At 33.5% G+C, this 101,858-nt stretch overlaps 5 protein-coding genes across 6 annotated transcripts; 2 read left to right on the top strand and 3 right to left on the bottom strand.

Annotated features, from left to right (window-relative positions):
- Nucleotides 1–3,608: 3,608 nt before the first annotated feature.
- Nucleotides 3,609–21,871, bottom strand: LOC110996571 (transcription factor SPT20 homolog). 2 transcript variants are annotated; one of them, XM_022264311.2, is made up of 18 exons: nt 21,691–21,871; nt 21,338–21,586; nt 20,957–21,115; nt 19,482–19,721; nt 19,059–19,280; nt 18,194–18,346; nt 15,982–16,291; nt 15,155–15,294; nt 14,896–14,981; nt 14,578–14,635; nt 13,724–14,029; nt 12,739–12,888; nt 12,071–12,203; nt 10,413–10,639; nt 8,880–9,023; nt 8,073–8,289; nt 6,392–6,511; nt 3,609–4,769 (listed from the first exon to the last, which is right to left on the bottom strand). In XM_022264311.2, exons 1-18 carry the CDS (start codon nt 21,724–21,726, stop codon nt 4,684–4,686), a joined length of 3,036 nt encoding a protein of 1,011 aa, XP_022120003.2. In that variant the 5' UTR covers nt 21,727–21,871; the 3' UTR covers nt 3,609–4,683. The 2 variants fall into 2 exon arrangements, with proteins under 2 accessions (XP_022120003.2, XP_045489165.1); XM_045633209.1 differs by having other exon boundaries at nt 10,419–10,639.
- A 1,464-nt stretch (nt 21,872–23,335) lies between these two features.
- On the bottom strand, nt 23,336–24,303 carry LOC110996538 (signal recognition particle 9 kDa protein). The gene is made up of 2 exons (XM_022264271.2): nt 23,721–24,303; nt 23,336–23,450 (listed from the first exon to the last, which is right to left on the bottom strand). The coding sequence occupies exons 1-2, from the start codon at nt 23,859–23,861 to the stop codon at nt 23,355–23,357; spliced, it is 237 nt and encodes a 78-aa protein (XP_022119963.1). The 5' UTR covers nt 23,862–24,303; the 3' UTR covers nt 23,336–23,354.
- A 283-nt stretch (nt 24,304–24,586) lies between these two features.
- On the top strand, nt 24,587–36,483 carry LOC110996546 (brain tumor protein). The gene is made up of 9 exons (XM_022264280.2): nt 24,587–24,847; nt 26,012–26,186; nt 26,283–26,427; nt 26,511–27,858; nt 27,944–28,224; nt 28,498–28,686; nt 29,615–29,783; nt 30,459–30,691; nt 31,280–36,483. The coding sequence occupies exons 2-9, from the start codon at nt 26,074–26,076 to the stop codon at nt 31,382–31,384; spliced, it is 2,583 nt and encodes an 860-aa protein (XP_022119972.2). The 5' UTR covers nt 24,587–24,847; nt 26,012–26,073; the 3' UTR covers nt 31,385–36,483.
- Nucleotides 36,484–36,596: 113 nt separating this feature from the next.
- On the bottom strand, nt 36,597–41,961 carry LOC110996570 (N-acetylglucosamine-6-phosphate deacetylase). The gene is made up of 7 exons (XM_045633254.1): nt 41,804–41,961; nt 41,475–41,719; nt 41,038–41,312; nt 40,090–40,308; nt 39,722–39,857; nt 38,760–38,936; nt 36,597–36,858 (listed from the first exon to the last, which is right to left on the bottom strand). The coding sequence occupies exons 2-7, from the start codon at nt 41,677–41,679 to the stop codon at nt 36,677–36,679; spliced, it is 1,194 nt and encodes a 397-aa protein (XP_045489210.1). The 5' UTR covers nt 41,680–41,719; nt 41,804–41,961; the 3' UTR covers nt 36,597–36,676.
- A 2,004-nt stretch (nt 41,962–43,965) lies between these two features.
- LOC110996553 (insulin-like growth factor-binding protein complex acid labile subunit) lies at nt 43,966–72,599 on the top strand. Its single transcript, XM_022264290.2, has 4 exons — nt 43,966–44,124; nt 64,625–64,722; nt 66,040–66,163; nt 71,318–72,599. Exons 2-4 carry the CDS (start codon nt 64,700–64,702, stop codon nt 72,365–72,367), a joined length of 1,197 nt encoding a protein of 398 aa, XP_022119982.2. The 5' UTR covers nt 43,966–44,124; nt 64,625–64,699; the 3' UTR covers nt 72,368–72,599.
- The last annotated feature ends 29,259 nt before the right edge of the window (nt 72,600–101,858 follow it).

Raw genomic sequence — 101,858 nt, 5'->3', positions numbered from 1 at the left:
TAGTAGAATCTAAATTTAACTGAATACTTTTAGTATTCTGATAAAATCAATTTATAAAGTCGATTTATAAGTACTGATATTTACATATTAACGACACTATACCACATGGTGATACGGCTAAATATTTGGCCATAATATCAGATACATTTCACTTCTAAACGTTTTTCTAATTAATGCATATATATCATGATAAAAATAAAATAGTTAATTGGTCTAATTTTATTACAGAAGTCAATTAAACTCTTGTTTATTTTTTTTGCACATCTACGTTTTAGAAAATCATCAAATACACGTATTCAAAGTTTATACATATATTCTTATGTAGTTTATTAGATATTCCTATCTCATTTTCTCCCACTTTAAATTTTATGACGGTGTCCGTCTCTTTACTGTCGCTTTTTTGTTTCATTTACTTTCAAATCACAACGATGTAAAAGTTTTCACTTCAAAAAGACATTTTCCATTCTCGAGGGCCATGTATGTACTTGTGAATATATCCTATTAAATAAAACAAGGACTGTTGAAAAACTTATTTATTTGCTCGAAACATTACTTTCAGCACAACTTAAACTACTTTACAATATCAATTTATACACAATTTCATTAACACATTCATAAAAATCTTATACACATTCGTTAAGCGTTCAAACGCACATATTTACAACATAACATTGGAAACTTACAAAACATCCATTTAAAAATAAAATCCGAGTTAATTTACATAATTTCTCTACATTGAGCTACGTGATAATGAGATCAATCCGCACGATTAAACTACTTGTAAAAATATAATTATTGTATTTAAAAATAGAACGCATTATGGAAAAATATTCTCGCCGTAAAAAGCAAACATTAAAAATTGTGCGTAAATCATTTGATCTCAAAATACTAAAATTCTTTAAAAATAATGAATCATTTTAAAAATCGAACGAGTTGTATATCCCAAAATGACGGGAATTTTATATGAAAAAAAGGCATTTGACGTTTCTATTCGTATAGAAACGTCAAAGGCGTTTTCATAACCCACTAGTTATTACGATTTGTCAGATAAAGAAACCGTTTAGAGGTATGAAGTTGGGAGTTCTTAGGCAGTGAAGTTTAAATATATTTGGATGGTTGTCATTTACGTATTATTTTAATATCGGTTATTAATAGTTATTATTAATTATATAAGACTATACCAGACATTAGCCATTCAATGATAGCTGTCATATGCAATAAAATCAATATTTGTATTTTAAAATTTCATATTTAAGTACTACTTAAAACTTAAAGATCTTGATTAAAATGCACTTTGTGCAAGAGAGTCACCGTCAATTATGGCGGCTTATAAATTTTATAAGCTTCAACTAAAAATAACAAAAAATAGTTACGTGTTTAAAAAAAATCAATTATTAGATTTCTCATTAATATTTTCAGAACTTCATTGAACTATATTGGACTATAACTAAGTTCCTTTTTGAAATAACAACGTCTAACATGGCAGTGTGTGCGACAGAGACAACGCTATACCATACCGAAATGAACCGATCGTCTCTTTCCAAAGATCGAAGTGGAGTATCGCCGGGAACTGCTATATTGTGAATACAGTACATATATCTAGGACCCTGATTTTGACAATGTACTACAAATATTTGTTTGCAAGTTCTAGGTATCACATCGAAGGCGTCACAAGAAGTCACATACAAATTTTGGTTTTTATTTTGTCAAACACGTGTCATTCGATATTTGAATTCACTTCATTCGTGATTGGTCGATACTTTAGCCAATCACGAAATGTTCGAAATTCAAATTAAAATTTTGTTAATAAACATCGCATTTATTTCATTGAAATTCTACTTGTATACATCATTGTACTTTATTGTTCTATTTACAATTGGCTTATAATACTGATTCAGCCGCGAATATATATTTACAAAAACAACATACAATTGACTTCACATACGTTTTAACGTAATATAAGCCTAAATTAGTTTAATAACGTTTAATTAGTATTGATAAACATTCAATGGCTATTTGAGGCTTTATAAAACGTGGACGAAAGAATCCGTTACCATGGTTACCATTGTTTATACTATGGTAACAGATGTGGTACATTATTAACGCATTACAATCCGTATTTATTTTATAACATGCCTGGATGTTAGTTTTATTACGAGGGCATTTAAATACACTTTCACTGGATTAAAACTCAATTTTCAAGCTATTTCTAAGCAAACCGTTGCACATTGGGAAAGTTATTTTTTTAATTAATATCGAATATTTTAATAAAAATATCAAGCTTTTGAATAAAAATATAGATTTTTATCTATTTATCAATGTGAAAAATTATTTCAACTAGGGTTTAGCGTTTTACGAGAGACTTTAAATTATCCGGTCTACACATTGAAATCAACCATAATTACCATGAAGCTGAAACTTAATAAACTTGTTGAAAACACAATTAAAAACGACTTTATTAAAATTCCCCATTCTTACGACCCATGGAAAAAAATTACTCTAGGTCAAAGGTAAAAAAAAGGGTCTTTCGCGTTTTTCTTTAAAACGGAAAGTTTTATCGTAAAATTACCTAACAAAAGTTATAGATCATAAAATTATATATTCTTATTATTTCAAAAATAAGTTAAAATCACCGATAGAAACATTTTTACTTATATTAGAGCTACAGAGAAAAATAAAGCTCTCAGAAAAGTTAGCTTTAAGGTAAATATTATTGAAAACTTTTTTATAGATAATTTTATGATCTAATATTTGTATCTTAAAACTTGCCGTTTTGAAAAAAATCGCGAAATACCCATTTTTTTTACCTTTGACCTTCAGTAATTTTTCCAGGAGTGTAACAAAGGGGAATTTTAAAAAGTTGTTTTTAATTGTTTTGAACAATTTTACACAGTTTCAGCTTGATATTAATTATGGTAGCCTCGCTCTTGTTTATTGACCTAATTTGACCGGACTAAAACTGAAGAAAATATTCTTTAATTTTGTAATTTATACATTGTAAAATATAATTCTACTAAGAGCTTCAATAGTTTTAATTAATAACTAATAATTAATTTAAAGAAAATCATAATTAAAAATATCAAAAATTGAGTAAATTAACTAATCATTAATTAATAAATATAAAATCATAATAAAATCATAATTAACGATCAGGATCGGTGGAATTTACGATGACGTATGCTGTTTGTAATTTCGACGAAGACTTTATCGAAATATATGTGCCGCCATTTTGATTTTTGAAATTACGAAAAATAAACAAAAATTTAGAGAACTAACTAGCAAATTCGGCCAAGCGTTGCTGTGGCCAAGGTTTTTCTTATATTACATAGAAGTAAACTATTCAAGGGAAACGGTAGGAGAACTTATGTGAAACGTTGGTACTTTTAACACAGCGCCATCTGTTAGAATTGTATCAAATAATAAACAAATATTTGCAATAAAATAATTGCGGGTATAAAATGAGATGATAGGATTTATCCTATCTTTTAAGTTAGATCAAACTGCACACGGTGTGCAAATTTGATTGATATTGGTTCAGTAGTTTAGGAGTCCATAGCGGACAGACAACATGACACGTAATTTATATATATGAAGATTGTTTGACTTTAGATATATTTTACAATGTTTAAATATCATAGTTTAATATTAGATTATTACTTTGTGACGTCAAAAATATAAAATGCTCTTAATAGACTATTCGAGTGTCAACCCCAAGCTTCACTATAAAATCAAAAAAAATAAAGATACTGTTTGTTGGCTATAACGTGAAAACGTGGTATTACCAAATATGTTACCATGGTTACATTGTTACTACGGTAACAAACTAGTTCCTGTCTATAGTCCGTGTTTTATAAACCCAAAAATGAAACCGAGGACAATTACGCTTTTATAAAAAAGGAATAAAGATTTGTTGCCATGGTTACCATAAAAACTGGTAGTACCAAGTATGCTACCATGGTTACAATTAAATCGTTACTATGGCAACAAACTTGGTACCATCTTTAGTCCGTGTTTTTTAAACCCAAAAAAACCGAAGACAAATACGCTTTTGTAAAACGTGGACTAAATATTGTTACCATGGTTATCTTCCACGAAAACATCGTAACCATGGCAACAAAATACAGTTCTATCTGTAGTCCACGTCCACTCTTCCTGCTACAAGCAAGTCCAACATTGTTTTTATATCGAATTTAAATGACCAAAAATCCTTATATTCCTTAGTACGTACGTATCAAACTTGGGACTCCAAAACCAAATGTCTCGACAGCATTAGTATCAAGGAGCTTATAAAAATAGCAAAATTAATTTGTCAGTCTCTTGCGGCGATTTCGTATAAAGAAATATGGTGTTAAAATATATAGCCCAGCGATTTCCATCAACGCGCTTAAACTAATTTATACAAAAAAAAGTGGTGCTACAACCTTTTTAACGCTAGGCCTCAGATTTCTGTGTCCATTGGTGCAGCCGACGATCGAACCTACGGCCTCTGGGATTTGTTGCACGCTGAAGCACAAATGCTTGAAAAAATTGACTGGACTATAAATATTAAATAAAAACCTTCTCCTTCCACATTTCTTATATATAACACAATTATATATTGCACATTACACGCATCACTGTCCTACACATATATATACATATTTACAATTAGCTAATGGCAGTGTGGTGTATGAAAAGTTTTTACTATGAGCTGTCAGGGTTCGATTTCCGTCGCACTTGGTGTACGTTCAGGGTCTGTGTCTGCGGTTGGGTGATGAATTGAGCTGTTCCTGAAATTAAAAATTATTTATTACATAAGTGCAAACATAAGTTATATATAAAACAATTACACTAAAAATATAGGTAATGGAATACATAATAATTACAAAAGGAAACAATAAAATTTATTCAATACATTTAACTAAGTAATATCTAATTTGGCTGTGATTTGAGATGGTGTAAAAGTGAGGGTATGTACGTACCTACCCTCACATGAATATTATGTATTAACCATATTCCGCGATTGCTTAAATAAGCTGCGCGATCCTATCACAATTAGAAAATGTATTTCATATATTTTCAATAAGAGAAATGATTAAACACACCTAAACTCAGATTTTTCAGCTTTTTTTAGCTCTTAACCAAACAGGTACAAATTTAACCAAACAGGTACAAATTTGACCATTCGAGGGCAATAAAAAATGCTACATATTTTTTATGTTTTGCCTACAAATATTTACTTACTCAAGATCTAATACAGAAATAATAAATAATTATAAAATCACGAACAATATATCGAATCAATTTTAATTACTTTATTTTATTTCTTATCTGGCACTGCCTACTAAATCCAAGTTTAGTAAACCTTAAAAAAAATGTTATCTAAACTTGTGCGTTTTATTGCTAGTGCTGAAAAGGGGCGTGTTAATCAGTCTACGTAAAACCAAATAAAACGTATGTTTAGAATCACTAGAATAGACTTTGAAAAAGACTTGCATTGAAATTGAATAATGTGCCCGGCCAAAAAGGTTTTATAATCTCTGACATGTCAAAAAAATGACAACTGTCAGAATTCTACGGAATTAAAAATCATAGTATACGTATATACTACCTTAATGTTATGCGGATTGTTATAATTAATGTATCTTAGGAAATAAACGATTCAATTCATTTGTACATTTCTTCTTCCAATTCAATAATTTAATTCGTTGTTTTGCTGATGATTTTTCTTTTTCTCTATTTTAAGTTCCAACCTTCTTTGGAATTTTATTTTATTTTATTGTGTAATTGGCTTATTTTGTTTATGTTTTTAATTTTGTATTTTTTTAGCATAACTTAGGGGCCGTTCATAAACTACGTTCGCATACAAGGGGGGGGGGGGGTCTGGCCGAGTGTGACAAGATGTGACAAGGGGGGAGGGGGGTATAGGGCAGCGTGACGTTCGCCGTTTATTACATGTCATGAGCGCTCACAACGGGTTTCTTTGTTTTTCCAATACTTGAGAGAGTAACGTTTCCACGTACCCTGCGCTCTCGATTCAGTAACAAATGAAAATACTATTTCTCTAGAATTTATCATACTCAGTAGGGGGGGGGTCTTAGTTTTTGTGACGAAATATTTCTAGGGGGGGTCAACAAGTCCTCCCCCCCCATTGTCACGCTGTGTCACACAAAAAGTGTGACACAGCGTGACAATGGGGGGGGAGGGGGTCAAAAAAAGCTGATTTCAGTGTGACGTATTTTATGAACGGCCCCTTATGTTTACATGTATTGTCATACATATTAGATATAAGATTTTATAAAATTGTCAGGAAATTTAGTAATATGTATGATGTTGTAGACTTAATAAATAAATAAAAAATAAATAAATCCCATCATTCCATTCTGTAAACATTCTTTAACCACTTCCTTACCCGCGGGCTGTAAGGTTGGCCTCGTGACGGGTCGCGCAAGCCGGGCCGGCCGCGCCCCTCGCACCACTTGAACCGTCCCGCCTCTTACACCTGCCTTTACACCTGACGCCATGAGCTGAGCTGGAATTATAACACGTTTTTAAAATGCTCCTACAAACTAAAGAAAATTAGACTATAGACATAACAAGAATAGACTATAGAGTAATAAGTTTCGGGTTGAGTTCGTACGTTTGAATCACGTACACCAATGGACTAGACATAACAAGAATAGACTATAGAGTAATAAGTTTTGGCCTGAGTTCGTACGTTTGAATCACGTACACCAATGGACTAGACATAACAAGAATAGACTATAGAGTAATAAGTTTTGGCCTGAGTTCGTACGTTTGAATCACGTACACCAATGGACTAGACATAACAAGAATAGACTATAGAGTAATAAGTTTTGGCCTGAGTTCGTACGTTTGAATCACGTACACCAATGTACTAGACATAACAAGAATAGACTATAGAGTAATAAGTTTCGGGTTGAGTTCGTACGTTTGAATCACGTACACCAATGGACTAGACATAACAAGAATAGACTATAGAGTAATAAGTTTCGGGTTGAGTTCGTACGTTCGAATCACGTACACCAGTGGACTAGACATAACAAGAATAGACTATAGAGTAATAAGTTTTGGCCTGAGTTCGTACGTTCGAATCACGTACACCAATGGACTAGACATAACAAGAATAGACTATAGAGTAATAAGTTTCGGGTTGAGTTCGTACGTTTGAATCACGTACACCAATGGACTAGACATAACAAGAATAGACTATAGAGTAATAAGTTTTGGCCTGAGTTCGTACGTTCGAATCACGTACACCAATGTACTAGACATAACAAGAATAGACTATAGAGTAATAAGTTTCGGGTTGAGTTCGTACGTTTGAATCACGTACACCAATGGACTAGACATAACAAGAATAGACTATAGAGTAATAAGTTTCGGGTTGAGTTCGTACGTTCGAATCACGTACACCAATGGACTTTTCGTAATTAAGACTCAGCGATGCTAAGTATCGAGAAAACGGCGTGGGTCAGGCACAGAAGGCCTAATAAACAAAATTTACGAATCAGAAATCTAATATCAAGTAAGAGTTGCAGCGCCAATGGTATAAATGTTTAATTTGCATTAAAATATGGCGGACGTACGCGAAACTTACGGACACATGAATGGAATTACTTTTATTGATTTACTAGCGACGCACCCCGGCTTCGCACGGGTACAATGCTGATACTAAATACACTACAGAAAATCTGTGAACGTTGTATATAAAAATGTGGGCTATCCATAAGAGATAGACATATACCATCAGGGAATTTTCTGTAGACCTTTTCAATGTGTACATTATTTTGATAAAACTCGTAGGGTTCAGCCTGCGTTTGCAATGTAAGCGTAAAATATGTAATCATTTACGACATCACATTAGAAACCTCAAAAATACTTCTCCACTATTTAATGGATGTTATTATACATATAAACCTTCCTCTTGAATCACTCTATCTATTAAAACCGCATCAAAATCCGTTGCGTAGTTTCAAAGATTTAAGCATACAAAGGGACATAGGGGCAGAGAAAGCGACTTTGTTTTATAATATGAAGATCGTTGAGAGTGGTTTTTCGTATATAGTTACCTATAGGCAAACTTAGCACCGAGGGTTGGTTAGCCAGCACCACTGACGTCGTGGGTGGGACCGAAACCAGTAACCCACTGGAAGCGCCGGAGACGTTCAGTGAAAGGGAGATGGGCGCCGATAGACCTGGGATCTGGACTTGAACGTTCTGCACGCCCTGGAGCCCCGCCAGACCTGGCAGACTTTGTAATGTCTGGAGAGACGCGAGACTTACGCCCTGAAATAATAAAAATTAAATAAAAAAAACGGATGATATAATAAAGCAAAATTGTCTCGAACGAAAGCATCTAATATGCAGGCAATAGGAATGCAACTAATTGCTTGAACATGAGATGAAGAGAGTGATGTAACGATTGCTTTCAAACATTTTATCAAAAATCTTGGCGATAGTAGGGTAACGGAGAATTTAATTTCCTCGTCCGTTTGAGTATACCTAGTGTAGACCTACCCACAATTCATGAATAAATAAAAATTTAAACCAATAATTAGAATATGCTACTGCTTAGAAATGCTGGCAATCATTTTGTTATTTCATGAAAATTTGTACTTTTAATTTTAAGAACACCCCTTATTCAAAATACACTCCAAAATATTATTAGACCCCTCGAAAACTCGAGTTGCCGTTGACAAATTAAAACTGAATTAAAAAAAAAACTTACATAAACAGATAAAATATTTCTCTTCTTTACAAAAAATTGTCTAATTATATTTTAAACTAAAGTATCTATCTCTTTTCACCTTCATCGTAAACACATTTAGAGAGAGAGAGACAAAAGATTATTGTCGAATACTCGAAGTGTACATCACCTGCAAATGACAAACGGGTTGCGTCTGTTGGGGCTGTTGGGGCGTGTGAGTCTGCGAGTCGTCTCCCATCAGCCTCTCCAGCAACGCGCTCTCGCTACTCGACACGTTCGTCGATTCACTGTCGCGTGTATAGCCGCTCATGACCTGGATATTAAATGAAAAATTATATTAATTTGTGGGTATAGTGCAATCCACGAAGACGCGCCCCACTATTCCATAACCGATTCTAGTATATAAAATGGTCCGTTCGTTAGAATGTGCAAATATTACATATATATTCTGTGTGTTCTGAAGTTGATATTTTTACGGTTAGAATAACTTTATTTCTCATATGAATAAAAAAATTCGCTTACTGAGAAAAACATTACAAGACTAAATAATTATTACCAGAACGCACAGAAGGTACCTATACAAAAATTCACAAAACAAATACAGTAACAAAAATGCAGGTAGACACAACAAACTCGAAACGGTCAACCAAGCAAAAACATAGGTTTACTAAAACTAAACTAAACATACTTTTCACAATAGTATTTGTAAATTTAAAAAGATAATTCACGGTGAAAACTTGCAACCTAAATTACTATAATTACATTTTTTCTTTCTCTTTTGTCATTAAGTTTAATATGTGTATGTTGTGTGCTTGATATTTAGCGTAAAATGCTGTGTACAGATGTAATTGGGTTTCAAATTTTCAAATGTTGTTTAGTGTGTAATAACTATATCTATGTAATCAATCTGTTTTCTGTTTCTGTACAATGTAAAAATAAATAAATATGTGTGTAAGCTTCCGTCAATGTGATATCGGTACACACACACACACTACAATGAACCGTTGATGGTTCGTAACTGATGCTAGGAGAAAAACATACGTTTTTAAGGCATGCCGGTTCCTTCACTGTACGAACGAGTGTAATAAAAAGAGATCTCATCAGAGATGAGCACAATGCATATAGCATAGATATACAATAACTGACCGAATCAAAAAAATAGCAATATAGTCCGATACAATTAGCCAATATTTACATTTTTTTTTGTATTAATATTATAACACTCGAAGACGGCTGGACGAATTAAGGTAAATTTTTGGTTTTTATTCCTCTCTTGAGATTTTTATAACAGAAAAACGAATAATCTCTGGGTAGCATAGCACAAAGTATATGTAGCTAATCAAGTTGGCTGCGGCATAGCTAAAAAAAATTGGTTGCCTGTAAAGTCGGTATACGGGCGAAAGTTTTACGTGACAACGACTTTGAGTGGTAAAATAATTTTAATGTGAATATTCATTCGTATAGTAGGAAGAAGGATGAATCACTTTTTATGTCTGTCACTCTCGCTCTTAGGCGGGCTAACCATGCCCGAGTGGAAGGGACGCGTGCCTCTCACTCGCTCTCATTGTGAGCGCATAACGTGAGCGGAGCGTAACGCAGTTTCTTGAAGTGTCACCCGGCAAACCAATTTATAAGACGTTGTCACGTCAAAAGGTATGCAAAACAAATGATATGACAGCATAATAGACAATAATTTCCATACCCTCACCTGATGCGAGTACGTAGGCAGCGTATGCGCGGTCGTCGTTGTGGCTATGAGCCTGCCACCAGCAATGGACACCGTTCGTGTCAACAGCTTGTGCTCTAGGGAGTTATCGGCCGATGACGTCACATGTGTCATGGCCGCCGGGGCGCTGTTCAGCAGATTCAGTATCGTGGCGTTACTACTTGCCGTGCTGGCCACCGATTTTGCAGCGTTTTGATTTGCAGCTAGAAAATTTACAGGAAAAAACATTATATCTATAATAAATATTGCCCCGAATTTCTCGTCATACTAAGCTGTTTCATATTCGTACAAACGAAAATGTATATAGAATACGCATGTCCCCATGCCATACAACATTGCACATTACAATACATACATTACACATCAGCCGGCAAATTAGGGACCCTTCCAAGTATTACGTACAGTGGGGGGGGGGTGTTTGATTTTCTTATTTTGTGATTACATCAACGGTAACTATTTACTTCTTTATTTTAATAAATAATAGGTTTATGTACTATTACTTTGAGAACTTTGCATACTGAGTGAAGAAAAGGGGGGGAGGTAAAATCAGTAAATTTTCTTACGTTAAAATTAGGCCCCTTATTGGGCTATACCTGTACCTACTTCGTTGTAAATCATAACTTAAGTGTGACTTTCGTAAGTCAAAATCGCTTCGAGCCAAATCTCGTTTCTGAATCTTCTTTAACCCGTTAGGACAGACCACGGACAGAACACACATTCCTGACCACTCTAGCTTCACTTTCATTCATATTCACCGTGCACGCTCGTCGGTTATACGTACATTTCCCTTCTAGTACGTCCTGGACTAGGTCCACATACGTACGCCCTACTCGACCTGACCTTACCAATCACGGATGCCTTGAACAACCAACTTGTAAGCCGCTTCTGTCATCCTTTTCTTTCTTATCCTTGTCCTCTTCTAACCTACACTGCTCACGTTCTGGTTATCGTATTACGCAATGTCACACACACATACTTAAACACTCCCTAAATCAAAAAAAGTGTTAGAGCTGCTTTTGAGACCCATGATTTAAATACACGTTACTCATTCACTCACTTACTCACTCACTCATTCACTCTCTCACACACTTACTCATGCACACAATCAGGTGTGATGATAACGGTTTAGAAAAGTAAAAAAATAAAAAGGAAATGAATTGGTTAAATTATTTTAAGTAATTAAGTTTGTTATGGAAGAGCTGGGAACCCTTTTTTTTTTTTTTTTTATTGAGGGGAATGCATTTTCGCACAGAGTGTGGGACTCGCTCTTAAAGCCCTACCCACTAAACCCCTCCCACCAATCACGTCACTGTTGGGGTAACTTGGGCTCGCGTTAGCATTCTACCAAGAGACCCCGTGACTGGCTGCTGCAGCAACCATCTTCCATTACATTGACATCGCCTGAGAAGTCTTTACAGTAGGGTTGCAATTTCTTGCACCTAACACGTGATTCGCCGCCATGTTCTCGCTTGCACATATAACACAATGTGGTAGAGCTGGGAACCCTAACACAGGTATATTTACTTAAAAGGGTTCCCAAATCTTACACTATGAAAAGAAAGATGTACCAACTTAAATGAATAAAGACTAATTATTATTATAAATCGTACCCGTCCCTTGAAATTCTAGTATACCTTGTTGGAACTGCTGCGCAGAGTTCATGAGACTCGTGACTAGAGCATTGATGGCTGGATTCGTTGACCTCGGCTTTGAGACGGTTGCTTTTTGTTGAGCCGTCGTCGCCGTTGTGTACTGTATTGTTTGCACCTGGAAGAGGCAGGTGGCGTTAAGATAGATGTTTTATCGATTACGCAGTAGGTAGAACGTAATTATAAGTATAACAGTAAACGGTTTGACGAAGTAGACGTAAGATAGAGAGATAGTCTTTCCAAAGCAATACAAAACCAGTAAAAACTGCTGCACTTAAAAACGAATTTAAATTGGTAAGGGAGCGTTCAAGTAATATGTTACGAATTTGGGGGGTGCGTTATTATTAATATTATTATCGACTTTCCGCTACAGTTAAGTCATTGGGTTACCAATGTTGACGTTTTACTTTTGAGAACAAAAAAATTTACGGCGCGTTATATGGGGGGGGGGGGGGGTAAAGAATCTCCAAAAATTGAGTGACGTTATACTTGAACGCTCCCTAACGTGGAACTATAATAAGGGAAACTTGAGATGTCCCTTGAAGAGAAGAACAAGCAATAAACTCTCCGCCACACTTTACAACCGACAAGTTTTTTCGGTTAACTTCTTAATCTTAATTTTGGTAATACAATGTGATTTTTTAATACATTACCTGTGATGTTCCAGTGGTAGACATCAAAGGATGCTGTATGTGGATAATGGCGGACTGCATCTTCTGCGGATTGAGCGGTTGAGGCGGATTCGTTAATTGCTGAGCCAGCAACTGGTTAGTTGACGCCTGTGTTGAATGTATGTCATGGACCTAAAATATTGTAATTAATGTTGAAACTATAACAAAAATATTTATGTTTTTTAAAGGTATGAAAACACATTTTTTTTTTATTTGGACCACAAAATTAGGACAAACACATGTCAACATTAACTTACGTACGAAAATATAAAAAGCGGTGTCGTCCCTAAAACATGTGGACATGAGCAATTTAATATATCATCACCGATATACATACAAAAGGTGGTGGTGTTTGCTGCCAGCCATTAAATATGATAGCACAAACTTGGATTTTCCGGTACAAAATGAACTCATCAGCGTGCGACAGAAATAAGTATGTTTGGAATTATACCAAGGGGCAAATATAAAAGTTTTTACTTAAAACTGGCATTCAGTTAAAACTATTGCCAGTTTTAAGCTGGATAATACAACTCAAATGGAGATGGCCAGGGTACGTAGCCCCTTATACAGAGGACAGATGTTCAAAAACGTAACCCGAATTTGTATTGCCCCAAAAGGACAAAGAAATTAGGGCAGATTCCTTCCCATTGGGGGGAGATTGAATAAAATCGATGATGACAGCAAACACCAAAACAGAATGGAAAGTTGGAGGACGCTTTCTCCCGGTCCGGGGCTGCATATTAGAGAAATAAAATTGTGTATATATATTTCTTTCTCTATAGTATATGTAAATAAAGGCTAATTATAATTATAACAAAAAAAAAATGAGATCTAAACCAGTACTATATTGTGATTTGAAAGTCAAAAAAGCAACAGTAAAAAGAGACAGACACATAAATTCATAAGATTTAACGTGGGAGAAAGTGAGATAGGAAGACATTGAGAAGGGAAAAAATTTTATACTCACTTGCGGTGACAATCTTGGCGTAGGAGACGGTTGCTGCTTTAGCGCCGTTTCAACTGCCACTCCAGCCACTGGCGGTACACTGGCCACCGCCGGCACAGTCGTCACGTTCCCCACGGTGCCAACCACAGTGGCAACATTGCCGACGGTGCCGACGACGGTGCCAACACTTCCCACACTGCCAACGACAGTGCCGACAGTGCCGACAGCGCCAACGTTGCCAACGTTACCCACAGTCCCGACAACTGTGCCAACAGTTGCCACGTTTCCAACATTGCCAACAGCAGCAACTTGCTGAAGTTGCGCCTGCTAATGAATAAAATCAAGTCAATCAAAAACTATAGACGAATGATGACGTCATAAATCTTATTTATCTTTCTGTCTCGCTCGCAATTACAGGTGTACATGAGAATTGAAAAGGTGATATTGATAGCGTGATTTAATTACTTCAAAACCATGCCAAAATAAATTCTCCACTGTGCGTATTGTGTAACGAAGTGTAAGTAATGGGTGTCATAACAAAAAAACCTTATATTTATAAAAAAACACCCCTTATAATGAACAATCAGTGCGTGCGCAAGTACCGATAACGGGTTGGATTGCGCACATTCCTACTGTCAGTGAAATTTATTGCCCGAGAATCAGTTAAAAATGCGTCGACTATAGTTTGTTTTTATATACTGTATATATTATGTATACATATCAACAGTTTGATTATTTAATAAATTAGATAGAAATTCGAAACAAATATTTAAATTTTTAAGAAAAATTATGAATTAAAAACTACCTTAATAAATGCGAAATTTAATCCGATTAAAATCCGAAATAAATAATATTAGAAAATGTATTTAACTTACCAATATCGGTAGTTGTCTGGTATTTGGATGAACGGCTGGCGTTGATATAGCCGATGTCCTAAAAAAATTGGCAGAAATGTGAATAAAAAAAAAATAACTAAAACATTTTTTGCTTTAGAATTACCTATTATACTTATTATTGAAGAGCTGGAAGTATTTTATACAAAAGACTTCTCAAATTTTACACATTATACAATACATTTCTTAAATACCTAAAGTTTTACGAACACATACGACGTACACATAATACGTATACGTCCCATGTACACGCACCTTTAGGCAAACATTCATCACAAGCTTTTTACTCAGTCTACTTACACAACAGGGACCGTAGTGGTTTGTACCGTGGCGTTACTCGCTGCCGCAGACCGCTGCTGAAGTAGCAACTGTTGCTGTCCTTGTTGCTGGAATTCACACATAAAGTAAAGTATTTTATGCAATATCATCTCTTATAGTCAATAAGGCTGTTCTTTTTCTTGAAGGACAGTCTTTTCCTGAAGACTGCCCGGAAAGCCCCAATGGTGAAGATGGAGAAGTTTTCTACCGGCCGGAATAACTACTATTGAAAATTACTTACAATTTCCCTCATGCCACCCGTGAATGAAACTCTAGGCAGTTGTCCAGGTACAATGTGTTTTATTCTCACAGATTTACGCCCTTCTTCTGTAAATATCTCCGTGAACTGTTGTATGTACTTGTTCGCTTGGAGGCGTGAACCTAAAAATATATATATACATACTAGCTGACCCGGCAAACGTTGTTTTGCCATGTTTTTGTGCCAAAAAATTAAAATTAACAAAAAAAACATAAGTGATGATTGTAGAGGGGTGAAAATTTAGGGTTGCATGTATTTTTGTATGGTGTATCGTAAAAAAATAACGAAAAATTTTGTCTAAAAAATAAATAAAAAATGTAGGGGTGGACCACCCTTAACATTTAGGGTGATGAAAAATAGATGTTGTTCGTTTCTCAGACCTACCCAATACGCACAGAAAATTTCATGAGAATCGGTCGAGCCGTTTCGTTCGGTTACTAACCCCGTGACACAAGAATTTTATATATTAGATATATGTATATAGAGGAGAGCAAACGTATTGACTTATTAATTACCAAATGAAGACTTAGTTATTTTAAATGGACGTCATATAATAGATAGCTAAGACAATTAATTTATTTTTATTATATCTTTATTTATTTAAGAACACTTCGTTGCATACAATATGTCCAGTGTTATAACAGTAGTAGCCTAACAGGTTCGAATTTAATGACGTGGAATAAGTGATATTGATGATCTTTTGTTTCAAAATAAACCTTTTTTTAGCGGTAGTGGTTAAATTTTTTCACCACTTTTAAATTGTGGGAACACTATACTATTGTATATAATTCAAAATTAATCTTTCATACCAAGCGTAAACCGACACGCCGCACCATTCTTCTCCCCCTCCACATGATCTCTATCGACATAAAGCTCCCCAAGGAACTCCTGGTCTGATGGCCTCTGCAGTATACTGAGTTTTATATGGAAAAATCCAGCGCCAGTGTGCGGTGATGTCTTCTCAGTTTCCAATATATATTCTTCAACCAACTGTGGCTGACAATCGGGTGTCGGGCGCGGTCGTTCGTACGCTCTGGCAACCCGAAGCGGGCCGCTCGGCTCCGATGGTGGGGCTAAAGGTAATGGTTCCATTTTCGGGGGCTCAATTGGTTTGAACACCTGAAATTGTACATAATGTTATATCTTTAAACGAGCAATTCTTGTATATATATATATATATATATATATATATATATCTTAATATATATATTTCTTGTGTGCGTGTGTATGTGACTGAACTCCTCCTAAATGACTGGACCGATTTAGACGACATTTTTTGTGTGTGTTCAAGGGGATCTGGGAATGGTTTAGATTCACAATTTTGTCCGCTGGACAATGTTTTTTTAATTCATTTTCAATTTATTAGTTGTTGTTGATTTTGGAATGTTTTACATTGGATCCGACAGACGGCGCTACCATCGCAGTGTCAAATTTTAAATAATATTCGAATTTTAATTTTAGTCTGTCCCGAAATTTAAAAAAAGTTTTGTTATCATTGTGTTATATCGTGTGTGACCATGTGCTGGATCGTTAGATATTGTCATAACATTTGAATAATAATTTTCATCAAAATGGCTTATTAAAAATTGAAATTTTGAAATTAAAGACGTGTAGACAAGACAACGTCTGTCGGATCCGCTAGTATATATATATAATTGGAATCTCGGGATCGGCTCCAACGATTTTCATGAAATTTAGTATACGGGGCGTTTCGGGGGCGATAAATCGATCTAGCTAGGAATAAATGATAGAAAATAATAAAAAGGTGGTGTTTTAGTAGTCCCAATTTAAACTGAAAAATGAATCTTCCTGACATTTATCGGCGAATAATAATACTAGACTAGTCCCAATTTAAACTGAAAAATGAATCTTCCTGACATCTATCGGCGAATAATAATACTATTTTTTGTTTAAATTGCTTTAACGATACAACACTAAAGCTATTCCAGCATATATAATCTATACTGTTCATATTTCATCATTTTATTAGTATGTAATTCGTACTTATATATAATTTCCAAAAACACAATTTATAAAAAAATAAAAATACCGAGCAAAGCTCGGCCATCCAGTTACTATTTATTTATTTATGAAGTCTACAACATCATACATATTACGAAATCTACTGATAATTTTATAATCTATTTAATATGTACGACAATATATGTAAATAAAATAAATATAATGTATTTTACAACACAACCAATTTAGGCTTAGTTAAATAAATTAAATCACAATAAGTCAAGTGTATTAAATACTTTCTGTTTGTTTGTTCCTTTTTATAAATCTTTTTCTTGTAAAATGTATAATGTATTCCATCTTTGGCTATATTCTCAGTGTATTTGTTCGTAATTATATATAATTTATGTTAGCTGTAGGAGTACTAAATAAATAAATATGTGTATAATAATACAATAATCTCGCACTCACAAGCACGCTGACGGCTATTAAAGTATTGGTAGGCTCTTTTCTTGATGGACCCTAAATCTTAATGGTTCGTAAATACTCACATATAAAGGATACGGAAGTGATCAACATATATATGTTAAATATATTGAAATTGCATGAATTGTGTGACGATACAATAAACTATTATTTACACGCATTAGAAGTTATACGTCTTTGGCGAAACAAGATAAGTTTTTCTAAATTTGTATTCTACGCTTGCAGAAAAAACTAACTATAAAAAAATGCATGGAAAGTTTTATTATAACGCATTATCTAGTTAAATAAAGTTTAATATCACAAAAAACTTTTTTTAAACAAAAAAAGGTTTTTGCGACAGTGTGCGCGCGTAAAAATTTTCTCATCGTCCCTAACGCGCCAAAAGAAATGTAACTTCAAATTTAATTATTTATTAGCGAAAATATTTAATTGAATAAAAAATACCAGCGTATTAAGACATCTTTTGAGACCGAATTATTATTTTTAATTAATACGATTTAAAATATAAACACACAAACATTTCACTTGGTTAAATTTTAAATAAAGCTTTAGCTAGAACATGTTAGTATTAATTACCTCTGGTGGCTTCTTAGGAAATTTAGAAGTGAGCCTTGTATGAGGAACGGATTGTCTACTATTCTTTGCCCTTTGTCTATGAATAAGTTCTAGAAGCTCCAAGCCATGATAGTGTGTGAACTGGTCCAATTTCCTTTTCCTATTCACAGCAACCTGGAAATTAACAAAACTTCTAATTTATTTCCAATATTTGTTTTAAATATTGTAGTATGGTTTGATGGTTTGCTTTTTTAAGAGTACCGAGAGTTTTTTACGCCGGCTTTTTCTCTCGGCCAACACCCTCTGTCTTCTTTACCGATGAGTAGGGATGCCTACAGGTTCAAATTTAATGACGTGGAATAAGTGATACGTTGCCGACTTATGTTCCAAAAAAACGTATTTTTTTTAATGTTAAAATCAGTCTTACTACACTCATCTTAAAGTACCTTTTAATCTACTCTTTATTTTTTGACGTTCATAAGTGTACATTAAGTTACCTAAATGAATAAATGATTTTGCATCGAATTGAATTTCTTAAAAAATTTATTTTAAAAAGAGCTATAGAGCATAATTTATACATTAGGATGAAATGCAGATACGTGATTTTGTATCAAAAATCCAATACATTTTTGACGTATTAATTCTGATCATTGCTATTTACACATCCTGTACATAAAACTTCTAGCCTATGTTCAGTCATTATTATAGGATTTATCATAATTTTGTTAAATTATAAAATAAATCTTAACCCAATGCAATAATGTCCAATTGCTATTAGAGTCGAAAAAAAAATCTGCCTTTAAAAAAACTATTTAATTTCTCTTAAAAGTTAAATTTTATTTGAAACTGTTTCTTTTTAACAGTTATTATTGCTAAATAAAAATACCTGAGAAAACCGCCTCGCTTGCCGCCTTACTCTTGGCGTATTGAACAATCTTGGTGCAGCATGTAATCTAGCAGCCAACAACCCAACAGCCGGCCTTGGCTCCAGGCAGAGTGGTGGCGCCGACGCGTGTACCAGGGCGGCCTCCACTGCCTCTATTGCACTACGCTCTTCACCAACCCATCCACATCTACTTCCAATGCACATGGCGTCCGTTATTATACTCTAAAATAACGACGCACATTAAACATAGGCTGTAAGAACTGAGTCGAAATTCCCTCAAAATTTTCCGCGTTTATACTTGCTCATATGGTAAGATAAGCTATGGTAGAAACTTATGAGTTTAAAATCCATTTTGGAATTTGAAACTTAAACAGAAATTGAAACATCAAATGTGGTTAAAAGTGTTTATGCCAAACAAAATACCTGGTTTGTAGGCCTCAAAAGAACATGATGTGTATCGCACATGAAACTAGGATATGCTTGTCTATAATCTCGGACTTGAGCAATAATGCATCCAGAGTAAAATAAACATGAATGTTCAGATTCCAGTAGATCTAATAGCACCACCGGTAGCTCTTCATTGTCTAGGTAACTTAGAAGTTCTTCCTCTTCATATGGCCACCGGGGAGTTTCTATCAAGGTTTCATCCTGATTTGCAGATGTCTAAAACATAGGAGAAATACTCCAATAAATATACACCCAATACATTAAAAGATTAATAAGATTTATTATATCATATTACATATACACAAATTAGTTAATATATAAAAAATACTGTAGCAAATTTACTAAGTTTAATTAAAATATAATTTTATTTAATGTTTAATAAAATTACTTTTAGGATTAATTGAATGCTTTTTATTAATTTCTTAATGAAAGAGTTGATTAAGTTCATAAATTTAAAAAAGGTTCAATTGCAACAGGCATGTCTCTAAAGTAGTCTCTCTTTTAAAATATTTTTTTTTGTTTAAGTTAAATTTTGCCGGTATCCACCACCAAAAATGGATCCGAATGATCTAGGTGGTGATAATAACTCCATCCCGCATATAACTTATTGTATGCTCAAATACTTATACAAAAAGAGATGTATCAGATGTAAGAGATGGTCAAATATTGAAAGAGCATTTAAGATTCATAATAATGCCTTTAGACAAACAAGGTTTTATCTGTACTAGAGGGTAAAATTTAAAGATTATCAGTATATAAAAAACATAATATTATTATTTAGTATTATTCTGCAAGCCTCAAAAAGAAGTAGAGCTTTCTATGTATTATGGATATTAATTATATATAATACAAATTAAAACTAAAATTGTTCTTAACTGACTAAATAAATAAATTCCTTGAAAATATTCTACATTCTTGTTCACTCTACTTTTCCCATAAAAAAATTAAAGCAAGATTAAGTTATTTAAGGATTCTGAAGTCTACAAGTGACTAACTCATCTCTTTAATACTAGAATTGCCAAGTATATATAAAAGTCATACTAGTGCAAGTAGCAGTGCTGTTAGAATCAAGTATTTGGCACATTTGAGTTGAGATGAATATCTAAAAGCATGAGTAATGAATTATACTAACTAGTTACTTATATGACTTTATATACTTTTTTATAAGAGTACTAGATATCTAACTGATTGCATGTCCTTTATCCTGTCAATGTTATGTCCATTGTCCTTATTAATAACTGATTTTTATTGATGGAGATATAAGAGATGATGTTAAATTAGTTATTTTAGAATGGATTTTTTTTTATTAACAATGCAAAAAAATTATTGCTAATTCTTTTGTTTAAAGGAAGACAAGATATCAATTTACCAAATATATTTAGTCAATTGATATAAATTGAAATAGATAGTTTATAAATAGTTTCATCAGAAATAAAAGAATGTTAACTTACACTTCCATCTGGTGGTGGTGTTAATAGCTGTGTATTTCCGTTAACTTTGAGAGAAAGTGAGTAGCCTTTATTTCCAGGATACAAGTTGATAATTAATGTGTTAAGATTATATGTAGCTAAGAGCTTTTCCAGCAAATACGAAGTTGTTTTGAGTCCTTGCTGTAATGAAAAACATTTCTTTGAATATATTTTGAAATTTCACGCAGTGGCTTATAATCTACAATAATTAATATACTGGTAAGATGTAAATTTCTACTGAAAAAATACTTTCAAAGAAATAATATATTCATAAAATAATATCAAGAGCATTAATAAGACACAATGTAGAAATTAAAAATAAAGTCAATAGAATGCATTAATAAAATCTAGGGAAATACTCACATAGCTCGCTTGGGATAATTCATCCCTACTTAAATCATTGTAAAGTTCGTGTAACTTCTTAAATAAATCAAACTTTTCGCTCGATTTAGTCGTAGAACTATTTCCACTTCGTTGAAATTTCATCCTGGTATCATCAACCGTTTCTGCTAAATGCATTTTTTCATGGGTCCAAGTCATTTTATGGTCTGCGACACCACTGTCAAAATGCGTTATGTTTGAATTCACATGTTTGGCACGATTAAGTATTACCTGAAATTTAAATAATTTTTACTAGTAAATTAGTAAGTTAAAAGTGAAAAAATACATGACCTAATGAAAAACAAATTAAAAATTATGTAGGCGCTAGTACTTACCTCTGCTTCCAATGCCGCGTGAATTAAACCATCCATAATGTCATTAATTAAAACAAAATATGTTACTTCTAGTTGATTTTCTACGTGAATTATTTCATTTTAACAATTTATAATTGAGTATTAAGTCATGATTTAATAAAATTAATACGCTTTATTTATGTTTCACACAGCATGACAGTAAAATAACATGTCCAATGAAACGTCAAAATTGTTGTTAATAATTGACATTAAGCACTTATTATTTTGTCTATGTCAAATCCCACAAGACATTTACAAAAGGTGAGTATTATACTGTGGTGACACCGCATACAGTATAGAATTTATGTAAAAACATAATATGTATATACTTCTGAAATATATCATACTTTATATTTTTGTTCACGTTTATAAGTGTACTTGGTTACCTATATGAATAAAGTTAATTTGAATTGGAGTAGAATTAAGTCATGTAAAACACAATTTTCTAACCAAAATTTGAATTATACTCTCCGTTTGATACATACAATTATTAACGAATATATAAACGTAAATCTCAAGAATACACGATAAACTTCATTTTTGTTGGACAAAAGATGTTATAAATATTGTGTAACGGGTATGCTTGTGTAACTCAAAGTGGGGCTTGGCTTATTCAACGTAAGCTAGCAGGTTACTTCATATTCTTTAAATATTCGGTGACTACACGTTAGTGTTAGCCACCTATCAAATGTAGGTATTTTAGAAAAATAGCATTTGGGGTTTAGACGAAATAGTCTGTAAAATATTTTAACGCAAAGACTCTGCGTCTACTTAGTAGACAATGTGCATTGACAAGACATTAACATTATCTGTGCTCTGCAGAGTTAGCATTTATAGCAAGCGTTTAGCGTTTGTTCGTGTATTAAGTAATAACTTAATAAGTATTAACTGAATAAATTTATGATACCTACAAAAACGGGTTATTCACAAATTTATTTGAATCAGAGAATTTTATGCTTAAACCAAGTGCTATTTGGTCCTTTCATCTCAAAAAATGAAACTTAAATACTTTATTTATTTCTTATTCACAAGCACACTTGTTTTGTAAAGCACCTTTTATCAATTAGGACCGTGATCAAAGACACTGGTAAAATCATCTATACTATATATATATTTGAAGTTAGTTACATAGTTACAGCTTTGTTAAAAATGAAAAAAGATACTTTTATAATTTAGTGTGCATTGATTACTAACAATAAGATCTCAATAATAAAAAGTATTATGAAAAACTTGTGTCACATTCTATAAATAAAATATAATAATAAACATCTTAAAAACACTATATAAGCTTAATATTTAAAAGTAATGCTTACTAATTATTTTCAAGACATCCTTAAAGTTTTATATACAATAAATATTATTTTGATGACTACACCTGTATCGGCGATACAAACTTGATACCTTGATTTTAGTAGATACAAACACACCAAACATATTTCAAAGATAGTTAACAAAGTGAAGCCTACATAATCATATGCTCCTGTATTTATAAAAATAGCATATTTATTAATAATAATAATTCATAGGCAAAAAGGTATTCAAGGCCTTTGGTGCCTAATTGATAATGTAGACTTTTGGGTCTTAAGTCCATTTGGTTGAAGAGAATTTTATAAACTAAAAAAAAAGCCATAACAAAAAATATTTATTTAAACCTCATTAGACGCCATATGTCTTATCAGATTAGTTATGAAACTATCAATTTTTCTAACATCTTGTTGAATTTCAGTTTTATATTGGAGACACTGAAACAGTAACAAAATAATTATTAAATAGGATTCATATTGAATAACAGTTTATAAGGCCTTTAAGCAAAACAAGATAGGTTACCAGAGTTACTAATATAATAACACTTTTGGTAAATCAAAAGATAGAAATATATGTATGAAGTTATTTCTTTCATACTAATATTATAATTATTCCTTTGCTATTACTGGAGTTAACCTATTTTGACATACTGTGTATATGCCACATCAATAATATTTGTTTAATATTTAAGAACCAATATAACCTACCTTTTTATTGTCAGTTATTTTAACTACAAAAGCTCCTTTTAAATGGCAATATTTAATTGTATAACGTGTGTTTATTGGATCACGTAAATACAACAATTCCGCAGATTTCTCAAATTCCTCCCAATTCGGTATGAACGTCATTTTTAATGTACGGTAGAGTACATAAACTAATGAAATTCTTCAACTTCTTCGTCCAGAAAATGTAAAATGATTAATTTATACCACTAGTTTTACTATTTTTATTAATTTTTAAGTATATTGTATTGACTCATAGTTTAAACTTTATATTCGCTTGGAACTAGGGATGTAACAATCAAAAATTTGATACATCGATTATCGTAAAAATATGATCGATCCACTAGGTTCTACTTTTCAAATGTCAGATTTCGATTAATGTAGATGATTGGACTTAGTTTTAAGCTAATATTTTAAAACTTTGCTTAAACTGATATTAATTTTGCGTGTTTTTAGAATGATGCATAAAAGTACTTAACTTTTGAGAATTTTATTAAATGTTTTCAATAGAGATCTTTCGAATTTAGATCGATTGTGACTCGCAATTCACAAAATCGAATCAAGCTTGCAATATCCACTTGCCAGTTGCCAGTTGCCTACTGAAATGTTGAAAGTTATTATATAAGCGTTGACAGTTGAAATCTGGGAAATGCTATTCAGAATACGATGTTCACAGACAACGTTATGTTTGTTAGGATTTTTAATTTCTCGTTCAAATTATAAGCACGTAGTTTATATAAAATATGTGCTGTTAATGAACTTTACTACTTAAAATCAATTAATATTTGAAAATATTATTAGTTTACCTTGGCAACACTAGACCTAGCGCACCATAGAGCGCGCAACGGACGTCGGCGGTCTACATACCTATTACAGGGGATCGAATAAAATCAATACTATTGCAGTGATGTATTCATTGGTCTTTTTAAAATGAGAACGTGACAAAACTTTAGTTTTTATTCATCGAAAATACTATTTTAATTATAAAGTCTGTTGAAGCTTGATGCTCATTTATTATTTATTTACATAGTGATGAATATTTTCATAGTTACGGCGTGGTAGAACATTCTGCGTTGATCGTCTATTTTAATGCAAAATATTAACTGTTAAAGGTTAGTAGTTATTTTAAATTATATATTGTTTTTTAAAATTGCGTCTTTGCTAAAAACATTACTATTTAAGCACTCTGACAATTTTCGCCATTGTCTACTGCATGCATGGTGCATTGCGTTTTCAATACACACCTAAAAGGATGATTTAAAATGTATACATGTGTAACGACTTCTTATTAATTGAGCTTTTTACTGATTAAGAAGAAACAAAGTGAACGTTATAGGTCTATGTTAGCTAATATTTTAGTATAAATATATTGTGAACAAAATACCAAATGGTATTATACAACCTCATCTTTTGTTCTTACAAGAGCTCTTATTAGACTTTTTTGATATTGTAAGTATTTGCTTGTGATATAATACATTTTAGCAAATTTATATCTTAAAACCAATTAAGATTGCTTTGCAAATCCTGTAAGAATTACACTAAAGAGATAAAAGTTGTACTGTAGGATTTTCTGGAAAAAAAAATTACCGAAATCATATTTTAATTTAACCTCAATAGATTATTTCCGTTAAATTGAAACTAATATTAAAATGTTATCATTGTATTATATTATTAAAATATTTATCTAAAATTATAGTTGATTTTAAATTATTCTTTAAGTATATATTAAATTATATTTAAAGGGCTGGAAAGATTTCAATTTCATTTTTCATCTTGTACTTATAAATGAATAATATTGCAATATAAAAAAAATCCCTTATATAAAATCATTTCTAGTTTCTATCTTACAAATGTTTTGTGTTTATGAAAGAATTAATTGTATTTCTATTGTTAGTAGTGCATTTGATTGTGGTTTATTATTTACCATTGTTGTTCATAGACTGCTAATTATACATTATTGTTTTAAAATATACATTGTATTTCAAGACATTTATTTGTGTAGTATAAAATTTATTCTGATGGATATGTGTTGTGAATTTGGACTTTACTCTAACAAAACCTTTGCTGACTTTAATGCTCTATCTCAGCGTATACTAAATAAGTGCAATTCCTAAATCAAATTCGTCAGGGTAATTTTGAGTTGTGACATTGTGCAAACTATGACTCCCAGAATGGTTTTTATATGACTTTGTTAATTAATTGAAAATAAAGTATTTAAAATGTTTATAGATTAACATAGTTACATATAGTATTGTAAATGTATGTTGTTGTTTTAGATTCTTGTTGTTTGAAGAAAAAGATATACATTATAATATACAAGGGTTATTTGTAAGGAAAAATGGAGGAGTTGAATGGGGATCTTTATGGGGATGGTCTCGTGAGTCTCGGGGATGAAGGGTCATTGGAATCTACCGATAGTGGGAAGCAGGACCAAAGTTGCACAATTTGCGAGTAAGTGTTACTAATTGTGAGAATTAGAATATTTTTTCATGAGATATTATTTTTCTCAATCATATATTACCTTTGAATAAATTTCCATTATTTTAGCAATAAGCTGTGCAGTCCCAGGGTGTTGTCATGCCTACATGTATTCTGTGAAACATGTATAGATAAGCTGATGGTAAACGAAGCGGGTGATACTTTGAAATTTGATTTAGGTGTTGAATGTCCACTATGCAAACAAGAAACCAAGGTAAGAATATTTCAAAGTTTTGTCATCCCTGAACCATAAACTATTAGTAACAGAAGCATTATATTATATAATTTGCATTTTAGATTCCTGTTGGGGGAGCAGGATCTTTACCTTCTGATTATGTGATTACGAACATTTTGGATGTGTCTTCAATGGATCAATCTGTTGTTTGCACCTGCTGTAAGAGTAAAGAACCAGCTGTCGCTCGATGCACTGATTGTTCCCACTTTCTATGCTCAAACTGTAATTCTGCACATGAGTTCATGCGCTGTTTTGAAAACCATAGAGTTGTCCCGTTTGATGCGCTTCGGTCGTCAAAGGAAAAATCTGCTGTTCATAAACCAATATTCTGCAGCCGCCATGTTGGTGAGAGCCTTAAATTGTACTGCTGTGACTGCGAAGTTGGTGCTTGCACCGAGTGTCTGACAGTTGATCACAAAGTTGGTGAACATCGTTGCGAGCGTATAGTCGACGCTGAACCGAATCTCAGAGCCGAATTGCGTAACTACATAGTAGAAGCAAACGCGCGCGCTGTGGCCGCCGGCGGAGCTTCAGCCCGGCTAGACGATGCCCTGGGAGACCTGCAACGCCAACGCGACGAAGCCGAGAACCTCATTAATGAGGCTTTCCATGCCTATAAAGCTGCTTTAGAAAGGCGCCGTGAGACAGTTCTAGAAGAACTCGAGCGCTTACACAAAGAGAGAGAACTAAAGGTTATGGATCTATTCGACCGCGTGGACAAGACCGTTCAACGTATTGATTGCGCTTGCAAGTTTACAACACGGCTTTTGAGACGCGGCGACGGCACCGAAATTGTGATGCTGAAGAAAACCGTGGCTTCCCAATTTGCACGCCTGTTAGAGGGGGCTCCGGAGTTTGATGTCGATTTCTCTTTGGAGTTCGTGACAAAGACGGATAAATTCGACTCTATAACTGAAGATACCTTTGGAGCTTTCCGTACTGAAGCAACTATGGCGGAGGAGAGGAAACGGCTGAGCGAATCCTCTGCGATCGTGTCGGTTGCGTCGACCGCTCATTCTCCAGCAGTCTCGGTGACCAATGCGCCGGTGTTTGATGACTTTCCTCTTGGGAACGTTCGTCGCGTGACTGGCGTTTCTGGAGTAGGAATGGTGGGAGTGCCCTCAATGGGTGTAGGCTCCGGGCCAGTGCCAAGCAGTGGGGTACTGCCGGGGGTCGTGAGCGTTAACAATGTAGCTGGAGTAGGCGCAGTACCTGGTGTTCCATCACTGCCGTCTATGGTCGAATACAACTTGCAGCAGTTGGCAAGTATTGCCGAAAAGGATGTGCCGCCACCCCCGCATGCTTCCCCCGCTCCATCATTCACATTAGCGGAATTATTGGCTGGTGACTTGAACTCTCCACATGCATACAACAACTTGCAAGCTTTAGCCAAACTTGGATTGAATACAGGTAGTCAATTTTTCTTAAAATATGCCTTCACCCAACTTTATAATAAATGGAATTCATATTATTTTTATTTTAATAAACTTTTCAGAAGTCAATGGCTATGGTGGTGTCGGGGGTGTGAGCTCCATTAGCTCAGTAGGCCCCCGGGGCGTGTCCCCCGGTCGTCCTCTTTTAACAGCAGCCGAAGAAGCAGCATTAGTCGCGCCACCTGCCCCACTTGTTCGGGCTACGAAGGCCACGCCCATGCATATTAGATTTAAATTCGGCCAACTTGGAGGTGGTAAGGGCCAGTTCAACTCCCCCCATGGTTTCTGCCTTGGAAATGATGAGGACATCATTGTTGCGGATACCAATAATCACCGGATTACTGTAAGTATTTTCTATATAAACAAAAAATGATAGTGTAATGTTTTGATAATTACAAATAAACTTTTCTTTCAGATTAAAATTGAAAATGGCGTAATTAATTACGCCTATATGATTAAAATATAATTTTAAATATTTATTCAATATCAAATCCTGATTTAAATAACATAATAACTGGTAGTAAATGTAAAATATTTTGTTTTTCACTTTCATAAGTGTAGTGTATATGAATAAAGATATTTTTGTTTGTTTGTTTATAATAAGTGTATATTTCAGGTGTTCGACAAAGCTGGCAATCACAAGTTCAATTTCGGTGTAGCAGGTAAAGAAGAGGGCCAGTTGTGGTACCCTCGTAAAGTGGCTGTGGTCCGAGCCACTGGAAAATTTGTGGTCTGTGATCGTGGCAACGAGAGGTCCCGGATGCAGATATTCACTAAGAATGGGCACTTTTTGAAGAAAATTGCCGTAAGTATCTCACATTTTTGCCACAGGCACTGGAGGCTGATCACCTACTTGCCTATTAGATTTAAAAATGATCATGAAACAGATTTAGAAATCTGAGGCCAAGACCTAAAGAGGTCGTAGCCACTAAGTTGTAGATACTGAAAATATAGCCATAGATGGTCTACATCATACATTTTACTACAAAAAGGTTCAAAGATTTACAAAAGGGCACAAACAAACAAAAAGTATTCAATACATTTAACTAATTGTGATTCAATTTATTTAACTAAGCCTAATTTGGCAGTGTTGTGTGATGGTGTAAAAGTGAGGGTATGTACGTGATGGTGTGTGTGTGGTTATGTTTCAATGAGCAACTCTTCCATCAGAATTATATAATATTAAAAAGACTAAAAATCTATAAAATATTATAAGACTCCCTATTTGCCTCGGATTCAAACAAAAATGTTCTTTGGTTTGTTCTGATTTCCCAAGCTTAACTCAAATATTGCAAAAGTTTACTTTTGTATTTATTTGTAAATGAATTATACTTTTGACCCATGCCCCTATGTTATATGTTATTAATTAATTTACTATCTAAATCATTCAGTTCTTGATTTCAACAAATATCAAATAAAATTCATTCAGGTAAGACAATAATTTGAACAAGAATTTCAAACAAAACATATTAAATGCTTCTAATTTTACATTTGCTGCCAGTTCCCAAATCTCGGTCTAGGGAAAAGAAGAACTGGAATTAAACTCTCCGCCACTTCTTGTTTTACACAATGTTTGTAAGGAGCTCCAACCATTACACCATGTTCCAAATAGCATGTTAAGTAATTAATAAATTAAAATCCATCTTCCTCTATCTTTCTCTAGCAGGAGGCATGGTGAAATTGGAGCAAACATTAACATTCATTCATATTGAAGTGATTTAACCTTGGTGCAGGTGCGGTTCATCGACATAGTAGCTGGCCTGGCAGTGACAGCCGAAGGTCTAATAGTGGCAGTGGATAGTGTGACACCCACCGTATTTATTCTGTCTGAGGAAGGTGACCTCATGAGTTGGTTCGACTGTAGTGAGTGCATGCGGGAGCCTTCCGACATTGCTATAAGCGGTGAGCATTCACATTTCGTCAATAATACTTTCTTGAAAAAAAAAACTTTAAAAAAAAAGAAGTATTTATACATTTTTTTATACACTAAAATTAAAAAAAAAATATTTATTTAGTTACTTCCACTACATTCTTCTACCTTAACAGTTACTACTAAATATATAAAATATCTTGTCGAAACATAAATCATTATTTAAATAGTCCATCTTTATTTGAGTATAAAATTTATTATGAATATTGAGGATAAATTGAGTTTTAAAATCTAATTTTAAATGTTGACCCACTTTGAAATTAACCTTGTTAACGCTTAATTTAATATTATTTCGGATTTTAATATAATATTATATTTCTTACCACTTTTTTATTTCTTACATAATTGATTTCTGTGAGAAATCAATTATAATCATAAGGGAGCGTTTATGTATTACGTACCGAATTTGGGGGGGAGGGGGGTTTAGGGTAATACGTTTCGATGCGGGGCGGGGATTGAATTGTGCGTGTATGTTAATATTATTTTCAATACTTTTCGTAACTTTCAAGTCTAAAGAGTCACTGGGTGGTAACGAAACGTGGGGGGGGGGGGGGAGGCGTGACGTAATACATGAACGCTCCCTTAATTTTTTTTAAAATATTCTAATAGAGTAATATCCGAACTGTATATATATAATTATATTCCAGGCAAAGAATTCTACGTATGCGACTTCAAAGGTCACTGTGTGGTTGTGTTCGATGATGAAGGCAGGTTCCTTCGTCGCATCGGCTGCGAGAACGTCACCAATTTCCCCAACGGCATCGACGTGTCGGACGCTGGCGACGTCCTGATTGGCGACTCGCACGGAAATAAGTTCCACGTGGCCGTGTTTTCCCGGGACGGGGTTTTGGTCACTGAGTTTGAATGCCCCTATGTCAAGGTGGGATTTAGGACAATTTGGATTATGTTAAATTAAGATTATAATGTTTTTTTAACAAATTTGAGTAGGTTAAATATTTTGCAGTCGAGTATCACAACCAGTTTGTGATAACAATAAAATTATTTCTAATTTCACTACAAATATAAATTGTTATAGTACAACAGTAACAGTAACATTACTATTAACATACAACATAACATACTATTGTACTAATTGAAAGATTGTTGGCCTAGTGGTTTCAGCGTGCGACTCTCATATCTGAGGTCGTAGGTTCGATCCCGGGCTGTGCACCAATGGATTTTCTTTGTATGTGCGCATTTAACATTTAATCGAACGATGAAGGAAAAACATAGTGAGGAAACCGACATGTCTTAGACCCAAAAAGTCGACGACGTGTGTCAGGCACAAAAATGATCATGAAACAGTTTCAGAAATTTGAGGCCAAAACCTAAAGAGGTTGTAGCGCCACTGATTATTATTAATAATCTTAAAACATTCAGAAATGTGAGGCCTAGACCTAAAAAATTCTTAGCGCCACTGTTTAAAATTAAAGCCGATATAGGAAAGCTAACGTATACTCCGTTTCAGGTGTCCCGCTGCTGCGGCCTGAAGATAACCTCTGAAGGCTACATCGTCACCCTGGCGAAGAATAATCACCACGTTCTAGTCCTCAACACCCTTTATATTGTCTGAGGAATAACTCAATGGCTGTAAGTCGTACACAAGATCTCACATTTATTCCCTATTTTATAATTTGATTGCTGATTTTTACATTGCTTAACAGTATTTGACAAATTGTTATTAATTTTTTTTTTAATTGTTAAATTCACTTTGCGTTCTCACTGCATAAGAACTGAATATTTTGTTTCGCATTTAGTTTTAGTAACAGAAAATCCAAAGTTTAGGCTAATTTGATTTTTTTCGTTTTTGCATCCGGTCGCTTCGTACTTGGTGTTATGGTTGACCATAGACAAGTGACTGGATTTTGTATCTAAATTAGCAGCTATGGTTCCTAGTTCGAGTGAAGTAATGTCAATTAGGTTCTGATGGGGTGTCGCCTCGCAGACGAATCGAACATTATTGCTTGTAGTCTCATTTTGCCCGTGGGCGATGAACGTCATGCGTTTGCGCACAAATCATTTAATCTTTTTTAGTCTTTGACCAAAGGAGGCGACACTAAAACGTGCCATCTAGTTTAGGTTTAATCGCTTATACAATATTATATATTGTCCGTTAAAATATATTTACCTTTTACAGAAATTCTTGTGTCTATACAAAATGTTTTTCCATGTACTCTTGTTTTGAGAGCCTATATTTGAACAGTTTTTCGTGGGTAGGCTGTTAGGGAACACTTTCTTTGGTACTTGAATTGGGCCATTGTAAATACAAATTATATACATTGAGTGGTATTTAGTAGTTTATATGGCATTTTCATGTAACTTATCGATATATCGACTGTTAATTAATCCCCTCATAGCATTAGTTAAGTCACAAAGTTGATTAGCGGGTTTGAACTTATATATTGAACAAATAGGCTACTGAACTATCGTTCGTAATATATCCATGAATGTGCCATCATAAACCTAATTTATTTTTACTAGTTACATCAAAATTGTTCGCCAAAGTATATATTTTTTATAGCGATCCAAGTTAGAAATTTCTGGAAAGTTGATTCTTAAAGTTAGAAGGTGAGTAATATTAATTGTCACCACAAATATCCTGCTATATATTGTTTTTGGAATAATAACCCTTCGTGTTCTTCCAATTTCGGCATTGAAATATTTTATTAGAATTTATTTGAACCAAATTTAACATGGAAGATGGAATCGTCGAGTCATTATTTCAGGCCATCCTTTCTAAATTGATAAGTACTTACAAACCACCTATTTGAGTGTGATATTTTGTTGATATATTATTTTATATGATGCTCTCTAGCCCCGTTAGATTTGCAATTGTGAACCTCATTTTTATATGGCTTAATTGTTTGAGTTCCTTCAGCCCAGTGCAAATAATGAGCCGATTCTTTTTAAATATTGCTGAGCCATACATTTATACAATAGCCGTTCACATATTATATCCTAAGTGTATTGTACTTAATTAGTCGGTAATGTTTGTTTGTATCGGAACAGTATATGGGTTCAATTGGAGACATTTAATGTGATATGAGCAATAATGGAAAACCGTCGAGTACCAACATGAGTCGGCGTGTCAGCGTGACGTCACGTGACCACATCGTTGACGCTTTGATTTATTTATTTAGCTTTTGGGTTTTTTTTTCGTATTGTTTTTAAGTTATTTGTTTCAGGATTTTTTGTCCCGATAGTATTAGGGAATTTTATTTTCTTTTTTTATTTGAGCTAAGCAAGTGAATAAGTCTGCGAGCGTTGCGGGTTTTAATGTGTGATTAATACTCGTATTTTATTAATTTTATTACTGTATTGTTTCAATTGTCCTTGGGCCTATATTTGAATAGTATTTATGGCCGGCGCGTAAGGCCTTATCGTTACGAATTTTTACTGCCAAATTGTTTTCTTACTGTATTTGTGCATGCACACAATTATTATTTTAATGTATAGGTATTTGTATAAATTAGTTAATAGTTGTTGCCAATATTTTTTTTGTTTTAATATTCAGGGTTTTAATATTATTATAATGTTCAATATTTTATTTGTTGTCCATTGGTCGAAATTTTTGTGTGTTAGTGACGTAAAATTTTACAGAAATACAAATAGGAGCCCCAAAGGGAGCGTTTGACGCTATTAATAATATTGCTTAGAGTTGCATAAAATTATTAAAAAAGTGGTGTGATAAGTTTTGGATAATTTTACAAATTATACTATTTTATGTGTGAATTTCAATATTGATAAATTTAAAGTACGCATTACCAATAACACAACGGCATCGACATTTATTCGACCGTATGTTTGGGAGTATTATTTTAGAATACATTTAATATTATTTGTTTTAAACGAGACAGAGTTTCCTTTTGTTCTTGCCATGTATCTTATGTAGGTGTCGAAGTAGAGGTTTTGTAGGAGTTAGAATTTTTCAATTATTGATGTATACAGAGTTGTGGGAGCCATGGTGTTATTTAGAGTCGGTAGTTAGAAGGCTGGCGGGTATTCGCTGCGTCTATTTGGCTGTATATTTATGCTGTTACGAATAAGCACTGTCATGGGGTTAGTGGCAGGTCAAATGGTATCTATTGTCCATTGACGTTACACGATAATAATTGTATCATTAGAGTACATTACAGTAGCCTTTCTTGGAAATCTTAAAGTTACCTATATACACGTAAAGCGATTTTTTGGTACATGTATTTCTCTTCTATATTCCCTTATGTATCCAGCAATAAATTCGGTAGATGTAGTGACGCCCTTTGCCATTAACTCGCTCGGCCGTCCGGCGGAACGCGCACGTTTATTGGCAAACGGTGCGGTATTAGGGTTCGCAGCGCACAATGTGAGCTCATGTTACACTCCCTATTGGAGATGGGCGTATTGCCTATGTTGTGGCACCAAGCACAGCTCGATATTGCCGTGGAGTTTGTGATTCTTAGGACCGTGCTAATTGACCGTGAGTAGGGTTCGGATGAGATGTGCGTTCAGTTTGGGACACCGACAGCTGATCACCTGCTTTACTACGATTCAGTCATCCTATATCCTAATTAACCCTCCGGGGCCGTGTTGCTAACTCGTGGAATCGTTTTTGTGTCATTAGTATTAACGCATTTAGAAATTGAAATTTTTCACCTTACCACCGCCATATTAGTTTGGTCTTTCCACTGTTCAAAAACCAATAAAAATAAGGTTGTGAGCTGAATTCTCGTTGGAATTTTAAGCCACATGAGTGCTTGTGCAATAAATATCACAGTTTGGGTCTAGGCTTTTAAATTATTATAGATTATATACATTGTTGAGCTGATTATAAAAATTTAATATATTATTATACCTTTTAATATTGTTAATGAATTCTAATTGCATTCCACATAGAGTGAACGAATTTGAAATGACCATTTTCAATCTACATTATACAAGTTATTTTTTTTACAACGTAGGATTATTAGCAGTTGCCAATGTTTTTTCCTTTAGTCAGTAAAAGTACAAATATTTTAATATACAATTCTTGGTATTTATCTATGTAGTGTCTAATTTTTTTTCTTTTAATTCGTTTAACTATAAGCATAATTATTTTCACTCAAGCGGCCAGTTACAACTTGAAAATTATTCAGTAAAAAAAACATATCACTCGAAATTTGCTTCTCGCATTACGTAATGTGTATAGGCAAATTAATTACGGAAACATATTATAGCAATCAATACATTGCTCCATACGACGGCTTGATATAAGAAATGTTGCATACATTTTCCGTAATGTGGGATTGTATTTTTATCTTAGTAGTAACACCTGTATGTTTTCTTTAATTTTACGGTTAATTGTCTTTTGTTTTATTTCAGTTAGCTATAAGTGTATCCTAAGTTACAATGTAATGTTTCTCGTCATTTTTATTATAACGATTAAATTTGTTTGTATGAATGGTGCATGTTCCAAATGCATATTTTATTTTTGATCCAAAGATTTCTTTTTAATGCTTATAGTTTAATTTTATTTATAAAACGACATTTGTGGAGTGTGCATTGGCATTTGATATTAGAATCACATAATTCCGTAGCGTTGGTGCAACCGAGCAAATGTCTACTGTATTCTCGTAAGAATATTGCTCAATGGTTTTATTACGTTTAAAGTATTTTAACATAGGTGTTAGTCCATGGAGTGTATTGGCCGTGGACTACCGCGTACATAATATCTACCGACAATACCCTCCGGAAACATTTGAAACATGAAACGTTAAATTTTATTGTTAGGTAGTTGTTTTGCCTTGACGCCTTGCATCGGCGCAAGTTGCGGGGCTCCAGCGACACGCGCCAGGCCCTGGTGCCATTGTGACTGTTTCACAAAGCAATACTATGTGTGCACATATCTTTTTGTATTACGATCCGGTTGGCAGTTGACAATGTCTTCAGCGCCGCGGCGGTGTTTGCTGAACAAATCGGCCCCACAGTCAACGAAAAGTATTGTTATAATATTACATACAGAATTTTCTGCAGCGTCGTGCCTAGATCTTAGATGTTAATCGTATTGAGGTAGAGATAATCTCAAATATTTTGGCTCTTTGAATATTCCATGATATTATTTTGTTTTTTCTTGAAATTGTATTTACATTATACATTCATACACTTAGTAATATTGTATACATGAATATACATTGCGTAGTTTGTAAATTGATTTAAAATGTAAAAATAAGATGCGCAACTGGTTTCACATCGCCGATTGGGATCGCAGGAATTGATCGATTTTAATGTAAGCAATCGAGTTTTCGTGTTTTTTTCAACTAGTTGATCGTCTTACTTTGACACTTTTCGCCGCGATGTTACTTGAGAATTTGGCGTTGTTGAGCTCGCACATTTTTGGCGAGTACAAATTTTCATGTGACTGCGGCTTTTATTATTAAGTTTATTATTCGTGAACTGTGGCCAGGACAACAGCACAGAGCAGTGTAATTCAGAGCCTGCCTAAAATATATTTTTGTCATGATTTTATTTAGGTATATACATGTTATTCACATATTACAGTTTTCTCAATAATAGCTTGTATTTTAATTAAGAAATAATCATATTTAACATTGCCAGGTGATCAGCAACCTGCACTTTAATATTTTTGGAAACTATTGAACTTAAATTGTACTGACTTTATAAATATATTTACTTCAATAAAGATTTTCCATGCCACTATTGAGGCGTTTTATTTAATAGCGAACATATCTCTTGTATGCTTCAATACATATTTTATTTAAAACCCTATGTCGAAGGTGTGATTGAGGTGTCTAATTAAACAAAAATATATAATCAAAATATTTAATAAAATGTATATAAAAAATTCAGATTTGACTAAAAATATCACATGTTATTACACAATTTCTTATAGTTAAGCGTGTCTGTAGACACATTCGCCTGCAATCCAAGACGACATAACTTTCAGTGTTTCGCGGTCTAAACATACAAAGTCTGCATCGAACCCATAATTTAGTTTTCCTTTCCTATTGTCTATTCCCAGAGCTCGGGCGGGATGCAACGACGCAGTTTCCAAAGCATACTCAAGGGTACATTCTGAAAACATTGAAAAATTATTTAACGAAGAAAACTTAATTTTACGAAGCACAGCAAACTAAAACTTTCTTGCATTAATACTAAATTAGTCTATCCAAAATGTCAAATTGTGAATAAAATGAATATGTATCATTATTTAAGACACAAATGAATTCATCAAGAATACAGCGTGCGCCTCATAGCTAGGAAGCCGATAAGCAATATATATATGTATATGATTTGCTCATGTGGCTATTAAGCCTCTTAAAAATTAAAAATAATTTAGGTACCTATACTATATCGTAAATAGGTATATTTATACCTATACAACATCGTATTTAGGTATATAAATATTTTAATGTTTTTAAGCTATTGCAGATTTGCGGGCTTTGAGCTCCGCGACCGAATGAAGAAATTCGGTAACGAAAATAAAACCCTAACACGATGACGTAATATAGTTGCGGCCAATACGCGTTAGAGCGGTATAGAACGCATACTACGTCTCACATCGGTGACGTACCGCAGGTGCGTTAGAGTAGGACAGAACCCATACTGCGTATTCACATCCCTCTGATGAGAGCGGTGACGTAGCGAAGGAGCGGCCGCTGCAGCCAGTACGCGTTAGAGTAAGACGGAGTATATAGGCGTGTTAGTCTGAGTCTGGTAGATAATTAATGTCAAAGAAAACAAAATAGCATAAATAAAAAATAATAATTGCATAAGCTAGCTAGCTTTAGCACGGCAGTCCCCGAATGCCACACGTTTTTTTATGTAGGGTAATTAGCATTAGAAGTAGCAATTAAGGTAAAAATAAATAAAATATATAATTTGTTCCTGTCTGCCTTTAAGGCTGATGATTAGAAACCTTGTCAAAATGAAAAAAAAAACATCTAAAACTGACTTTTAAATATTTTTTTAATATCTAAAATATATATGAAATGCACGCTTGGATGACCTGCAGTGTTCGTTTAAAAACGAGCGAACGACCACAAAAAATAGTTTCCCACCATCGCGATCGTAGCCAGCGCTTGAAAAGTGTTCAATAAAAATTGCCCGTTTCTGCCTCTGACTGTTGTACACGTAAGAAGTGAAACTTCTTTTTAGTCTTATTTATCGAAAACTGTTTCGAAAAAAAGTTAAATTGGACAATTTATAAATTAAATAAATTTATAATTAAAAAAACTATAATAAAATAAAATAAATAAATAGTTATTTTATTTAATTATGAACTCTGAAATAGATAAAATATTTTTTGTAAATTAATTTAAAACATTTTACAGAATTAGAATTTTATTAATTGTAATAGAATTATTAGTATCATTGTTATATATTTTTGTTAATAGTTTCGAATCTCTTCGATCGAGTGTTAGTGCAAAGAATAAGATGGTGCGTAACGGAAAAATGTGACGGTAGTTTTTTTCCAACGCCGATAAAGAAGTAGAAATGATTCAGACACCCAGACCACTGACATTACGAAATCAGCAATTTGAATAATTATTATATTTATTTAAGATTTTAATCGTTCATATTTTGTCGTTTTCCAATCGAAATTCATATTATTTTCGCAGGTGAATAAAAATTTCAAAACAAAAGAGGGATACTAAGAATAATCGCGTTAATAATGTCCCGGATGTCTAGATAGATTTTCTTCGTTATCTAAATGGTCTTGACCCTAGTGGCAGACACAAGCATATGATATAGTATACGGCTTTAAAGAAAAATATTGAACAATGTGAATGTAACAAAAACTACTTTCAATTAAAAGAATCATGTCTAAAATTATTCCTTCCAGAAAATTCTGATTGCCGCTTATAATCAAATAAAATATATAAGCAGAAACGAAGTTCGCGGGGGCAACTAGTTTATATATAATAAAAAAACATGTATTTTAATGTACAAAGTCTTTAAATAACTTTTATCACCTGTTGCTTCCTTGAATATTTTGACACATCGGTCCAATGCCATGATGCTTCCACACAATGTTTTAGTACCAGCAATGTATGCCCAACCATTCTCAACAGAGACTGCCTGTGGGCCAATACGGTATGCACCATCTGGTAAGCCCTGAGCCGCAACTGCGTCACTTATTAGGATTAGACCTGAAATTTTTATAATATGTATATGTCGCAGAAAAGTAGTTAAACCAGATAGTTAATTGTATCTCTAAAAGTAATCAGCTGTTGCCGTGACCGCCATCTTGTTTTACATTAATCATCAACACGCTGACAGATAGTTAAACGTTTCCGACGCTGCTTTATTTGGATCAAAATGCGCAGCGACTTGATTGAATATCGATCTTAAATTAACTGTCTGGAGATTCAATTACTCTCTAATTTAACTACTTTACTGCGACATATATACGGCTACACTACATTGCCACCTATCGCTTCAAATTTAAATTAAACCCACTTGACGAAAATATATAGTAGAGTTTAGAGATATCGTTGTATGACATTACTTAAATTATAGATTTTATATGCGTAATGAATAGTCGCTCAAGCTCAAGCGAAAGTCGTCTAGAAATCGATATGTCTGTCTTCAAAATGGACAACGTTATCAGGAAGAGAAGGCTGACCTATTAAGAAAAAAATATCACGAAACAGACAAATTTGGGTTCAGAACTTCAGACCAAGTTGTTTGTACTTCTATTGTTTTTTTTGAACTCATAATTCTATTTATAGTTAGTGCAATATGCACTTATTAAATAAATTTAATAATAATAGCACAGGGGTAAAATTGTCTAGTTAAATAATTGGTTATTATTATTATATTCAGTTTAATAATTAATTACCACAATTTCAATGTAGCTTTTATTACTGCTAAGAAAATTTAAAGATCTTATTTATATTCCCCTTTTATTTACTATATATAACGCCTTACAAACCTTCACGATTTGTTCGACATGCAATTCTTAAAGCAGCTGGGTGAGTGTGGATACCATCAGATATGATTCCAAAATATACTTGCTTTTTTGTTGTAGATGCTAATAGACCTACAAGGCCTGGGTCACGATGATGAAACTGTAAATTTGATATAAGATCAGTCTATACTAATATTAATAATTTTTATAACATATACATGATACCGTTACATATAATGGTGTGATATCAATGTGCCACCTCTGTTATTTCCATGGGAAATTAGCATATAAAAAAAAGAAGTATATTTTTATTATTATAGTCTATATATAATTTAAATAAGTCTTGGAGTTGTTGACTTTAAACAATAAACATAAAGTATTCACACACTTACCGGAAGCATTGCATTAAATAAATGGGTAATCATATTTGCTCCCTGTCCAACACCTGCCTCAGCCTGTGACAGATCAGCTTCAGAATGACCTAGAGCAACTTTTATTCCTTTTTCTGATAACTTTTTTATGGCATTCAATGCACCCGGTAGTTCTGGAGCAAGTGTTACTATAATCACATTATCTAGGGACCCATACATCTCCATAAGGGAATCAAAGCCCTGGAAAATTATGATTAAACAGATTACAATGGAATATATACTATAGACAATAAAATACATTCTGATTCTCTAAAATAATCCTGTTTTAAATGATGCAAGCTCATCACCAATTGAGCAAAGCATAATAATAACATAATAAACTACATCCGATAAGAGTACAACAACCCAATTGCAAAAGTAGGCTATTGATAACAAATAATAGCACTTGTTTTTTTTCTTATCAGTATTGTTAAAGATTATCTTCTGTAATTTCTAGCATAATACAACAAACAAGTTATTATTCAGTATATAATAAAATAAGATAGAACAAAAGATAACTAAAGCTTTCAATCAGAATGGTCATTAGTTATTAATAAGAAAATTGTCACCTTAACAGTAACTACCATGTATTATATGATATTATTTATTAATAGGTATTATATTATATATTACTAAAGTCAAAATCCATTATAATGATGTTGTTATTAAGTTCCTAATACAATGGAATTCAGCCAGAACCATTGACTTTGTTGTTGTAAATAGCTTTACTATTGTATGTATATCTAGTGACAAAAGTGTAGTTAAATCCACTTGAATAGTGTATGTAGTATATACTTTAATATTATCACTACAAATAAAAAAGTATTCCTTCATAAGTAAGTTCACAATTAATTCACAAATTACCTCACTTTAATGCTATTTATACAAAGTAGTTGCAGTTTAAAAATATAGTTAATAATTATACCATACCTTTTCAGGATTTTTTATAAGTTCTGGTGTATGTGCACCTTTTCTAGCCAAACTAATAAATGGACCTTCAAGGTGGACACCAAGAACTGTGGCACCACTTTTGTTTCCTTGCTTTTTCTGTATTTTAGGCAAAATTTTAGAGTATTTATCTTTATCTGAAGTGACCATAGTAGGGCAGAAGGATGTAACACCATGACTTAAAAGTTCTTTTGCAACTTTATGAATTCCCTCTTCTACATTCTCTGAATCATATGAAAAGTCAACACCCCATCCTCCTGTTAACAAAACAGAAAATTAACACTTTCTCATTACAAAATTTCATTTAATTATATTTATTATAATATTTATTTAGTTTACAACACAATTAAACTTAATTAAAAGACTTTACAAGTATTCCGCTGTTTGAATATATGTTTAAAACAATAAATAGCACATACCGTTTATTTGTATATCAATGAACCCAGGAGCGATAAGTAGGCCACCACAATCTACCGAAGTATCGGCCTCAACTTGTTCAACATAAAATACTTCTTCGGGATTTACAATTTTACCATCTCGAATCCACAATTCTTCCTTAATAATCTGACTCTCACGTAGAATGTAACAATTGAAAAATCTGGTAAGTCCGTTTCTTGCCTTCATTATTAATTCCGTACACGTCCAAGGATTTTCACAAGTTTTACTAAAAAAATAAAAAATACAATAGGAATAATATTTTATAATTTATATTAACAGAAACAAGTTTATAGTATACAGAATTTTTTACCAGTAAAATATTTATAAAATATAAAAGACGTGCTGAGCACATAAAAATCGACCTAATTTTAAAAAACAAATAACATAACAGCTATGCAATAACTTTAATGAGAACTTTTTTAAATTTGCGGTATGCGGATTGCGGTTTGCGTTTAACTTGCGAAATGCGAAGTGCCAACTGCCAAATGTCATATGCCATTTGCCTGTGAAGTATGACCAGAAAACTTCGAGCTATCAGACCTCATGCACCCAGCCACACGTCTATCGTCTATTGTCATTACACAAATGACGTACTTGCAGGGTTGTGCCTTCCAGTTTATTTTTCCGGTTAGATCGAATCGCAGTTATAGGTGTAATAATAAACACGCCTGTTACAATAGCAAAAAGTATTTAGGGTAATTGCAATCTTTAATAGCCGCAATTTATTTTATTTAGGTTAGGAGTGCATGTGCAAAGGTCAATAATTTTATTAAAGTTCCGAAATGTAAATCTAATATTTTCAATGTCGTATTGAAAATATTACGACGATAACTTTAGTACGACACTTGTGCTTTCTTTAGCACTCATTATTAAGCACGTAAAACTTCATGTTATGTAAAAAATCCGCGTTTATATCCGTCAAAGAATTAATTTAAACAATTACATTAAATTAGATATGGAAACGTGATTTTTTTAGAAGTCAAATCGTATTAGGTGTATCAATAAAAAGTCGTATTTATTTAGTCAAATGACAGGAAAAAATCTGTATCCATAGTATAAGACGGAAGATATACAATTACTTACATAAGACAATGTCATTGCCGATATGTATGATAAACAAACTATGCATTCCAAGTATTTCGATGAAAACTCAATATTTCGTTATTAAATTGAAACGTCTGACGTTGTTACGTGTACCCACTTCGAAAATCCAATATAATACTGATTCCATCTTGCAAAGTCCACTCGCGGCCTCGAGAGCTTTCTCTAAAAGTCTAAAGTTGAGTTTCAGATTTAAAACACTTAGAAGAAAAGTTTCTTTTAAGTTTTTCGACCCGGAAAGACTGTGGTCATCTACTTACACGATTAAATTGTTTTCTATTAAGCAATCTACTTAGACTAACGAAGAAATGTAGTTTTAATACTAAAAGTAACATTTGTATATTTTTGTTCTATTATTTAGTAATAATATTTGGGGATTTAATTTTACTTAAATAAACCTTAAATTAAACTATAAAGTGCTCAGGGGAATATTCAATGCTCCCTGGTGCATTCGCAATAATGACCTCCATGGGGACGTGAATTTAGAGGACGTCGCCAATGAGATAAAAAAGACTACTGGAGTTCACAAACATAGGCAAGAGTGAACGTCGAGGCTATTCAAGTCCTAGACACCATGGGCCTAGCGAGAAGACTGAAAAGAACAAAACCATGAATTAGTTAGTGCACATTAGTATTAACGGCAAGTAAAAAAATTTAACACCAAAACAGTGTGTCTTCCCCTTAAAAGCTGTAAGTAGTGCTATTGGACACTTTAATGTTAAAAATCCTTATTAGTAAATTAGGTAAGACTTAAAAGTCAAAGTCAAAAATTATTTATTAATGTAGGTAACTCAACTCACTCAATGACTAACTCACTCAATTCTGGTGGGAACAATATGCAAAGTCGAAACAACTAAAATCACCGCATCCACGAATTCAAATACGACCAGTCACCACCAAGCATCAACAGTAGCAAGCATCCATTTACGAGTATGACGCTTGGCCATCGGCCGCGAGAGGCAACCCGACGCATGGACGCCGCCATAAATCTGTCTTCGCGCCTTAAATTACTTATTGGTCTTAAGTTAGACTAGATCGTAATGTTCCATGATGTCTTAGTAAATACAGTAAAGACTAGCATGTTATCAATTAAGATATGAATTTTTTTGCAAATTATATCCGATAGGTTTAACTAAAACACTTTTCTTTAAATGGTGAAATGTTCAAATTAGAAAACTTAATAAAATTTCTATCATCAATATTATTATCACATGTTTATGCAGTGATTAACCAAAACCATCTACTGTATGTTGGTAATGTGTGGAAGTTATTGGAGCAGTCGACTTAATAGAGCTCTGAGACAGATGAGTCTAATGTTGCGACTGCGCGGTGGAACAAAACACGATTCGTGTCTGGGCCGTCCTGTATCAGTCAACCGCCTGCTATTGAACTAAGCACGTCCTTCCAAATTCTGTGTTGTGAGATCGCTGCAGTGACAAACTAAGTGATAAGTGCAGCACAGGAGTATATGAATTATGTTCTCGTAATGTTTATACGCGGGGAAATTCAAAGTTGGAATACGAAGTTTTGGTATGTGATAATCAAAGTTTTTTGAAACTTCGCTGTAGTTTTATTTGAGGGATTTTTTACTTTTTGTAGTGTTAGAGTTGGGGTTTAATTTTTTTTATTTTGGGTGAAGGAGCACGCTTCTGGACTTCGGTATGTTCAGAAACATTTAGAGGCGTGTATTATTACAATAATTATAATACAGTCTTCTTACCATGAGCTGATGGGGCTGTAAGTTAGATTCGTATATCTTCGTTAGGTAAAATATCTTAATAAAGACAGGCAGACAGACATTTATTACAAACAAAACACACACACATAACCACACAAAATAACAATAAGCGAAGAAAAAAAAAGAGATATCAAAAACAATAAAAAGAAAAATAATAATAATAAAATTTATTTTCTCATTCAGCTCGTTTCAAATGTGTAATCCGTATATGCTGTGGCTGTAATTGGCCCTGGCTCAGCATTATGCTGAGGAGCAGAATGTTCCACAGCCCTGGTCATCTGCCAGAGACCACAGCAGCTACTTTGCGCCTCATTCGCAAAGAAAAAAAAAGGAATGTAACAAATACCAAATAGAATAATAATAATAATAAAAGTTACCAGTCTAATAAATGGCCAAGCAATTATCAGATGTATTGTTAAAATTTTTGTTTAAGTATCTCTACAGCTTTGGACAAATTAATGGTATAACCACTAGATACAAGCAAGTTCTATTTTCTTCGTTTTAAGATATTTATGTAATCTTATCTAAAAGGCTGTTAGACGAAATGGTTTAATTTTCTCTTTATTATTTAATTTTACCTACAAAATACATGTAAATATAAATGTAATGTATTCTCAACATTTTAAATATTATTTACTAATATTGTGTAACGCATTCAAAATGTTAAAATAATAAATAAATAAAGTTTTACGGCATTGTCAAAAACACATTCACAAAATTAAATTCAACAGACGTTAGTTTGGCAGTTACTTGACCATATTTGCATGTCCTATTAAGACCGCAAACTGTCAGAAGTAGTCTGCTGTCTATGGCAGACCTCGGCCATAGATTTACATCGAAATTATTTCAGAACTAAATTTTGAGAAGCTCAAAGAACTGTTTTAGTGTAATAGTTAAATGTTATAACAAAATAACTGAATCGTTTTTATGTATTTATAAGTAATTTCACAAACACACAAATAGTGTATAAAAAAGAACACTTAGTACATTGTATACCAATAAAAACCGGTAACATTATTACAATATACGAAACAGAAAACATAGATCAATGAAGTACTTAGGAAGAAGAAGTGTATGGGATAAAAAAGAAAACTGATATTAAATAATTATTTTTTGTTTGATGTTTGTTATTAAATGTTTTCTCGCTTCCTAAAATTTTTCCTCACATCTTATCTGGTAAGGTGGAAAATGTCTACATTTTCATATTTATTCTAATGTAGTTAGCTAAAACCCGAAACATAGACGAATTACTCAGATAATTCGCGTTCGACATTTTTCTTTTTCTAAGATATCTCGGCGTTAAGGTAACTTAAACTATAACTTTTATAATCTTTAAAACAACAGTTACTTTTGCGTTGCATAATTAGTTTTAGTTTATCTGTGAGTTGGTTATACAAGTATAAAACATGCGTATGAATAATATACATATATGAATAATAAATACCTAAAGCATTTCCCACAGAAATTATCAAATTACGAAAGACATGCTATACGGTATATTATTTTTGATACAATATAGAATATAAATTTTTAATTTATTCTAAGAACTAATTAAAAAGTTACGTAGGATTCGTTCGGATGTCGGTAACTTAATATTCTTTGTAAAATCGACGTAGCCAGAGATTCATATTGAATCATTAGATTATTAAACTTGCCGATAAATTTTCACGACTTTGCTCATAAAAAAGTAAAGTTAAATTGTAGTTTAAAAAAAAGTAACGTTTAGTATAGTTCGATTATGATTTGTTAGTCTGTTAACGAATCTGAATCTTTAAAACGATTTTAAATGTTTTTTTTAAATACAATCTATATTTCAAATCTATGGTCTTTATAATCTTTAGTCTATGAAATCTATATTTATAGTAAGAAAAGGCGAAATATTTATACGTTTTATGTATCTATAGTAATCTCGTTGTCGTTTGTGAATTTCATACAGATGCACTTTTCAAAAATAAAATTATTGAAATAGTGGCCGTAAATTAAAAATCTGTACGTTATTTTAACTTTTCACTTATGGTTTATATGTCACCTCCTATCTATAAATGCTGAAACTTGGAAAGTCAAATGTGTCGACAAATTTTCATACAAATTTAGTTTTCGATTTTCTACATACACTACTAAGCCATCTTGACTTAGCCCCCATATCTGTCAAAATTACTAGAAATGATCCGGTACCGTTGATCTCGTCGGGTAAGATTACGTTTTTCACAAACCAATGCCAAGGGAAAAAAACGATTACGTTTCGGATATCTTTAATCTTATTATAATTATTAAAAGAATGAATAAATAAAATAAAAAAAAGATTAGCATTAAATAATGTAATTTAAGTAATATTCAATAATAATTTTATAATGAATATTTAATTTGCTATTTGGCAATAGCTTTTTTGAAATTTTACGTTCAATTGCACGGTTTTGTATTAAAAAATCTGTCTCTTCATCATAGCATAAATATTATTTGACAGAAGGAGTTTAATGAAGAGAAAATTTAATGAAGAGACTTTTTATTACAGAATTTCATACAATAATGTTTTTTGGCATATTTTATATCATTGTCTATGATGCACTACGTTTGAATTTGGATTATGTTTTCTTTACTTTTGATGTGCGGTGTCATTTATTCATTCACTATATTCTCTTATACAAGTAAACACAATGTTACAAGTATTACTAACGTTTTATTTAATTGCCCTAGCCACTAGTCCACCCTATCAAATGTATATGTATTTTAAATTATTCAACATCATTAGAGTATATACAGACGAGATAATAAAAAGGTTTCGTCGCGCGGAAACTGACAGTGACTTATGGGAACCGCCCTTTCATTGCCTGCGATTGTCGCCCTCTTAAATGTTACTCAAATTAATATTACCCCTCTCAAATAATTAAATTAGATCTTAGAAGTCTTCGGAGATAAAGGAAATGATCTACTACACGAACTCATTATTAAATTCGCTCGTTCTTTATATTGTATATGCCAAAAGGGTCGCGAGTGGCAACCCCCCACTCTAAGAATTTGTATGCTCTTTTTTTCTGACCCTAAGTGTATTTGGTTCGATAGTACATTTGTGAGCAGCTTGTTTCACACAATGTGATGCTAAAGCTGCCTTAAATGGTACTAATTAATTCTGGGCATGTGTAAAGGATAAATAATTATTCTATGACTAATTATTTATCCTTTACACATGGCAGTACCTATGCATTTGCTTTTTTTTAATTAAATTTTTTTTATTGTTTCTCAAATTTTTTACATCAATAAATGAGTATGAGACAACCCCCGTTAGTAGTCAAGAGACACTTGTGTTGGGGTTGACTTGCTACTTCCCTTATCTATACAAATTCTAAAAAGAATAGCTAGAAACTTAATCTATGCATGCGTGTTTGTGTGTGTATGTGTGCATGTGTTGTGTGTGCTGTGTGTGTTTGTGCGCGAGCGAGTGTGTGCACGCTGTCAAGTATACAATTAGGCCTGTCTCAAACTAGCTTTTAGATATAGTACAAAATTGATAAGTAATTATGAGACCCACCTGAATGCTCAACGATTTTTGGTTAAAATTGAAAAGGCTTCATTCTTAGGTTAATTTACAAGGTACCTCTTTTTCTCAGATAGACTAGTGTTAACAATCTAATACGAAAAGCCGCCTTCTGTAAAATTAGCGTCCCGTAGGTTTAAAAAGTAGAACATTCTGGAATGGACATCCTCCTCAGCTGTATGCCGTTCATTGTATGATTATGTTCACGAAGGTCTTAAAGTGTTACACAATATTAAGGTCCTTTCATGCCAGGAATCGTTGATAGATTCGCAAGATTAACATTCAGAGCAGACGGTGAGTCCAAGCTGCTCTTGTAACAATACAAAATAAAAGCTCTGCACGTAGCCACGGTGAAAGGCGGACTTCCTCAAGTTACTTATTTCAATTCTTATTTCATATTACAATGAAATTGAAAGCACGATTTATATCCAAGATGTTACTGGGAGAATGTAGGTAATCGTGTTTTATTTTATACAATTTCACTTGGGGTTTTTATAATCTACTAATGTATGAAGATTTTATTGCATTACAGAGTTAATAACATATATGTGGCGGAAGTTTAAATTAATCGTTTCCTTTATCGACAAATGACAGTTTCTTACAAACAATCACGTTTATCTGTTAATCAACTTAAATTAGCACCTTTAAGAAGTGATTTTAGGTTAAATTTGAATATTTTATTCATAAAGCCACTTTATTCACAAGAACTTGTATAAGCACTCTGCATGTAGAATATTGATTATACTCACCAAGTCACTTAAATTTTAGTTAAGATTTCTATTTCCCTAAACTAAAAAATCGAACAAAACTTAAACATTTATTTAATAAACACACTTTATAAAGAAGACACTTGAGTATTTTTTATAGATTTATTTATTAACTGACGTTTATAATTTATCTATAAATGTAGAAATATATCTTCTAAAACACGATAATGGCTGGACCGATTTGGCTTATTATGATCTTGAAATATTTGTGGAAGATCAGCTAAGGTTTAAAGGGTGGAAAACAATTATCGTCAAGTTATTTAATCAATTACCATCTAAATTCGCAATATTGGAGTGTTTGACAAATTAAAAAAGGCAGTAAAGATGCATCTTAGAATGAACACAGTTGACTAAAATTGACGTGTATCTCGCTCGTATATATATATTAATATTAAGTTTTTCATGTAAATAAAATATTTTTTTTTGTAATAAGAAATAAAGTACTTTAAACATAAAACATAAATAATAGGTACAAATTTGATTGAATTTTCCAAAAAAACTGTTTCTAGACGGGAATTATTGGATGCCTTTTGTATTTTTTAAACAAAAAATTGATGGTAGTCATACATTTATAGATACTTTAGCAACTCGTGTTTCATAGTCCAGTCATATCTTTGGACTATTTTAAAAAGTTTGTATTACGTTTTGACACAAGTATTGTGCACATACGAAGTTGAAACAATAACATTTTGTTAGCAGTTATTTTATATGTTTGTTTTATTTGTTTAACAAATATATGTGTTTATGTATTTATATAACTGCTTTTTTGTTGTGTCAAATCATACCCTACGTCCAGTTCAATTACGAACGGAAACAAATAATCGTAACAAATACGGTATTTAATTAACGTTTCAAAAAGCACTGTAAACAAATGTGTATACAGTTATAAAGTATAACAAAATAGTCGCCTCACCTTGATTTCCATATACAATCATCAATTAGTCACTCATTTATTTATTCACTAAGTGATGCAGATGTCATAGGGACAAAAAAAATGTGGTAAGATTCAGAGTAGAGATTTAAGTATTTAACAAAAATCAATAGCTTTATGACGTACAAAAGTCTCACTTACCCATAAGTCTAGAACTGAAGACAATCAGAAGAATCTGAATGCAATCAGAGAAAAATTTAAAGCTAGAAGTAAAACTTAAGGAAATTGAACTACCGGTGATATCTACCAAAGTATGATGGATAATAAAATAAATACGTAAAAAAATGAACTATAGATGCACTAGACAAGACATATGTTCTATATTAATTAATTATTTTTAAATTTTATTATCTGGAGCTAATATGTATAATCTCTTGGGCCAGGGGACGGGGACGCTAATTAAGATTTAAGTTGGCGGCTGGTAAATAGTACCATTGGCCTCAGAGATAGTGAAATCACGAGGAAATTATTTGAAAAAGTATTATTTATGATGGTGTGCAATTATTTAAACAATTACCATCTAAAATTCGCATTATTGGTGCGTTTGAAAAATTCAAAAGGGCATTAAAGATGCAGATTAGTGTGAACATAGTAAACTTATATTGGGATGGCTAAAGGCGACGTGTATCTCGCTCGTATATATATATTAAGTTTGTCATGTAAATAAAATACATTTTTGTAATGAAAAATAAATTTTCTTTAAACACAGATCGAACCTACGACCTCAAATACTTGAGTCGTACGCCGAAGCCATAAAGCACTGCTCTAACTTCTAAACTCCAGTTTAAATAGAATAATTCCAGCGTAGACACATAAATAGCGAAGTTTAAGTCTTGTCTAGATTAGAAATTATTATCTGTTTTAAGGCATTTTTTATAGACACAGATAAGGTGACAGTTTTCTCAGTTTTAATCGTTTAGTAGCGTCGCTTTTTTGTAAGGGAATCTTAGCTGATTTATTTAGAGATATGCTTTCATATAATAAAACAAGTCAACAATATTACAAAAACAAATCAATATCAAATACGTAATATACCAAAAACATTCAAAGGTCTTCCTGCTAGTTTTTAAAAATCGACTAAATATACCTTTCACAAAAATGTTATTCTATTACTAATTATTTGCGTGAGCATAGAAGTGGCTTCAGCGTGCGACTGTCATCCTGAGGTCGTAGGTTCGATCCCCGGCTGTGCACCAACCAATGGACTTTCTTTCTATGTGCGCATTTAACATTTGCTCGAACGGTGAAGGTACATCGTGAGGAAACCGAAATGTCTTAGATCAAAAAGGTCGACGACGTGTGTCGTAGCACAGGCACTGGAGACTGATCACCTACTTACCTATTAGATTTAAACATGATCATGAAACAGATTCAGAAATCCTAGGCCAAGACCTAAAAAGAGGTTGTAGCGCCACTGATGCATTCAATTATTTATGTGAAACATAAAAATTATATTTTGTAATAATGTGGGGCCGTTCAAGTATGACGTAAGAAGATATACTGCAATTGATCCCCCCCCCTCTTGTCAGTAAAAGTAAGCAAAGCTCTCAAAAATAGTTCATAAACGTTTTAATTTTCTGTTGGAATCCCCGAAAATGCATTTCGTTTTAAAGCATAGACTGCCTGGGTAATAGGGAAAAAAAGTTAATAGTTACTGTTCACGTGATCACAAAAAAAGTCTTTTTTGTTTCTACTGAATAATGTTACTATCGTAAGAATGGCTTAGGCACATCAGCCAGTTTTTAAATGTTGTAACAGAGATTAAGTGTGAATCTTTCAGGCCGCTAGTTAAACGGCGCCGTTAAGTTAAAAGGCTAGGCTGTTAATAGAACGGCTAATTAAGCTAGTTGGCTGCGACATATATAAGAGTTTGTGAGATTGTAGGGGATAATCTCTGGATCTAGTTAGCGGAATTTGTAAATTCTTTAAGTGATAGAAAGCCAATATGAGTGTTATCCGACTCCCAGAACCAACATTGGGTTCCGCGAGCCTCTTAATAAATATATATTATTTTTTTATGATACAGCATTCAAAAATACATACAACCTTAAATTTTCACTCCTCTACAATTAACCCCTATTTTTATTTGATAGTTAAGGATTTAGTCATTAAGGAGAAACCGGAGTTTGCGGGGGCTGCTAGTATAATATAGAATTTTGCTTAAGTGAAAATACAGCAAAAAAAATATGCAAAAAGCGCTTAAAGAATTGAATGAATTTTCTAAATCCACAGCTTTTACGCGTGCAAATCCGACCTCCATTCAGTTCTAAAATTATGAACGGAAGAATTTTTCTATCTCGCTTAATGAGTGCGCCACAAAATGCGGAGTATACATTACTTGAATTCTGCACTGGAGTCAGCTAAGAACGCGATTAATGTTCGTCGCCCACATGTAAATCTCTGCAGGCGAAACAAATAAATGTTTTGTAAAATGTTTTCTCCCAACGGTACACCTGATAAATGATTGCTTGATTTTATGAAAATGCGAAACGATAAAACGACATATTATGTTATTGCTTTATTACTCACTACGGATGAATAAATCGGATTAACGTCATTATATGTTTATAGATAAGTAACGATATTGTGATTTTACGAACATTATGTCTATTGAGTTTTTGTTTAATTGTATTAACGCTGTGATGAAAAATGACATGAGTTTTTTGGTTAACACTGATTTCTGTTTGTAAGAGGCAAGAGGATTGGAGTATAAAACCAAAACATAAAGGTAGCTTAATTTTGTAAACAATACATTTATTGCCAGTTTAGTGCAGGGTAGCAATTAGACTATTATATTGTATATATATCACAAAATATTTGGTTGTTAATCACTGCCTCTGCCATGACAATTATTTATTTAAAGCTTACTTTATATTAATACAAAATATTTTTTTCAATCGAAACGACTAAAGTTTTAATGTAAGACTTATTTATCAATAATGTGTGAGAGTGTGTTGAAATCGGCTTAATTGACATGCGAAACAATTATATTAAATGTAGAATGTTGAACAATTATTGTATTTCAAAATTCGAATACTGCGATTTATATCGTTATAATATTTTCACAACCAAATTTAGTTATTAAAGTTATTATTATTAAATATGATTGGGGAAACCTAAACCATGATTTATTCGGAAGCAGTGTTGGCCAAGTGGTTTCAGCGTGCTACTCTAATCCTTGAGGTCGTTGGTTCGATCCCCGACTGTGCATCAATAGAATTTCCGTCTATTTGGGCAAATAACATATTTTGAGGAAACCAGGTTTCATATTGCTGTGTGTGCACAGGAAGCTGATCTACTTGTCTGTTAGATAGAATAACCATAAAACAGATACAGAAATCTGAGGCCCAGAACTAAAAAGTTTTAGCACCACAGATTTATTTTGATTAGTCGACAACTTTGTTTCCTTTCGTTTATTTTTGGTCACCAAAAATTCTCATACGTACAAAGTAAAACCTTTATTGCGATTTGAAATACACAGTTGCTGTGTGCTTAATAAAACTGGTGCTTTCAGTTGATGTGTCTAAAGAATTAAAAACAAAGTAGGACATACATTTCCACGAATTTAGTATTAAATTATTCTAAAGTCACAGTCGAAAATCATTCATTTATATAGGTAACAAAATGTAAACTTATGAACGACAAAAGTAGAAATATAAATTAAATGCTTCTAATTTTACATTTACTGCCTGTAAACCCAGGTCGTAGAACGGAAGGGAAGAAATGGCAATAAACTCTCTAGCACTCTTTTCAATCGCCAAGTATTTTCTTTTACTCAACGTTTGTAAGGACCTGCAACCATTACACCACGTTTCATATGATATATTAAGTATTTATTACGTATATTATGTCATGTTACTCATATCATAATATATGTATATGTATTTTATTGATGTATTTGTTTATGGGTTACATATTAGAACTATAGATGGAAGTTCTATTGCATAACGTCTTGTAAAGTAAACGCAGATTTTTTATTTATTTATATAATTTATATTATTTTTTATCTATATCACTAGCACGTGTACAGTATGTAAGCAGTGTGAATATAGATACACAAATACATGGAGTGATCATATACTGGTACATGATCATCTATTGGGGCTTTTACGTAAGTAAAAATTAATATACAAAGAAATTTCACTTCGGACATGTGTGCTTACTTTGTTTGCTCGCACTGTTTATTATAAACTTTCTGTAAATACGCTAACAATGTATGGAATTTAGAGGATCATAAATAAGATTTAACATTCACACAGGACGTTTTTCGCGCCACGGGTTGACAGGTAAAATAACTCCGAAGACGTAAAAGAATAGGGATCGCGGTAAATAAATTATAATGCATATTCTGTGCTAAGTATACAAATCTTTCATCCTTTTTATTATCTGTTTTATACTCAATGACACCTTATACGGTATTTTCACACACTCATTAAAAAAAACTTTTTTATTTACTCTGTCAACATAGCGATGGCGTCATACCGAAGATATTTCGGCCGTTAAGTATATATACAAATTATTCTTAGCAACTGGGTACTTCCCAACGAGAAAGGCCCGTAGGAGGCCCAGAAACAATCTTACAGGTCGGAATGATCCAATCATTTGTTGCCAATGACAGTCAGGGTATTGTAATAATGTAGTCGGTGATTGAGGATTCTTTAGCTCTGAGGAAGAGCGTCCTTCCTGCACAAATAGAAAAAATTTTTTTCTTAGTTAAAACATGGAATAAACCAGAAATTAATGGCTTTTTATTTTTAATTTATTTTATTATTATTTATTACTTAAGATGTCATGTGGAACTCGGTGTAATGGTTACAGCTCCTTACAAACGTTGTGTAAAAGAAAAAAACTTGGCGATTAAAAAGAGTGGCGCAGAGTTTATTGCCAGTTCTTCTCTTCCGTTCTACGCCCTTGATTTGAGAACTGGCAGTAAAATTAGTAGCATTCAATGTTTATTTCTGTTTTGACGTTCATGTGTGTTATGCATGAATAAATGATTTTAGACTGACTTTTTTTACTTTATTTATACAAATAGATATGCGAAATGTTACCCGCATGGTTGGTTTGTTTTCAGTTGTACGGTGTTTTAATATGTAAACCAATATAAAGTTAGGATCAAAAAGTGGTATAATGCCGGGTTCTGCCACAAGGCACAAGGAGACCGGCCTTATGCCAGATGGACAGACTAAATTGAGGTGATGCCGGGGGAGAGAAGGCTGGAGATTACAAAAAATACTGTGGAATTGGTAAAGATTTTTACCCGTGGGAGTTTAATATAAATACAATTTATTATTTTATTACTTACTGTTAATGTCTTATGTTTTATTTGTATTTGTATAAAACTATATTAGTATTACTCCTAGCATAGGTACCTCCTATAAAATAAAGTCTAAAAATGAATAACTACAATTTAACAATTATTTACTTTCGATGAAAATGCGAAGAAAATGAATTTTACGCTTGACGTGGTGAAGTTAAAAATTGAGAAAAGATTTACCGGCTTTAATAAAATTAGGAAATGTTTTAAAAGGTTTTCGCGGACGATAATAGGTCGTCGTGCGACGTCTTGCCAGACATTTCGGAAGGGAGAGGATTTGTGCGAATGTCAGTGGAAAAACGAAATGTTTTAAACGTTTATTTTACATTTGTTAAGTATAGCAAATAGTTTATGTTAATTTATTGTTCATTGTTGTTTAATTATAGTGTTTTTAATGAAGTAGAACTTTTTTAGGCGCATGAGGGTAATTATTTACGGAGCGATTGAATGAAGGAAATACCCATGGAGCGAGAGTAAGCAAGTGAGAAAGAGAGAGAGTGTAATAGAGTGTAAATCTCACTCCACAGCAGTCGTTTAAAGAAAACACTTTTTAACGGATTGAAGCTATAAATATAGACTTATAATTATTTAAAATTTTTAAAGGTGTTTTTTTAAAAGGTGTTGAATGTCAAAAAGTATCACAGCTGTAGAAAAAGTTATTATGTGTTTTTATTTCCCCAGAGTTGATATCGACTAATAGATGAAGGGGTTTTACACAAATGACTCACGCTGTCCTCTATTTTAATCCTTTAAAATAGTGTTTTCTTTAAATGTGTAAAAGGGCTCTCTTGATGCCCCTGATGCTCCCCCGATGTTAAATGATACTGTCACCCATGGACATTCGCATTACACCAGAAGGCTCGCAAGTTCTTTTAAGTATCGATACACGTAAGGACCCTTACGCCCGAACCCAATAATTAATCCACAATCGGAGTTTGAGTCTGAATTGGTTGGAAATACTTCCGTGGGCAGCGGTTCCACATACTGTGCTTAATATTAGAGCTTTTAGTTAGGGCTTTAAATCCTACCCGAAGAATTATTGTAATTGATTTTATTACAAGCCAAAACAGTTGCTTGAAATAAGCCATAACGCAAAAATTATATTCTACATTTTTAAAGGATGAGAATATTTTATCCATATAAAATATAAGGAAACGGAAGTTTTAACAAGTGGAATTTGCATATTGGCTTTTATAATATAAATTCGAAGCAACTAGTCCCTCATTCCTCAGTGCATTTCCTCACGGGAAATTTCAGTTTTTCCGCTCTTAAATGTCTATTTCTTATAGATTTTAGACGTCCAAAAATATATCTAAAAATTTAATGTATTTCGACGATGCGTTTTCTTACACGATTTTCGGCAAAGTATATTAATTTGTCTGATTCATTTTTATGTCTTTTATTGAGGGATTTTAAAACACTATTTTGATATACCGACTTATAGTCTGGTATTTAAGATTTATACATATATTGTCTCACATACTAGTCAAAAAAGAGTGTGGGTACTTATGTACACGCGTTAGAAGTTATTCTTCTTTGGCGTATAGAAAAAAATAACTTAACTGCAGTAGTGATAACGATAAATATTAAAAGCAAAAAGATTTTATTTAAATAAACAAATTATAAGTAAATACTATCAACGTCGTATATGAAATTGATTTAAAATAATATTTATTTATTCACACTGTTTACTTGTACTGTTACGAAACACGTGTTCCAAATATAAAAATACTAGAATATACAACTTGAACTTAGTTATCGATTTCCATACCACATAGAGCTAACTTTACGATGTCGAATTTAGGTGTTGATGTGCGCGCGCATCGTAAAAATTTACTCTCATCATTTTTCTCCATCGTTCCAAAAGAAGTACATATAACTTCAATAAAAATATAATAATAATAATAATATCTTAATTTTGTTGGTTTAAAGAACTTTATTTCTCATTACAAGAATGTATTTCAGTTACATGAGAAACTTAGTATGTTAACTAAATATATTCGGGCAAGATATACATCGCCATTAGCCGTCCCAATTTTAGTCAACTACGTTCACTTTAACATGCATCTTTAATACCTTTTTGAATTTGTCAAACACATCAATATTGCGAATTTTAGATGGAAATTGATTAAATAATTGCACACCCTCATACCGAATAGACTTAAATAATTTGTACGCGGCTTCGGCAAGATAAGCAAACTCGCTCGTCGAGTATTGCGTGTAGTTGTGTATTTGATTTTTTTAAATGATATAATTAAGTACTTCAGGTTCTATCCATATAATCACTGACATAAGCTGATCACATACTTACCTATGATCATGAAACAGATACATAAATCTGAGACCTAGATAGGTTGTAGTTTTGTTAGTTAAACGAAACAATTATTAAAAACCTTAAATAGGGGACATCATACTAGCGTTCTAAATGCCTTCATGCATACTCCATAGTAAATATATTTTAAACACATACTTCACAGGATGTGTTCTGCTTTAGATTCTGTCAAAAACATCGACCCGCACTCCTCTACTGCTTTATTAAAAAAAATTAAAACAACTGTTAATGTCCTGACCCTTACATGTATATCTGTCGTTGTCATGTTTTGTTTTGTTTGTATCATATAGTTATGTTAATGAAACCTATTGGGGATACATCCAATGTGTTTAGTTTATGTTTTAATTTTATTGTAAAGATGTATCTGTTTTGTTTCCAAATAAATAAATAAATAAATACTCTGATTCAAGAACATTGCCAACTGCGGGTATGATCATAAATTAACCGGGCGAACCACTTCGGCCTAACTTTCCAAAGTTAACTAATCTTGTTGTGCCAGCCTGTTCTAATGCTGTGTAAAATATATCGCACTGTCATTGTATCGGAAGTAATCGCAGATAAATATATCAATTTAGTTGTACAGTATAGGAATAATCCCCACATCAGTTTGGGTTTGTAGTAGTATGGAATAAAATTACTTCCTGTTATTCCGAATCTAAACTAAAAGAGAGTGTATATACTTCTGTGAAAATCTCTATTCGACCACTAAATATTTGTGTCCAATTTTTTTTTAAATCAGACCAAAGAGATGGGGGAGAACACACATTTCTGGAGGCTTCTAGACAATATATATCAAATATTTCGCAGATATAAACAGTTTTTACTGGAAATTTCAAATGTCGTTTTTAATATTTTTAATTACTTATTATTTATGTTTCCTAACATTTAAACGTTCCCTGAACATCCACAAATATTTCAACGTCATATAGCCGGTCCAGCCATTTTTGAGTTTTAACAAGACAAACGAACAGCAATTCATTTTTATATACATACATAGATATAGAGAGAGAGCAGTGTTGGCCTAGTGGCTTCAGCGTGCGACTCTCATACCTGAGGTCGTAGGTTCGATCCCCGGCTGTGCACCAATGGAGTTTATTTCTATGCATGCGCATTTAACATTTGCTCGAACGGTGAAGGAAAACATCGTGAGGAAACCGACATGCCTTAGACCTAAAAAGTCGACGGCGTGTGTCAGGCACTGGAGGCTGATCACCTATTTGCCTATTAGATTTAGGATAAATATAAAATGATCATGAAACAGGTTCAGAAGTCTGAAGCCAGGACCTAAACAGGTTGTAACACCATTGATTTTATATAGATATAGATAGGCTCAGATAAACTCAGGTAGACTCAGAATAAAACGTATTTCTAGTAAAACCGAGACGAAGTCACGTATTTCGTTTCTACACAATAAATAAATCCATTCCATATCCATATGTATTTTTATAAAAAACAGCTCATCAACCATATCAAATTACAACGCACAACGTGACAATTAAATACATTAATTAACACACAATAAAACATTACGATGTCAAGATAGTAAACCTACATTGGCCTCTTCAACGATCGTCTTGAAACGATCATTAAGCAGTTGTGTAACTTCTGGGAAGGTGATTAAATAGTTAGAATGCTTACGTCGGCACCCACAACCCTGTTGGATTCTTTCGGTCTCAGTTAGTCTGTCTATCCAATAAATAAATGTTTTCTACCTATTATCTATATGTTAGGGGATGTGAATAGTACAGATAATTACTGGGTTTAACGAAGATTACTAACTATTACTGTTGATTTTGGTATATATCAAAATTCAAATTCAAAAATCATTTATTCATAGGTAACATAATGTACACTTCTGAACGTAAAAAAATATATACATTGAACGCTTCTAATTTAACGTTTACTGCCAGTTCTCAAATCAAGGGCGCAGAACGGAAGAACTGGCAATAAACTTTTTAGTTTTAGTTAGTTATTAATATTGTTTTAGTTTTTTTATTTTCTCTAGATTAAGGTTCTATAGATTAATATAAATATATTTTGTTTTTTATATAACTTCTGGTTATGCACTTCTTGCACTCATAATTTTTTTATTTATTGTTTTATTTTCTTACTAGGGTTGCCTGGAAGAGATCGCTTGTTAGCGATAAGGCCGCCCGTTGCATCCCTTGTAATTTATACCTATATATTGTGTTATTTGTGTTTCTTTCTAGCAACGAAGTGTCAATAAATAAATAAATAAAATAAAATAAATAAACTCTCCGCCAATCTTTTTAATCGCCATTATCTACATGACATCTTAAGTAATAAATAGAGGGGGCCCCAAAGTTGCAGGGTCCGTAGCAGTTGCTACTCTTGCTAAATGGCTAATATGGCACTGCGACTGGCACAAGCGCGTCTCCTGTGAGACTTGAACCTCGGCTTGGGCGTCGCGGGGTGATCAATCAATCAGGATGGAAGCTGCGCATTGGAGTGAACCAAGTACGAAGTAAAGGCCCATGCCTTCCTCGGCGAAGGCAGTTTTTGACCCTTATCATTGACTATTATTAATATTGGCCGGGCGGCTTTTAAATTGTTGTTTGCTACGGTGATTTGATCATCTGGATCCGTTTGGATTTAAATTTCACGCACCAACGGGGTCGACTTTTTAAACTCTCATACTGGTTTCCTTACGATGTTTTTCATCATGGGGTGACCAACGTATATCCGTTGGTAGCGGTTTAGAACACAATCAGGACTGAGAGATTAAGTAATAATCCTACTTCAAGTGCTCATAGACACAAATAAATGACACACAATGTCGTGTATGAAATTGATTAACGGAGACCATTACTACAGACTTGAAAGGAGACAGAACTAATGTGAACATATATCTACAATGTTATATTGACATGTTTCAGATAATATACAGACGTGGACATATTTAGACTTCAAAGCTTTCATTACAAAAAACTGTTTATTTTATTAATAACCAAGGCTTCAGCATGGGATTGTCATCCATGAGTTCATAGGTCTGATCTCCGGCTGTGCACCAATGGACTTTTTTTCCAGGTGCGCCTTTAACATTTGCTCAAACGGCAAAGGAATCTTAAGGAATCCGTCTTGCCTTAAAAACAGGCAACAGCATGTGTCAGGCACAGGCATGAAAAAGGTACATAAATATGAGGCCCAGGCCTAAAATACAGTAGTACTACTGATTTATTTGTAAATGTATAAGAAACATTGCAAGTTTTTCTGAAAACGATATGTACCAATTTGTTTGCTTTAAAATAAAATAAACTGCCCTTTGTAGGTAATTATTACCTATTATATTATTACCTATAAATATTATTACTACTCAATATTTAATTATAAGTAAATCGCTGCTTATGAAATGTATACAATCAGCAATTATATAAAATCTTGGAATATTTATTCAGCAACCGTACTCTGGAACTTTCAATAGCAATACCGAGGTTTTTCTATGCAAGTTAGATGTAGTTCTATTAACACCTATAGCGGTGATGTTGCAACCTTGCGTGCTACAAAATCTCAAAATTTAAGGCGCGCACTTTTTATACAACAAAGAAGAGTAATGCCTAGGACAGGCAGTCTTTAGAGGGATTTTTAGTTCGTTTTTGTATTTGGAACGCCTTCAATAATTCTAAATTATTGAATGCGTTCCAATGTACCTATGTAGAATGTGTAGGAAAATAAAATACTCTATGTGATAATACGTCAAAATTCAAAGAACGAAGCACATATTTCACGGTTAAATATGTCCCAAAGAAACAGTGTCGGTTCGATGATTGATTATTCTGTGGAACCAATTAAAGTTGTCCAGTACACTGAATGTTGTAAAATTCACCAAGATTAATTGGCAACTCAGCAAACGGGAAGCTGCAATGTGTTCGGCATTAGTTATTAGCAAATAAAACGTTAAGCGTGTAGAAAATTATAAATAAACGTAACGTAATTTGTCACTCCATTTGTGATACAATTTGTAGTCTGTGGTCAATTTTGTTATTCTCTGCATAGGGTTTCCAACAAAAATATAAACATTAACAAATAATATTTACCTAAATACCTAAAAATGAAGGGTGTTATTTAATATAACAAGATTTTGATTACCAATATATATGTAAATTAATAAACGTACGTCAAAATTATTTCCTGGAATGTAATTGACTTTAACAATAATGAATTATTATTAGTAGACTGATTTTTTTGTAGTACACGATTATAATATATGCCACGAGATATAATATATCCCATATGTTAAATCACGAGTAAAAACGTAGAATGAGAAGTGACGTCATTATGCGATCACTAGTGTGCGATTTGATCTTAAAATTATCAACCTTTTGTAAAAAAAAAAATAAGACAAAGAAGGTTTTGGTGACCAATTTTACCTCAAAATATGTCCTGACTTCATACCAGGTTTCGATATATTATTCTCAATTGACGATCGTAACGATAAGGATAACGATTAGTATATGGTATAAGACAACTTAGGTCTTAGACTGATAATATAATCACTAACACTGCCTTAAAATAGTTCACAATACGCAAAAACAAAGAAATTATAATATGGAGGGCGTAATTAAAATATAATTGGAAAAAATGTAATCAAATTCAGTTCGAGCGTAACCCAAGCAAAACAAAAATAAAGCATGCAAAAGCAATCAAGCAATGTAATAATCATTTGAACATTGACCAAGCTAGGCTCACGTCGTTGATCCAAATTATAACAGCTGAAGATGCGATACGCCAACTACAGCTCACAAAATCAATTTTTAATTTACTTCCGACTCCCAGGATCAACATAGGGTCCCGTGAGCCTCTTCACAGGATGTGTTCTACTTTGGATTCTGCTACTAATATCACCCTCTTTCGCTTACTGCCTCATTTAAAATAAGTTAAAACAATTAATGTCCTAAGACTATCTTTCTTCTTTATTATAGTTACTAGTACGTTTGTCGTTCTCCTAATTTATAAATTTTGTCATGTTTTGTTTTGCTTTGTATTATATTTTTTATCATTAAGACTTTTTGTGGATATGTCCAATGTATTTTTTGTTATAATTTTAATTATTTACAAAATAATATATATTACAATATGTTACATTAGAAAACCGCTTTGGTTATATAGAGATTTATCTGTTTAGCCTATTAAAAATAAATATAAAAAAATATTTCAAATGTTTACACTGAATTTTTAGAGGTTATTAAAAATAACTGTCAGAAGTAGATTCTTTTAAGCATGTTTTAAGTAAATTCATTTTGAGGTTATACATACTTCGTCCTAACAGCTAGTTCATAATAACTTATGTTAAAAGCATGTGGTAGGCCGTCTGTAATGCCTCCCCCGGGACACAAGGGAATCCTTAACATAAACGTACTCCTGCAATTTTAAGTTTTTGGCATCCGACTCCGGCATTATTCAAAGCGTTGTTTTGTATTTCAAACCGCGACGACTGTCCCATTATTTATATGGCTTCTATTATACCCCTTTTAATAATGTCGCCATTTTGTCTACGTTGTTTTTAATCTTACAGTTGAATATTTGAGTGCAAATTTGACAATTGTTATAACGACAACGATTAAAAATTGTTGATTGTTGGTAATAAATTCTTATACTTTTCTGTATTATCTGTCATCGTGATATTTAACATAAAAATAAAATAAATACTTTATTTGGCTCAAAACAAACATTATATTTTTAATACAATATTCACTGTGTTTAACCTTATACATAATATACTTCTATGAGCACTAGCGTTTAAACTAGGCCTAGACTGTATCTTAAACGCTAGTTTCTTCCGGTGACATTATCAGCCTTCTGTGCCAGACATACGCTGTCGACTTTTTTTGGTCTAAGTCATGTCGGTTTCCTAACGATGATTCTCTTCACCGTTCGAGCGAATGTTAAATGCGCAAAAGAAAGTCCATTGGTGCACAGCTGGGCATCGAACCTGCGACCTCATAGATGAGAGTCGTACGCTAGAACCACTAAGCTCTGATAATGCTCTTATACCATATTAGGCCACCTATTTGAAACTATCTGGTGGTGGGGGATTAACAATCATTAATAATTGAGATAATCCACCACGATAATTAATGGCTTAAAGGAGTCTTCGCCACATTGAGAGGAAGCGAGATATGAATAAGACAGATATACAAATCTGTTTTATTGTTATATAATAGTATATTAATTAATACTTACACCTATTCACACATATGTACGCACCTTCGGCTGTTTAAATTTGGTTAATGTACAAATGATACATATTAAAAATAGTCAATTTTTCATATGAAATCGAACCTGGGACCCCTTGATCTGCAGGCGAACTTTTTAACAGGCTGTTTCTAGATGGGAACGTGTAAAATTGGGTACCTCATATTCAATTCCCTTTTAAATTACTATGCTTAATTGGAACGTAGTCATTCCATCTTTTTTCTGGAAGACTTAAATCGAAACCAGTCCAGTTTATATTACACTTTTTTCCCGTTTTTCAAAAGGTTTTCCTGTAGGCTTAATCAATTTTGTTTTGTAATTGTTATGAAAAATTCATAAGTTTGGGTATTAGGAAAATTATAAGGGGTACTGAGTTTTCATGTCTTACTACTTTTAAGATGATGAGCTTTTCTATTAGCGTATTTAAATATTTGACTTTGGAACGTTTGGGCGTTTTCCGGATGGAAGGAATTTTGCTTTCTTTGTATGAGTGCTGGTACAGTGAAGAGTAATAAGAAGAAATGGTAATGTCTGAAAAGATGCTCATCTACTTAAAGAAACAAATATCACACAGAAGACTGTGTCGACGACCTCAATAGGGTCACACTGTGGTTTTTTCTAATAAAATCTTGTATCAACATAAAGCGCATAGGTGCTATAGACTATAGGGTGACATTTACATGTCAAGAACTTTTTTGTGTACTGGCGACTTTGAATAAAAACAAACCTCCATCGTTAGATTTCACTGAAACATTATGATAGAACATTCTAAATTTAAAAAATTCTATATTCAAAACGTTGAAACGTTTTCCATAGAATGAAAATCTGCTTAATATTTTAACATTTAAACACGTAAAAAAAATGGTGTCTACATACAGTGCCCCAGCTCTGTAACTTATATATATATTGATTATATTGATTCCGACGTTTTTTGTATCCAAGTTCAATGTAATCCTTTCATATGCGTAGTTCTGACTTCAGATAATTAAGACGAGAGGCCTGAAACGAGCTTTAAAAAGAAGATTAATATACTGAATTCTAGACTAGATCATTGTTTGCTTTAACTTGTAAAACAAACGTTACTAATCTTGTGTATCATTATGTATTTAGAATTATTGTATGTATCGGATAAACTACCCTCTAGTTTCCTAAATTGGGTGATTTAAGTGAAATAAGTAAGTGATAATATTTTCTCGGCAGGCCTTCGTGGGATGGGTAATGGCAGTGCGTAGGTGAGGCCGCAAGGCGGGCGCCGCGCTCGGCCTGCGCCCGCCCATGGCACCCACGTTATGTATCAGGTAAGTTTAACAAGAATAAAATAAAAATAAAATAAAAATTGAGCAAATAAACCCAAGGCTATTGTATGAAAAAATGTGCCTTTCACAAAGAAACTACAACAGAATTATGACAGTTAGTTAGAATCTCTCAATATCACACAATTTAATTAATTAAATTTAATCAGTTAGTTAATTGTATTAAATACTTTGTTTGTTTGTTCCCTTTTATAAATCTTTTTCTTATATAATGTATCATGTATTCCATCTGTGGCTATGTTCTCGGTGTATTTGTTTGCTATTATATGTATTTTGTGTTAGCTGTAGAAGTACAAAATAAATAAATAAATCACCATTAGTCCTGGTAGAAGTGTGACGTGACATGATGCCTTTTTCCGATTTACCAATCACATCATAACACAATATGTCGCCCTGCGTCGTATTGTATTGTGGACATCGTCAAGACGAGAGGACTGTGCAGGTCCTACTGTAGAAAGAAGAGGAGAAATGGACCAAAGGTGATGATGATTATGATAATTATGATACTGGTCCAAACCAAGTTTGATTTTTAACTATTGGTCTGTTTTTCCTTGCGTAATTTTGATATTCTAATTTTAAATTTGTATAAATGTGTATTTTGTGAAGTCTTTAACGTGTTATTTTCTTATTAAAAACACGAATCGTATTGTTTTTGAACGTAACATTTGTAAGTAAATTTTGAAAACGATTCTAATTCCGTATTTTACTGATAAAACGATTTCTAGTGTCGATCTTATGCATTTTTAAACGTTTTCCAAACGAATTAAATTGCTTTCGGTAATAAATATTTAATAGGATCTGTTCTACAGCGGGTTAGTACAGGTTTTTTTAAATAAATGAGAACTATCGTTCCTTTATAAAAATCTTACGATTTGAAGGTTAATAAAATTATTTCCACGAAGAAAGATTAATTTTATATAGGTAGGCGTTGATGTCGTGATTTCAATAAAATTTAAAACTCATATGAAAAGTCCCATATTATATATTTGAAGTAAGTTTCTATGCATCAACTTGAAACAAGTATTGTTTCGCTGAGAATCGAAACCAGGCCCTCTGTGCTGAATGTTGTGCATAGTCCACTGAGCCACGTAGTTTTTAAATTACATAATGTATTTAAATTATCTAATCTAATATTTAATATTTGCTCGAACGTTTAAGGAAAACATCGTGAGGAAACCGAAATGTCTTAGACCCAAAAAGTCGACAACGTGTGTCAGGCACTGGAGGATCATGAAACAGATTTACAAATCTGAGGCCAAGACCTAAAGAAGTTGTAGCGCCACTGATTTATTTATTATTTAGCAGGTGGGTGGTGCAATTCACATCGGTGTTGGCGTGGTTCCTCTTTGTCCCGGTCAACAATCAACTCACGCCAACACTAGTTCCAACTTGTCCCACACAATGCATCTGCCTATCACAATCGCAGGTAAATATTTTTTTATATTTAGAAACCAGTTTTTAGTAAGTTAACCTTTACTGAAAATTTCAGTTTCAGATCGGTACCCGAAGCACGAACCATATGTAATCCGTTTAATATACCCTTCATGTACTAAGCCTATACAAAATAATAGAGAAATCGTGCGTTGCCTTTACTGACAGTAACTGACAGTAACTGACTAAAATATAACCTATACTACCAAGGAGGGGGTAGGGCCAGTTTCAGAAACGCGACATAGCGCCAAATCTAACTTTCGTACGTCAAAAATGTATTGGATTTAGACATTTGGGAGTGACAGTTCGCGCTGAATCTTGCCCTTAAGGTATCTGGCTCGAAGGACCAAAGTTTTATTATTTCCATTCTATACCACTGGCGTATATCAAAGTAATATTTATGCTACTTAATTTATTACTAAAAATGATTTGCTTATAATGCTGATTATATTATTTGCGCCTGGGGGAGGGAACTATTTATTTATATATAGATCTATTTCAAAGACATAGTAAGTATCTTCTGATATTAATAAATTAATAGAAACTGAATGATTTATTACTGAAATTTTTAATCCAAATATGTATATAAAAGCACATTTTTGTATAATAAAACGATATTATGAGTCAGTTCGGCGCATTAAGATTGTTAAAAGGCATTGTCGAGCACTGTAATTACTGTAGTAAAATCGTGTCGCGTAAAACGAATAATTTTGTAACTATAAAAATGAAAATAGCTTTATTAGTGTTGCCAACGTACGTTATTTAATCTTTAAGGAATTCGAGACCCTTTTTGTCACTTGCATTTTGACTTAATATTAAATTTTTGTACGAGCCAAGATTACATTCTACTCTCTCAGACTTTCTTAGTTTTTTAAGCGAAATAAATAAATAAATATAGCCTTTATTAACAATCTAATAAGTTACATTTTATCTTATTTCTACTTTAAATACTACTTTTAAGGTAAATGTAAAATATTATCATATTATTTCCTATTAGACACCGGTTTCTTGATTGTCTTGCTTTTCAGCCTCCCCAAGTGTTCTCCACAAAGATCTATCTCTTGCTTTCCTCATCCATGTGGCTTCTGCCACCTTTTTAATATCTTCCCATCTACGATGTTGTCTACCTTTACTTCTCGTTTTATGTCTAGGGCACCATTCCATAACTTCTTTGGTCCATTTTTTAAGCGAAGCGATTTCTGAAATCGTCGTAGTTACGCCCTGAGAGTATAGCCAAACGTAGACACTAATAAAATAATAATAATAATAATCTTTATTTATTTTCTCACAAAACTTCATACATTATAAGTTACAACTACTTATTGTCATTCTTCTTAATAAAACTAAATAAATCAAATTAAAATATATTTTATTTGACTCAAAACAAAAATTACATTCTATATACAATATTCACTCTTATATTGCATTCATTCGTTACATAAAATATTTTTCGCTTAATAATTTAGCTTATAGGTACTCTATTGTTGTACACGTGGTCAATATAGAGTAAATCTAAAATGCTGTATTATTTAAAGCAAACCCGATGACCTAGGAACCGTACACTATTTCTGACTTTGTTTTATTAACAATTTTCGAATGTATAAAAAGTCCTTTTACGTTGGCATGCTAAAATCTAATGACTGAAACAGATGGCCCGATTGATAAGCATTATCCAGGCACAAATTTTTAGTTGACACACGCGTTGAATATACTCCATATAACGTCAAGATTTTTACTCTAAGCTCATACGTTAGTGTCAAACAATTAAAATTCCTTTCGAAGTAAAAAATGCAAATAATTAATAATTCGTTAATTGACAATCATACGTACATACATCAAACATCCTGAAAGAAAATGACTAGTTAAATTATGTAGCAATAGGCAAATTCCGTTTCATAAAAGTTGAACTATGGATAAACGTTTCCTATGCGAACAGTAAGACAATGTTCGCGTACAACTGAAATTTTTCTTCTAAATATTATCTTAAATTTGGATAATGGATCGTAGCACCTGGTGTCCGGCAATTGAAATAAAAGCGTCCCTACGAGAACGAGCCCATTTTACAGACCCTTACTAAATGACGTTAATTTTCTGACACATTTTCTTTATGAGTGCCCAACCAAAAATAATAGGAGTATCCAGTACTCCATTACCATATAATTTTAATAGAAACACCTACTGATGCGTAAAAGGCGCGGTAACCCGAATAATTTCCGGGCAAGTTAGTGAGTAAATAGGAACAATGGAAACTAAATGCTTCGCGTATTAAACATAATGATACATCCTTATCACCCTCTACTAGAAATCATATGGTATGTTGATCAAAACCCGGAAAATTCGCAAAAATTTGCTAAACGAGATTCTTAGTCGAGCCTGACTTTGAATTAGAAGTTATTGGTAATTACATACATTTAGATTGTTATAATCTTTATATATCTCACAGCCAACTAGCTTAATTAGCCGTTCAATTAACAGCCTAGGTGTTTAACTGAACGGCGCCGTTAAACTAGCGGCCTGAAAGATGTTCAGTCAGTTGATCAAACAGCTAGGCAGATTACTTTGATCGATGACGTTTCATTAAATGCCTTATTGACTTTTAATTTAAATTTAATTCCACTTTCTGCCACTCTCAAACTCGAAACGAAACTCTTCAAACTGTCAATATAGCGTCGGCAAACCACAACTTTAATGGTGTTTTCCAAAGTTTCATGAAAAACAACAAGTATAATCGAAGTATGTAGTGACAATGATAAGGAGAATTAAAACCAGCTTTTTAATTTTAAAACGAATATTTTTTTATGTCATATGTTTCATCTTTTTTATTTCTGCCTAATAATGACTCTATCGTACGAATTACCTAAGCATTAGCCAGCCAGTTTATCAAATGTTATAACAAACGCTACGGCTTAACATCTTTGAGGCCGCTAGTTAAAGGCCACCGTTTAGTTAAAAGGCTAGGCTCTTAATTGACCGGCTAATTAAGCTAGTTGGCTGCGACATATATACTACTCGTTCCCCCGTTTGTAAACTTCGTACCAGATTTTCAAGAAGTTTCTGTGTAGTTGCAAACTACATATGTAGATATTGATGGGCCTCGCTCGCTATTGCAGTGAGTCTACCATTTTTGTGGACTATTTTTACGCCACGATGCGACACCGATCTGTTTCTCTACTAAGGGGCGGCTCTAACAGCATACTGATAACAGCGGAAGGGATGGATTGTTACATGGGTAATTGAAAGGGACTGCCTATGCCCCGTTTATAAGATTTGAATGTACGAATAACTATACATTTATCCTACTAATATCACTTAACATTAGGTGCGCCCCCTGTTCTATAAAAAATATAATAATAATATAATATTTAAGACAGTATTGTAATTATGATTTCCCGCTTGAACAAATAAATAAATTTTATTATTACTATATTCATTAGTACCTAGGCTTATCAGGTGTCTAGAAAGATACATAATACGATGAAATCCATTTTTCAGTAGCGAATTTCTTTTTACAGCAAAACGTTTGCCGGGTCAGCTAATATTAGTATAGAAGTATGAACAATTCAATGGATGGAACCTGAGTATCGATTTCGATTTTGGTGTCGGTTATTTGTAAAGATTAAGTATTGTGATTGAAACAATTCAATCACAATATGGGCATGAACCTGTGTGCGTGGAGGGGATTAATTTTATTGACAAAACAAACAGTGATGCAAAATCATTATCATCCATAACCGTTCACGAATAGATTTGTTATTCCCTGGATAGATTATATAGCTATTTCCGCGAATTTGTTCCCTTCGAAATATATGGGAGATCTGGAAAAATATCGTTGACAAAAACTTAGTCTTTTTGCTGTACAAAACCGTTTTATCATCTATCTCTATGAATGCTAAGTTGAACTCCTTTTGGATGTCTGTCCAACATCCAAATCCCTAGAGTTGAGAACTGAGTTGGAAAATGAATTTGACGTGTTCATTTCATCAGCGCCTAAACAGCGCCCACAGGCGTGTCCTACAATATCTATCATAACATCGGGAACGTCTGTCTAGTTACAAAATAAACATTACTGGAAAAATTATGTTTTAATAATTAAGTGAGGACCAGCTGTGAATTGCAAAATAAAGAGTGCGTGCGTACTAAGTACACATACATGTCTGTGAAACTTCTTTGTAAATTAATTATTAAAGGCCCCAATTGATGATGATGTACCAGTATATGATAGCTCCATGTATTTGTGTATCTATATTCACACTGTTTACGTGCTAATGATAATATAAATAAATAAAAAAAAATTACTGAACAAGACGTTATGCGACAGAATTGTTCTTAAGTTCTAATATATAACTACTAAACGAATACAACCAATAGCGTGTATTTCTTCTCAATCTCCCTTTCTCACTCTCACTCAATCGGTCGTAATCGCTCTCAACAATTGTTTCGACAAAAAACGCTGTAAATCTTCATGCGCCTAAAGAAGTTTTACTTCAAAAAAACAAAATATAAAGCACTTTAACTTTTTTTATTTACTTGGGGTAATGCATTGCGCATACCCTTCCGCGGCGCGACTGTTTGGTGCGGAAGGGTTCTGTGGGATTCACTATTGTGCATAACCAGTAAAACCCCAAGGCGCCACCAACAATCGCCTTATGCGGAATGCGGTAACAGCAGAGCCTTATCCGCTTCCCGGCATGCGATGCGGATTCACGCCCATTGTTGTTTGTGAGAATTCTTGACACAGCAAGCATCTTTCACAGACCGGGCCATACGCATTTACAAATAGGGGAGATCGGGTCCAGTACTTGCAGGGATGGGTCGTCCCTTCTTTTAAACGCACGGACCCCTGATCCCCTATTTAATCGGCCAGATATGAGGTGTACGATCGGTCTGTTGTGAGAAAATCTTGGTATATCTTGGTATCTGTTGTCCGCTTCCTATTATAATGGCGTTGCGTCGGTGGGTATAGATATTGCTTATGCGAGGCAAAGAGAGAGCAATGGATATGTAACATAAAGAATAACATATATTTTACATACACATATAGTTTACTTTGAACCGTTTATAATAGTTCACATGTAAATTGTTGCTAGTTTATTTTCATACGTTTTATATAAAGTTTCCAATGTATTCAAATGAATTCCCTTGTTCGCAGGTTGTGTGCAACAGTGCAAGTTTACGCGGCGTTCCGTCTGCATTGAGTCCAAATGTGATGCAGTTATCTCTGTCGCGGGCAGATCTTCGTGTCCTACGCTCTGATGCATTCTCTCATCTCCGCCAACTGCGGCGGCTGTCTCTCGACGCCTGTAACCTAACGCGCATACGTCCTTTTGCCTTCCGAGGCCTGCCACGCCTGGACGAACTCTACATACAACACACGCCGCTGGCTACAGTCGATGCGTTCGCATTCGCCGCGCTCCAGAATATATCGTCAATTGTTTTATCGCATAATCGAATAGCGCAAATTGAGGGCTACGCATTCGCTGGAACGAATTTTATAAAACTCATTTCACTTAAGAATAACCCTATAAAACGAATACTAGCACATGCATTTTCCGGTCTCAACGATGTAACTCAAATAGAATTACCGTCTGGAGTTAAGTCAATCGAGCCGAAGGCTTTCTTCGGGCTAGAGGGCGTGGGTGTTTTAGAGTTGGCTTACATGGATTTACCAGCGCTGCTGCCCGATACGTTTTTTGGATTAACTCGTGTCGGTCGGCTGGCTTTACGTGAATCTGATCTTGGGGTTATGCGCGTCGGGGCATTCGAGGGTTTAAGGCACGTAGAGGTTTTGGAGATTTGCAACAACAAAATTGACGGTGTGGAAGAGCTGTCCTTGATCCATAACAATAGCGTCCAAACTTTTAAAATGACAGGCAATCATATGCTCGAAGCGCCAGAATCTGTGATTCTCGAAGTAGATAATTTAATAATACGCGGGAATCACTTGCCGTGTGAATGTGGGCGTGACCCTCTGGCGAATGCGTTGGCACTAACGCCTGACTTTGCTGAGGAGAATTTGTGTATATCTCCGTTGAAGGTGCGTGGGCGTAGTTTGTCTAGCGCCGCGGGAGCTGTATGCCGTGGCGAAGGAACGGGAAGCGCCCGTGCCCGGGCTGCAGCAGGGGCGAGTCCCCTGGGCGACTCATTCGAACATTCTCTGGCCATCATCATCACCATGATAGCTTTCCTTGCCAACAGTTAGCCGCCCACGGTGTTCAATATTGTATGTCTTTGTAAATATTGTATAATATGTAAGAATGTAATGCGAAATTTTTACATTCGGTCCGTTCATTTAGTATACGTTGGACCACAAATGAAATTTGCCTTTCGATACTATCTTGTTTTACTCCAATTTATAAGAGTTGTTTAGTTTAAATATGCTTTTAAGATGTTATATGAGAATGTTACGCATCTTCTACAATCCAAATCAATGTAATAAACGTATAAATTAAGTTATGTTTCATTTGACCTTTGACCCTTCAAACATATGTTTGACACTGATACCAAAGCTACATATGAACAGAAATCTTATAACAAAATTATAGACATTTAGATAACCGATAATAAAATGAAGTATTCGATGATTAGTGTGCAATGATGATGATTAGCGTGCGACTCTCATACCTAACGTCGTAGGTTCGTACCCAACTGTGCACCAAAATGTTATAGCTCTGACCTAAATAGTTATAGCTCCACTGTATATTATTATTTATTTTATTAGACGAAAAGTTATAACGAAACTTATTAAACCCAATACAATAAAATGAATCAAAAACATTTTAGCAGAATCACAGTTCTCCCAGGTATGTATTAAGTTGCAGGAGCGGTCTCTTATCCAATAAAATATCCAGACCGATTGAAAATTTATAGAAGCATAAAAATAGTATCTGTATTTCTAGACAATTAGCGAAGACATCAGATAGGGACCGACTAATGTGCTGTCGGAAGGAACGAACTTAGTCTTACGTCGTTTATTCTCATATCGTACACTCGAACGATTACTAAAGACGCTATCTTTGATTAAAGTAAATTGCAGTTATTAATATGCAAATGTGCATTTAATACTACAGTGAATCTAAACCAAAGAGAAACTAAACGTCTGAAGTTTTGCAGTTTTGACAGCGCTCACAAACAGTGATTTGAAACATAAATACTGTAATAGAAAGTACAAGTTCATTTATATTTTGTGCTAATTAGAATTAAATATAGTTTTCTTCAAAAACCAGAGATGTTTTTTCAGGAGACAGTAACCTAATTGAACTTGTTACCCATGCACTATATATACGTTATTTTGAAATTGGCCCATCGGATGGATAAATATAAATATATCCTTTTAAAATTAGTTATGAGTGGATTCCGCGTGGGACTCTAATTCCTGAGGTCGTAGGTTCGATCCCCTGTGCGATAATGGAATTTCTATCTGCGCATTTATCTTTCGCTCAAAGGCGAAGAAAAACATCGTGAGGAAACCGACTTAGACTATACTTAAAACAGATACAGCAATATGAGTCCTAGATTTAAAAACGATGTAGCGCCCAATTGTTTATATTAGTAGTGTGACCATTCTTATACATTTAAGCCTGTTAAAAAATAATCTGTTTTATATTCGTACAATTTTATTCCGGATTTTGTGCGATTTAATGCAATTGGTCTACATTCAACACGAGATGGCTTTATACAAGTACTCTTGTATCTACGAGTTTTCATTTCGTTAATGGTTATTAATTTTAATATTTTTAATAAAAATATAGCTTCATTAACCGTCCTTGATATAAGCGTTTTAAAGTTTTTCAGAATTTATAAACTCACTGGCTTTGATAGGGTTTTAAATGCGAATTTTACTTTTGATTAAATAACTATAATGTTTAGATTGAGTTGGATGGATATTTAATATTATATAAGCAAGACTTTTTGCTATAAGATGACACTTAACGACCATATTTGGAATAAAGAGATCATTGAGGTATCGCAGCTTCGTTATACAATATATATAATGGATGCAACTCAAATAATAATAATTTCAATAATAATTAATAATACAGTTGTGACGGTATTGGGAGACTGGTTTCCAAACTAGGTAAGAACCTGTGATATGGATAACCAGGCTTCCATTCCATAGCAAGTCAGATAGAGTAGTAACAAAAAGTACATACATAAAATGGGTAGGTAAACAAATTTAACGCGTTAATGAGGAAAGAAAAACAAAACAAAGTAGTCAACTAGTTACAAGTTCTACTGCTACTTCTACTACTAAAATCTACTGTAAGAAACATTTTTTATAAATATAATTAATTGTTTATTTCTAATACGTTTTTATAATTGCGTTAAATCTTCTTCAAATAAATTGTAATTGGGTTTTATTGATCATCGCGCAATTCTCATCAAAAGATCACTCACAATTTCAAACAGATACGATAAAAATAATTGGTTGTAATAGACATTGTTTCAGTGAAAATATTTTTATGGATTTTTTTATATACCTGTGTCTTCACTAATACTTCACATCATAGAACATTACGATCTAGCCAAACTTAAGACCAATAAGTAATTTAAGTCTAACCGAATTTACTAAAAAGGATTATTATATAAGTAAGTGTCCAATAACACTACTTACAGTCTCTGTTAAAGAGAAGAAGACACTCTGTTCTTGTGTTCTATTTTACAGACACTCTTTAGCACTTGATATTAACGTAAATTATCACTAAATCACACATTCACGTGATGATGGAGCCTATATTTGTGTGCTCCATCAGTCATTTTTATGGAATATGAAAGCCTTAATTTGTTCACACTTTATAGAAACTATACGCGCGTGTCAATAAAGATTTATGACTATTATGTTTTGAATTTTGTGTTACCAACACATAGATGCTAGGACATATTCTTTCACTAGGCATCAATATACTACATATGGTCCCGATTCGCCTATGGAACTGTTGTTTTTATATCCAGATCCTATGTTTTATATTTCTTTTATAGAACTGGGGGCAAACCGACAGGAGGCTCACCTGATGTAAAGTGATACCACCGCCCATGGAATTTCTCAATGCCAGAGGGCGAGTGCGTTGCCGGCCTTTTAAGAATTAAAAGGTACGCTCTTGAAGGACCCTAAGTCGAATTGGTTGGGAAATACTTTACTTTTATAATTTATGGTCAGTTTATGTTTAACAATACAGTATCAGTTTCCATATATCTATTTTTAAATACATGACAATGTTAATTTCAATTAAGTAATTAATACCTATTAGCTACATTAATATTGAACGATGATTTCATCTAGATATCCCACGCAAACCGCACGTCATGCGTCACTCATTAGCTATCGATTAGTACATCACTTACCCTGCAGTTTCCTTTGCGCCAAATCGAACTCATGCTGCCAATACCAGAGGGTCCATAATTAAGCTTCTAATTGCTAATATAAAAAAAATAAAATACGTTTATTTTGGAACATAAGATCATCATAGTATCACTTATTCCACGTCATTAAATTCGAGCATTATTTCATTATAAAGGTAAACTGTTGTTAAACTGAAACTTACGAAGTATAAATCAAGTGAAAAAGCTTGTAATAATTAGTGATAAGATGTAAAATTGCAAGTGTAATATTTATATGTGATATAATAACTATATATATGTGATATACTAAATATTAAATCAAAATCAAATCATTTATTCCTTATAGATCTAATAATCTCTTTTGAACGTTAGATAACGTATAGAGATGATTCTAGTTGCCCCTCCCAAAAGGTACCTTCGTGTGGAGAAGAATGGCCAAGAAAATCTACATTTACTACACTACTACTCACTACTCTTTTAAAATAGAATTTATAATTATGCGAAGACAATGTACTAAATGATATGAAAAGATAATGACAATGTACTAGAATAATATTACTATTGGTATTTTGCTGTATTGTAAGTATACATGTTCCTCTGTGTGGTGCCATTTTATTGACATATTTTGATAACAAAACTCGCGAGAAGACTGCCGTTGGCTCTTCTCTTTATTCTTAATAAATATGTTAATTATTACCCACATATTATTCAAAATATATACTATATAATAGAACATATAATATATAATAGAACAATGAACCTAAAACATTAAAAATCTTAAAAATATACATTCTTTTATTTTTTATTTTTAGCCTTATATTATTCCTAATACAATAATATATCTATCCAGAGCTATTTGGATCCATTGAGGACCCGCGATTTTTTTGATGTCATCATGCCATCCAGCGAAGGGTCTGCCTTTGTATAGTTTACCTGGTGGGCTTGCGTATGTAAGCAACATAACATAACTTGAAGTTAACTCATACAATGCCAAGGCCTGCCGTATCGCGAGTCCTACCTTACTTGCTATGACGTATATATATTACAATTCTATTGTAGAAATTCCCATTGCGAATTTAATCTTCTTAACATTTCGGGCCTTTATTTACTACTAATCTAGAGCGTACTAGCGTAAAGGTACTAGGCAATCATGAAAACGAAGCCGTCGCAAACATTATGTAATAGACACTTGCGACATCACGTTGAACCATTAAAAGCTTCGGTTACTGGCACAGGTTTTGAAAAAAAAACCTCTTTTGAAAGAAGTTAGCAGAACGAATCGTACTAATGATCCCGTCACTTGCACCTGAAGTCTTTGATTCGTGAGTAAATAAAACGAAATAGTACTGTCAAGAGTCTCTCGCTTTCATTGTATGAAAAGCACGAAACATTATTGAAATAAAACATCTTTAAATGATTCGCTTTCATGCGCTGAAAAGGCGTAATCTTGAAGTTCTAAGGGTTTTAATGAAAACATTTAGAATATTTTTGCACACCTACGTATTGTTTGTATGGAACTCAAACTCTGGTAAAACATTTCAACTTTTGCTTGTGATAATATTGATGTTACTTAGGTGGATTCGTTTTGTAATGTACCTTGTAGTATGAAATGTTGCCAGTAATTATTTAGGAAGCATTTATGTTTGTACAGGTTTTTTTTTATTACAAAAAACCGACACCCTAAAGTTAGGTATAACAGTTTACTTTTTTTAGAACAAAACTTTCAATCTATTATATACATTTTTTTCTATTACAAACGAAGTTTTTTTTAAAAGAACGTTATCTTTTACGCCCAAAGAAGTACTTCTAACGATTGTACATAAGTACACACACACATACGATCACTCGAAATTGATATGACTCGCCAGCTGCCCAACTTTTATTTAATTATTTTAATGTTACTTTATTTCTTTTTTACTGCAACGAAATATTAAAAAAATGCGTTCGTACAAAGTATGCATGTCACATGTGAAACTGTGAAATACAAGTGAAACTTCTTTGTAAATTAATTATTAATTGGCTTCATATAAGTGGGCGAAAATAGGCAGGCTCACTTGATGTTAAGAGATATCGCCCCTGGCTAAAGTTACTCGCAAGTGTCAACCTTTTAAAATTGGTCCCTGTTTTCCTGAAGGACCGTTAATGAAATTGGTTCGGAAATACGGTAGGTAGCTGGTTCCGTTAATTCTTTACCTATGCCCCTGGTTTATAATTTAATAATGTTACGGAAGTTTTTAAGTAATTTGATTCGAGGCGTAAAAGTATTTCGTGTTAAAGGCACTCAAAACAAACTTATACATAAAGATAGAGGAAATATTAAAAATAAAAATCAAATATTTTCCTGAAAAATTACAAATTATATTATATATAATTTATTATTATTTATAAATTATATTATATATTAAAATACGCTATTCGTAAGATAAGTCTATCTGAGTAATGTCTTATTTCTATCTAGCTTTTAAGTAGGGGGCCGTAAAACGTAAACACTATTCGGGGGTCTTTGAATTTCTTATTTGGTGATTACGTCAACAGTAATCATGAAATTTTTACACATATTACACACATTGTCTTTACTTGAAAATGACATGCAGTTTCGTGGATTCCTTAAAATTAATTAATCTATGTACAATTATTGTTGAGATCTTTCCTTTTGCTGACACGAGGAGGGGGAGTGGGAGGGGGGATATATTGCAGTAAACCTGTTTCGTTAATAATTGAACGGCACCTAGGTGTATTTGACAGAATCTAAGTTAATTAAACTGCAATATTTCTCGCGATCTAATGGCAGGGATTTGTGAAAATAGTATTTATTAACTGCATTATTTGCTATTGATATATCAATATCGCAGAGTAAAAAGGTTGAAAAACATTTAACGTTTTTCATTTGTTATTTTTACCTTTGCATGTTTTATATTCAGTTTTTTAAGCCAGTCCTCGAACATCAACAAAATTCAGATCTGTTTAAGTACTTTTTATATAAACGAGATTGTGACTTGAAAATAAAATCTGGACTTTAGTGAATTCTCTGTGTTTTTAAAGTTATGCCAATTTAACTTTAATGTTTAAATTTAAAATTTGAACTAACTGCAGTGTAGTTAGTTTCTCCTATTTTGTGTTTTGATGAAAAGTTATTATTATTTATTTATTAGTAATTTTACAGCTAACAGATATACATATATAAAACAAAACATGATAACACAAAGCCAAAACTTTTGATACCTAGGTAACACTAAAAATGTTTATAAAATGAAAAACGGCCTAATGTAGAAAGTTGCTAAGACTTTTATTGTTTTTCGAAATAATCTCTGTTCCTCTCTATACATAGTCGCATTCGACGGAACCACTGAGAAAAGCAGTGGGTCTACTCTACCATAGAGGTCTTTCCCATGGCATTTTCGTACGCTTTCACCGCATCTTCAAATAAAGCGAATACCTTGCATTTTATCCTAAAAACCTAAATAGTTTTCATTCCGGAAAACCGAACAATTTATATCGCACAGCAAATGTTCCATGTGTATGTACTAAAAATGTAAGTACATTAAGGCGAGCGAGGGCAGCTAGTTTACAATATAATTCTAAAGATGGACAGAGAGCGACTTTTGGGCTTTATTCTAATATATACGTTTATACAAAAGTCAAATAATATTCCTGTATTAAATAGGTCCATTCAACAGATATCACGTAGCTTATAGCTTCGAGCAATACAGACATGCAGTGCCAAACTGAAACGCCATTGTTTCACAAATTGAAACATCAATGCACACGCTCATGAATTTATGTTTGTGTAGGAATTCACGTACCGTACTTTCAGTCAATAAATACGGACGAATACGTTGTCTAAAACTAATATATATAACCTAACAAAGAGGAATTCCTAAAGCTTTGGTCTGGTGATCATGACGCACAACGCTGCGGTATGCGGTATGCGTTGCCGGACACTCAATCATATGAAAAACGTTGAGAATGTTCTCTTGTTCCGTCGCAGTGTGCGTCAGCGGCGAGGGGCAAGCGCGGTTAAGTGGGTGTACTGCCGCACAGCGCGGCGTCATTCTCGGTTCAACGCTGCGGTGTGCGGTGTGCGTCACGGGTGTGCGTCACTGAGTTAATATGGAAAATTGTTCATGTTCACGTCTACCTTGGTAGCTGCGGCAAAATCAACTGACCGCAGGGACGCTAAATGACGCTGCGTTGCGGCGCATACCGCAGCGTTGTGCGTCATGATCACCAGACCAAAGCTTTAGGTGGATTTAGTATGTCGCAAAGGCGAGTTAGAAACTAACATTCTATAACAGACTTAAAAATATTTATATAAAAGTAAACGCTTATGAAAAGGATGTTTTTATTATTTATATTACAGGATCAGGCAGGAGGCTTACGTGATGTTAAGTGATACCGCCGCCCATGGACACTCATGGTCAGAAGGGCCGGCAGCGCGCTGTCGGAAGTTTAATTTAATTTCTTGAAGGACCCTGTGTTAAATTGGTTTGGAAATACTTCAGTGGGCAGCTGGTTCCACAAAGTGGTCGTGCGCGGCAAAATCTGCCTTATGTTATGAAACGACGTATGCCGATGCGATACGGATAGTATTTTGTATTCTGTCTTCACGTCCGATTTCCGTAATAAAAACATAATATACTTAACTTTTTCACAAGAATCACACTTTTATTTGTACATTGTACAAAAATCTATTACTTTTATTGTATATCGCGTTCATATAGACCACCACAGCCAGGGACTTCTTTTTATACCATGTAAGGATACATTAGAACGAGAGAAATCGATACAGCTGCAAAAGAAAAAGTAAAAATCACGACAAATAAAATAATACGACTTAAAAGACGGAGACCGTAAAATTGAATCGTAAAAATGCAGTTTTTTGCTTGAACAGAAAAGGTAGATATTTCGTAAATATTTATACTTACATCAAAACAAACCACAGTGGTTTTTTAATGTAATATACCATGATTATTATTATGTGGAAATAAATAGAAACATTGGTCATTAAGTCAACATAAATTATTTACTTTTGTATATACTATTATTTTTAAAAGCTTTGCCTACTTTTACTGAAAAGCGGAAGGGGGGGGGGATACTACTTGAACAGCCCTTTATGTATGTTATGTTATAGTAAATGTCGTATGACACAACGGGTCAAGAAGCTTGTCTATTTGTCTATGCTTTCCAATATGTGGTTATCTGTATTTATCATGGCGTAAACGATTTTATTATTGTGAATGGCGCACTCATCCATCCCACGTAAGCTTCACGTGACGTCACGCGCTCTTGATGCACCGAATGACATAATTTATTGCTCATTGGGATAACGCGTGACCCCGATATTCTGAATGAATCTTGATTTTAAATCCGCTGAAACTTTTATAGCGAACGTTCGAAAAGTTTAATTATTATGTCGCTAATTTGCTATTCACTATTTTATCATCAAAAGATATATTTCAAATTCCTTTTCGTTTATAAAATAAATATAAAAAGCTTGTTTTTGAGAACCCTCATAAGGATGCGACCTTCGATGGAGTGGCGACGTCTTCCAAATTCTTCTATTTCATCTTCAACATTTACCGCTCTTCCCGCTATCTATTTTAATTCATCTCCCAGGTGCCTGGTGGGCGCCCCGGTTTTCTTTATACTGGGCCATTCTAAGTACGGGTCGTTTACCTTTATAGACTATATTTTCCATAGACGGATATTATATACATAACTAAACTGTACAGTTAGTAAATATGTTTATTAGTAATACAATGTCATTGTCAACTATCATATTTATGACGTTTCTGACAGCTGGAACACAGAACATGTAAAAGGTAATACAATTCTAAAGGTATGTATAGTTCCGTAACTGAACAAGATGGGTGACAAACTTCGCCGTGGTATAATGGTACCAACTCAAATAGCACGGCGCTGGCGCAATTTATCGAAGAAAAAAGAATGTAATAAAATAAACAGATGTGCATCGCTAAATTAAGCTTTGATATTATTTATTTATTTATTTTATTATAGCATGTTAATCAAGGTTCAATGCTGTGCTACTCAATTTGTGACGTCTCGTAGTAAATTTATATTTAGCTGAAGGATGCGTAACATTTGTTATGTTAGGTTTTGTAGGTGACTTATTCAACCAATAACAGCTTATTATTATATGCGTGAGTTCGGTAAGCTTATAAATTTGCGATAATATGGGCGTAACAATTTATCTCTCGTTTCCTGGGAAATTTATAAACTTTCATGGGATTCTATACATTGCGGATTTTGTTATATTCTGATGACATCATTAATTTATAAAGCAGTAATAATAACAGCCGTTGTTCTAACCATAACCAAAATGAGGGCTATATTTAACAGAATCGAATCTTTTAACAAATACATAAAGTGGTTTGAACTACAAATGTCTATAATAAAATCATCCAATGATTGATAAATTTTATCATTTTGATGTTCACTTAACCGTAATGATACTTATTCAAATTGCCTTGCATTGGTTTTATGTTAATATTTATAGCTGTTCATTATAATAAATCGAATGTATTATGCGGTGAAAATAATGTTCATCGTTATATTATCCACGAACAAATCCCTACAATTATTATTAATGCGCAAGTAACTTTGCTGTTGTCACGGCTAAACTACTGACACGATTTTAATAAAGTTTCGCTTAAGGTCATCGTACGTCCTGTGAAAGAAGCAGTGTTGGCTTGAGTGTCTCTCAACCTTGGGGTCATGCGTTCGAGTCATGACTGTGCACCAACACTTTTATTTCTAAAGCGTAAAAGAATAACATTCTGAAGATAGCAGCATGCCTTAGAATAAAAATCAACGGCGTCTGACAGGTAAAGAAGGCTGACCTAGCAAGAGAAATAAATGGCAACGAAACAGATACAGAAATCTAAGACCTTTTTTTTATAATTATTCAAGGTGGAAATGTATTTGCGCAATCCCCTGCCCTAAAGCGTGGCAGGGGTATGTGGGACCCGGCCCTGTTATTCAGAGATTGGGTGGACAATACCTACTAAAACCACATCGAGAAGTTCTAACAAAGCGTACGTTCTCTAGAAATCTAAGACCGAGAGGGTATTAGGTTGGCCCTGGATTCATAATTTCTTTTGTTTCCTTGAACTAGCCAACTAGCAACTAGTTTTGTCAAGGTGAGAACTATAGTGACTCTCAAGACGTTGTATAAACTCGTTCGGAAATCTATCTCTTTGTCTAATCTGTAGCCGAAGATGGAGATGACACTACTTTTATCAAAAGAAGTTTTGGCTTGATAGACTCTCCTAAGATCTACGCCCTGTTCCAGCTGTCTTCTTTCTGAGCGCAAAAACATCGCGAGAAAAAACACGCCGAAATTCATAACATCATCAACTACAGAAGGCTTATCATCTAAGATAACAGTCTTTCTTATGTAGCCTCTATGTAAAAGATCCATAATTATTATAAAACAATCGGGTTTGTATGTTCTATGGGCATCTGAATTTTAAATAAATAACTAAAAGCTAAAATTATAAAATATTGCAGCCTGAATGTGATGTCGTAAATTATTTGCTTCAAAATTTCACATTCTGTTTTATAACAGCGGAGTTAAGTGCAATTAAAAAGTGATTCGAATATTTATGATGTTATAACGGAGTGCGGTGGTAACTCAAAATATTTTTAGTTTGGAAACTAGGGGTGTTAATTGTCCTGATATTGCTGGAGTATAACCTAATCAAATCCCGGCGAAACCACTATTTCGGGATAAATCTTTGGGCCAGCCAGTTAGCTACTATTCTTTTTTATTTAAATTACCAATTTAAATTTAACAATTCTTAAAAGGCCGGCAACGCACTCGCGAGTTCTCTGGCATTGAGAGTGTCCATTGGCGGCTGTATCACTTGACATCAGGTGAGCCTCCTTCCTGCCCGTTTGCCCCCTGTTCTATTAAAAAAAAAATTGATGTTAAGTCATGATGTCACCTATACACAATTTCAGAAGGCTCGCAAGTGGGTAGCTACCGTTTTAGGAATTGGTGTTTTACCCTAAGCAAAACTGCCTTAATATACTGCCCTGCGGTATAGTCTGCTATGCTTACTTACTTCATTTAAAAAGAATTGATAAAGGCCTAAAAAAACTTGCCAACGCTTGGCACACAGTTACATCGCTAAAAAAAGAAAATCACTAAATACAATTTTAAATGTGACCTTTTTTTTCGAAAAATGATCTAAAACATGCAACTTTACAGAAATTGGTTAAATAAAGTAAAATTTAACAAAAGGCTTTTAAACATTACAATTATTTTATTTTACCTTATAACTACTAAGATTATTACATAATTTAATTAATTGTTAATATAATTATACTATCATTGTTATCGTTATTATAAATTTTTGTAATTCATGGCTTCGAATCTTTTCGAATCAACCGTGGTAGGGACATGAAAAAGATGGCACGTAACCGAAAACTACGACGCGTAACAGAAAAATGTTACGGTAAATTTTTTCCAACGCTTATAAAGTAGTTTCACTTTAAGGGCGTTGGTACTTTACTATTTTTGCGTTTTCTTAAAACAATAACTTAATGTAATTTATAAAAAAAAGCAATATTTAAAAATATACTACAGAGACAATGAAAAGTCGTTCACTCGTTAGTGAAAAAAGAAATGGACTAAATCGCAATCCGACTGTATGTTTTACGTCTTTTATTGTTCTATACAATCACACAGGATTTGATGCTGCATTCGTCGCAATACAAAGGCTGTATCAAAGATTTATCATTTACAAAGGAACCTCACATAAGGAAAGTGTAACGAAGCTTAGTTTTCTTATTTGTATTTGAGTTTGAGTTTATTTTTATAATATAAACACCTACATATTGTTACGAGCTAATTGGATAGAAAATGCCGTATATCTTTAAGGGTTTATGTCTTACAAAAATGCACTAGCTACACACACAACAAAACACTGTCGCTAAACACTTTAATAACGCACACTACACACAGTATTTTATCACTTGTGTTCACTTTATTCGCACTTTTTCTCTTCGGTGCTAATCTCTTGATATCGCATTCGAAACTGAATTCATCGGTATCGTTTCAGCTAGCTTATATATCTGGGAATAAGCTTCAACAATATTCGGGGATTCTCTAGGCAGGATGGCGACTGAGTAGCGATTGTACAATTCTAGAACGCCCGTACTCTAGCGCACATTGCTCCGTCCTTTTAGTTCAGGGTTTCTTCAGTATAGCTTCGAGACGGTTTTGACATTGCAGTCGACTCGTCTTCGTAAACACATAATAATGACGTTTATTATAATTTAAAATTTCGTTGAATAATTATTAAAAACAAGCATTGAATTATATTTTGTTTATTACTTTAGCGATATAGCATATCAATACCACTCCTCTGATGAATGCATCTAGTGGATTCTGGGATTGACAGCTCTTATATATAATAGATACAATTCAAACATTGCTTTTATGTTGGTGGAGAGTATATGTTAAATGTATCAAACACCCTGTAATTCACAGGCAATTCACAAATTCCTCTTTCAATAAGACGAAAAAATTGCAAATAATTTCACGGCTTACGCAAACTTTTATTTGGTAATACCCAAGAGCAATTCATACTTTGTTTACAAATAAACTTTATTTAGAAACGCGAAAGCCTTTATTTGAAAAAGGATCGGTAAATCGATTTATGTAAAACAGATAGCTCTTTTTATATGTAAATTCTTCTTGATTTCGGAAGATTGAATTGGTCTTTGTGGAAACTTATTCAAAACACAATAATGCGTCATTGTTTTGTTAGATATACAAATAAACTAAAGAACAAAATAAGGTAAGAAATTTGTATTGACATGATTTTTTTAAATATTATTTTATATATTATCAAAACATGGACAAACATTTAAAAAAACATCAAAAAATCGCCTAACTGTATAACAGTTTCTTGGCGATCATAGCGCTCTGTTATTCAGCAATCGTATGAGTTTTACAATTAATTACGTTATATTTACTAATTTCTAATTACTACTATTTATGTGATTAATTTTTTAAAATATATTTATGACATGAATTTGATAAGATATTGATATCATCATTAAGCTGGCTTAGTTGGTATCATGTGAGTAAAGTACGAGCAGCAAATGCACGAATAATTGTACTAGATTTAATTTAAATTGAGCTCTACAGATAACACTTAAATTTTAATGAGCAGCGACGTCCAGGGAACCAACCTCTCATCACCTCGATGCTCAACTGAATACTAAATGTCTACGTTTTTTTTTTTATAGAACGGGGCAAACGGGAAGGAGGCTCACCTGATGTTAAGTGATATCTCCGCCCGTGGACACTCTCAATGCCAGAGGGCTCGCGAGTGCGTTGCCGGCTTTTTAAGAATTGGTACGCTCTTTTCTTGAAGGACCCTAAGTCGAATTGGTTCGGAAATACTACAGTCGGCAGCTGGTTCCAGAAAGTACTCTCCCGCGTTCCCTGAATGGACTGTCAAAAGTCAAGATAGCGTCTCCATCCCCCACTCGAAACATTTGCTTTATTCTTAGTGGTAAACAATATTCGTACTGTTACTCAACTCAACTAAACACTTCTTAAATAATAATTTCCACAATGATTAAATAATGACGAAAGACATTGAATTAAAAAAACAATTGAATCTTAAAACAAATAGAAGTAATCTAAATGATAAACTCGTGAATTTTAAAAATAAAATACAATACGTTTATTTTGGAACATAAGATAATCATGGTATCGCTTATTCCACGTCATTAAATTCGAGAATTGACTGAATCATAACATGTCCTGATAATCTGTGCATTACATGACAAAAATATTTTTTTTTTTACCAAAAATCAATGGCGCCAGAACCCTTAGTGTAGGCATCAGATGTCTGCTTCTATTTCTTTCTTAATTGGCAAGTAGGTGATTTATGTTCATGATAAACGACAATATTACATTCAAAAATCTATCTATCTATCGTTTGTTTTAATTTTTCACCTTAAATGTTCGATTTTTGAAAAATTAAGATCGATTAGAAATTTAATTTAACGTAAATTAATGTTTATTGTAAATACAATTGTTAAAATTGAAATTCAATTTCCCTCCCGGCAATGTAAGTCAATTAAGGCAATAATCTGTTGGAGCTTTCCCTAATTGTCGAATTAAAGGGGCCATATTTTTACCTTTACGGTGACGATAAATCGTCTACCAAGTACGAGTACGGATGAGCCATTTAGAGTTTGCTCAAATTGAATTAGCCGAAATCACTATAACATAGTCCTTAACTTATAATGTATAAAAAAGCAATGAAATAAAAAAGCCTTTTTAAAGTACAAACTACACCTAATAATATTTATGCCACATATATTTTTAGAAAAAAAAAACTCTATTTGCTTTTGAGGTTTTTTTTTTAAATAGAACAGGGGGCAAACGGGCAGGAGGCTCACCTGATGTTAAGTGATACCGCCGCCCATGGACACTCTTGATGCTAGAAGGTTCGCGAGTGCGGTGCCGGCCTTTTAAGCTTTTGAAGTGAAACTTGTTTATCGGCATTGGAAAAAAAATACCGTCACATTTTACTGTTTCTAGTCCAAGCTGGATTCGAAGAGATTCGAAGCCATTTACTACAATAATATAATAACGATAACAATGATAGTAATAATTCTATTACAATTTATGAAATTCTGTAATCTTGGTAGTAAAAACATATTATGACATAATTGTATTATTTGTATTCAAGTTTAATAATAATAAAAGTCTTTTGTTTTAACTTTATTTAACCAATTTCTGTAAAGTTGCATATAGTAGATCATTCATGATACGCGAATGATGATGATGACACCACATCAATGTGCAAGAAGCTGATTTCCCTGAAATTGATAATGAAATAGGTACCCTGGTGACTTCCGAAAGCGATTCCAACTACAAGATTAAGTTTCACTCCTGTTATATAATATATAATATTGCTGATATAGCTACGTTGAAATTGCTAACTAAAACTCGAATGTATTTAATTTGCAATTGGAAATAAAGAAGTGGAGAAGTGTATCCCACAAAGAATTGTGCCATGTTTTAAAAAAATGTCATTAACCTCGCAAACATCAAACATAAAAAAGGCGAAATTGAGGCGAAATTTGCATTGAAATTATAATGTATTTATGACGTCGGCACCTGGGTTTAAAGCCGACACAGGGCAGTTATAAAGTCAAGCAGTAAATCAGCCCATCCCTTTTATGACCACAATTAAATTGATGCATTAACAGCGCGAAACAATTTCATTTATGGCCCCTCGCTTCAAGATTAATCATTGATTTAAATCAAACTCAATGTTTATAAAGCGATACACAATTCACTGATTTAAAGGCATTCTTTTTTTATTTATTCAATTCGTTTGGAATGCCTCTTGCATTCCAATAATTATATCTATTAAGAAGGTTAATTATATTTTTATTAATAGAAAATATGTGTTGAAAAGCAGTGTTGACCTAGTGGCTTCAGCGTGCGACTCATACCTGAGTTCGTGGGCTCGATCCCCGGCTGTGCACCAATGGAGTTTCTTTCTATGTGCGCATTTAACATTTGCCTATGTCTATTAGATTTAAAAATGATCATGAAACAGATTCAGAAATCTGAGGCCAATACCTAAGAGGTTGTAGCGCCACTGATTTATTTTTATTTATTTTAATAGAAAATATAACTCTTAATAAACATTGCATAAACTGAAAGAAATAGCCGCTATAAAGAGGCAAATAAAATGCTTTTAAGCAATACGCTAATGTTATTAGCGTCGAAGTTATTTTCTTTTCAGTAAAGCTCGCTCACAACTCATTCATTTTCGAATTAACTCCGCCTTAATAAACTTGATAGATTTCCGGAGAATATAGTCTATGCGAGACAGATAATAAATCGATACAAGAAAAATTGTATTGCTGGGGCGAGTGTATATTTCAGAATTTATGTAGAATCGCGTGAATGATTATGTTCTCGGCGTATTATTCGATTCATAGGTCTGTAGTAGGAGGGGCATTAGTTACCCGTCACTTGCGAACGACGTGCTACGGAGGAACGAGAACTATAGTGTGCTGACGCGATTTGTTCGAAGAATTGCATTGTTCGCGGCCACCTGGAATCTGGATTCGGTTTGTAGCTCGAATGCGGAATCTTGTTAAAATTGAATAAGGAATTTGATGACGTTATCTCAGTATTCGAATGAATTCGCACTTACCCACGTTTCAATGCTTTTAAGGAGAACGTGTGAGACGGACATATGCAACGAAGTATTTTCAATTGTAGAACATAAAAATTATGACGCATACAGTTTATAACAAAATAAATAAGTTGTACAATCTTTTTGGCCTTGACCCAATTTCTTTATCTGTTTTCTTTATTGTTAACACATTGAATGCTTAAATAATGGATACAAAGTAATAGCCGGAAACCTGGATGTAAATATGAATGTATTATTATTTTTATTAAAAAAAAACGATTTTTCGGATACGAGTGCTCAGCGTACAGAAAGTCGGCTGTACTCGGATTCGAGGGCTAGGAATGGCAATGGTTCAAAAAAATTAACAGGATGCTCGCACGGATCCGCGTGGAGCGGACTCATAGTAGCGGTGCCGCCCACTCGGATCCGAGCAAAGAGGACTTAATGTGTTAATCACCACATGAGATACACGCCGTTGACTTTCTTTTTCTAAGGCAGGCCAATTTTCTCACGATATGTTTCCTTCAGCGTTCGAAAGTTAAATGCGCACATAGAAAGCATATCGGTGTAACGCTGGGGATCGAAGCTACGTCCTCAGCGATAAGTGTCGCACTTTAAAGCCACTAGGACAACCGCTTAATATTATACAGTTAATACTCATTTAAAACACATATACGCTATCTATACGGCGTCTAGTTTTGCTGATAATAATCTTCTTAATTAAATCAAAATATAGGTATATTGTTTAATTTTCCCCACGTCGTGTAGCAAGGTGTACTGGGATGTTCCGAACTGTACGTGCCAGCGTAGATGCCTAACGAGTTTTAGCTTCACCAACATGTTTGCGAGCTTCATTTCAGTACGAGCACTGACTTAAATGCTCATTATCAGAACTAATACTACGAAGTTGCTCTATTAGAATTTTCGGGTACATTTTGCAAAGCGATTGTATTTTGTGCAACAGCGCTTTTGTCAATTAAGGGTAAATACTTTAATATTTCTATAGAAACTACTGCTTTATAATTAGAAAAGCCATAGTTATTTTGTATAAAAGCGCTTTTTGTTGAGCGTTAATAATTATTTCTAAGAAAAATTAAAAGGTACTTAATTTATTATACGCAAGGAACTGTCAAAGTGTTGATGTAAATTTTTTTAGCGAATTTCGAAAGATATAACGATTTTTGTATAAAACGTATTCTAATTAGTATATAAGTAACGTATATAGAATAACCAAATGCTAATGATTCATAATTAATTGTTCTTGTCTATGACAGTGAATTTATAAAGATATACTACTTCCTAACTAGATCTATAAATTCTGGCTTATATACCGCGGCTGAAACAGCTTGTAGGACAAATCCGGTTAATCTAATTCAATCCAAATAAAAGTACATTATTTTACTTTCATAGATAGATAGACTGTATTCTTAGACGGCATGCTTGCTGGCTGGATTTGACAGGACGAACTCGACTGGTTCTTATGCATTCGGGTGCCTTGGACGGACGTGTGCTTCGATTGATTAGTGTTTTAATTAAATTCCCTACTGGTACTAGTATTTATTTGGCGTTTATATACAGAATTATTGTCTTAAATATGAAAATAAAAGTTTAAATCTTAAAACAAACAGTCCCCGATACTTCACGATATACCATTCCATTGCATAATTATTGTAATAGATCCGGACAACTCTTCAGTCATAATTTGGGTATTTCTGAGTATAATTGTTGAATAGTGAATAAGCTTCATTTTAAAATACGAAATACGCCTTTGATGGATAACAGTTAACTAGTTGATAAAGCGAAAATAGCTTTTGAAGTGAAATCATAATAGTTGCACGAACTGTTTCAGCGGCATTACAATACATTTACAACAATAAGATGGAATATCGGAAATGTGTCATAATTAGCAACACATATCCGGTTATTGGTGTAAATACCGACTATGAAAATTAGACAAATGTTTTCGTTCACCAGAAATCCTTCTTATCCGATGCACTCTTGCTAGAGCGTTCGTAGTCGCTATGTAGTAGTGGTACTAGAAGGAGCAGATGTGCTTCACGACGTTTCACCATCGTTGCAGACTTGAAGGCATCGTTGAAGGCGTTTTATATACCAATCACATACCAAGATACGTATCCGAAGACTGTAAGGATGCGAAATTGTACTACTATCAGCAGAAATATATTTAGTTTAAAAATACTTTAGTTGGTCTTATTAATATCATAAATAATAAATATCATCAATAGCTGTACAGCCCTTTCTGATCCTTCGCCTCCGCACGTATTTGCGTCCAATTTCAAAGACCTCTTGTTTAGAGGTTGACAACTCCATTAAGGAGGACATAAACTCCGTTAGGCAGTGGACAGGTATTGCAAATACGGAGGAGTTGCAGTAGCAGCACTGGTCAAGACACGCTTCATGAGACTGACGGCCAACCTCCAGTTATGGAGAGGCATTAAAAGAAGAAGATGAAGACAACTCCATACTACAATAGTCTCCGTACAGCCTTGGTCTACCAGGTGTTCCCTTGCCAGCAAGTTGCAAGTTCCATAAGGACTTGGAATATGTGCAACACATGGTGAGACAACGCAACGAGGCAAATGGTGGATCTAACCCTGTCCCATTTTATAAATTGGACGATATTTGCGATATTATAAAGTTCGTTCGTTGAAGCGAACACGCCAAAAACCATCGTCTCAGAGCCAAAAAAATATGAATAATATTTTACTTACTTTAAAATTATTAATCAATATCCACGCTCCACGATCTACTTTTATAAATCAATGTTTTTAATTGTAAATGATAAACAATAAATTTTATCAGGTTAATAATAAAATCGTTAGTGCAAAAAATCCATATATCTCAAAAAAGGGAAGAAAGCCTTCTCCCTTTGTAACGATAGTGTGGCCAGGTATAAATGGGTCAGTACGCGTTATTTACCCTCATGAGTTATTTAATCGAACCATTTATCACACGGTAGTTTATTTCATTTCCAATCCAACCTTTTTGCACGGCCAGTGTGATTACATGCGATAAAAGGTGATATTTGACAATTGACATTTGATATGTCAAATCGTATCATCCAGCCAAAGAGAAATGTTGGCTTACGATTCTCAAACCTGAAGTTATGCGTTCTAATCCAGGCAGTGCTTCAATGGCATGTGTCTCTCTCCTTATTTTTATTAATAAGTTATAGGATACTAGCAGACTCGGCCAAGCGTTGTTGTGGCTAAGGTTTTTGTTATATTACAAAGTAATAAACTATTCAAGGGAAACGGTAGGAGCACTTATATGAAAGGTAGATAGCTTATGTAAAACGTTGGTACTTTTAACATAGCGCCATCTATTAGAATTGTATAATAAAATCAATATTTGCAATAAAATAATCTTGCAGGTTTAAATAATTAGTAATTTAGATCAAACTGCACTCGGTGTGAAAAATTGATTGATATCGGTTCGGTAGTTTAGGAGACCATCGCGGACAAACAACGTGAAATGTGATTTTTATATAAGTTATTAAAAAACAGGTAAAATTATATCTATCTTATTTCTTGCTTTATCCTTAAATCTTTCAAGTGCGGTACGAAAACGTGAAAGCAAAGAGGGTTTCCCGTTTGAAGATTGTCTTTTATGAAATGCAGTTATGCAATTATACGTTTTCCCTTTTGGAAAACGCGCTTCCCGAGACGATATTACAATCTGGAAATGGACAAAGGGGATTTAAAACTATTTCAAACTTATATTATGCTATATTACCGTTTCGCGTGATAGCAAAGTTTGTTTATTCGTTGACTAATATATTTAAAAAACTGTTTACATAACACGATATTTCAGGCGGTGTTTTCATTCCTTGAATACGATTTATTTAAAGACTTCCGTGTGAATTTAATGTATTTTAGCGATGTTTTCAACTACAATTGTAATATTTCCTTATCCGAGTACCTTTCCCAATAATAACGCATATATAGCCGGTGGCTTTTAATAAACAAACAAACAAAAATCATTTATTCATATAGGTAACATAATGCACACTTATGAACGTCAAAAAAAAATCATTAAATGATTCTAATTTTACATTTACTGCCAGTTCTCAAATCAAGGGCGTAGAACGGAAGAGAAGAACTGGCAATAAACTAATATAATTTGTATAGATTAAGTATTCAACATAACTCTAGCCCTATGTGATTTCATATCAATCAAACGGCAAAAAATACTATTTTTTTAATAATGCACTGTTTCTCTAACAAAAGTTCTTTTTATTCCTCTATACAATGTCAAGTTGCACAGAAATATTTTAGGTCAACATACGTAAGCCAAAACCACAAGCCAAGTCAGAATGTCACGGCCGCAGAAAATATTAAAGTTCTGATCAACAACACTTAACGATACAAATCGTGCTAACATTGACCTGTTTATTCTGTTCTATATTTGATTTTTTAAACTACATTATGATATTTTATAAAAAAATTACGCGGTATTGTCTAATTTGTTTTCAAATGTGTATATGTTAGAGTTGTACTTGTTCTTATTCAGTTAAACAGTATTGAAAAAATTCTTTAATTAAATTCTTTTAATATCAATGTATGCACTAAATGCAGCAGGATAAAATAGGACTTAACTCTCGCAGGCACCCTGCAATTCAAAGAACTGGGTTCACTAAAACTAACTCGGGTAGTACCAAAACCACATCAACGAAGCCCTGTGGGTCGCTTTTGCATTCTACCGGGATCTCAGCAGGATAGCCGTATAGCGTTCACAAAGTATGGACTATATGATGGCTGGTTATCTTCCACAGTCCGTTTCACAAGGCATTTTCTTTTACGAACTAGCGAACTGTGGAATCAAGTACCGGAGGGGGTCTTCCCTGAGAGATACGACCTCCAACAGTTCAAAATTCGAGCGTACTCGCTTAAAGGCCGGTAACTCACCCACTAAAAATGGGTGTCTATGGGCTGCGATGACTGCCCTTTTTGAGCGCTTCGCAGGCTTGTTTGCCCAGGGGGCACGTAAGACACGCAAACTTCTCTTTCTGTTCCTTTTCAAAAGGGTTTTTCCAAGCCTTGCTGCCATGAACCATCATGATAACTCTTGACAGAGACAGATTGCTACCTACAATCGAAGTGAGATGATGGAACCGTGAACATCTAGAACACTGATAGTAAATACTGCGCTGTGCCTTCCTCCACAAAAGGCTGGTAGATTGCTAGATGAATGCCTTATCCTTCCATAATTTTTTTGTGACAATAAGAGCGATTTTCTATAAAGTTACATGTTTTACATATAAAAACACGATTTTTTTCCGAACTCATAATGAAAAGAGATAGATTTCATTAAAGAGGAGTTTGCTTGAGAATTGTAATCTCATAGAAATTTCCTATGGTAAACTCATAGAAATTTCCTTGAGCATTTAATATTACGCCATGGCGTAATCAATGGAGAAATACTGCGTACAGCATCTATTGTTTAGTATTTCATTGTCAAAATACGAATTAGTATGGTCGATTTTGGTCTTAAATCAAAGTCATTCTCAAATAGCAATGAAATATTCACCTTGAAAGTATTCAAGGATTGCATCTGCGTTTTATTTTATTCCTTAGAAAGTAACAGATTAGATAAGAATATACCACAGATAATAAAAACGTTCCACATCGAAAATTGTGAGCTTTTACGAGGATATAACGTCTAAATCCTTTAAACAAAATTACGTAAATGTAGACAATAACTTTTTTTTCATTCATGGACTTTTTATGTGCGTATTAAACACTCGCTCGTACGTTAAAAGAAATCATGAGGAAACCGGCATATCATATACTTAAAAATCGTCGTAATACCACGTGCATATAAGAATTATTATTAATTACAAATTCGACTCTGGGTCCTTCAAGAATACAGCGTACCAATTCTTAAAAAGCCGGCAACGTACACAGCCTACTGGCAATGTGACTGTGTCCATGGGCGGCGGTATCATTTAAATCAGATGAGTCTCATCACCTCGCATTACATAAAAAAAAACAAAACTGAAACAGAAGACATATCAGCATATTATAACAATGGAAACACAATTAAAAAGAGTAGTTTAATCATAATTACTAATTACACTTAATACTGATTTATAAATTATGACGTATATGAATAAATAGTAGAATTTTTTATACCAAACGTATTTCTAGTCTAATACCAATGACATTAATGATTATTTACTATGGAAACAATTTTACACTTCGAACTGTGATACACATCGTGAGGAAAACAAATGTCCGAAAACCCACAGTAGTCACAAATGTAACTAAGACGAGTTGGAAGGAATGACTTAGTTAACAGTATCAAATCGATAAGTATAATTACTACAATAAATTACTAATAAATAAGTATAATTTAACTACTAATTCTTCTCTTTCAAATTTTGTTTACGCTGTAACAAATATGAGTCTTGGGCTCAGATTTCTGTATCTCTCATTATCATTATTTTATTCCAATAGGCTATGAGGTGAGGATATCTATCACCGTACGAAGTATTAATAAATACATCAATGGCACTACAACCTCTTTTGATCTAGGCTTCAGATTTCTGAATCTGTTTCATGATCATTTTTTAATCTAATTGGCAGTGCCTGACACACGCCGTCGACTTTTCGGGCCGAAGACATGTTGGAAACCGATGTTTTCCTTCCGTTAATTCCGCACATAGCCATTGGTGCATAGCCGGGGGTCGAACGAACGACCTCAGAGATGAGAATCGCACGCTGAAGCCACTAGGACAACTACTTAATGCGTTTAGTAACCCTTTTAAGTAATTATTAGATTTTCAGTATTTGCTACGAATTTATACGTTTTTGTTATTTGGATTATTTTCCCGAAAGGTTGGGATAAGTTCAAATAAGTTTCAATTTCCCGCCATTCTATGGACGTGCGGTGCCTTTGGAATGGATTCCCCCTTTGATCCGGCCCTTTCTCTTTCCCTTGTACTTCTGATCGTCTCATTATTACGTATTCAATTTTGTTTTGACACGTATGTGCTGTGAATTGTTTATTTACAATTTATTTATTGTTTGTGACGATTTCACGGTAGCTTTTGTCGTTGCAATGAGATCTTGGTTAATTGTAATTTAACTAATAACGCGTTTTTTATTCAGTAACAAAAAATTTACATAGTTAAATCGACTTCCTTGTTTAAGATTCTAATTATAATCGGCTGTATACTGTGAATTTTAAATTAAAACGATCATATAAGAAATTTGTGTGTAAACATTTTCGAAATTCGAACACACTTATTAATTCGAGTCCTAACATTAACGCCGGGCGGTGATCGAACTAGTTGGCAGTACATTTTCCTTCTTTGCCGGATGCAAATTTTTAATACTATAAACGTTTAGTTACGAGAAGTAAACCTAGAACTAATTTTTGAACTTATATAAAGAATAAATCACAATATGGTGTATACTGAAAATTCAATCTCCATACAATAGGATCTTATTAGCATACAAAAGGTTTCACATATTTTACGCAAATCCGTTATATTTTGAGTTATTCACACAAAAAGCCCTTGCCCCTGACCTGGCAACAAATTTAACTTGGGACTTCGTTACCTTTATACGGGAATTATATTTGTATTCATAGTTAGTTTAAAAACTCCTTGTTTAACTTCTCGGTACATTGTAGAGTCTTGATTCGATTAAGATAACAAAAGCCGTGTGTTAAAAGAAGAAAATTCATTTATATGATTTTTTAGTATTGATTGAATATATATATAATATATACGTTTTTTTTTATTTAAATACCAGTTATGTCCTTAATTCTAGTGTTTCTAGCCAAATAACCCAAATACAACCCGTATTTGGGTACGGAATTGTAAACAAAATAGTCGTAAATTCCAGTACGCGCCTTTTAAACCAGTAATTAATTAAAAATACTTTATATTCGTTTAGAAATTTGAAATAATTAATAATAATAATCCAGTGACGCATCAACCCTAATTAGTCCATTGAAATGTTACAATTTGAGGGCCAAACTGAACATTTGTTAGAGGACGCAATTTTATTTATGGGACTTGTAGAGGAGGTCAATACAAGCTTAAACTCAAGTTTGTTGGGTTGGCAACTTTGTCCCCCGGCCGCATTGTAGGCAAAGCGATTTTCTAAACTACGTCTTTCAAATTTTATGTACGATGGATAGGTGTAGAAGATATAGCCAAAAACGTGTTTTCATCCCTATTTCCAAGATGGCGGCCGGGGCTACCAACGAAACAAATTTGAGTTTAGCTTGTATTGACCCCCCCCCCCCCACATGTCCCAAAAATAAAATTGCGTCTTCTAACAAATATCTAGCTCATCTTACATTTCAATGGACACATAGATCATCGCCTTTTTTTGCTTTTTTTTTTTTTTTGGCTTTAATTTGTGCCAACTGGGCACAAGGTACTTCGCCAGTGTCGTGTAGATGGAGAAGGCACGAAGGAGATTGATCGGTAAAATTTTAAAAAACCTAAAAAAAATAGTCTTTTTTTTTTTTTTTTTTTGCTTTCTGTCTGACATTCGTGACATTTGATGTTTTCTCTCAAAGCAAATGTCAAATACGACAAAACTCCACAGCCTCAAACCTGATGCCCGAGAATTGCCTGCTGCACATACAAAACTTTAAAGTAAATTTAACAATAAATTGGAATCGAAATTAAAATGTCATTGCAATGTTTTTAAATGTATGAGCACATGAGTGCAGCTGGTCCCCATCTCATTCGGCTGATTGTCAATGCCTGCAGTTTGGGAAAGCTATTTTCAACTGTATTTTGGATTTCCATTGAAACTGTCTCATCAGCCACTGACGGCTATTCATACTTGTAATTTGATAGGAAATGTTAACCCATGTGTAGTTTGAAGCTTCCGATGAATGCTTGTTAAGGTTTAATAAAGATTTATACTTTGTTTGATTTATTTTTCTAATTCGCGTATGTATTTTTCTCAGTTCTATACACTGTTGTTATTTTTTTAACATTATAATAGTTTATTAATATTATTCAATGATACATTACGCCAAATCTTTGTTATATTTTATTATTCTTGATTACTCAAGATGTCATATGGAACATCGTGTAATTTGCAGCTCCTTACAAACGTTGTGTAAAAAAACTTGGCGATTAAAAAGAGTGGCGGAGAGTTTATTGCCAATTCTTCTCTTCCGTTCCACGCCCTTGATTTGAGAAATTTAATTTCTTGACGTTCATAAGTGTACTTGTTTACCTATATGAATAAAGAAATTTTTGTTTGTTTGTTGTTGCCAAATAATGTCTGCATAAAACATATGTAATCTTTTTGATACATATAAGGATAATTAACACTACTGTATAAAATATATTTCATTTGACATAAGATGTCAAGTACATGGAGATTGGTAAGACCCGAACCAAAATTTTACATTAATAACGAGCAATTATATAATCGTAAGCATTAGGTATACATAGCCATTCTCAATGTGAACTTGTACATATTTATAATGGTACAACGTATATAAGTTATATTTCTCTTGTAATTCTGAAATAACACGAAATTATCTTCTGGCCCACTTACTTACAACACATTTCGGGACTCGGCGCCCATTGTTAAGGTAAATAATGAAACGAAATTGCTTGTGCGTTAATAACTTAAATAAATCATTATATAATAAAAAAGTTTGAATGTATTGAATAAATGGTTTTGTTTATTACCCAATATATGTTATTTTTGCTAGCTGTACTTTGTTTCCCCTTAATATTATTTTTTACTTAGCTTCCTTTTTAGTTGGTATATTCCGGGATGGATATTCGACATATTGTTCGAGCACAGATCGCCTTTGAAAATCTTACGCCATAGTCTAATATATCAGTAAGATGGAGCATAAGTATGTAAGTACAAGACAAGACGGGGTCCTCCAGTTACCAACACACAAATATTACAATGTTCTTAGGGCCTGTTTCACAATATATGGATAAAGTACCAAATAGCTATGCAACACATAAATTATTTGAAAGATAAAAGTTCCTAATAACATACTTTGCATTTCATGACGAATAGCACTATCTGACAGTCGTGAAACGCAAAATACTGTTTATCCTACCAATAAGTAATAAATAGCTTATTTGGAACTTATCCGGACATTGTGAAACAGACCCTTAACCTACGTAATAATATTAAAAAAAACATTAAAAGGTTTGGTCCCTGTAACTGTGTGTAACTGTGTAGGTAGTCATACTCACATGTTGAGCGATGAAACCACCAGCTCTGGTGGTTTCACCGGTACCATCTACCAGGCACCAACTTACATCTTTAATTAGCGGTAATAATTTACTATATTACAGTTGCAACGCACGGTTCGTGGATGATAACCTAAATATGAATTTCGCAAGCCCGTAGCTTCATATTAGTTCTGTCAAAGTTGTTCATGTACACAAAACACATAAGTCAATTCGAATTCACAGCAGTCAGTTATATTTGGTTATAGTTGAAGATATATGATGCATTAAGATATATTGCCATTCCGACGACATTGCCTTTACTATACCTACGCATTCTCGAAACTTCGTCGTAGAATTAGAATTAAGTTTATGTTCTATATGAAATAATAGAAAAAATCATCAGTCACTTTTTTTTTCTATATACATGTGTCTTTAGTAAGACATCATGGAACATTACGATCTAGCCTAACTTAAGACTAATAAGTAATTTAAGTTTAACCTAATTTACTCCAATGCCTGACACACGTCGTCGACTTTTTGGGTCTAAGACATGTCGTTTTCCTCACTATGTTTTCCTTCACCGTTCGAGCAAATGTTAAATGCGCACATAGAAAGAAAGTCCATTGGTGCACAGCCGGGGATCGAACGTACGACCTCAGGTATGAGAATCGCTCGCTGAAGCCACTAGGCCACTGACGGCGTGAAAAACTTATAAAAAAAACTCTGTTATCGCGGGGGCTGTCGAATCTATAGCTGATAGAACAAAAAACAAATTAAAGGTATTATCGAATGTATCAATATTTACCCTATGTTATTTGGACAAATGTATGTTGGCATATCTCAACTCAGAACTCCAAAACATGAAATTATATTGGTGCCACTAAACAACAATACGACAGACACACTGGCCCCTTCCCATCTTCATGGAACCAACAACAGAGCTGGTGCGGCTTGTGATGTGGCTAAAAAAAGCTAAAGCCTGCAAATGCAGGGGTCTAGTCTCTGAATATGATTTTGTCCCATTCGGTGTCGAGACCCTTGGTCCGTGGGGTCCTAGCGCGTTAAGGCTTTTTAGGGAATTATCAAAAAGGTTCGTCGACATCACAGGAGAACGAAGAGCTGGCAGCTACCTCGCACAAAGAATTAGTCTAGCTATTCAAAGGGGGAACGCTGCCAGTATCTTCGGAACCTTGCCTAAAGGGACTCCTTTTAATAATATTTTTTAATTATTAAATTTTAAGGTTAGTTATTAGGTATATTTTTATGTAATATTGATTAGATTAGGAATGTGTGTATCTAATAATCGGAACGGAAGTAATTAAAAACTAAGTAAAATATCAGACACTACGATAAATGTTGTATATAGAGAAGTTCTAAGATACTGAAGTTATACAAATATATCTCTTCTTTAAAATAATAGAACAAAGTTTCTTTAGCATTTATAATAAGCAAAAATTATGGACTAATAACTACCAACAATTTTTCTACAAAAAAGAAATTCCTAAAAAGGTAAAAACAAAAAAGCAATATTGGCCGAGGTCAGAAATAGCTGGTAAAAGTTCCATTAAAATGCTATACGTTGTTTGTGTCGAATTGGGTGCTCGAAATATTGCGATTCAGACTTTAGCCAACTTTGCATTGCGACTTGATTACCCAGTCTGTGGTCACGTTTTGTTTTCTATATCAATTGAGGTTTTATTTAGTTTTGTTGTAAATGTTATTCTCGTTGATTAGATTAACGTCGTTAAACGGAAAATTGGGCGGGGCATATGGCAACAGAGAAGTGGAGCATAAAACTTCTTATCTCGGGTTATTGTATATTTATTGCCAGTTCTTCTCTTCCGTTCTACGCCCTTGTTTAGAGAACTGGCAGTAAATGTAAAATAAGAATCGTTTAAAGTATATTTTGACGTTCATAAGTGTACATTATGTTACCTATATGAATAAATGATTTTTGATTTGATTTGATTAAACGAAAATTAATCTAATATTTATTTAAGAGTATTTACTAATTTCTTAACCAACCAACCATAATAATAAAAAAATTATAAAACTATAACAAATTTAAGAAGTTTGGTCCCCGTGTTAGAGTACATTTAACCTAGCAGTATTTCCTCGCTGTATTGCGATACTTATTTGAGAGAGGAATGCACCATCTCTGGGGTCGCCAGTACTAACTGCCAGGCACCAGCTTACATCTTTAACTAGCACCTGTACACTCGAACCCCATTGACCAACAGTCTCTAATCCAAAGGAAACGAAATCGAACTTGGAGCATTTATATTTGAGCCGTTTCTTGCTTTTCTGCTGTTATGCGGCTGTTCCAACAAAAAACGAACGTTGAGTGTATTTCGTTCTTGTACAGTATATTTTTTAGAATATTTTTTCATACATCAAAGGCTTCCGGCGTCGATCTGTTATCATCAATTATCTATATTTTATGAAAACGTTGTAAATTTGTTCGACGTCGTGGTGAATTGAAAAATATTTCGAGTTTATATTTACCATACCATTATAAATTTATTTTAATAAAGTATAATAATTAGATCATATGAAGCTTTTAAAAGGGGCTTCGGAAGAATTTAACATGGCGTTATTAATAATATTGGATTATATTTTTGTGAATTATATTCCTATTTCGGAGTTGCTATCGTTACAGAGTATGGGGCTCTGGTGAACATTCAGTTCAAACACCGATTGGATTTAAATATATTTTACTTTAATACAATAATTTTTAATACAAAATTAAGTATTATTTATTTGCCATTACATTATCGATTTTCCTTTTGAATAGTGTTATTAGTACCACAAAAATACACAGTGCAAGTCGAACATAAGACTACTAAACTACAGGGCCGGATGTAAGGAAAGGAAACCCGGGCCAGAAAATATTGCCGCCAAAAAGAGAAATCTTTAAAACTCTTCTACATAAACCTTTTTTA

This window comes from Pieris rapae, chromosome 22 (assembly GCF_905147795.1).
Source record: "Pieris rapae chromosome 22, ilPieRapa1.1, whole genome shotgun sequence".
Lineage (NCBI taxonomy): Eukaryota > Metazoa > Arthropoda > Insecta > Lepidoptera > Pieridae > Pieris > Pieris rapae.
Note: the sequence above shows the minus strand (reverse complement) of the source record. Positions and strands in the feature narration are given on the sequence as shown.

Coding starts and splice junctions, on each gene's coding strand:
- LOC110996571 (XM_022264311.2), bottom strand. CDS start 21,726: ATGGATGGTTTAATTCACGCGGCATTGGAAGCAGAG. Junction 15,295..15,981: donor GGCGTGTCGGTTTACGCTTG/GTATGAAAGATT, acceptor ATATATTTTTAG/GTTCACGCCTCCAAGCGAAC. Junction 12,204..12,738: donor CTACCACTGGAACATCACAG/GTAATGTATTAA, acceptor TGCCTCTTCCAG/GTGCAAACAATACAGTACAC.
- LOC110996538 (XM_022264271.2), bottom strand. CDS start 23,861: ATGACGTTCATACCGAATTGGGAGGAATTTGAGAAATCTGCGGAATTG. Junction 23,451..23,720: donor AAATAACTGACAATAAAAAG/GTAGGTTATATT, acceptor TTACTGTTTCAG/TGTCTCCAATATAAAACTGA.
- LOC110996546 (XM_022264280.2), top strand. CDS start 26,074: ATGGAGGAGTTGAATGGGGATCTTTATGGGGATGGTCTCGTGAGTCTC. Junction 26,428..26,510: donor TATGCAAACAAGAAACCAAG/GTAAGAATATTT, acceptor TTTGCATTTTAG/ATTCCTGTTGGGGGAGCAGG. Junction 28,225..28,497: donor CCAATAATCACCGGATTACT/GTAAGTATTTTC, acceptor TGTATATTTCAG/GTGTTCGACAAAGCTGGCAA.
- LOC110996570 (XM_045633254.1), bottom strand. CDS start 41,679: ATGAAGGCAAGAAACGGACTTACCAGATTTTTCAATTGTTACATTCTA. Junction 39,858..40,089: donor TATTTAATGCAATGCTTCCG/GTAAGTGTGTGA, acceptor TCAAATTTACAG/TTTCATCATCGTGACCCAGG. Junction 36,859..38,759: donor AATATTCAAGGAAGCAACAG/GTGATAAAAGTT, acceptor CAATGTTTTCAG/AATGTACCCTTGAGTATGCT.
- LOC110996553 (XM_022264290.2), top strand. CDS start 64,700: ATGGCACCCACGTTATGTATCAG. Junction 64,723..66,039: donor GCACCCACGTTATGTATCAG/GTAAGTTTAACA, acceptor TTTATTATTTAG/CAGGTGGGTGGTGCAATTCA. Junction 66,164..71,317: donor TCTGCCTATCACAATCGCAG/GTAAATATTTTT, acceptor CCTTGTTCGCAG/GTTGTGTGCAACAGTGCAAG.